General features: G+C 41.5%; 2 non-coding genes and 3 pseudogenes across 2 annotated transcripts; all 5 read right to left on the minus strand.

The window, feature by feature from the left end:
• Nucleotides 1-3207: 3207 nt before the first annotated feature.
• LOC128579128 (sphingosine-1-phosphate phosphatase 1-like) lies at nucleotides 3208-76563 on the minus strand (annotated as a pseudogene).
• LOC128579227 (small nucleolar RNA SNORA16B/SNORA16A family) lies at nucleotides 11191-11325 on the minus strand. The gene has a single exon (XR_008378096.1). It is a non-coding gene; the product is annotated as a small nucleolar RNA SNORA16B/SNORA16A family (small nucleolar RNA).
• Nucleotides 14344-15320, minus strand: LOC128578956 (E3 ubiquitin-protein ligase TRIM52-like; annotated as a pseudogene).
• A 9092-nt stretch (nucleotides 76564-85655) lies between the features above and the next one.
• LOC128579079 (bifunctional methylenetetrahydrofolate dehydrogenase/cyclohydrolase, mitochondrial-like) lies at nucleotides 85656-116036 on the minus strand (annotated as a pseudogene).
• On the minus strand, nucleotides 99863-99969 carry LOC128579213 (U6 spliceosomal RNA). Its single transcript, XR_008378084.1, has one exon. It is a non-coding gene; the product is annotated as a U6 spliceosomal RNA (small nuclear RNA).
• Nucleotides 116037-132301: the final 16265 nt, after the last annotated feature.

The following is a 132301-nucleotide window of genomic DNA, read 5'->3' on the forward strand; positions in this document are numbered from 1 at the left end:
GGGTGCTTAGCTGATGAATGGATTAAAGTATGTCTTCAAGCAGTGACCACCCATAGGCTGAACTGAAGGGATTTCTGGGTGAGGATGTGTTGAGGATAAAGGGGGGCAAAGAAAGGAAGGATGGACATGCCTTCCATGCAGGAAACAGGGCCTTTTGGACCTCCTGGTTCTCTGTACAAACACCTGTACGTGTTTCAAATAGCACAAGAAAAATATAGAAATATTCCCAAGGGTGAAAAATAGGCTCTTCAGGTACCAAATAAAGAAGGAATTGAAGGAGCTATGATGGTCCTCTGGTGTGGCAGGCTAGGGGTGTGTTATCCTGGGAGAGCCCCCAATGGCTAAGATCATTCAGAGATGAAAGAGGAAACCTGGGGCCTATGAGGATTTAGTAAATAACTCTTCTTCTGTTATCTACAGTGAATCTTAAAAAAAAAGCAACGTTGCCTAACTCCCACTAAGGCCTTTGAGCATCCCTAAGTAATCTGGGCAGCTGCTTATTTCTGTTTTCACCAGTAAACTTCAACCCAGGACTTACTTGATTAACAGTAGAATGGGATGCAAAACCCTTCATGTCCCACTCTGCAATTTCAAATTCTCATGTAATAATCATTCAAGTGTCACTCATAGCAACATGCTTGAGAATGGTTAAAAACGGGAAACACCAACACGTCCGCTAATGGGAAACTGGTTAAATGCATCCTATTGTGCTGTTATTAAGGTATTGCCTATCAGCTCCAAATTCACGCTTCATTGCCTGCACTATGACAATGGACCTGGACCAAGGAAACTGTTTTCCTTTGCCAGAAGCAGTGATGTCCAGCCCTGTCAGCAGAGGGTACTATTCTCCTCCCATTCCAGGGGGGGTGGCTTGCTGACCAAGCTCCTGGAGAGCTCACTGCTTACTCCAATGCCTGGCCCCAAGCGGTTTTTCTTTCTGCTGCCTGATAGGCTTCTGCTGTTTCCACCTCTCAACCCTGACCACATTAGGGTAGCCAGGAGCCCCAGATTGCCTGGGTCTGTGTTGCAAGGAATCTCTGCCCTTCTTTGGTGGTCAGGCTAGCCTTTTCTAATCATGTGTCAGGATCTCAGGCTGAACAGAATCTGAATGTCCAGGCTGCCAGATAAAGATCAACTGCTTCAGCCGCTAAGGACAATCAGGATTCATCAGATGATACTGACAAATCCAATGGCTGACTTTCTATTTTTACTTTAGCTCCAATTTTACTGTGTTCAGACATCTCCTAGGAATCTCATAAAAGGTACATTCTGATTCAGTAGCTCTGAGGTGGGGCTGAAATTCTGCATTTCCATAAAGTTCTGAGGTGATGTGGAAGCTGATGGTCCACATACCATCCTTAGAGAAGTGAGGAGTTAGCTTAGCTTTGAGCTCATTTCTGTAATATAATCTTTCCTTTCCTTTCCTTTTTTTTTTTTTTAAACAGAACCTGCTGCTGAAAGCCACCACCTGAGTGCAGAATTCCATCAGGAACAGATGAATGCCAAGTTCGCTTTGTTAGTATGCATAAATATGAGGAAAGAAATCAGAACCCTCTGGATTAACAACCATCCCCAGCTGATGATGACCTTTGCCACTAAGTATACTAAAACAAGAGAAAATTATTCTCTACAGCATATACCTAAGCCCTCTCTCCCCTCAACCCACACATGGTCTTCTGAACCACAGATCAGCAGTCGTTGAAGTGTATCTGTGAATATGCTCCCATCAGTTTGGTTTTTATCACGGTATGATCCAGTTTGATTCTCTGTAAAAGGCAGAGTGGTCAGGGATATTGTCCCATTGGGGTCAGGGAATATTATCCCATTGGTGTCATATTGACATGAGGTGCAAATGAACGGAATCACTGTTCCTCTGACATGGAATTTGCATTATTATCTCCCAAAGCCTAGACTCACAATTGATAATACAAATAATTAAAATGTTCACATTCATATGCAACGCCTTTATCTTTCAATTTATATTTGATCCTTAGGAAAAAACCAGTAAGTAGTTAATTATCTTCCTCAGTTCTTTTTTTTTTAATATGTTTTTTATATATTTTTTAATTAATATGAGGTTACAATATTTAGGTTACATTGTTCCCACTTCAGGGTAAAGTTCCTGAAGAACTTTGTAGAAGAGCCCCGCAAAGGGTGTGTCATACACCCCGACAATGTGCACATTAGGTGAGATCCTGCCTCACGCTCTCCCTCCTTCTGCCAAATGCCAACACCTTGCTTCCCTCTACTTCTGAACTGGACTATATTAGTGTGTTATTAAACTCTACATTGTTTACATTTACCTGGATGAAGTTGAAATACATTCTTCTTAGTAAAGTATTGCAAGAATGGAAAAATAAATATCCAATGTACACCATACATTGCATCCTAGTGTGCCAGTTATTAAGGTCATATGAAATCAATATATAAACAATTACATGCTCATAAGAGCCCTTTCTGATATATAATCTAATCTAAGACTAGTCAGTCCTATGTCAACATTAATCCAACCTTAGCACAAACACAGTAAAGCATTCACCACACAATATGACATTGGGAGGTTCTAAGTACACCACTTTGCCCCACTACGGCCTCGGTAAGTGAACACGCCCTCACACCATATCTTTTAGTGATATGGACCAACACACAGCTCCCCTTTAGGGCTGTTCTGACTACAAGCACTTTTCATGTGTATGCACACGATGTCTGCCTCCTGCTTGCACAAGTCTTTAAAATGGGAGACTCTGTCCTACTCACATGGCAGGCTTCAGCTCAGTGCCTGACAGTAATACATAGTGGTAAAGACTGTGGAATCCAGCAGCACCTGTGGCTCAAAAGAGTAGGGCACCGGTCCCTTATACCAGATGTGGTGGGTTTAAACACAGCCCCGGCCACAAACTGCAAAAAAAAAGGATGTGGACTCCATCCAGACTCCCCGTCTTCATAGGCCCAGCTCTAACTCTTACTGAGGCATTCATCTTACTGAAACATGGGACTGTAAAGGCATCTATTGATACTTCAGTGGATTGTTATAAAGATTAAATGACCAGATAGAAAATGCTGGCAACTAAGACACGCTATATAAGACTCATCTATGATTATCAGCAGATATGTAAAATAATTAGTCTTTCAGAAACAAGAAGAGGATCACATTCATCAGATTATATAATATTCGTTTCTCAGATTATCTTGTGCTTATGGATTTATTTTATTTTCATTATTTACACACACCAATTGATGCATCATGAGTGTAAAAAATTCATTCATCAGAACAAGACATCGTTCCAGGATTGGTCACTTTCCAAACGCTGAAGATGAATCTGGAAAGAAGAGAAAGAAGGTATCCACAAATGAATTTGGTATGACTTCTAGCCTGAAGGAGGAGAAATAAGGAGAAATAAGAAGAATTCTATTGCAGTGCAGAAGTGGCAAACCAAAACATGTGCATGCTAATCATCACCCGTGAGGGCTTCTGTTTGTCACCTGCCCAGCATCTACTCCTGTCAGCTGGTATTGGATGTCTTATTTCATCAGGGAACCTCCCCTCTGCTCAGTCCCAATGCTTCACAGGGGCTAACCTCAATGAGATTCATCTGGGCTGGTGACTGGACCTGGCTGATCTGACAATTCAATTCCCTCCACGACAGCATCTGGTTCAAGAGCGTACATGTGCCCAAGACAGGGAAAAGTTTCAATTCGGAGACTTCTATGCACGTGTTGAAAGTAAAATCCTCTTTCTTTCCATGATGACGTTACAACTCTAAGGCTTTAAATATGCAGTGGAGCCATCCCTGGAGGGAAACTGGCCAAAGAGAAGCCAATACAACAGAACATAAATCAAAGAGATTGGGGTGGAGGAGAGAATAGAGATTGGGTTCTTACATGGTTTACCTTGATCTAGCTATGCCTGATTGACTGGTGGACTTTGTTTCCCCTGAGCCACTGAAGTACTTTGTTTTACTTATTCCAAATGGGTTTTCTGCTGTTCTGAACTTGAAGAATGCAAATAAATAAAAAATGAAAAAGTTCTAAATCGCAAACTATTTTATTCAGCCTTGATTAACATTACTCGAAAGTGCTTAAAAACAAAACAAAGCAAAACCCCAAACCACAACACCATCTATCAGTATCGTATTTCAACACGACAGTACAAACAAAACCAGCAGAACAAGCTCTCAAGGGCAAAAGCTTTAACGACTTAAGCAACAAAAATGGAGTATAGAATTATAACTCACAACATAAGCTAAACATCTTTGAGTCCATAGATATTTACTACATAGATAAATTAATAAGTGGGGGAGAAGAGAGAAATCTTTCATTTTCAATAAATGGTATAGATATTGTACCCTAATACTCGGGACCACAACGCCCCATTCCATAAGTGTGGGCTTGACATACTGACTTCCTTCCAATGAGCACATGATGGAAGAGGGAACAAAAATAGCTTGACATTGGAGAAATCACACAAACACTATGGCAGCCAGATGAGCAAGGTCCATGTCCAGAGTCATAGATCATGTTGACAGTATGTATCCTGATACAATGTGACGAAAGTAGCACTTTCTATCCGTGATCTTCCTCCCACAAATGGATACTTGATGATGTTATCAATATTGGTTTGTTAATTAAAACAAATGTACCATAAAAGTTGTTAATGTAAGGATTACATGACATCTGTTCAGGGGGTATTTGAAAACTCTACATTATCTGCTGAACTGCTCTGTAAATATCAAACTGTTCTAAAAGGAAAAGTCTCTTAATACTGTAATTCCATGTACAATACCATCAAAAATACTAAATACTTAGGATGAAGTTTGAAAAAAGTTGTGTAAGACCTGGACACTGATAAGATATTACTTATTAACACTTGCAAAAAGTGAAAAATTTAATGTAATTTTTACAAACAATAAATAGACACACTGAGACAAAAACAAAACCAATGATTTCTGCTTCATTTAGGCAGTTTGCAAGTAAGTCATGTCCAAAGACATCAGAATTGCATTTCAAGCATCCAAATGAAATGGTGGGACATAGAGAGAATATTGATCTATGTATGGTTAACTTGTGTTCATTCACAGTTCGTTGAATAAATTTTTTTTTTTTTTTGCAGTTTTTGGCCGGGGCTGTGTTTGAACCCACCACCTTGGGCATATGGGGCCGGTGCCCTACCCCTTTGAGGTACAGGCACCACCCTCTTTTTATTAATTTTAATTAAAATCATAACTATACATTTATGTCATGATTTGATATACAATGTGGAATGCTTAAATTAAACTGATTAAGATCACCATTACCTCATTTACTTGGTTTTTTGTTTGTTTGTTTATTTATTTGTTGGGGGGGAGTTAAGACATTTAAAATACACTCTTAGTTAATTTGAAATATACCCTTGCATTGTGCACATTAGGTGAGATCCCACCAAATGCCCTCCCTCCTCTGGCCAATTGCCCTCCCTCCTTCCCCTCCCTTCTCCCTCCTCTCTCCTCCCCTTCACTAGACTATATTTGTCTTTTATTACACATCTGAGTGTGTATGTGTTTATACATTGGTTTAGTACTGAGTACACTGGACACATTTTTTTCCATTCTGGAGATACTTTACTAAGACGAATGTGTTACACTTCCATCCAGGTAAACAAAAAATGTAAACTCTCCATCTTTTTATGGCGGAATAGTATTCCATAGTATACATATACCACAATTTGTTCATCCACATGTTGGTTGATGAGCATTTGGGTTGCTTTCATCACTTGGCAATTAAGAATTGGGCTGGAATAAACATTGTGTTGCAAATATCTTTGTGGTAAAATGATTTCTGTTTCAGGGATCGTCAAACTTTTTAAAGAGGGGACCAGTTCACTGTCCCTTTCAACCACAATCTACACTTTAGAGACTATCCACTTACAAATACTAGTCACCACAAGATATCTGCATTTACAAAAACAAAACACATGCCTATATAAAAACAACCACTAGACCAGTGATTGTCAACCGGTTGACCATGGCACACAGGTGTGCTGTGAGAGGATCTTAGGTGTGCCATGATAGTTTTTAAATTTCATTATTTTCAAAAGAAGTTCAAAGCACAATTTTTTTTACTCTTTTTTTGATCAACATAATTTACGTGTGCCACAAAAGTTTAAATATAGATTCATGTGCACCACGAGATAAAGAAGGTTGAAAACCACTGCTCTAAACAAATATCCACTTCTGCCCTCACAGAACTGATTCCAGAGCCCACTATTCACACTGCCCCCTTTTCATCAAGAAATGTTTAAAACAGTCAATGACTGGGATTCGTGGACCACAACAGAGAGAAAAGGACAGCAAACTCCAGTTAGAACAATACATCCCTCTATCTTCTTAATTAACTGAGACTGTAACAATGACTCAAAAGATAGACATTCTACCCTCCCATCAAGAGAAAAATGTATAAAGTTATTTAATTCACCTAATAATAAATATATCAAATTTTATTTAACACTTGAGGTCCCTACACTATTACACATCTTGCACCTTTCATAAACCATATACAAAAACGTACAACACTCACCAGACACACCTAATAAATATACTCAAAAACTACATCTCCCCAACACCTGCCATAGTCATAGACACCCCTTCATTTCTACCAAATATGTCTTCTTAACCATTTTATAATGCCTGCTATGACTATTAGTCTTAATATTCAGATTAGCCACTTGGCCTGTACAAAAGCCTCAAATACTACTTCTCAAGCTAGAAACACTATTAACACAAAATGAAGACCAGTTTAAAAAACTTAAAAGATCAAAGTACACCAAACAACACCTTACTAAGTTATAACCATAAATGACAAAATTTCAAAGATATATATTATTTTGTCTAATGATGCCCAGTCAATTAAAAAATACAAACTATTAATAATATAATCCAAAACATCACTCAAAAGAAAAAATTCTTTAACACTAAAATACAAACATGATGGTCCTAACACAATAACCACGTTGGGAAGGGGGGGTCCTCCTGTTACTCCTATTACTATCTATATTACTATATACAAAACATGCCTGCCCTCCTGTCTCTTTGCTCATTGTATTAATTTCCAACTAAAATACCTTATGATCCCAAAATTAATACTTGAAATCATAGCCATTGTTCCCATGTCAAAAAATCCCCAAAATCCATACATACAAACCCAGAAACAAAACTGAAAAGCGATAATGGATGCTGTTATCCTAAACAACCACTACCTACTAGACACTACTAGACAAGCCCTGATGAAATCAGATAAGCCTACATGCCGTTATCTAAAAATGATGTGTTCACTTCCAAACTCTACTATCATAGAGTTGGTAGACTCCATAATACCAAAGACAAAGGATACTCTATACATGCAATAAAATATTAACTATAAATTTAGTCTAAATAAAAATACTTTAAAAATATAACCACTTTAAAAACACAACAAAAAATTTTTTTTGCATTTTTTTTTTCTTTTCTTTTTTTTTTTTTTTTGGCCAGGGCCTGGTTTGAACCCACCACCTCTGGTATATGGGGCCGGTACCCTGCTCCTTTGAGCGACAGGCACCACCCAAAACAACAAAAACAATTTTTTTTTTTTTTTTAGAAATAATTATTGCAATTTATTGTATTTCCAGGGGTCGAACTTATTCTGGCAAAAGATAAGTTTAAAGTTACCCTGGGAATAACATGTAGTATAGTTAACAGTAGATAACAAGGTGACAATAACTAACCACAGGGGCATGGACATCTGAGAATAACCTGCTTCTGATGCTCTTAACTTTTGTCTCCACAGTTCTGCAGTTTACCGGTTGGGCGTGAATTTCTTGGGGGATAATCCCAGATGTGGGTATGATGTAATCTGGATAACTTGACCGCTGTAGGGGTCATAAGCAGGATGTCCTAGAGGTCAGTCCAATTTTTCTTGAGTTGTTTGTCAGGTTTTCCCTTCCAAGTCCTGAGGATCACCTGGTCACCAACCGGGATGTATTGCAAGGTTTCACAAAGCCAGGGAGGGGGGCTCTTTTTCAGTAGTTTAGAGGATGGCATAACGTAACTCAGGACGTGGCAGGGCATGCTGTGACAGAGATGGAAGGTCATCTCCTGGGGGCCTTGAAAAAGTGTGAAAGCCATAGTGGGTCGAAGGTCCAAGGCCCACTGAGTAAGTTCTTTGTCTGGGTAGGTTACTGGAATGCAGGATCTGGAAAATGTCTGAAAAACTATTCCAGGGTAAAGAAGTAAACAGAGGCTTAATCTGGCTTCTTTAAGCCAACTCAGATGAAGTCAGGGTTGTGAAACTATTTAGCAGTCACCTGGGCTAGTGAATTGAGTGATTTTTGTTGAGTCTCAAGGCTTTTGGAGGTTTTCCCCATTGGTCTTAGAGTCAGAGATGAATCCAATCTTCAATCACACTTTTTTTGGCATGTAGTCTATAGATTGGGACCAGCACTTTTGCTTGCTTTTATAATGTTACTTCTGGGGCAGCTATCTCAAAATATGATAGAGACATGTACTTTGGGGTAAATATATATATATATATATATATTATTATTTTTTTTGTCTTTAGACATTTTTTTTTTTTATTGTTGGAGATTCATTGAGGGTACAATAAGCCAGGCTACACTGATTGCAATTGTTAGGCAAAGTCCCTCTTGCAATCATGTCTTGCCCCCATAAAGTGTGACACACACCAAGGCCCCACCCCCCTCCCTCCTTCCCTCTTTCTGTTCCCACCCATAATCATAATTGTCATTAATTGTCCTCATATCAAAATTGAGTACATAGGATTCATGCTTTTCCATTCTTGTGATGCTTTACTAAGAATAATGTCTTCCACGTCCATCCAGGTTACTACAAAGGATGCAAAGTCTCCATTTTTTTTAATGGCTGAATAGTATTCCATGGTATACATATACCACAGCTTGTTAATCCATTCCTGGGTTGGTGGGCATTTAGGCTGTTTCCGCATTTTGGCGATTGTAAATTGAGCTGCAATAAACAGTCTAGTACAAGTGTCCTTATAATAAAAGGATTTCTTTCCTTCTGGGTAGATGCCCAGTAATGGGATTGCAGGATCAAATGGGAGGTCTAGCTTGAGTGCTTTGAAGGTTTCTCCATACTTCCTTCCAGAAAGGTTGTACTAGTTTGCAGTCCCACCAGCAGTGTGAAAGTGTTCCCTTCTCTCCACATCCATGCCAGCATCTGCAGTTTTGAGATTTTGTGATGTGAGCCATTCTCACTGGGGTTAGATGATATCTCAGGGTTGTTTTGATTTGCATTTCTCTAATATATAGAGATGATGAACATTTTTTCATGTGTTTGTTAGCCATTCATCTGTAGTCTTTAGAAAAAGTTCTATTCATGTCTCTTGCCCATTGATATAAGGGATTGTTGGCTTTTTTCATGTGGATTAATTTGAGTTCTCTATAGATCCTAGTTATCAAGCTTTTGTCTGATTGAAAATATGCAAATATCCTTTCCCATTGTGTAGGTTGTCTCTTTGCTTTGGTTATTGTCTCCTTAGCTGTACAGAAGCTTTTCAGTTTCATGAAGTCCCATTTGTTTATTTTTGTTGTTGTTGCAATTGCCATGGCAGTCTTCTTCATGAAGTCTTTCCCCAGGCCAATATCTTCCAGTGTTTTTCCTATGCTTTCTTGGAGAATTTTTATTGTTTCATGCCTTAAGTTTAAGTCCTTTATCCATCTTGAATCAATTTTTGTGAGTGGGGAAAGGTGTGGGTCCAGTTTCAGTCTTTTACATGTAGACATCCAGTTCTCCCAACACCATTTATTGAATAGGGAGTCTTTCCCCCAAGGTATGTTCTTGTTCGGTTTATCGAAGATTAGGTGGTTGTAAGATGTTAGTTTCATTTCTTGGTTTTCAATTCGATTCCAAGTGTCTATGTCTCTGTTTTTGTGCCAGTACCATGCTGTCTTGAGCACTGTGGCTTTGTAGTACAGACTAAAATCTGGTATGCTGATGCCCCCAGCTTTATTTTTGTTACAAAGAACTGCCTTAGCTATACAGGGTTTTTTCCGGTTCCATACAAAACGCAGAATCCTTTTTTCCAAATCTTGAAAGTACGATGTTGGTATTTTGATAGGAATGGCATTGAATAGGTAGATTGCTTTGGGAAGTATAGACATTTTAACAATGTTGATTCTTCTCATCCATGAGCATGGTAAGTTCTTCCATTTGTTAATATCCTCTGCTATTTCCTTTCTGAGGATTTCATAGTTTTCTTTATAGAGGTCCTTCACCTTATTCAACATATATTTCATGCTGACCCCTGTGCTACATGGCACAGCACAGTAGTCAAGGCTAATACAGAGAGAAGTTTGTTAAAAGTGGGATTTTTACTTACAAACATTAAGTGCATCCAAAAGAGGAAAACGTGGAATAAGTGGACAGAAAGGCTAGGCTTTTTATATCTTAAATTTGTGTAATGATGCTCCTGTTTCTGATTATAATTCACCTTGGTGTGCATGGTTAGACAGAGCTCTTGTGATATTGTCATCAGATTCCCCAGAGGTTACTCTGAGGCATCTTGCTTCTTCCCACCTCTAAAGCTTTGTTTTTCTTTTTCCTTGAGTGCTTGCTCTATCTCATCCTCAAAACCACTCTCGCTTTAGTAGCACCCGTCAGGGCAAGGCCCCTTCACAGACATTGTCGTGTCATGAGAAGAGTGTCAGCAGAACTAAACGCTGTGCTGAGGCTGTGGCTGACTTACATTCTGGCTCAAGCTTGATTCTTAGACCAGCACTGAGGCTGTGGTTTCTCGGATTCGCCGGGGAGCGCCCCCACCATCCACATTGAATTCCTCGCCCAGGCATCAGTGTGCTTTTTTTTCTGTGTTATCCTTATTATTCATGAACTTTGTTTGCTAATTCATATGCCTTTATATGTAGATGTTTAGATATCTACATAAAGTTAAATAGTAAACTAATAGGTTTCGGCGTGTTTTGGAGTTCCTGATGCAATTCCAATACAGAGCCAGGGCAAAAGCCAAGGGTCTGTGAGTTGCTGCAGTCTCTTCCTTGCCAGAAAGTCCTCAATGTGCCAGCTTACAAAGAGCTTTCTTTTGCCCAATGCCCTCAGTGTCGCTGACTGCCAGTCTGCCGTCTAGTCTGCGGGGCCTTGTTCTGTTTAAACAGTCCGTGCTTGGTTTCTTTTTTTTTTTTTTTACAAAAACTATATTTTCCAAAAATGTTGCTGATCAGTTACAGCAAACAGAACTGCGACCCTCGAGGAAAAGTGTCACTCTAGGCTCCTCTTTGACCACAGCAGCTATATGGAAGCAGCTGCAGCTTCGATAAGGGCCATCGTGCTTGGTTTCTTCTATGATGCTGCGTGGATAAGTGTTCTTGAGGTTGAGGGTCATCTTTTTTTTTTTTTTCTTTTGCAGTTTTGGCCGGGGGCTGGGTTTGAACCCACCACCTCCAGCATATGGGGCCGGCGCCCTACTCCTTCGAGCCACAGGCGCCGCCCGATCTTTTCACTTTTTTACATTCCCCTCAACACTTTGCACTATGCTGCTCAGTAGACATGTCTTCAGAATTTTTACTTAGACAACAATGAAATATTTCCTTATTATATTGACTATATTCTTCAAGTGGAATACATATGTGTGTGTAAAGAATTTCTTTTCAAGTACTGAGCTAAATGATTAATTGTTACTGGGATGTGTTCTTTCATTAAGGAAATATAAAAAGATGTATAAACGTAAACATAGCTTTTTAGCTATTTAATTTGGGGATTACCCAGTTCAGTGTGCCTCCTATTTAGCAGATTCTTATTGATATTATTTTTGATCTCTAACCTGATACAAATTATTCAGATGCTTGGTTGATTAAAGGAGAAACTTTTTTTTTTTTTCTAATGGAGTCACAGAGAGCTGAGCTGACTCAGACCTTGGAAAAACACCATTCTCACCAGATGACCACAAGTACATATATAAACCAAAATCAAAATGATGTTCACAGTTGGCTCGGTGCCTTTGGCTCAGCAGTTAGGGTGCCTGCCACTTAATGGGAGCTGGCGGGTTTGAACCCAGTCCAGGCCTGCCAAACAACACTGACAACTACAACAACAACAAAAATACCCGGGTGTTGTGGTGGGCTCCTGTAGTCCCAGCTACTTGGGAGGCTGAGGCAAGAGAATCACTTAAGCCCAAGAGTTTGAGGTTGCTGTGAGCTGTGATGTCACGGCACTCTACCCAGGGTGACAGCTTGAGACTCTGTCTCAAAAAAAAAAAAAAAATGACCTTCACACACAAATAGTATGGAATTTTTTTTTCACTGAAAAATGGCAAAATTTAGCAGCACTGAGTGAAGTTAGCTTCTAATGCTCTCTGGAGTGAAACCATTATGTTTTCCTGGGTGACTGAGCCTAGTACTAACGTCCATCAGAGCAGCTGCCGGGAACTGCCATGCTTTGATTAAACAGGGTATTAACCACAGGCTGGCTGCTTGAACCACACTGATAAAGACAAAATTCACCCTGTCTACCAAAAACACTCTTCCCATGCAAAACTTAGTAATGAAAATAAACAAAAGCTTTAACTGTCAAGTATATGTATCATGAAGAATGGCAGAGTTTTGTTTTTTATTCATGCCATTTTGCTTTTCTTTAATTGCTTAATTAGCTTTGAAAACTATTGTGTGCATTCCTTTATAATATTGTTTAGTTTGAAGGTAATCGTGAAAGAAAGTGGAAAATTAATATCACTTCTTGACAGCCCCCATTTTATTTAACCTGAAGAAAGTTACTTAAAAGATTTTGTAATTTGTCAAAGGCTGCCATCCTTTCATTTGAGAGTGAGTTAGCAAATTAACAGTAAGAGTAGATAGTGTTAATGGAAATGGTGAGACTGTATTAAGAGTGACTTATTCCCTGCGGAAAATAATTACTGCTGATGCCAAGTTTGAACAATATGGAATTTAGAAGTTACTTCATGGTACCATCGTAGTGATTTATCTCCAGGCTTGCATTAAGTGAGGATTGTGTTTTGGTTTTTTTTTTGTACTTTATAATTTATAAAATACAATATGATCATTAACATACAAGATCTCTTCTAATCCTAACAATCCTAGGCAAAAAGTGAAGTTCAAATGTTAGGCCTAGTGGGCCTAGGATAAGGCAGAAAGGTGTCAGGCCTAGTCTATAATAGAAAAATATCAGGTAACTCCTGGCAAATTTCCAGACTGAAAGCTTTCAAAAAAAAAAAAAAAAAGAAAGAAAGAAAAGAAGAAAGAAGTCTAGTCCCCTCCCAAGATAGATGGGAAAGTACTAATTGATTTCTTGCTTCTAGTTTACTCCCAATTTCTTACTTGGCTAATTCCCTGGGAAACAGACCGGGAGGTACCAACTGTTCCTGGACTGACCTTTAAACAATACCAGGTGGGGAAATACTGAAACTAAGATATATGGGGGGAAAGTACTGAAACTAAGATGGATGGGGGAAAATATTAAAACAAAGATGTATGGCTAACTAACCGCAAAATTCTGCTTCTGTACAATGCTTGCTTGTTACCTTACCCGGATGCACCTGGACAGCCTGGGAGCCAACCAGGATGCAGACCAAGCCTTAGAAACCCGACTCCTTAAGCACTCGGGGCTGCTCTCAGAAACCCCTTATTGGGACACTGAGGCAGTCGCCAGCCGGCTCTTGAATAAAGAGACTCCCTTACAAATTCGGCTTGTCTGTGTGGTCTCTGGGGAACTCCTGGAATTAACACAAAGAGATTGAGACCTGTCCCAAATTAGACAGTAAGTGACAGAGGCCAGTCATCTGATCTAAATCCTTCACCCCTTCTACTGTGGTAAAATATCAGGAAAGGAAAGTGATCAGGACTGCGATGTATTCTGTTTCATCAAAAATATTTATCCTCTGCATTTCCCTAGAGGGAAAATGGACCCTACTGAAGGTGGGAAAGCAACCTCCGATTTGGAGGGAGGGGCAGGGCATGGCCCCTTGATACTATTAGTCCAGAATTCATACCTGGCAATTCTGTCTAACAATACCAGCCATCTGTTTGATACTGCTTGTGCTCTGAGATTCCAGACACCTGTTATCTACAAGGAGTGTGGCTTTCCATTCCCATCCGTAACCGTCCCAGAGATTTGGCCAACTCAAGACTCACATTAGAGGAAAATTAAGTACCTATCCCCCTTGTATTTCAGTAGATTGACAACATTAATAATGGTCTGCTTCCAGTGACTCTCATAGGTCTGCTCAGCTTCCCCTGAGGAAGTCAATCTGCCTTCCCTCTCTTCACCTCTCTCCCCCTGCAAATAAAGTTCAACTAGCAAGTACCTGAGAGGGTGGGAAAGATATTCCTTGTCACCTCTCCACTTCCTTCAACTCGCCCATATTTCTTATTCCTCTCACCTTGTACTCCTGCACCACTTCCTCCCAAGGCACCATGCTGTGATGTTTGTGGCTCCTGAATTCTCGGCACACCACACAGATGCCCTCTTTGTCCACCTCGCAAAAGTGGTTCAGGGCTTCCTGGTGTTTGGGACAGATGCCCTGATCAGTCCTCTCCACACCCCCCATAAGGAGTGGGGCACATCTGGCGAATCCGTGTTGGCCAGCTGCAGGTTGGGACCAACGCTGCCCTAATGTTAAGCTCTTTCGGCACTGGGGGCAAATGAACTGCCCTGGAGGGGGTGAGTGTGTGTCAGGGTACACCTCTTCATCCTCTTCCTCATTGTAAGCTACCAATTCCTTCTCATCTTCTGGGTAGACATCGGTTCTCAGGTCAAGTCTCAAGCCTCCTATGTAATAGTCCCGATCTTCCTGGTCCTCTTCTTCCTGGTCCCACACATAATCCACATTGTTCCAATTACTTACACCACTGTCACCAACCCAGAGCTCATCATCCTCTGGATCCTGGAACAGCTCCTCGTCTGCATTCCCCCATACAATACCTCTGGAATGGAGTTGTCCCATCCACCGATGGCCCCCACAGCTCCCTCATCCTCCTCCCATTCATCATCTTCGTCCAGGTCTTCCTCATTTTCCTTACCCCACAGTTGAGTCACACACCCTCGGCAGAAGTTGTGGACACGGATCCTTGAAGTAATCCAGGTAGATGGCGCACACCGCTTCCTCCTGAAGTGTCTGATTGCGTAGTGGCACAGCTAACCGTCTTAACTTGCTGCTGGCCAGTGTAGATAGTCAGCTCAAAGGTGAGGAAAGGGAATGCGCCTGCAGGCTTGCCTCCAAATTACGCTGGTGACCCAAGGCTGTCCATGACCTTGCGCTTCCTCCTCAGGCCCCCAAAGAAGCCTTCCTCCGCTCTCTCTGGACGCCATTGCCCCAGATCCAGTCTCACAGCTGTCTTCTGAGGTCGGCAGGAACAGAACTGGGCTGCGGCGCTAATTCCCGTGGAGGTTCAGCAAGCAGGCCCCGACCCTGTACGGCTTCTCGCTACCCTCAGGGCTTGCCCCAGCCGGCAGTGTCCCCCTCAGGGGCTGCCGCTCGGTCCCCGCGGGAGACGACCGAGAGTGACATAGAGGACTGTGGTTTACTTTAACCTGAATCTAGCTAATGTAGGTTAATAGCCTATTATATATACTGTAACTGTAAACTGTTAGAAAGTGAAAGGTAGCTTTCAATAACAAAAGATAACAAAAGTAAAATAACAAGAGTAAAGGTAACAAATTCAACATTTGCTAAGGCAAAGTGAGTTAATATCAAAAAGTATTTGTAGCTCATGTGGCATAATATTAAATTTTAAAATGTTCCCAGAACTTGGATATGTTCAAGATGGAGTCTCAATAAAATGTGTCTTAAATATTGAACAAGTAGGCTTGGCGCCTATAGCTCAGCGGCTGGGGTGCCGGCCACACACACTGGGGCTGGCAAGTTCGAACCGGGCCGGGCCTGCCAAACAACAATGGCAACTACCACCACCACCACAAAAAATAACCGGGTGTCGTGACGGGTGCCTGTAGTCCCAGTTACTTGGGAGGCTGAGGCAAGAGAATCGCTTAAGCCCAAGAGTCTGAGGTTGCTGTGAGCTTGATACCTCCGCACCCTACCGAGGGCGACATAGTGAAACTCTGTCTCAAAAAAAATAAATTTTTTTTTGAACAAGTACTATTGTTACTTTTTTCACAATTACTACAGCAATTTGGAATACAACTATAGGATTCTGAGTACTGCTTTGCTTATTCTTATCTGAACCATTGCAATTTGTGCTTTTTTTCCCAGTAAATACAATCTGGAAAGCAAACACTTCTGCCATGGCAAGTACCGTTGATGAAAAATTATCTTTATTTAATGAGATGTATGAAGTGAGGAAAAAATAATTTTTTTGAAGAAACAATTGCTCTGAGGACAACTTGAGGGCATAGTTGACAGCATTACAGGTAATGTGGGCAGTTTCAGATCAAATTCAGATATAAAAATGCATTTACGTATGTTGTACGAGTACTTGCCATTCTAAGCACATTTTCAGACTTACAGGTCTAACTAATTTAACATAAAGATGAATCAATGCAAATCTATAATTTTTTCCTTGCTTCAATTATTATTTTCTAAAAGTTATACTGATTTGATTGGCAGATATAAGTCTAACAATTTAGTAGATGTTATAACTCAACAATAATAGCTTAAAGAATAACTGTTAGGTTTAAGCCAAAATTAATTTTTAAAATTCATGTGTGTATCCTATTTTGCTTATTGAATCAACAGATCTTTAAAGAAAATCTTCATATGAATTATGGTGATATGATTCATAGCATATGCTGTTACGCTCTCTCCGAATGTGAGAAAAAAATTTTTAAAGATGGGGAAACATTACAGTGTTTAAGTAGTGAATGTTTTTTTTTTTTCAAAACAGCAGCAAGATCAAGACCAAATCATTTCTTCAGTTTACTTTCATGCTTGATACTGACAAAAGACCAGTGTGACATCATAATCTACCTTTTATAAATACCTTTTAAATTATAAAACGAGTTCATACTCATTTCAGAAAATGGAAGCAAAAAGATTAAAAATGTTATCTAAAATCCCAACCTTCAGAATGACTCATAAAATATTTTTCCCAATTGGGTACATGTTTTAAAAGTAGCAAATTAGTTTGCCACTTGACTTGGTTCCCATGAAGAACTGTGAGTGCCTTTCACAGTGTAGTTTTCATATCTGAAACTGTCCAGCTCTTAGAGTGCACTGCATGCAAGGAAATTAGCTAAAAACACACAACCTTGGAGGAGATGATCGTCCAGAAGCAGAGGCAGTAGTCCAGGAGTTAATGCCCAGAGGAAACTTCCTTAACAAGATGTAAAATTCCTTGAGGAAGGAATGAAATCCTGCCATTTGCAGCAACATAGATGAACTGGAGCACATGGTGCTAAGTGAAACCAGCCAGGCAGGGAAAGACAAATACCACACACTCTCACTCATGTGGAATCTGAAAAAGCTGATCTCATGGATGGTGAGAGCAGAACAGTGGTTACCTGAGGCTAGAGAGGGAAAAAGGGAGAGAAGAGTGGAGAGAGGTTTGCCAAGGGATACAAAGTTACAGTCAATCAGGAAGAATAAATTCTGGTGGCTATAATAGCTAGTAACAGTGTAGTGTGTATTCCAAGATAGCTAGAAAAGGGGATCCTGCTAGAAAAGAGGACCCTGAAAATTAGTATGACCAAGAAATGGTAAACTTTTGTGGTGATGGACACGATAACCATCGTGATTTGATTATTATACAATATACACATGTATGAAAACACCACACTGTAACCTGTAAACATGTACAACTGTTATATGTCAAGTATAAACAAAACTTTTAAAAACACACACAAAAAGAATAAAACTCCTAAGGACAAGCTTTATTTATTCTATTTGTGTTGCTGCCTAGTCTCAGTCTTTTTTTTTGGCTACAAGTGACAGAAAACCAGACCCTACCTGGCTAGAGCATGAATGAAAGTTGTTGGCTTGTGTTAACAAAGCTCTTTCAGAATAGTGCCAGCTGCAGGCTGAGCTGGATCCAGGTGTCTCGTTCACACCACCTGGCCCGAGTGCTGCTCTCCAGTTCTCGGTTAGCTTCCTTCCCCTTCACTCCTTCTCAGGTAGCTGTTCCCACACACAGACAGGAGCACTTGTGCTACCTCTGGGCTACACACTTTCAGTTCAAGTCTGGCTGCCTGCCATCCGGGGAGCTTCTTCACCATCACCCTGGGATTCCTTTTGAACCAATCTTGGGTGGGATTCTTTGTTTCCTTACCCCATATTTTTTGTTTGCTCCCTTGTTTGGCTGGAGCACCTACTCTCTCAGCTTTCTGGAATGAAATGGCTTGAGATTTCTTGTGACCAAAATGTTTCTTTAGTTTACCCTTCTACTTACTAGTTTCCTGTTGTGAGAAAGACTCCCATTTATTATTGTTATTATTAATTATTTCAGATTAATACAAGGGTACATACGATTTCATTACATTGTGTTTGTTAGGTAAAATCCAAGTTGTAGTTGAGCACATTACCTGGGAGGTGTGCAGTCTACCCCTATATTGTACCTGTTAGGTGACAGCTTATCAAACCCCCCTTTTCCTCTCCTCTCTTTTTTTTTTTTGCAGTTTTTGGCCAGGGCTGGGTTTGAACCTGCCACCTCCGGCATATGGGGCTGGTGCTCTACTTCTTTGAGCACCAGGTACCACCCTCCTCTCCTTTCTTTTTGAATTTAATTGTGATTTTCTCTGACATGGGCCTATAGTTGCTGATCTACTAGTTTCCTATTAGTAGTAAATTTAATTTTAGTATTGGATGCTTGCTTTTCCATAGGAGGATATTCTCCAAATCCTTCCAGGTAAATACAAAACATGGAAAGTGTCTACCTTTCTTGGTGGCTGAACAGTATTCCACAGTACACGTATACCACCGTTTGTTAATCCATCCATGGTTGATGGGCACTTGGGTTATTTCCACATCTTGGCGATTGTGAATTGAGCTGCTCTAGACATTCAAGTACAAGAAGCTCCTGTTGTTACTAGTATCTGGTCTTCTTGTCTTCCTGGGGACACCCCAGAAGGGGACCCCCTTGCAGGACCTTTGCAGTTAGATGGTCTTGTGATGAGTTAAGCTAATGAAATAGAAGCTTAACTTCCTTTCTTCCTTTCCACCCTCCCTCCCTCCCTTCCTTCCTTCCTTTCTTTCTATTTAATTGAAACATATCTCCATGGAACAGATACACAATTAATGTGAAGAAAAATTCAAAACACTCCTGAGGGGAAACAAAGACAATGCAAACAAATGGAAATCTGTATCCTTGGAAAGCAAGATTTGTGATCAAAACACTATCAGTAGTGGACAGTCTGTTAATTATGAATAAATGTCCCAAAAGGATTTTCTTTTTTGAGGGAAAACTAAACAATTAGATTCTAAAGTTATTAAGGAAAGAAAAACTCTGACGAAAAAGAAGTTATATTCTCAAATATATAAAGCAGATGGAATCAGGTTGGTGGCAGTTCCAGAATAAATCTACTAGTATTGCTCCAAAGTCAAAGAAGAAATTGTGCTAATGGTGGTGTCCGGAGCAGATATTGGGGCTAGAGATACCTGTGCTTTGTTTTAAAAGCTGCTTTGGGAGACACAGCCAGGAGCAGGGGCTCACGCCTGTAATCCCAGCAATGTGGGAGGCTGAGGAGGGAGAATTGCTTAAGCTCAGGAGTTTGATACTCACCTAACCAAGAGTGAGACCCCAACTCACGAAAAAAATTGAAAAACCCAGCTGGGGGCCGTGACAAGCACCTCTAATCCCAGTGGCTTCCGGAGGCTGAGGCAGCAGGATGCCCACAGCCCGAGTCTGAGGTTGCAGTGAGCTATGACGCCACTGCACTCTGCTCAGGGGCATTGGGTGGGACTCTGTCTCAACAACAACAACAACAACAAGCAAAGAAATAAAAAATAGCAAGGAATTAAAATTAAAAAAAAAAAACAAGGAGGATACACACTAAGAAGCCAAGCAACTTGCAGAATCTAAGTGTTGGCCTGTCCAGTCACACAGCCTGCTTCAAATCAGCACGTGGCTATGTCTGAAAAGCAATCTGGAAGAATAAGACAAGTTCTAAAATAAAAAAAATCCTGTGGTTGTGTCTCATGGATACGGGCCTCACTGAAGACCTAATCAGAGGCTGAAAGACAAAACAGGAGAGTTTCCCAGAATGTGGTGCAATATAAGATATCGGGGACAAGATGGAACCATCAGCCATTGTAATAAGTACGAGTGGTGTGCAGGGCAGCACTTGGGTTCCTATCACTCCCAATTCTGTGTTAGCTTTCTGACCTTGGATGGATTAGATAACAAGTTGAATCCTCGATTTCTTTATCTATGAACTGGGGACAATGCCTAGAGGTGAGGAGCTATCTCACAGGGCAGGTTTGAGCATTATATGAAATACCAGAGATGGAAGTGCTGAGGCCCTTGAGCAGAAGTCAATACTGCTTAGCTATTTTCCCATCATTATCAATATTACTAATAGGCCCCCAGACATGTTAAGAATAAATATATGACCACATTCCATTCACAAAAGTATGCTTAAAATGAATAATGACCAAGTCACGTGGTTTACAAAAAGGAGATGAAAAATTGTGAAGTTAGAAAAACAGAATTCAAACTTGAAAGTATTAAAAAGGACATTTTATATTTATAAATAAAAATATGAAGACAAGAACAATGAACCATTATGACCAAACTCCACGCTGTCAAAATATATAAAGAAAAACGAGGCCGGAGCAGTGCCTCAGGCTTGTAATTCCAGCATTTTGGAAGGTTGAGATGGGAGAATCACTTGAAGCTAGGAATTTGAGATTGTCCTGGGCAACATAGCAAGACCCTGTCTCTAAACAGAAAAAATTAGCCCTGTGAGGTAGCAGGCACCTGTTGTCACAGTCAGTGGGAAGGCTGAGGCGGGAGGATACCGAATTGAGGGTGCAGTGGGATATGATTATGCCACTGTACTGCAGCCTGGGTGACAGAGGGAGACATCAACTTAAAAAAGAAGAAGATGAAAAAGAAAAGTGAATTGACAAGCTAATAGTCAAACTGAAAGAACTTAACAATTTCTCAGAATACTTAAAATAGATAGAATATAGACAAAAATAAATGACATGGAGGTTTTAAATATGGAGATAACAAGGTTGATTCAAAAGCAATTTGAAGGGTGGTGCCTGTGGCTCAAGGAGTAGGGCACTGGCCCCAAATACTGAAGGTGGTGGGTTCAAACCCGGCCCTGGCCAAAAACAAAAAACAAATAAACAGAAAAACCCTGCAAAACCAATTTGAATTGTAATCAGTTTTTAACCCAGTAAAGAATACATAGTCTTTGAAAATACACAAAGAATATCTACAAAAATTGACATAGTATTAAATCAGAAAGTCTCAATAAATTTCAAAAAGTGGAAAACATCCACGCTAATTTTCTAGCTACAGTGCAGTAAAACTAAAAATCAGAAATAACAGAAAAATTTAAAAAATAAAAAAATTATATGTATTTGACAATAACAAAACAGAGGGCCATTCTGTTACTCTTGGGTACAACAGGAGGTTGCAGCTGGCACTGCCAACAGTTCATGCTGGAATAACCCAGGAGTTAATAATCCGTGGAGTAAGATCAGCAGGGTACAGACAAAACACAAGAAGACGAAGTAAAACAAATGAACTCCAAAAGTCAGAAAACAGTTCAAAACATGGAAAACAGAATTTTTTTTTTTTTTTTTTTTTTTTTTTTGTAGAGACAGAGTCTCACTGTACCGCCCTCAGATAGAGTGCCGTGGCGTCACACGGCTCACAGCAACCTCTAATTCTTGGGCTTAGGCGATTCTCTTGCCTCAGCCTCCCGAGCAGCTGGGACTACAACGCCCGCCGCAACGCCCAGCTATTTTTTTGTTGCAGTTTGGCAGGGGCTGGGTTTGAACCCGCCACCCTTGGCATATGGGGCCGGCGCCCTACTCATTGAGCCACAGGCGCCACCGGAAAACAGAAATTTTAAAAGATAAAAGCAGAAGCTAAAGAGACAAATAATAAAATCTAATAAGCCCCAAATCAAGTTCTTTGAAAATACAAGTACATAATAAAGCTAAGAAATTATTGGCAATCCTGATGCAGAAAAAAAACCCAAGAATTAGAAAAGATATATTAACTACAAATGGAGAAGACTTCCAATACTGTAATCAATTCTATAGAACTATATTTGAAAATCTGGAAGAAATAAATGTTTTTTTTTTTTTTTTTTTTTGTCCGGGGCTGGGTTTGAACCCGCCACCTCCAGCATATGGGACCGGCGCCCTACCCGCTGAGCCACAGGAGCCGCCCAGAAATAAATGTTTTTAGGAAAATATAAACAACTAAAACTAACTAAAGAGCCAGAAGGCTTACATTTTTTTTATTTCTACTTTATTTCTTTGGGGACACCACATTTCTACTCAATGAAGAGAAACATTTTTACAGTAGCCTTTTATTTTTTTACACCTCTTATGCCATGAATGCACAGGGAGCAGGTTCCAGCAGCCCAGGCTGCCTTCCCCAGAGCGAGCGTCTGGAGCAGGTTGGTGCTTCAGTCAAACCCAGGTACCTTCCTCTTTGCCTTCCTTCTTTTTCTGATCATCTTTCTTCACATGTTTCAGGAGGCTATCTTGGCTTTTAGAGTGCTTAATATGCTCAATAGGAACATTAATCCTCTTGGCAAGAATCATGCCCTGAACTTGTTTATGTACAATGCCAACAGTGTGCTGGGTAACGTAGACTCCTCCAGTTTTGCCCTGGTGACATCTGTGTGGCACCATTACCTTGATGTCTACACTATCATCTTTCTTACAGATATGCATATATGTGGCCAGAGGAACATTTCCATGTTTTCTAAAAGGCCTAGAGAATGTGGATCAGGTGTCTCTCCTTTCTCCCTTTGTGTTTGTCATTTTGGCGAATTACTAAAAGCTCTGGCTGAAAGGAGATTTAAATTCTTAATTTTTTTTTTTTTTGCAGTTTTTGGCCAGGCCTGGGTTTGAACCTGCCACCTCCAGTATATGGGGCTGGCGCCCAATCCTTTGACCTACAGGTGCTGCCTGAGATTTAAATTTTTGATGGTTCTCTTAAAGAAATTGGAAAGTTAATTTGAGAGCTATCCCTGAAACAGGCCTCAGATTCAGACAGTATTATGGGGGATTCCAGCGAACCTTTGAGGAACATATGATTCCTGTTATTCCCACTGTCAGAGTGCAAGAACAGATGGAAAGTTTTCCCTCTCATTCCAAGTCTAACAAAACCTTGATATCAAAACATGTTTGCATGATAAGTATATGAAATAATGCATATGATAAATTAGCTTGATTCAGCCATTCAAATATCAAAACATCATGTTATGCACCATAATATGTACAATTTTTATTTGCTGAAACCAAATGAACCTCATTTGCACACAGGAGGTTTATATGGGAATGCATTGAAAAGGTCTGGAAGGAATCCAGCTGTTAGCCAGCTACCTCCTGGAAAGGGCTAAAACAGGGGCTGCGGATATGAGACTTGCGCTGCCTTTCCCAAACACTTCTCATGGTTTTATCTTTTTTCAATAAGTTTATACTAATGGATTAACTATGCAGTGATGGTTTAAAGCATTCATTATTTTACATATATTTATCACTTTAAAGAAGCAGCAGGAGGTAGTATCCATATCAGGAGCTGGCAAATTTTTTCCTGTACAGACCCAGATAGTAAACATTAAATAATTTAGGTTTGGGGGCCATACAATCTCTGTCACAACTACTCAACCTTGGTGGCTAGTATGGAAGCAAGTGTGGACCATATGTAAACAAATGGACAAAGCCGTGTTACAATAAAATTTTATTTTAGGGAGGCGCCTGTGGCTCAGTGAGTAGGGCACCAGCCCCATATACCAAGGTTGGCGGGTTCAAACCCGGCTTGGGCCAAACTGCAACAAAAAAATAGCTGGGCGTTGTGGCAGGCGCCTGTGGTCCCAGCCACTTGGAAGGCTGAGGCAAGAGAGTTGCCTAAGCCCAGGAGTAGGAGGTTGCTGTGAGCCGTGATGCTACAGCACTCTACCCAGGGTGATAAAGTGAGATTCTGTCTCTACAAAAAAAAAAAATATATATATTAAAAAAAAATAACAGGTTTCAGGTTGGATTTGGTCCACTGATCTCTGTCAGTGGGGAAATTGGTATATCTATGCATTTTATGAAATCACAGTCTAATATTTCATTCATCTGCTCAGCAAATATTTATTGAGTACCTCTAGATTCTAAGCATTGTTCTAGGAACCAGGGGTGTACCAGTGAGTGAAAAAAAGTCAGTGTTCTCACAGAGGTTGCATTTTATTTGGAGAAAACAGACAACAAGCACATAAAAAACACATGTCTCCGAGTGATAAATGCTATAAAGAAAACAAAGCAGGATGAGAGATAAAGGGGCTGGAGTTGGGGTTGGCACAGTTTTAGAAAAGGCAGTAAGAAAAGCCTCTCTCCAAGGTATGTCACCAGCAGACAGACAGAGGTGTGCTGTGCAGGGTCCTGAGTAAGCTGTTTCAGAGAGTGTGAAGTCCTGAGCCAGTGGTGTGAGCCAGGGGAAGGTTGGTGTGCCTGCAGAGTGGCGGGTGGGGGTGGAGCCTGCAGAGTGGTGGGAGGGGGTGGAGCCTGCAGACTGGTGAGTGAGGGTGGAGCCTGCAGACTGGTGAGTGGGGGTGGAGCCTGCAGAGTGGCGGGTGGAGGTGGAGCCTGCAGAGTGGTGGGAGGAGGTGGAGCCTGCAGAGTGCAGGTGGGGGTGGAGCCTGCAGAGTGGTGGGTGGGGGTGGAGCCTGCAGAATGGTGGGTGGGGGTGGAGCCTGCAGAATAATGGGTGGGAGTGGAGCCTGCAGAGTGGTGGGTGGGTGTGGAGCCTGCAGAGTGGGGGTGGGGGTGGGGGTGGAGCCTGAAGAGGGAGGGTGGGGGTGGAGCCAGCAGTGTGAGCCAGGAGAAGGCTGGTGTGGTGGGTAGAGCGGTGGGTGGGGGTGGAGGCAGGGAGGGGGAGGTGGGAGTCCAGGTCCAGGGATGACTGGAGGCGGCAGCGTGCTCAGGAATGGGCATATTTGCATACAGTTTGGTGGATCTGGCTGGACTTGCCTGTAGGTTGGATGTGGGGTGAAGAAAAAAGAATGAATGGAAAAATGACGCGTTTTAGACAGAATGGCCTGAGCAAATAGTGGGTATGGCAGGGGGCTGGTCGTGAGATGATTTTACGTGCATTGTCTGGGTGGCCTATTAGACGCAAGTGGTTTCTGCAAATGGGCAGTGAGTTGGAAGGTCTGTGGTTCAGGGAGGGGATTGGCTGGAGATGCAAATTTGGTATTCACAGGGTAGAGGTCGGTGTAATCATGAGGGAAGTACAGAGAGGAAGTGCAGCATCTGAAACCCTAGAAAAGCACAGGGATCCAGGGTTCAGCCAAGAAGGGAAGGTTCAGTAGAGTGCCCTGGCGTCACAGCTCACAGCCAAGAAGGTAAGGTGTGCAGTGGGTGAGGAGGGACGCTGGGAAGTGTGGGTCCAGGGACCTAAGGGAAATGCAAATGAAAGGCCAGAAGAGGAAAACCGAGAAAGTTCCTGCTGACAGCCTTCACAAGGAAGAAGTCAGAAGGGAATACCTGGTGAGGAAGTCAAGGTCACACAGGCCGCAGTTTGGGGTTGTGAACTGGGTTCTTGGGGCAGGGTTGGAGACTGGCGTGCCTTTCAGGTCTGCTCACTGCAGGGTAACCAAAGAGCTCCATCCAGAGCTGTGCTGGGTCTACAGAATTACAAGGTGGACTTAACTTTCCTTCCCCTCATGTGTCCATGTGTGGGAAGAGTATGAGGAATGAAACAAAACCACCAATATTTTCTGATAAGCATGAAAACAGGGGCCTAAGGAAGGGTGTATGGAAACAGAGAGGAAGGTCCCATCCCGTTTGCCAGGTCTGTTTGATGGAGGATGAGGGCAGTGTTCAAACAAGATCCCCATGGATTTAATCAGTCAAAAAATCTAGACCCCACGTAGGATATTGCCACGATGACCAGGCCTGGTGACCCACATCAGGTTGGTGGCAGTTTGGCTGTTTTCTGCCCGAGGCCAAGGCTCTGGTGGACAGGGGTGTGCAGGCGGCCAGTGCTCCATCCTAAAGCTCATGCACCAGGCCCACCACATCTCCAGTTCGCGTCTGGGCACACACATCTTGTGGATGAGATATCTACACCAGATGAGTGGAGGGCACGGGATCTGGAAAGGGTACAGAACACAGGCCCTAGAGCGAGTCCTTTCATCTCTGAGCCTCAGTTTCTGAACTGCAACTTCGAGACAAGTGTGCTTCGCTGCGCCAGCGAGATAAGGATGATTCGTGGAAATGGCTTGCGAACTCTGGGGGCTGTGGATGTAATTAGAAAGTTCTCAGTATGTCACAGCAGCATCCAGACCCACCATGAATTTTTATATAAACAGATGCCAGAGGAACTCATTCAGGAGCTAAAAAATCTAGATATATGACCTGCATTACTTTCCATTCGTCCCACATGGTTCCCTTTTCCATGCATTAAATATTTGTAAGCAGAAGCACAGGATGGCTTGACTTTTCCCTTATGCACAGTCTTGTCTAGATGCAGCCTTTCGCCTGTGCTCCTGGCGGCCACCTGGCATCTTCAGGGCCACAGCCGCCACCTTCTCATTGGTGGATCCTGCCTGAGTCCTGGACACTGTTGCCTTGGTGAATTCATAACAACAGGAGTGGGAGGAGCTGAAGCCTCTCAGATTTATTCACTGGCCTTCACAATTGAGTTCATTCCCCTCGATGAAGCTTTAAATCAGTTATGCTTTTCCTGCTCCTTCATTTTTTTTTCTTCATTGTGTGCTTCTGTGAGCAAGAGGTTTGTCTTCTGCTTTGACAGCTAAGAGCAAAGAAAGGAGAAAAAGCAAATGTCTGCTGTGTCCCAGTTAACTTCAATCTCTCTAGGCCTTCATGGAATGAAGAGAAAAAAACCACAAAGCCACCGCCACAGGTTTTCTGAAACTGAGTCCCGCCTGCGAGTGGGACTGCCTCCCTTGGAGGGACTTGGCTTTCTTCCGGCCGACATTTGCAACACGTCATGAGGGAGAGGTCATGTTCCCTGTTGCCTGGTCTTTCAATGGTGAGCTCAAGGATGTGCAGAGGGCACGTGGTCCCACACAGAAGTCCCGGAAGGGGCTTTCACAACGACAGCAGGTGTCTGTGCAATTTGGACATTTCTTCTGATAGCCAGTGGAATCAAAGTTGATTTTAATGTCAGTGTGACAAAGCCCATTAAGGAAAGAAACCTTCCCAACCTCCTTTTGAAGCCACATCAGGGATGCGGGCACCATTGACTCACAGCCCAAATATAAAACCTTTTGGCATTTTGTGTATTATCACGCTTCTCTTGAGGCATATTTAAGAACTGATCATCTAGCTATTTAATAATGCCACACTAATCATATCATTGTATACACTTATGATTTAATAAAAAAATTAAAAAAAAATAATGCCACACTGTCATTTCTAGTGTGATACAATAACTCAATGAGGTTCATTTTTCACAGGACTGTATTTCCACATGAGTATGCGATGACTACATTGATTACAATTTCAGACCAAAGTTTCACTGATGCAGAAAAAAATCTATATGTTGTTGCAGGTTGTTTTTTAGGAACAAATGGGTTTACATTATGTACCCTGTGGGTGAATCTACAAACTTAAATACTATAGCAAAATTTTAACTATGTTCTTCAAGTAAAGGCAAGGAAGTATGCACATTGTTAGCAGTAAACCGTGAACTCAAAGGAAGTGGTGATGTAAAAACCAATGCAGACAGAATGTTCAGGTATGGTCCTGGCAGGCCATGTGTTCTCTGCATGCCCTCCAGCAGAGTTCTAAACACGGGACACCCTGGTTAGAATCTGGGGCTAGAAAAAGACAGTGAAGTCAGAGAGAAAATATGCATGAGAATAAAGGGAAGAAGAGACTGGGAGATTCATGGTCGCTTAATGCTGGTAAGAACACAAGTAGCTATGGAGACCCAAGAGCCAACCTAGGAATTTAGGCAGGGTCGGCAGTAATAGTTAATTGGAAAATGGATGTGTAGCAACAGTATTAGCTTCGTTTTAAACTTTCAAGGGAAATAGCTCTGGGACTTAAGACTGAAGATGGGGGCATGGGAGGGAGGACACAGGTCTCTGCTCCTAGACTGTCCAGTACATGTTTTGCCCCAGGGGCACCCACATCAATGCAGACCCTAAGAGAATAGTTGGTGGCAGATGTAAGTCTTGGGGGTGGGGGGAAATTACCCTCTCCAGGAATCAGAAGACCGAAAGCCTTAGAAACGTGAACAAAGAAAGCTACAACAGGGAGGCTGCTTCGGACCCCAGCCCTGGGTCCTGTTTTCTTAGGGTCCAGCATAGAGCAATGATTTGAGGACTGTTCTTTCCATCTGCACTAGTCTGGATTCTCCTGGGAAAGAGAACACACACACACACACACATACACACACACATATACACATACACATATACACACATACATACACACACACATATACATATACACATACACGCATAAGCGTAATAATCTCATCCAAAAAAACTTGACAGAAACATGAAGAATGGTATATATATATATATATTTTATGAAATCATAGCTGTGTACATTGATATAATCATGAAGCATCAGTCACTAGCTTCACAGACCGTTTACCAAGTTTCACATATACCCTTGTAAGATGCACCGCTGGTGTAATCCCACCTATCCCCTTCCCTCTACCCACCTCCCCCCAAGAATATTTGACCAAAGATCTGGGCCCAGCTTAGTTGAAACATAAAATTAACCACCACACCATCCTTGGGGTAGGGGTACTGAAAAAAAAGGGAGAAGAAAGAAGGATCTAGGGTAGGACTCAGAAATAGGTAAGATGTATTAAGGAATAATAAGGCTGGGCACTGTAGATCACTTTTTTTTTTCTTTTAGCCAGTCTCACTCCTTCATTCTGGGTAGAGTACCATGGTATCATAGCTCGCAGAATCCTCAAACTCCTGGGCTTAGTCTCCTGAGTAGTTGGGACTACAGGTGTGCACCACTAAGCCCAGCTAGTTTTTCCTACTGTTAGTAGAGATGGGATCTCACTCTTGCTCAGGCTGGTCTCAAATTTCTGAGCTCAAGCAATCCACCTGCCTCGGTTTCCCAGAGTGCCAGGATCACAGGCGTGAGCCACCGTGACCGGCCAGCAGCTCACTCTTTTAATCCCACTGCTTTGACAGACTGAGGTGGGAGGATCACTTGAACCCAAGAATTTGAGGCTGTAGTGAGCTACAATCATACCATTGTGCTCCAGCCTGGTCAACAGAGTGAGACCCCATCTCTGAAGAAGTAAATAAATAAAAATAGTTTTTTAAAAATATAGTATTTTTTTGGCAGTGCCTGTGGCTCAGTGAGTAGGGCACCGGCCCCATATACCGAGGGTGGCGGGTTCGAACCCAGCCCTGGCCAAACTGCAACAAAAAATAGCCGGGTGTTGTGGTGGGCGCCTGTAGTCCTAGCTACCCGGGAGGCTGAGGCAAGAGAATCGCCTAAACCCGAGAGCTGGAGGTTGCTGTGAGCTGTGATGCCACAGCACTCTCCCGAGGGTGACAGAGTGAGACACTGTCTCTTAAATAAATAAATAATAAAATATTAATTAAAAAATTCCAAAAAAATTAATAAAAAGAATAATAATTAAGATATCACGTTTTCATATAAGAAAGAAAGTAAGAATGTGAGACGATCCACTGTGTTTGTTAATTCGGAACACAGATCTCAGGTACTCCTGGGGAGTGATGCAGAATCAGGCCCAGGCAAACTGGGTGCAGAGATAGTGCTGGGATGAGCTTAATCAGCATGCCTAGTATTCAGGGACTAGCTGCATAGAGAAAATTCTGAAATCTTTGGATTGGACAATTGTCTTAATTATCAGAGTAAAGAGGAGCTACATAGGAAAATAAAGCTTGTGGAGTGTTGATTCAATTACTCTAAGCGCTCAAAGTGCTTGGAGTGCCAGCCATAGAGTAATTTGGAGCATTAGCCTCAATTTCCAGATGAGAATCTGAGGCACAGAAAGCTTAAGCAGCTTGTCCAAGGCAATACATCCAAGACAATACAACACTTGTGATCCTTCATTTTATGTGTCAACTTGGCTCAGCTGTGGTGCCCAGCTGTTTGGTCAAACACCAATCTATAGGTAGCTGTGAAAGTATTTTTTAGATCTGATTAATATGTAAATCAGTGGACTTTGAGTAAAGTAGGTTGCCCTCCAGAATATGTGCAGGCCTTATACAACCAGGAGAAGGTCCTTACAAGCAAAGACTGTTTCCTGAGCAAGGAATTCTCTCTCTCTCTTTTTTTTTTTTTTTTTTTTGTAGAGACAGAGTCTCACTTTATGGCCCTGGGTAGAGTGCCGTGGCCTCACACAGCTCACAGCAACTTCCAACTCCTGGGCTTAAGTGATTCTCCTGCCTCAGCCTCCTGAGTAGCTGGGACTAGAGGCGCCCGCCACAATGCCCGGCTATTTTTTGATTGCAGTTTGGCCGGGGCCGGGTTTGAACCCACCACCCTCGGTATATGGGGCCGGCGCCTTACTGACTGAGCCACAGGTGCCGCCCGCAAGGGATTCTCTTTAAGACTGCCATGTCGAAACCCTGCCTGGGTTTCCAGCCTGCTGCCCCATAAGGTTCAGATTCAAGACTGACTGCAACATTAATGCTTACCTGAATTTCTAACTTGCTGGCTTTTCCAAACTTGCCAGTTCCCATAATCACATGAGGTAATTCCTTAAAATAAATCTCCCTCTCTGTGTATTATGTTTATATATAAACGAGATGCTTCCCTTTCTCTGCACTGAGAGCAAGAAGTAGGTGGGGAAAAGAAATAGAATTACGTGGTTGTCAAATCCCAGCGGCATCTGCAGCCCATCCTATAGTAGGAACTGTTCCTGGACAGGCTGGCAGGGTGTCATGTTCTCCATAGAGGGGCTCACGCCTGAACCAGTGAAAGACTCCTGGCCCTGCAGGAGGACCTGCCATCGCAGGAAACCCACGTCCACTCAGGTCAGGCTCAGGGATCTCTGACACCTTTGTCCCGAGACTACATGGTTCTCCACCCAACAAGAGAAAGGCTGGAAAGCAGGCTGTGCACTATCTCGGTGAATAGACTGTGATAATGGGGACCCAAGTGCCTATCTATAATAACAAGCCTGCTTAAAGGTAAAATTAAATATACACGGGGTGCCAAAAAAGTGTATATACACTTTTAAAAAGGAAAAAACTGTCTTAAATTTGTAATACTCAAGTCATGTTTGACTTCTGTAATTATAAGAGGTATTCAATGTGATTTGCATCATCTTTTGATACATTGGTATTGGTATATCCTGAGTATTAGATTGGTTATTGGTATATCCTGAGTATTAGATTTATATGCAGTAGATATTGACTTGTGTGCTTTTCTACAATACTTACTGATTACCATCTCTTAGATACTTACGAGCCCATAAGCAAATTTAAAGAAAACTGAAGGCTCGTAATAGCCAAGTCATGGAAGAAGCCCAAATGCCCATTGGCCCATGAATGGATTAATAAATTGTGGTATATGTATACCATGGAATACTATGCAGCCTTAAAAAAGATGGAGCCTTTACCATCTTTAAGGCTTTATGTTTACATGGAGGGACCTGGAACATATTCTTCTGCATAAAGTATCTCAAGAATGGAGGAAAAAATATCCAATGTACTCAGTACTTCTAGGAAACCTACTAATATTTACTCACACTTTCTTATGAAAGATAGAACACAACTATAGCCCAGGATGAAGGAGAGAAATGGAGTGGGAAGGGAGGTGAGGGGGGAGGTTTGATAGAAGGAGGGTAAATGATGGGACCGCACCTATGGAGCATATGTCAAGGGTACAAGTCAAATCTGTCAAGTGTAGAACATAAATGTCTTAACACAATAATCAAGTAAATGAGGTGAAAGCTATGTTGATTGGTTTGATCTAACCATGTCAGATTGTATATTAAAAAAAAAACCCAACACGTTGTACCCCACATATGCATAAATGTATTCATGATCTATGGGTATTTGACTTAATAAAAAAAAAAAAAAGAAAAGAAAAGAAAACTGAAGGCTTACATACCAGCAATTGACAACCCATTTCATGCCTTAGAGGTGGGAGGGACATTGAATGGTGTAGGGAGCATTTTGATGGTTGCTTTGAGTTCTCATTTTATGCGAATTCTTCCCCCTAGGGAACTTACATGAGCCAATGGCCTTAAAGGTTTGCCACAGTTCAAGTTTTGATCTGGCCCCCAACATGTAATTCATGAACCAAAAGAGCAGATGGTGGCCATTTACATCGGAGTAACCCCAGAATGTCTCATTAGGAATTCACAGTATTTTTTTCCTTGGGAGAAATATTAACACACATTTTACAGGACCACTGGTCAATTTACAACCCCTATTTAGGTTTTTAGAATTCTACGACTGAACCTGGGATGTTCTGAATTCAGAGTATCATCCTGTTTTGAGCTCCAACAAAGAGCGAAGTCTAAGGACCATCATCAGCTTTACACTTCAACAGTATCAACTGCCTACAGTTGAATGGTGGTTTCCAAAGCACCATTCGTCTTGTGCTACAGTAGAAACAGAAATCACACACTGGCCTGACCAGGTGCTAGAAAGCATGGGCATTAGCAAAACTATTTGTAAGTGGCTGAAAGACAGACACTGTGGAACCAGAACTAGGGGATGAAGAAACGAAAAATAAAAGCATAGTACTTTAAGATTGCGAACACTCTGAGAATGTTAACATACTTGTCACATAATTGAAGACTTAGTTCTTGATCTTCAGCGTCCAGGGCCCTGCTCAGTCCAGGCTGAGTTCCAAGCCTTGCTTTTTCTTCTGCAGTAGGTGCATCTTGTAAGAGCCTTAGGGTTTGTTCTGCATTATAACATAAACATCACATTTACAGCAGGAACGTAAGCTTATCTACTTATCATTGCCTTTCTTTTCTAAAGTTATAACGATATGTTGCTGGAGATTTGGCTATGCTAAATTATATATAAAAGGATAAACCTATTTGGGTTACATTTTTCTGAGCAAACATCCATTAGTTCATTGAAAAATGAATCATTATCTGTTTCTCAAAGTAAACCCAGTAGAGCCTCTGTAAACTGACCACCCAAACACACCCAGTAGTCAACGTCAGGCACTAGGCCTACTGTGTGATACGTCATGTGACACATGTCCAGTCTATGAAAATTAGGTCAACTTAAAGAGGTGGTCAAGTATGGAGGTTTTACTGTAATTTCTTGTCTTGGTTAAGAATTGAGTGGCCCTTTTTCAAAAGCACATGCTGGTATTTTTCTGATTATGGGGACTTGGAAAGAAATCCCCAGTTTTTTGCAATATTTCAAAATGGGTTTCATGGAAACAGGAAGAAAGAAGGCACCAGAATCTCTTTCAGATGTGGCTTCTTCGTGAGCCAAGGATGTGCATCTTGAGGCTGGGTTTGGGTTTGGTTTCTCTTGGGCTCAGGAAATTAGAATCACAGGGAGGTTCTGCTGACTTTTAAAAACTCACTATGGGCTCGGTGCCTGTAGCTCAGTGGCTAGGTGCCAGCTACATACAGTGCAGCTGGCGGGTTCAAATTCAGCCCGGGCCTGCCAAACTCCAGCCAAAAAAGAGCCAGGTGTTGTGGCGGGCGCCTGTAGTCCCAGCTGCTTGGGAGGCTGAGGCAGGAGAATCGCTTAAACCCAAGCACTTGAGGTTGCTGTGAGCTGTGACACCACAGCACTCTACCCAGGGCAACATAGTGAGACACTGTCTCAAATAAATAAATAAATAAATAAATAAAATAAATAAAATAAAATAAAAAAATAAAACTCACCATGAAGTATCACCACTAAGTGTCTTCCTTACTTAGATAGCACCTCACCAGACACCTGGTTCAACACTTCTGACACCTTTTCCCCCCATAAGCCTCTTACCCCTCCTCCCAGCAGTCATAAGAGGAGATTGTCATTAGCAGGGAACTGATGGTTCCCAATCAAAACCTTCTGTGGGTCTCCTTCCATATTCAAAGCCCATTCCACTCAGCTCCTAATTCTCCCTGCCCGCGCCCTCCCCACCTATGTTTACTTGCCTCTGTCATGTCTTCTCCTCCCTCAGACCCTGGAAGGCAGCCCCCATCTACCAAAAAAAATATTTTTTAAAAAAGGCTCAGTGCCTGTAGCTCAATGGCTAGGGCACCAGCCACATACACCGGAGCCAGCGGGTTCAAACCCAGCCTGGGCCTGCCAAACAACAATGACAACTACAACAATAACAAAAATAGCCAGGTGATGTGGCAGGCACCTGTAGTCCCAGCTACTTGAAGCAAGAAGATCGCTTAAGCCCAAGAGTTTAAGGTTGCTATGAGCTGTGAGAGCCACGGCACTCTACTGAGGGCAACAAAGTGAGACTCTGTCTCAAATAATAAAATAAAATAAAGACATAAAACTTGAAGAGACGGTGTGGCACTTCTGGGCTCCGTGAATATCACTAGCTAGTGAAGAGCTTTGGACCATGGAGATAATTTTGCCCTCTGTGGTACACTCTGCAGCAGAACTGTTAACTTGGAACCTTCTTGCTTTAGGACACCAGTATTTAATAGTATGTTTTTCTAATGATGGCAGCTGGCTCTGGGCCCTTTTTGTATTGCCAGAACTCCAAGAACTCCTTGGCATTTATATGAGCTGAGTCTAGTCCTAGAGTGAGAGGAAATGAATTTCTTTGTGATGTTATTACAGCTCTTCATAAATCAGCCTCTTTCAGGGGCCCACAGAAGACAAGTCTCATTGAACACAGGTGTAGACTTCAGCCTTTATAAAGAACTTGCTTAATAGCCTGGAACTACGACCTAGGGAATCACTTAGAAAAATTAGCCTATGGGCCGTACCTGTGGCTCAAAGGAGTAGGGCACTGGCCCCATATGCCGGAGGTGGTGGGTTCAAACCCAGCCCTGGCCAAAAACTGCAAAAAAAAAAAAAAAAGAAAAAGAAAAGAAAAGAAAAATTAGCCTAAAACACCAATTCTATGCCATTGCTATGACATTCAGGTGGCAAAAGAACTTGAGCATTTTAGAATTTTTTTTTAATTTAAAACCAATCTCTCTAGTTAAATTTTGATAATGTCATTGCTATTTTTTTTACAGAACTTTTTATTTTTGAGCAGTTTTAGACTCATATAGATGTTGCAAAAATAGTATGATTTCATTCAGCTTCCTCACATGGTAATAACGTTTTACATAACCTTCTTACAATTATCAAAACTGGGAAACTGATACAGGCAGGATACTAAAGTACAGGCATTATTTGGAGAGAACTAGTTTTACAGGCACTCATTTTTTATGGTGGTTGTATAGTTCTTTAAAATTTTATCATATATTATATATGTCAATACCACAATCATATTATTTCTTTTACAAATCAAAGATTTTTATTTTTACTTGAATACATTTTCAAATATGCAAAAGAGTATAGAAATTAATATAATAGATATCTGTTTTCAACTTAACATTTTGACACTTACATTTCAGAATGTTTCCAAGAATTAAAATAGCAAGATATTGCTAAAATGCCATCTGGTCCTTTTCCCTCTCTCTCTTTCTCCTCCTCAGTAAAGATTATTTCTTTGCAAGCAAACTTAAGCAAACAAACAAACTTACTCTGTAAATGCCCCTTACCTAGAAAGTTAAATGGTTATTATGTTCAGGCTATTTTTCGCTCATCAGAATTTTAAATTGTATTGTAAAAGATATTTATCTAAGTTTTTTTAATGTGTGATAGATTAAATAACAATAAAGGATGTGATAATAAAAATAAAGGATTGAATAAAAAATAAAAAAATAAAGGAGTTGTTTACCATAGTGCCTCAGGCACAGTAGAGACGTTATAAAGTTGTATTGAATTATAAATGAATAGATAATCAAATATTTCTCTGATAAATTTATTTTACATTACAACCTCAAGTCATGTAAGAAACCACTTATAAATATTCACTTTCACCAATTGACTTTTTCAGTGGATTGACCATTTTACTAAATGGGACCATTTACAATTAACCTATAATTCATGACCACAATCCTAAAAGGGCTCTCTTTGGAAGACTGGGAGAAGAGAAACAGCCAGGAAGACTTCCATCCTACTTTGTTTTATTAAATAATAGCTTTATTTATAATGCACATACCATAAAACTCACCCTTTTAAAGTATACTGCTCTGTAGCTTTTAGTATAGTCACAAGTGTGTGCAATTATCACAACTATCTAATTTCAGCATTTTGATTATCTCACAAAAAATCCCCTTTCCCATTAGCAGTAATGCCCCGTCTCCTCCTACTTCCAGCCCGTGGCAACCAAGAATCTACTTTTTGTCTCTATGGATTTACCTATTCTGGACATTTTATATAAGTGGAATCATACAGTATGTGGCATTTTGTGACTGTCAGTGATTTACGACAGACTAATATCCCATTATCTAGATATGATATGTTTCATAATCACTCAGCTGATGGGCATTTGGGCTGTTTCTACTTTTTGGCTTTTATAAATAACGCTCCTACAAACATTCTTACACAGGTTTTTGTGTGGATATGTTTGGGCTTTTATAAATAATGCTTCTACAAACATTCTCACACATGTTTTTGTGTGGATATGCTTTTTGGTTTTTTTTTTGGAGACACAATCTCACTCTGTCACCCTGGATACAGTGCTGTGGCATTATCACAGCTCACAGGAACCTCAAACTCTTATACTTAAGTGATCCTCCTGCCTCAGCTTCCTGAGAAGCCAGGACTATAGGCGTCTGCCACCATGCCCAGCTAATTTTTATAATATTTTTAAATATTGTATAATATACATAGGTTTCAACAATATTTTGGGGATATACCTAGGTCTGGAATTACTGGATCTTACAGTCACTCTAACATTTTAAGGAACTATGACCATCTCTGTGCCTTCATCTGCAGAATGAAAGCTCAGTCTATCTTCCTTAACCTATTGATATTTTACGCTTACCACTTAAAAGTCCTCATTAAAACAAGAAAGGTATAAATCTTTCTAGTAGGTGATTAGAAATCATCCCTCAGTTTGTGTCTGGGGCTGTGTGAGGTTTTATTTGGCAACACAGACGTTTACTTCTGTACCATGAAAGTTGAGAGAGAAGGATTGGATATTTGTATTAAAATAAAAATCAATGCTGTGTTGAAACTCACGATTATACAGTGTGGCTGGGGCACCTGACATGTTGGTTACAACATCACAAAGTTTACTACTTGTCAGAGCAAACCATGTTCTTACCTTGGTAATAAAGAAAAAAGCAGGTAAGCAAGTAAGGGCAGAATTCCTCCAGATGAGAGCAGAAAGTGCAGAACGCACCTGCACCTTTGGAAAAAAGCTTCAGGAGAAAACAGTCCACTCTCTTGGAATAGCAGGCCTGAGAGAGGATATCCCTGTACTCGTGCAAGGAGAAGACACCATCACATACCAGGCGCTGCAGCACCCGGCCCAGGCAGAATTCCCTCAGGATCTTCTCTTTGTAACTCACTGAGGTCTCTGACAGCCCCCAGTTCCTCTTTTCCTTTTCTGTCTGTGTCTTCGCTTCACAGTAGTAAAACCAAGACTTGGCTCCTCTTTCAAACATCCCGGCATGTGGGGAGCTGGGGAAGTCTCTCCCTCCAGGGCCTTGCTGCTTGGGGTCTTCCCTGGACAACATCCGCACCACAGGGACACCTGGAAACAAAGCTATCCCTGCCATCTGGAATTACGATAGATCTGCAGGAAGCAGGAAAGCTCCGGATTAAACCCAGGGGGCCACAGTGCTGCCCTTCTTGTCCAGAGAGGATTGAGCTGTACTCATTAATCCTTCACAGCAGTAAACTTCGAAAGACAATCCAAGAAATGTTATCTGGCTAACCCCTGTTCAATTCTTACTTTCAATCCCAAATAACCATTTCCCCAAAGTCCTCCCTGCTGCCACCAAACAATTATTTTCTTGTTATTTTATTTTTGGGGATTCATTGAGGATACAGAGAACCAGGTTACACCACTTGCATATGTGGGTAAAGTCCGTCTTATAATTGGGTCCCTCCCCCAAGAGGTGTGTCACACATCATGACCCCTCCCCCTTTCCCTCTCTCTCCTCCCCCATTTCCCCACTCCCTGCCGTGTACTAGCATCAATTGTCCTCATATCAGAATTGAGTACATTGAATTCTTGCTTCTTCATTCTTGTGATGCTTTACTATTCTTGTGATGGGTTTCTACTCCATCCAGGTTAATACAAAGGCTGTAAAGTCTCCATCTTTTTTTGTGGCTGGATAGTATTCCATGGTATACATATACCACAGCTTGTCAATCCATTCCTGGATCTGTGGGCAGTTAGGTTGTTCCCACAATTTGGTGATTGTAAACTGAGCTGTAACAAACAGTCTAGTGCAAATGTCCTTATGATAAAATGATTTTTTTCTTTCTGGGTAGATGCCCAGTAATGGGATTGCAGGGTCAAATAGAAGGTCTAGTTTGAGTTCTTTGAGGGTTGTCCATACTTCCTTCCAAAAAGCATACTTTCTTCCAAAAATGTTGTATTGGTTTGCAGTCCCACCAGCAGTGTAAAAGTGTTCCCTTCTCTCCACATCCACACCAGCATCTGCAGCTTTGAGACTGTGATGTGAGCCATTCTCACTAGGGTTAGGTGATATCTCCAGGGTGGTTTTGATGTGCATTTCTCTGATAATTAGGGACAATAATCATCTTTTCATATGTTTGTTAGCCATTCATCTGTCTTCTTTAGATAAGGTTCTATTCCTCTCTCTTGCTCATTGATCTAAGGGATGGTTGGCTCTTTTTAAGTCAATTAATTTGAGTTCTCTGTAGATCCTAGTTATCAAGCTTTTATTTCGGATTCATAATATGCAAATATCTTTTCTCATTCTGATGGTTGTCTATTTGCTTTGGTTGTTGTCTCCTTGGTAGTACAGAAGCTATTTGGTTTAATTTAGTCCCACTTGTTTGTTTTGTTGTTGTTCCAATTGCCACTGGAGTCTTCTTCATAAAGTTTTTCCCCAGACCCATACCTTCAAGTATTTTCCTTATACTTTCTTCAAGAATTTTTACTGTTTTATGCCTTAGATTTAGGTGTTTTATCCATCTTTAATCAACCAAATGTTCGTTTTCAGCATTACGAATATACTGTGCTCAGAGGCTCCATCGTAAGCTAGAAAGATGCAGCAGGGACTGTGCCGTCATCTCTCTCTGGACTTTCAATACCGTAGTTGGGGTTAGCCACTGTGCTGTGCAGGAGAGCTATTGATAGTGAAGAAAAATAGGTAATGTCAGTTGTTCAATAGGTGTTGTAGTTTTATTAAACTGTCTAGCCTGGGTGTCCTATACCCCCCCCTTTTATTTCTCTGCAGCAAATTGGAAGAATAAAAGTTGCCTCAGGCCACACATTAAATATCTGGACACTAAAGATAACGATGAGCAAAACAAAAGGTCTGCGCATACTTTTTGCAACATCTGCCACCACAAATAAGCAAAAACAGGGCCCCGATAAGTTAGCACATGGCTCGCAGGCCCTGGGTCAGACACCCCTGGGTGCTGCATTCTCCTTCTTAGTAACATAGTTCCTTTCTGTTTTAGAAACTCAAAAACTTGCAAGTGATCACTTGGTTAAATAATTCAATCCATAAATGACCTCTCTCTTCTGATCCAAGCCTCGTGCCCACTTAATGAAACCAGATTAGGAAAAGGGATTATGGTCAGCTCAGGGAGGTTGCCGCCAAAAGCGATGCCTCCCTACGGATTGTGCAGATACTAATACAATGGCTCCGAGCCAGCCTTCGTGTTTACACCTGCCTGGCACCTGGCAGGCCCTGGAGCACCCTCAGCACACTCCTGGGCCCCATCTGTCCGGTGCCTCAGTCCTGTTTTTCCCCAGGGGTGGATCCGAGTGAGTTATGGCATGGGGGCCCTTCTCCCACTCACAGTGCCTGTGTCTTTCCTCTTTAAGACCATGTACAGATAAAAAGTGATTTAAAGAAGCTCACATATTTCTTATTTTTTTCCAGTTAGGAAACTGGGGAAAATATTATCATAACCAATGTGGTCATGGTAAAGTTCTTGGCAAATAAACCTTTTCTGTAGCATCTGTGTGGAAGATTTACTTTTCAGAAGATCAAAGCTCCTTTGCATGGCCAGGTCGTAGTAACTGTAAGTAATAACTTTTGCTGGCTTTGCTTCTGACCTTGTGTGTGACCTAGAGAGAATAACTTTGTCCCTACACTTCATCATGTTCACCATAGGGTCTGGGCCTTGCCGACCCTGCAGACACTACCCTTCCCAGGTTGACCAATTCCCAGAGTTAGCAAAGGACTCGCCTGGAGCCTGCCTTTCCTATGCAAACCAAACAACTCGGAGCCTGCTCCCCAAGCACCTGCCTCCTTTATCATATAACAATATCTGACTTCTTTTCACCCAAGTAGTTTTAGCTTACATGCCACCTCCCCACTCTATGAAAGGTAGCCCTGCCCCCATTCTGTTGGTATCTTTTCCCTACATTATTATTGTTATTTGTCAACTTGACTTTTTTCTAATCCTACCTGTACCACTTTCCAGGAGGAGAAAGGCTGTCTGCACTCTGGGCTACCTAATCACTCCAAGGGCCTGGTACCCAACACTAGTGACAGCTAGTATTGCCCAGAGCCCTGAAATTATTCAAACTAGCCAGTCCTAAACTTGCTTACTCTGCCTCACTCCTTCCTTCCCACGGAAACCACAATAAGGCTCGTGCCCATGTTTCCTCCTGGTCCCTCTATCTCCTGACCTACCTGGTGCCACCTCCTCTCGGGAGCTGAGTAACAAGCTAGCTTGTAGCACTCATCTCCTCATCTGTTGGCCTCCCCGTGCCTGAATAAGAAAAACTACATTTAAAAACACTGTGGCTCAAGAGGCTAAGGTGCCAGCCACATACACCTGAGCTGGCAGGTTCAAATCCAGCCCAGGCCCGCCAAACAACAATGATGGCTACAGCCAAAAAATAGCCAGGAGTTTTGGCAGGCACCTGTAGTCCCAGCTACTTGGGAGGCAGACGCAGGAGAATTGCTTGAGCCCAGGATTTGGAGGTTGCTGTGAGCTGTGATGCCACGGCACTCTACCCAAGGTGACAGTTTGAGGCTCTGTCTCAAAAACAAAAACAAAAACCCCACACCCATTGCAAGTACAGACCTGGGGCTGGGCCAGGACAGTGCTGTGAAGCACTTTGAGCTTTGTGAAGAACTGGGGCAGAGACAGTCACAGAATCCCTGCTATGTTCTTCAGCATCAGCAATTTCTGTGAACACAGCCCTCATTGAAACTTCTGAGAGAAACAGTGCCATCCTGTGGCTTTTTTGTAGTCTCTCAGGTCATTAAAACACACACACACACACAAGAAAAACATACTATTTTTAGAGAAGTGGGGTTCCCATATACCTCCTGCCATCAGCATCACTTCCAGACACATTTGTTACAATCATTGCACCTCCACTGATACAACATTTTTGCCCAAAGTCCTTAGTTTCTGTGAGGGTTGCATCTGGGTGGTGTACATTCAATGGGTTTGGACAAATGCGTAATAACAGGTGTTCACCATTAGTGCATCACACGGACGGTTTCACCACCTTAAACATCCTCTGCACTCTGCCTATTCATCCGTCCCTCCCCTCAGCCTCTGCCAACCACTGATCTTTTGACTGACTGCGTAGTCCTGCTGCAGGCCGTTTTTACTCCCATAGTTTCTTTATTTGGCTGCCCACTTTGTGCAGGGTGCATGAGGTAGAATAATGGTGAATCAGACAGATAACGTCCCTACTCCCGGAAAGAGGTGCAAGTAGGATTAGAAAAAAGTCAAGTTGGCAAACAAATAACAATACTAATATAGGGAAAAGACACTAAAAGATACTGACGGAGAATGGGGGCAGGGCTACCTTACATAGAGTGGGGAGGCAGCATGTAAGCCAAAATGACTAGGGTGTAAAGAAGTCAGAGATTAAGAGGGGGCAGAAGATTTTAATATAGACTTGGAATGTGTGAAATCACAGACACAGAAGAGGGTGGGATGTACCCAAGCACTTACGAGTTGTATGAACTAGCAAGTGGGGTTGCAGGGTGTGGAGGTCATGTAGTAATGACAGGAAGGCCACCCGGAGCTCAACCACACTGGCCTGGTGGGTTTGGATAAGGAATTTGGATTTTACTCAGTGGACATTAAAAAGCTCTGGAACCATTTACCCAGGGGAGTAACATAATATGTTAGATGTCTTAAGAAGCTTATATTTGAGGCTAATATTTTACTCTGTTTTAACATTTGTTCCCTCTCCTTAAATTATTTGGGGGAACCATTTGGACCTAAGTTACATATGTCATGATTAAATGTATCCCTTTGCTCTAAGGATGGAGACATATGTCTTTAGAATAATTACCAAATTCATAAATTTACATTAACACAATGCTTTTATCTAATATGCAATCTATATTCCAATTTTGTCAGGTGTTAATAATGTCCTTTATAGCATTTTTATTCTGCCCCGGATCCAATCTGGAGTCAGGCATTGCATTTAATTGTTGTGAGTCTTTAGTTTCCTTTAATCTAGACATTTCTATGTACTTCATCTTTTATGATAATGTTTTTGTTGTTGTTGTTGCAGTTTTTGGCTGGGGCTGGAATGTTTTTGAAGAATACAGTTCCTCTTCCCCACCATTGCAAAAATATATATTCTTCATTTTGTGTTTGTGTGATGTTTTCTTTCAATACTTGTATCATCCTTGTCACTTGTGTTCTTCTACATTCAGGTATGAAATTTGTAAAGGATGTTACACCTTCTTGAGAATATTACACATAACATACCCGTTTCTTTATTTTATTTAGTCATAGCTGTGTATATTAATGCAATCATGGGGTATAATGTGCTGGTTTTATATACAATTTGAAATATTTTCATCAAACTGGTTAACATAGCCTTCATAGCATTTTTCCAGTTACTGTGTTTAGACATTTATATTCTACATCTAGTAAACTTCACATGTACCCTTGTAAGATGCACTTCAGGTGTGGTCCCACCAATCACCCTCCCTTCACCCATCCTCCTTCCTCCCCTCCCCTAGATCTCCCCTTTCTCCTTCTTCTTGGGCTATAATTGGGTTATAGCTTTCAAGCTATAAACTGGTTTCATAGTAGGGCTGAGTACATTGGACACTTTTTCTTCCATTCTTGAGATACTTTGCTAAGAAAAATATTTTCCAGCTCCATCCATGTAAACATGAAAGAGGTAAAGTCTCCATCTTTCTTTAAGGCTGCATAATATTCCATGGTGCACATATACCACAATTTATTGATCCATTCATGGGTCAGTGGGCACTTGGGCTTCTTCCATGACTTAGCAATTACGAATTGGACTGCAACTAAACATTCTGGTACAAAAATCTTTGTTATAATGTGATTTTTGGTCTTCTGGGTATATACCTAGTAGAGGAATTGTAGGATCGAATGGCAGGTCTATTTTTAGATCTCTAAGTGTTCTCCAAACATCTTTCCAAAAGGAACATATTAGTTTGCATTCCCACCAGCAGTGTAGAAGTGTTCCCTTTTCTCCACATCCATGCCAACATCTCTGGTTTTGGGATTTTGTAATGTGGGGTAATCTTAGTGGAGTTAGATGATATCTCAAAGTAGTTTTGATTTGCATTTCTCTGATGATCAAGGATGATGAGCATTTTTTCATGTGTCTGCAGGCCGTGCACCTGTCTTCTTCAGAGAAGTTTCTCTTCAAGTCCCTTGCCCAACCTGAGATGGGATCACTTGTTCTTGCTTGTAGAGGAATGGACACCATGCTTGCAAAGGATAATTACTGATTCTTATCACATTAAAAGGAAATGCTGAGAATGGGACAGTCTCCTGGCAAGCCTAGAGACGTTTTGTGACCTGGGGGCAGTCCCCCAAGTAACTCAGTGTTCCAGGATGAGATAAGATCAGTCACTCACTAGTAAACATGTGTTAAACATTGATGCTTTGTAGTTCTTCATGAGGGTTGTGGGGAAAGAACACGTGGAGAAAGAGTATTTGAGGAAAGAGCAAGTGGGAATCCTTATGCATGCAACTCTCTACACCTGTTGTGCATGTCATGCCCTTAACTCTCCACACATGTTGTGCATAACCTTAATAAATAGCCATTGCAGAGGGGGCTCTGGGCTACCCTGCACTTAAGGTTAGCACGCCTCCTGCAAGCTTGTACTTCTAATCCATGTCACACCTGGTTCCTTCCTGCAGCGACCGAGACCAGTGCCTTAGGGGTCGTGACACTTGCTAATACATTTGAGTTTTCTGTGGATTCTGGGTATTAAACCTTTGTCGGAGACATAACCTGCAAATATCTTCTCCCATTCTGAGAACTGTCTGTTTGCTTTACTTACTGTGTTTTGGGCTGTGCAGAAGCTTTTTAGTTTGATCAGGTCCCAGTAGTGTATTTTTGATGCTGTTTCAATTGCCCCGGGGGTCCTCCTCATAAAATATTCGCCCAGGCCGATTTCTTCAAGAGATTTCCCTGCACTTTCTTCTAGCATTTTTATAGTTTCATGTCATAAGTTTAAATCTTTAATCTAGTGAGAGTCTATCTTAGTTAATTGTGAAAGGTGTGGGTCCAGTTTCAGTCTTCTACAGGTTGCCAGCCAGTTCACCCAGCACCATTTGTTAAGTAGGGGATCTTTTCCCCGCTGAATGTTTTTTAATTGCCTTGTCAAAGATCAAATAATGGTAAGTAACTGGGTTAATCTCTTGGTTCTCTATTCTGTTCCATACATCTACCTCTCTGTTTTTGTGCCAGTACCATGCTGTTTTTTGTCACTATTAATTTATAGTGCAGCCTGAGGTCTGGTAGTGTAATTCCGCCTGCTTTGTTTTTATTTCTGAGTAATGTATCAGCTATTCAAATTTTTTTCTGATTCTATATAAAACGAAGTTTTTTTTTTTTTTGAGATCTTTAAAGCATAACAGTGGAGCTTTAATAGGGATTGCATTAAAATTGTATATTGCTTTGGGTAGTATACTTTTTTTTTTTTTTTTTTTGTGGTTTTTGGCCGGGGCTGGGTTTGAACCTGCCACCTCCAGCATATGGGACCGGTGCCCTACTCCTTGAGCCACAGGCACCGCCCATGGGTAGTATACATTTTAATAATGTTGATTCTTCCCACTTATGAGCACAGTATGTTTTTCCATTTGTTAACATCTTCAGCTATTTCTTTTCTTAGAGTTTCATAGTTCTCTTTATAGAGATCTTTCACGTCCTTTGTTAGATAAACTCCCAAATATTTCATCTTCTTTGGCACTACTGTGAATGGAATAGAGCCCTTGACTGTTTTTCAGCTTGACTATTGTTGGTATATATAAAGGCTACAGATTTGTGAATATCAATTTTGTAACCTGAGACACTGCTGTATTCCTTGATCACTTCTAAGAGTTTTGTAGTAGAATCCCTGGTGTTTTCCAGATACACAATCATATCATCTGTGAAGAGTAAAAGTTTGATCTCTTCTGACCCTATATGGATACCCTTGATCACCTTTTCTTCCCTAATTGTGATGTCTAAGACTTCCATTACAATGTTAAAAAGCAGTGAAGACAATGGACAACCTTGCCTGGTTCCTGATCCGAGTGGAAATGATTTCAATTTAACTCTGTTCAATATGATATTGGCTGTGAGTTTGCTGTAGATGGCCTCTATCAGTTTAAGAAATGTACTTTCTATACAAATTTTCTTAAGTGTTCTGATCATGAATGGATGCTGGATATTAACAAAAGCTTTTTCTGCATCAATTGAGAGAATCATATGATCTTTGTTTTTTATTTTGTTTATGTGATAAATTATATTTATAGATTTATGTATATTGAACCAGCCTTGAGACCCTGGGATAAAACCCACTTGGTCATGGTGTATAATTTGTTTGATGTGTTGCTGGATTCTTGTCCATTAGGATCTTGTTGAATATATTTGTATTAATATTCATTAGTGATATGGGTGTATAATTTTCTTTTCTTGTTGGGTCTTTTCCTGGTTTAGTGATCAAGGTGATGTTTGCTTCATAGAATGTGTTTGGTAGTATTCCTTCCATTTCTATATTTTGGAAAAGGTTAATATAGGTACTAGTTCCTCTTTAAAGGTTTGCTAGAATTCTGACGTGAAGCCACTGGTCCTGCGCTTTTCTTTTTTGGAAGATTTTGTATAGCTGATGCTATTTCAGAACTTGATATAGGCCTGTTCAACAATTCCACTTCATTCTGTCTAAGTCGTAGAAGGTGGTGTGCTTCCAAGTAATGGTCAATTTCCTTCAGATTTTCATATTTCTGAGAATAAAGTTTCTTTAATATTCATTAAGGATTTTGTGAATTTCTTTTTTTTTTTATTGTTGGGGATTCATTGAGGGTACAATAAACCAGGTTACACTGATTGCAATTGTTAGGTAAAGTCCCTCTTGCAATCATGTCTTGCCCCATAAAGTGTGACACACACCAAGGCCCCACCCACCTCCATCCCTCTTTCTGCTTTTCCTCCCCTCCCATAACCTTGATTGTCATTAATTGTCCTCATATCAAAATTGAGTACATAGGATTCATGCTTCTCCATTCTTGTGATGCTTTACTAAGAATAATGTCTTCCACGTCCATCCAGGTTAATACGAAGGATGTAAAGTCTCCATTTTTTTTAATGGCTGAATAGTATTCCATGGTATACATATACCACAGCTTGTTAATCCATTCCTGGGTTGGTGGGCATTTAGGCTGTTTCCACATTTTGGTGATTGTAAATTGAGCTGCAAGAAACAGTCTAGTACAAGTGTCCTTATGATAAAAGGATTTTTTTCCTTCTGGGTAGATGCCCAGTAATGGGATTGCAGGATCAAATGGGAGGTCTAGCTTGAGTGCTTTGAGGTTTCTCCAAACTTCCTTCCAGAAAGGTTGTACTAGTTTGCAGTCCCACCAGCAGTGTAAAAGTGTTCCCTTCTCTCCACATCCACGCCAGCACCTGCAGTTTTGAGATTTTGTGATGTGGGCCATTCTCACTGGGGTTAGATGCTATCTCAGGGTTGTTTTGCTTTGCAATGATCTAATATATAGAGATGATACATTTTTTCATGTGTTTGTTAGCCATTCGTCTGTCATCTTTAGAGAAGGTTCTATTCATGTCTCTTTCCCATTGATATATGGGATTGTTGGCTTTTTTCATGTGGATTAATTTGAGTTCTCTATAGATCCTAGTCATCAAGCTTTTGTCTGATTGAAAATATGCAAATATCCTTTCCCATTGTGTAGGTTGTCTCTTTGCTTTGGTTGTTGTCTCCTTAGCTGTACAGAAGCTTTTCAGTTTAATGAAGTCCCATTTGTTTATTTTTGTTGTTGTTGCAATTGCCATGGCAGTCTTCTTCATGAAGTCTTTTCCGAGACCAACATCTTCCAGTGTTTTTCCTATGCTTTCTTTGAGGATTTTTATTGTTCAGTAAGTTTCAGAAATGTGCCACCTATGCCTATACTCTTCAGTGTTCTAATTAGAAAAGGATGCTGGATTTTATCAAATGCTTTTTCTGCATCTATTGAGAGGATCATGTGGTCTTTATTTTTGCCTCTGTTAATATGGTGGATAACGTTTATGGACTTGCATATATTAAACCAGCCTTGCATCTCTGGGATGAACCTATTTGATCATGATGAATGACTTTTTTGATGATAAGCTGTAATCTATTGGCTAGGATTTTGTTGAGAATTTTTGCATCTATATTCATGAGTGAGATTGGTCTGAAATTCTCCTTTTCCTGGTTTTGGTATCAGGTTGATGTTTACTTCATAGAATGTGTATATAGTAGGTATATAGTCTTCTATACCCAGAAGACCAAAAAATCACATTATAACAAATATTTGTACCAGAATGTTTATTGCAGCTCAATTCATAATTGCTAAGTCATGGAAGAAGTCCAAGTGCCCATCGAACCACGAATGGATTAATAAATTGTAGTATTTGTACACCATGGAATATTATGCAGCCTTAAAGAAAGATGGAGACTTTACCTCTTTCATGTTTACATGGATGGAGCTAGAACATATTCTTCTTAGTGAAGTATCTCAAGAATGGAAGAAAAAGATTCCAATGTACTCAGCCCTACTATGAAACTAATTTATGGCTTTCATATGAAAGCTATAACCAGTTATAACCTAAGAATACGGGGAAAGAGGACAGAGAGGGGAGGAAGAGTGGAAGATGGGCGGAGGGAAGATAATTGGTGGGATTACACCTATGGTGCATCTTACAAGGGTACATGTAAAACTTACTAAATGTAGAATATAAATGTCTTAACACAATAACTAAGAAAATGCCAGGAAGGCTATGTCAACCAGTGTGATGAAAATATGTCAGATGGTATATAAAACCAGTGTATGGTGCCCTATGATTGCATTAATGTACACAGCTATGATTTAATAAAAAAATAATAATAATAGGGGAATTCATTTGTTGTGCAGGTTGAGAAATCCAAGGTCATGGGCTGTAGCTGGTGAGGGTCTTCTTGTTGGTGGGGGCTCTCTGTGCTGCTCCAGAGGGTTGTGGGCATGATAGGGTGAGGAGGCTGACTGTGCTAATGTGCTGACTCAGGTCTCTCTTCCTCTTCTCATAGGGCCACCTGTTCCCCTCCCATGGTACTCATTGAGACATTCACCTGTTAATCCATGAATGAATTTATCCATTACTGAGGGCAGAAACTTATGATTCGGTAACCTCTTAAACCCCCCTTCCGTCATACTGCCACGTTGGCTATTAAGTTTGTATATGAGTGTTGGAGGGGACATGCCAACCACAGCATTCCACCCCTGGGCCTGTAAAACTTATCCCCTTCTGACATACAAGTACATTATTTTCATTTTCATATCTACAAACCATTAAGTCCCTCCAGCACCAGTTTAAAAGTACAAAGTCCTATCTGTGAGCCTGTAAAATCCAAACCAGCTATATTCTTTTAAGATATAGTGGTGGTCCAATCATAGGGTACATGATCCCATTTAAAAGGGAGCAATAGGGAAGAGCAAAGGGGTGACAAGGCCAAGCAAGTCTGAAACCTAAGACAGCAGACATTGGATCTAAAGCAGTGATTCTCAACCTATGGGTCACGGCCCCGTTTGGAACAAGGCAGTAATTAGGAAGGTTGAGAACCACTGGTCTAAAGGCTCCAGAATAATCTCCTTTGACTCTATGTCCACTCTGGTGTGCAGGATGGGTCCCCAAGGACTTGGGCAGTCCTGTGCCTACGGTTTGGCTGGAATGAGTCGACCTAGCTCTCCGAGGTTGGTCTTGCACACTGGTAGCTCTTTGGTTGTGGGGTCTTGGTGGCAGTCCTGCTACCATGGTTCCACTGGGCATCACCCTAGTGGAGACTCTTGGCAGTGGTGTTGCTCTCACAGCTTCAGTAGGCATTGCCCTCATTGTGAAAATTTCCCTCTATGCCTAGTCTTTGGTCTCTGAGTTGGAAGAATGAAACCACAGACCACACAGATAACCAGCATGATAGAGTTCATTGACAGGGAAAGATTAATAGAAAGAGTGATAAGCCAGTGGGAAAAGAACCTCCAGCAGTGGAGGCGGGAATCCAATATGGAAGCCCCCTGAATTTTCAATGTAGGGGGTTTAAATGCTGCTTTTCCTATCCTGTGGGCGGGGGGGGTTAGGAAAGTATGGCACAATTAGCCGGAGGACTATGTGCAAAAAATGATCCGGAGGCATCCAACCTTTCAGGTTTTGAATGAGGGAGCCTATTTGTGTTTTGCGAAGGAGGTCTGTAATGATACTGCTTTCTGTGTTCACCTAGGGTGAGAAAATAGGGTTCCCGGTCCTGCCCTGAGCAGCAGAGCACTGCATCACTCTAATAGGGACTCTCTGTGGCAGTTCCAATACCTACTTCCAATTGGCACAGCTTTTATGAGGATTCTTCTACTGAGACAGATCTCTGTGTGGGCATATTGGCTTTCAATGACTCTCTTAAGTTTTGAGCTCCTTTTCTTTTTTATTGCAAGTTTTGGGCAGGGCTGGATGTGAACCCACCACCTCTGGTGTATGGGGCTGGAACGCTACTCTTTGGAGTCACAGGTGCTACCCTGTCCTCCTTTTTGAAATGGTTTGTGATGTATATTTCTCTTTAATTTTCACTTTGGTACAAGTAGGGTAATACTTTAAATGAGATAACATTTATAAAATGTTTAACATTTCTGAAATACTGAAGATAGTATAATGTTTGTGATGATGATGATGATGATGATTGGATCAAAGTTTGAAAGATTCTTAAGTTAATAGGATATGAGTCAGGCAAAACAAAGGATGAAGTTGGAGTAAGGAAACTCCTGTTTGGAAGCTGATACCTTTTCCCTGCTGGATTGGCCACTTTTTCATCTGAAAACTAGGAATCAACCCAGGAAACTGGGATGAACTTTACCAGAACACATGAGAGAGTTCTGAAACACCTGGCTTGTGCAGAGCAGTTGGTGGTAGAGCTCAAAGACATCATCAGGCTGAAGGATGTTCAGCTACAGCAGAAAGATCAAGCCTACCAGCTACAGTTTTTTCAGTTCTTGCAGAACATATAATAAAGCCCAGATACCTGTTCATTTAGATTTTTCTCTTCACGTAGATTATTAGAGAATCTGGTCTCTGTTTCCCAAATACAGTAAAATGATGTCTACTGAACATAACTGTGGTTATTTGATAGGTAAGTGATGAATAAACATTTGTCTATTGACATCCCTTGCAAAATGAAAAAAAAGCTTCCAGTAAAAAAAATAAATAAATAAATAACAAACCCCAGACTGCATGCAAAGGCTGAAGTCACTCTGCTGAACAAACAGATAGAAGAACTGAAGGCACAACATCAGCCGGGGGAGCCACTCTCCCAGGTATGGTGACTGGGTGGAATGTACATTTTCTCATTCAGAAATGCCTCCCAACATAGCAGAATAGTAAAGCAGATCTCCACTAATCGCAGACATTTGAGATGGTAAATCATACATGTTGTCCTTTCCTAGTGTCCTTGGGGTCCAGCTGGACTACAGACTGCACACGGGGAGAAGAAAAATGCCACAGAAACATGGACGTGAAATGTCTGTCACCCAGACTTGAAAACAAATAAAAAAAAAAATTACGAGAGGAAAGCAGTACTGACAGGAAGCATTTAGAGAGGAGAGGTACATCTTTTTTGGAGGTGTTTCATCATTGGTTAGAAGATTAGCTGACCTCTAAGGTGTATTCCAGCTCTGAAATCCTTCATTTCAATTACACTACAGAGAATGTTCTGTGTCCTCCATGGCTTCATGGGTTCTTGTGTGCATGAGTTAGATTACCGTGGACTCCCCAGAGGGAGGCTCTCTAGTTTTCAACTGCTACCACTAACACAGTTTAAGACTGGGGACACAGAGGGGAATAAGGGCAGCACTGCCTTTTGAGGATCAGAGCATTGACCCATAAGCATTTTCATCATCTTTCCTCTGTGGTTACAGATAATTGTGTTCAGCCAGCTATTTTGAGAAGCGGGGACTTCAGTCTTGTGGAGAGTTTGGCATATGGAGGCAGGAATATCACATGTGCACATTATTGTTATTGAGTCTAGATTTCGCCTGCATAAGAAATCTTTTTACTTTCACAATTTTCCTCTACTTTCCCCTTTGACCCAGTAGCATTCTTATTCTCAATTTGCTTTGCTCTTATGAAATAGGTTTTAATAATTTATCTAGGCCCAACACTTGGGGTCATTGGTTAGCTTTCTAGTACCCAGGTTAGTTATATTTTGCTTTGTTTTCTTTTGGTTTTTCTGAGGGTTTATGTTTAGAGGACATTTCTTTTTCTGAATTGATAACCTTATTTAACTTTGCAAAGCATATTTTAAAAGCCCTTCTCAAATAATTTGTTCATCTTGATTCTTCTTTCCTTGCTGTTTGTTTTTTTCTCTGACAGTTCTTACCCTCACCAGCTGTGGTAACACCCACCTCTTTCCCCATGTTGGTTTGTTCCTTTATCTTCCCCAGAGTTATGTCATTAGCTTTTTTAATTGTCCATTTTCTATGGTGCTTTTTAATTTAACTTTTAGCTCTGAGACCTTAACCTAAGCAATGTGATATAGCTCATTTCCTTCTGTTAAATAAATGATTTCTAAACTGCAAGCAGTTACAGCAACACTTTAACTACGATGCACCCAACAAAGCGCCAAGTATTTTATGGGAAATGTAAGGGTTATAATTAGCCTTTTAAGCAACTGAGCCTATTTCTCCACTGAATAAACAAGCACAATCCTTTTTATATGGTGAATAGGTTTGTAATATACCTGTGCAGTATTTATTCACATCCACATGAATTTAAACAGGAGGTTTCCAGGGCAGAGATCAAACTTATTCTAAATAACATTGTAAAAATGATCTTTTTATAGTGAAATGATAGAGAAATTATTAACTCACACTGCTTCAGTGAGGACTAAATCTCTCTTCCTGCTTTCTTTCTTTCTCTTTGTCTTAACTGAATGCCTCTCCTCTCAACCTCCAGCCCCAACCCTAACCCTAATTCTAACCCTACCTCTATCCCTATCCTTACCCCTACTGCTAAAAAATAAAATATCAGTCTCCCCAATCTGTGGATTTCTGTTTTTACAAACCACCGGAGGAGCCTGGTATGGAGACCAGCCTGAGCAAGAGAAAGACCCCATCTCTACTAAAAATAGAAAAACTAGCTGGGTGTTATGGCACATGCCTATAGTCTCAGCTACTCAAGAGGCTGAGGCAAGAGGACCTCCTGTGCCCAAGAGTTTGAGGATGCTGTGAGCTGTGACAACACAGCACTCTACCCCATGGTGACTGAGTGAGACTTTGTCTTAAAATAAAAAATAAATAAATAAATAAATAAAACATTAAAGAGGAATAGGTGAAATTAATTTTTCAAATATATCTTATTTGGCCAGGCATGATGGCTCCTGCCTGTAAGCCTAGCACTCAGGGAGGCCAGGAGGGAGGATTGCTTGATGTCAGTTTGAGAACAGCCTGAGCATAGTGAGTCTCTGTCTCTACTAAAAAATAGAAAAAATTACGCTCAGCTCCTTAGCTTAGCTCAGCTCCTATAGCTTAGACTGGACATATGCACCGAGGCTGGCAGGTTCAAACCTGGTCCAGGGACTGCCAAACAACATGACAATGACAACTACAGCAAAAAAAAAAAAAAAAAAAAAAAAGCCAGGCATTGAGACAGGTGCCTGTAGTCCCAGCTACTTGGGAGGCTGAGGCAAGAGAATTGTTTATGCCCAAGAATTTGAGGTTGCTATGAGCTGTGATGCCACAACAGTCTACTGAGGGCAACATAGTGAGACTGTCTCAAAAAAAAAAAAAATTAGCCTGGTGTGGTGGTGTATGCCTATAGTCTTAGTTACTTGGGAGGCTGAGGCAGGAGGTATGATTTAGCTGAAGAGTTTGAGGTTGCTATGAGCTATATTGAGGCCATGGCACTCTAAAAACCAAAACAAAACCAACCAAAAAGTCTGGGGCAACAGAGTAAGACTCTTTCTCAAACAAACAAACAAACACCTTGGGAGGTCAAAGGTGGGAGGATCACTTGAGGCCAGGAGTTTGAAAACAGCCTGGACAACATAGCAAGAACTTATCTCTAAAAAAATTTCTAAAAATGTAACAGGGCATGGCAGAATGCACCTGTGGTCCCAGATGCTTGGGTGCTGAGGCAGGAAGATCACTTGAGTCTAAACATTGGAGGTTACAGTAAACTATGATGATGCCACTGCACTCTATCCTGGGCAACAGAACAAGCTCTGTTTGAAAAAAATAAAATAATAAAATAAAAAGACTAACCATACATCGGGGAAGATGTACAGCATCTGGAACTCTCACACATTTTTGGTGGGAATGTATAATGATACAACCACTGTTGGATGTTTCTTAAAGAGTTAAACATGCACTATATGATCCAGGCATTGGACTCCTAGGTATTTATCCAGGCTGCACTGCTGGTGGGAATACGTTCCTTTTGTAAAGAAGTTTGGAGAACTCTCAGGGATCTAAAAGTAGACCTGCTGTTTGATCCTGCCATTCCTCTACTAGGTATATATCCAAAAGACCAAAAATCACTTTGCAACAAAGATATTTGCATCAAATTGTTCATTGCAGCTCAATTCATAATTGCCAAGTCATGGGAGAAGCCCAAGTGCCCATCGCCTCATGAATGGATTAATAAATATACCCATGGAATACCATAGTATACCATGGAATACTATGCAGCATTAAAAAAGATGGAGACTTTACCTCTTTTATGTTTGCATGGATGGAGCTGGAAAATATTCTTCTTAGTGAAGTATCTCAAGAGTGGAAGAAAAAGTATCCAATGTACTTAATACTTTTATGAAACCAATTTATAATTACTCACCCTTTCTTATAAAAGATCACAACTATAGCCCAGGATGAAGGAGAGAAGTAAGGGTGATGGAAGGGGAGGGGAGATGTTCAACAGAGGGAGAGTAAATGGTGAGACCACACCCAGGGAGCATATTGTAAGGGTACAAGTCAAATCTATCAAGTATAGAACATAAATGTCTTAACACAATAATTAAGTAAATGAGGTGAAAGCTGAATTAGTTTGATGTAACCATTCCAAATTGTATAAAAAAACACATTGTATCCCACAAAAGCATAAATGTATTCATGATCTATGTATATACGACTTAATAAAAGGAAAAAGTATTTATCCAGGAAAAATGAAAACATTTCTATAGAAAGACTTCTCTGTGAGTGTTCCTGTTTTGATCTGAAGTGTCATATTTTATTGACAAAGTTATTCATAATATTTTCTTATCTTTTAAATGCCTATAGTGTGAAAATAAAATTTAAAAGCTGTTGGAACTCCAAGAACACTTTTAAATCTTGAAAGATGTTACTTCTAAGATTATACATTAACTCTCTTTCTTATTGTTCTTACTCTGTAAATGACTGGGAGAAACCAAAGACCAAATCTCCTGCTCTTAGAATCACTGAACTTTGTTGTGATTTAACTGCCTCTTCTTTGTCCTGAACCTAATTTAGACTAGATGGTGCAAAAGACCTTATGACTGTTACATCTTCAACGTGAAAAGTTAAATATACGTTTACCAACTCATTGACCAATCAGACCTTTTTTATTTTATTTTAATTTTTTGAGACAGAGTCTCACCATGTCACCCTGGGTAGAGTGCTGTGGCATTACAGCTCACAGCAACCTCAAACTCTTGGCTTAAGTGATTCTCTTGCCTCAGCCTTCCAAGTGGCTGGGACTACAGGTGCCTGCCACAATGCCCAGCCATTTTTTGGTTGTAGTTACCATTGTTTGGCAGGCCTGGGCTGGATTCCAATCCACCACCTCCGGTGTATGTGGCTGGTGCTGTAACTACTGATCTACAGATGCCAAGCCCAATCAGACCATTTTGTAACTATGCATTGAGCCTTGCTTAGCAAGATGTTGAAGTTCTGTTAAGCTTCCCCAAACCTTGTCTATATAAGTGACTCCAAACTTCTACACTTTGTAACACTGAAATCTATTATTTGGAATCTGTGCTTCCTGGCTGGCTGTCCTTAAGCTTTGTGCTTGCATAAACTCTAAACTTAATTGTTTTTTTCTGAGTATCTGTATTTAACATTGACAACAGCAATGTCTACTTTTTATTTCAATTAGATAATTTTTGCTTTTGAGAAAGAGAAGTGACTCAGAGCAAGCTGAGAAATGTGAAGTATGCAAAATGTATCAGGCCCAGAAAGATATGAGCATGAGACTTCAGTTATATCCCCTGTACCCATGCTTGTTGGTAATTGTTTTAAGTAATTTATTTTTTCTTTCCTACCCAGTAGTTTCCAGACTAGCTGATAAATGTCTTAAATGATACTACAAGTTGCACAAGTGTGACCCTGACCCGCTATCTTCATGCTCCTGGAATTTTTGACACAGAGAACTTCAGTAGCTTATGTTATTTTAACAAACCAATATAAATTCTTGGTAAACAACTTAGAAAATACTCTCGTCTTTTTTTTTTTTTCTTTAAAAACTTATCTGTAATTACTGCTAACCAGAGCATCTATTTAGAGTAACTTCCTATGACTTCCTGGCTACAGTCCCCAACATTGGCCCAATAAACTCTCTCTACTTATGTTAATGTTTGCCTCTGTTTCTTCCTTTAGCTCAATATTTCCTGCCTTTTGTTGTGCTAGGGGTTTATTAATTTTGTTATTCTTTCAAAATAACCAACTTTTCATTAATTTTTTCAATTGTATATCCATTTTCCATCACTCTTTATTTTTTCTTTTCCCCTTTTGAGTATAATTTGCTACTTTTTAAATAGGCTATTGGATAAGTGACTTTTAAGCTAAGTATTCATTTGAGGATTTCACGCTGTCCCCCAAGCTGGAGAGCAGTGGCATCATCATAGCTCTCAGCACCCTCAAGTTCCTGGTCCACAATCGACCCTCCCACCTCAGCCTCCCTAATAGCTGGGAGCCCAGGCTCACACCACCATGCCCAGCTGATTGGATCACTACATTGTTCAGGTCGCACTTTTTTTTTTGGTGACAGAGTCTTGCTTTGTCATCCTCAGTAGAGTGCCCCGGATTCATAGCTCACAGCAACCTCAAACTCTTGGGCTCACGTGATCCTCTTGCCTCAGCCTCCCAAAAAGTTGGGAGTACAGGGGCCCACCACACCATTCAGCTATTTTTAGATTTGGGGTCTTGCTCTTGCTCAGGCTGGTCTCAAACTTGTGAGCTAAGGCAATTCATCCTCTTTGGCCTCGCAGAATGATAGGATTACAGGTCTGGGAAAGTATTTTATGAGGAGGACCCCCCCTGGGCAATTGAAGCTGGTTCAAAAATACACCAGTGGGACCTGAACAAACTAAAAAGTTTCTGCACAGCCAAGAACAGAGTAAGTAAAGCAAGCAGACAGTCCTCAGAATGGGAGAAGATATTTGCAAGTTATGTCTCTGACAAAGGTTTAATAACCAGAATCCACAGAGAACTCAAACGTATAAGCAAGAAAAGAACAAGTGATCCCATCGCAGGCTGGGCAAGGGACTTGAAGGGAAACTTCTGTGAAGAAGATAGGCGCACGGCCTACAGACATGAAAAAATGAACATCAACCTTAATCATCAAAGAAAGGCAAATCAAAACTACTTTGAGATATCATCTAACTCCAGTAAGATTAGCTCATATCACAAAATCCCAAGACCAGAGATGTTAGCGTGGATGTGGAGAAAAGGAAACACTTCTACACTGCTGGTGGGAATGCAAATTAATACATTCCTTTTGGAAAGATGTTTGAAGAACACTTAGAGATCTAAAAATAGATCTGCCATTCAATCCTGTAATTCCTCTACTAGGTATATATGCAGAAGACCAAAAATTACATTATAACAAAGATATTTGTACCAGAATGTTTACTGCAGCCCAATTCATAATTGGTAAGTCATGGGAAAAGCCCAAGTGTCCATTGATCCACAAATGGATTACTAAATTGTGGTATATGTACACCATGGAATATTATGCAGCCTTAAAGAAAGATGGAGACTTTACCTCTTTCATGTTTACATGGATAGAGCTGGAACATATTCTTCTTAGTAAAGTTTCTCAAGAATGGAAGAAAAAGTATCCAATGTACTCAGCCCTACTATGAAACTAATTTTCATATGAAAGCCATAACCCAGTTATAACCTAAGAATTGGGGGAAGGGGGAGACGGAGCAGAGGGCGGGGGGAGGATGGGCAGTGGGAGGGTAATTGGTGGGATTACACCTGCGATGTATCTTACAAGGGTGCACGTGAAACTTAGTAAATGTAGAATATAAATGTCTTGGCACAATAACTAAGAAAATGCCAGGAAGGCTATGTCAACCAGTGGGATGAAAATATGTCAAATGATCTATGAAACCAGTGTATGGCGCCCCATGATTGCACTAATGTACACAGGTATGATTTAATAATTAAAAAAATAAAATAAAGAATGCTAGGATTACAGGCATGATCCACCACACCCAACCAGATTGAACTTTAAAATTATTATGTTGCACTTAAAACTATATTTTCCATGTATTTCACAAATTTTATCTAGTCAAAATAGTTTTAAATTTCTCCTATATTTTCTTCTTGTTCTTCTTCCATTTGTTTTGGGAACTATTCTGCTCAATTTCCAAACATTTGAGAATTTTAAAATCATCTTGTCAGAAGAGTTTTGATGCTCTACATAGTAAGTTAACCATATATCAGAACTGTGACTAACATCTTTTGCTTATTTTATGTTTATTTGTTGGTTGGTTGGTAAGTATTAATAGCCTATTGACTCTGCAGTAAAATACTGTATCTACTCTCTGTGAAGCAAGTGTTGTATCTGGCAGATACTGCAAAATTCCCACTGTGCTCACATCTGTCATATTTCCATGTAACTTCAGGCATAGGGAAACATTCAAAAGTTCACAAACAATTTTCTGGAGAGATTTCTTTTTCCTATTCTGTTAACAAATATGACGGGGGGGAATTGAACACAAAAAGTTCTTATTTATCTTTGTAATTCTTTGTATAGAGAAATGTCTTGAGTATTACAATTTTTAAATTGAAACATTATTATACTTTCTGTTTTGAAGAATTGGATCACAAAAAGGCCTGATATGTGAAAGAGAGAAAGGAAATTGGAGACTAACTGCCTTCTATCCTCAGAACAAAGCTGGTTCTGAAATAAAAACAGAACACAGGTCACAAAGAGTGAAAGGGCTCATCAAAAGAAGCTCAAATGGGCTCAGCACAGTAGCTTTGTGGTTAGGACTCCAGCCACATATACCTGGGCTGGCTGGTTTGAGCCCAGCCCTGGGCCTACTAAACAACAATGACAACTACAACAACAACAACAACAAAACAGCCGGGCATTGTGCTGGGCACCTGTAGTAACAGCTACTTGGGAGGCTGAGGCAAGAGAATCCCTTAAAGCTGAAGAGTTTGAGGTTGCTGTGAGCTGTGATGCTACAGCACTCTACTTAGGGCTACATAGTGAGACTCTGTCTCAAAAACAAAAACCAAAACAAAACAAAACTCAAATAAACAGGTTTACAGGAAAATTAAAAGTTTTTTTATGGGGCTGCTTTTTACAAATTTGCCATTCTTGAGGAGGCTCTGGATGCTTCTAGATCTTGCTGAATCCTCCTTTTTCTTTCTTTCTTGCTCTTTTTTTTTTTAGAAAACGAGTCTCTTTCTGTTGCCCAGCATAGAGTGCAGTGATATCATCCTACCTCACAGTAACCACCTCAAACTCCTGGGGTTCAAATGATCCCAGAGTAGCTGGGACTACGGCGGCTAATTTTTTTTAATATTATTATTTGTACAGACAGTGTGTAGGGGGTGTCTCATTCTTGTTCAGGCTGGTCTCCAACTTCTGAGCTCAAGGAATCCTCCCACCTTGGCCTCCAAGAGTTTTAGGGTTACAGGTGTAAGCCACTGCACTGCCCAAATCCTCAATTCTGCACAACAAATTCCATCTTGATTTCCCTTTGAAGGAAATTATCTTGGAATAAAATCAGTCTGGATAATCTGGTGGTGTCTTCTGTTAGAAGAATGAAAGAAACATGCCATCCTGGGGCTAAAGAACTTTAGTGAAAGACCACTTTTCAAGTACAACAGTGACATCTAGTGGAAGAAATACTTCAGTAATTTACCAAATAGAAGAATTAAATATTTTTCGTTTCTGTTGGTTAGAAAAAATATGCTTTAATTGCTAAAATTCTTATATTTCCTTCTTTCTATTTTTAAAGTGTTTATACTGACTTTTCTTCTTTATGATTTTTATCCATGTATTTGTTTTGAAATAAATACTGGAGAAATTTTAAAAAAGAAAAAAATACATTATTTTATTTTATGACAGAGTCTCACTTTGTTACCCTTGGTAGAGTGCCACAGCATCATAGCTCACAGCAACCTCAAACTCTAGTGCTCAAGTGATCCCCTTGCCTCAGCCTCCCAAGTAGCTGGGACTACAGGTGCCTGCCAGAGCTGGGCTATTTTTTTTAAATTTTTTTTATCAGATCACTTGAATTTTATTTTATTTTTTATTAAATCATAACTGTGTACAGTGGTCTTTTTTTCTAGAGATGGGATCTCATTCTGGCTCAGGCTGGTGTTGAACTCATAAATTCAGGCAATCTAACTGTCAGCCTCCCCAGAGTGGTAGGAATACACATGTGAGCCACCAAAAAAATATGTTTTAAAAAGAGGTTCTTTTTTTGGGGGGTGGGGGGAGGTGGCAGCGCCTGTGGCTCAAAGGAGTAGGGCACCAGCCCCATATGCCAGAGGTGGCGGGTTCGAACCCAGCCCTGGCCAAAAACTGCAAAAAAAAAAAAAAAAAAGATGTGCTTTTTAATAAATGCTTGTTTGTTTCCTAACTATAGGTCAGTGCACGGATAGAAAAAGTTTCTGGTCCAGGTGTGGTGACTCACACCTGTAATCCTAACACTCTGGGAGGCTGAGATGAGAGAATCCCTCAAGTTCAGGACTTTGAGACCAGTCTAAACAAAGTGAGAACCCATCTCTACTAAAAATATAAAAACTTGCTGGGTGTGGTGGTAGTTTAGTGGATAGGGTGCTGGCCACATACAACGAGGCTGGTGGGTTCAAACCCAGCCTGGGCTAGATAAAACAGCAACAATGACAACTGCAACAACAACAAAAAAAGTCAGGCATTGTGGCGGGTGCCTGTAGTCCCAGCTACTTGGGAGGCTGAGGTAAGGGAATCACTTAAGCCCAAGAGTTTGAGGTTGCTGAGAGTTGTGATGCCAAGCATTCTGTCTAGGAAAAAAGAGGGGAGGGAAGGGGAGAAGATGAAAAAGAAAAGAAAAAGTTTCTGACACTTATACTAACAAGGCTCTAGTGACCCATGCGACCAGGACCTTCGTCCCTATGTTCAGCAGGATATTGGGTAATATTTGGCATCCACAGAACTTATTTGGGCCAGGGAACAAGTCTGCTCCTAGCCACCTTCCTTCCCTTCAGTAAAACTCTGATCAATTTTCATCACACTGGTCAACACAGCCTTCCTGGTTTTCTCCGAGTTATTGTGCTAAGACATCAAATGTGTCAAACGGTATATGAAGCTAGTGTATAATGCCCCATGATCATATCAATGTACACAGTTATGTCTTAATAAAAAAATAAAAAACAAAACTCTGATCAAGTTTTTTGACAGTGGCCATGGAGACTATGGGTGGGGCTTTGACTATCCCCCTCAACAATGTTTAGAGATAATGATGACATTGTAGCTAGTGGCCTCTGAGTGGAGGTTTTTCCAAGCTTCTTGGTCCGCTTTTAAAGAATCTGGGTACTTAGAATTATGTTCTCTCTCCCATTTTCATACTTCGTATGGTTGTTTTAGAACTGTCAAGGGTGGCGAAATTGTAAAACCACAATGTAAATGATATAATTAGCCAAAGTTTATGCAGAGTGGCAGAGATAGTTGACAAGCCAGTTAATGCTGGTTCTCGTCTGTGGTTATCAGCTCCTGGGTGAGCTTCTGCCTCAGGGTGTACATAGGCTTGAGTTCAGAAGGGGAGAAAGGAATTCAAGTAAAATTTCTACATAGATACATACGAGAATAAGAGGAGTTTAATTTGCTATCTCCTCAAGCAAATAAAAGAAGATTAAATAAACAAAGCCTGTTAGTAAGTTCTATGTTGTTCTTTATTCTCTTTCAAGTTCAGTCTTGCTAAGAAGTCCTAGGGAATTGCCTTGCCCTTCTCTAGCAGACATGGCTGCTTCTAATGTTTAGAAGAATCCTGAGGAGGACAGAAAGCTCCCATTTGTTCAGCGTCCACTATGAGCTAAGATTTTACACGCAGTAACTCAGACCATGCTTCTTATGCACCATCCTGATGTGTAGACATTTTTTTTTTTGTAGAGACAGAGTCTCACTTTATGGCCCTCGGTAGAGTGCCGTGGCCTCACACAGCTCACAGCAAACTCCAACTCTTGGGCTTAAGCGATTCTCTTGCCTCAGCCTCCCGAGTAGCTGGGACTACAGGCGCCCGCCACAACGCCCGGCTATTTTTTGGTTGCAGTTTGGCCGGGGCCGGGCTTGAACCCGCCACCCTCGGTATATGGGGCAGGCACCTTACCGACTGAGCCACAGGCACCGCCCTCGTTTTTGTTTTTTAAAGACAGGGTCTTGCTTTGTTGCCCAAGCTGGAGTGCAGTTATGCAATCATAGCTTATTGCAGTCTGGAACTCCTGGGCTCAACAGTGCTCCCATCTGAGCCTCCTTAGTAGCTGGGACTACAGGTACACACTACTGTGTCCAGCTAATTAAAAGATACATTATTTTTGAAAGATGGAGACTTTTACATTTTTTGTATTTACCTGGATGGAGTTGAACATTCTCTTTCGTAATGTATCTCAAGAATGGAAACGCAAGCGCCCTATGTAGTCATTACTAATTTGAAACTAGCAGATGAACAATGATAGGCCCACATGAGAGAAAAACACAATTAAATTCAAGTGGGGTTGAGGGAATGAGGGAGGGGACTCAGTAAGTTCCTACCTAACCGCACAATGTAGGGGTATATGGCCAGCTACAACTTGGATGCTACCTAAGAAATGCAAACAATGAAATACAACTGTATGTATGCTTTTATTAATCTGAAATTTAAAAATATTTTTATTTTTTTTGAGGCAGAGTCTTACTCTGTTGCCCTGGGTACAGTGCTGTGGTGTCATCATAGCACACAGCAACTTCAATGTCTTGGGCTCGGGGGATCCTCTTACCTCAGCCTCCTGAGTAGCTGGGACTACAGGAACTACAGGTGCTTGCCATGACACATGAGAGATTAAGGAGCAAAAATAAGAAAATATTCTGAGAGGTGAACCGAAGGAAATTGGAGTCCAGATTCTGTGTGGGCAACGTGGCCTTTATTCCACTCAGATGCGAGTGAGCTGAGTTCGAAAAAGAGGTCAGCATGTGGGTTAAGGTAGATGGGAATGTAAAAGTGTGGGGCTGTAGGGACTGCCACATTCATTTCTTCCTGGGCAGGATGTTCTGTTTGGGTGTTCTATTTGGGCGAGTCCTTACGTTTTGCACTCTCAACACCCAACTAGTTTTTCTACTTTTAGTGGAGCTTGGGTTCTCACTCTTGCTCAGGCTAGTCTCCAACTCCTGGACTCCAGTAATCTACCTGCCTTGGCCTCCCAGAGTGCTGGGATTGTAGGCCTGTGCCACCATGCCTGGCTGGGAGCAACAGTTTCAAGGAGGCAAGATTGGCCCAATCAGAACTCTCTGGGTGATCCTCTGAGTTTTTCTTGATTTTTCCAATGAAGTTTCTGTGAATCCCAAAGTGGAGTCCGGGCTGTGCCCCTGAAGTCGTTATGTTCCAACTTTGGCTTTAAAGCTCCAAGGTGTGAACTCCAGCTGCTGGGATTCACATGTGCAAAGCTGTGCAAGTCCATGCTGGGTACTCTGGGGTCATCTACAGAGGAGCATTACAATTAGACCCTTACTATTCCTGTCTCAGTCCTTCTTGCCTTCATCTCCTTTATTGATTGAGTTCCTTCATCTTATGGGTGAATAAAAAAGGAAAAACTAGGGTGAGGATGCTTCTTTTCATAGTTTGAGTAAATAAAGGAAGGGTAAGAATTTAAAACTAAGAGTTCAAAGGAAGTTTGTGGCCACGCTAACCCTCACTCTAGTGCAGTGGTTCTCAATCTTCCTAATGCCGCGGCCCTTTAATACAGTTCCTGTGATTATAAAAATCTCCTCTTTTCTTTTTTTGGAGACAGAGCCCCAAGCTGTCACCCTGAGTAGAGTGCCGTGGAATCACAGCTCACAGCAACCTCCAACTCCTGGGCTTAAGCAATTCTCTTGCCTCTGCCTCCCAAGTAGTTGGACTACAGGCGCCCGCCACAATGCCTGGCTATTTTCTGTTTCTAGCTGGATTCGAACCTGCCAGCTCTGGTGTATGTGGCTGGTGCCTTAGCCGCTTGAGCTACAGGCACCAAGCATCAAAAAAAAATCTCCTCTTTTCAATGTTCATTAACTTTCTTATCACCACGCCTGCTCAGAGGCTAGGACACCAGCCACATACAAAGGAGCTGGTGGGTTCGAATCCTGCCCAGGCCTGCCAAATGAAAGGAAAAGTAAGTGAAGCACCTTATTACTTAAAATATTAATAAATAAATAATTTTGGAGAGTGACTGTTCTGGTGATAAGAAAGTTGTTTGTTTGTTTTTTGAGACAGAGTCTCAAGCTGTCACCCTGGATAGAGTGCCTGGATAGAGTGCTTGGGCTTAAGCGATTCTCTAGCCTCAGCTTCCCAAGTAGCTGGAACTACAGGTGCCCGCCACAATGCCCAGCTATTTTTTTGGTTGTATGTGTCATTGTTGTTTGGCAGGCCCAGGCCAGGTTCGAAGCCACCAGCCTGGGTGTGTGTGGCCAGTGCCTACCCACTGAGCGATGGGCAACGCAAGAGGAGTAATTTTAAATAAAATTTACACAAACAGGCTCAGTGCCTGTAACTCAGTGAATAAGGGCTCCAGCTACATACCCCAAGGCTGGTGGGTTTGAGCCCAGCCAGGGCCTGCTAAACAACAATGACAACTGCAACCAAAATATAGCTGGGCATTGTGGCAGGCACCTGTGGTCCCAGCTACTTGGGAGGCTGAGGCAAGAGAATCACTTAAGCCCAAGAGTTTGAGGTTGCTGTGAACTGTGATGCCACAGCACTCTACTAGGGTGATGTAGTAAGACTCTGTCTCAAAAAAAAGGATATATTGGATATTTACCTCTACCTCCAAGATACATCAGTTTAATTGGCACTTTTGGATAACATTACTAACAACTGTTTGCGTAATTATTTTATTTTATTTTTTTTGGAGACAGAGTCTCACTATGTCACCCTCAGTAGAGGGATATGGCATCACAGCTCACAGCAACCTCAAACTCTTGGGCTTAAGTGATTCTCTTGCCTCAGCCTCCCAAGTAGCTGGGACTACGGGCGCCCACCACAATGCCTAGCTATTTTTTGTTGCAGTTGTCATTGTTGTATAGCAGGCCCGGGCTGGGCTCAAACCTACCAGCCTCAGTGTACATGGCTGGTGCCGTAACCACTGTGCTACAGGAGTCCAGCCAATATATCCTCTTTTTTGAGGAATGATCTGTAACTTGTTGTGATCAATTAATTGTAAACTCCCCAGGCCTCAGCCTGGCCAAGAGAATTGAGATGTAACAGATGTAAATATTGTGCCAGTTAGGAACGAGTTTGGTTGTCCATGGTGAAAGCTAAGTGTATGAAAGGTTGACCAGATACGTGATATTTAGAGTGTGACAGTCCTCCAACTGATCAGACACTACTTGGGGGGTAGTGTTCCCACTGTAGGAGGGTGGGCATCTAAGACCTGCTCTTAGGAGGTTGTTAGGATGGTGAGAGGACTCAAAATCATGCCTATGAAAAATACTTGAAGAAACAGATTTCTCCCCATGGCACTACAGAAGGCAAAAATAGAGCCAACTGCCTCTTTTTCCGGCTGGAACCATGGCGGCTGTTGAAGAGAAGAAAAAGAATGTTCCTGCTGTGCCAGAAACCCTTAAAAAAAAAAGCGAAAGAATTTCGCAGAGCTGAAAATCAAGCGTCTGAGAAAGAAGTGTGCCCAAAAGATGCTTCGAAAGGCAAGGAGGAAGCTTATCTATGAAGAAGCTAAGCATTATCATAAAGAATATAGGCAGATGTACAGAACTGAGATTCGGATGGCTAGGATGGCAAGAAAAGCTGGCAACTTCTATGTACCTGCAGAACCAAAATTGGCATTTGTCATCAGGATCAGAGGTATCGATGGTGTGAGTCCAAAGGTCCGAAAAGTGTTGCAGCTTCTTCGCCTTCGCCAGATCTTCAATGGAACTTTTGTTAAGCTCGACAAGGCTTCCATTAACATGCTGAGGACTGTAGAACCATATATTGCTTGGGGGTACCCAAATCTGAAGTCAGTAAATGAGCTAATCTACAAGTGTGGTTATGGCAAAATCAATAAGAAACGAATTGCGTTGACTGATAACAGTTTGATTGCGCAGTCTCTTGGTAAATATGGCATCATCTGCATGCAGGATCTGATTCATGAGATCTATACTGTTGGAAAACGCTTCAAAGAAGCAAATAACTTCTTGCGGCCCTTTAAGTTATCATCTCCACGGGGAGGGATGAAGAAAAAAACAACCCACTTTGTACAAGGTGGAGATGCTGGTAACAGGGAAGATAAAATCAATAGGCTTATTAGAAGAATGAACTAAGGTATCTGCCCTGATTGTTTTTGTAATCTGGTCAGTTAATAAACTGTAACTGCTTTCAAATTGAAAAAAAAAAAAATAGAGCCAACTGATAGATACCACAGAAAGGCAGATTTTAGCTCGAATTGAGGAGTTATTCATGCTAGAACACTCCCAAAATAAAATGAGTTGTTGGAGGAAGTAGTTAAATTTCTAGTAGTAGTTAAAGTAATAGCCTTCCAACAGCTCAAGAAAAGCATAGCCCATGGAAATAGGACATAGCCAGATGTGAAATGTTTCAGGCAGCCCTATTCACTTAGGCTTGTCCTGTTCTGACTCAATTTGCAATAGCCTCCATCCTGGAATGCTTGTTCACTGTAAAATTTGGTTCCCACTTTTTCTTAAAAAATTAAAGTGTTGGGCGGCACCTGTGGCTCAGCGAGTAGGGCGCTGGCCCCACATGCCGAGGGTGGCGGGTTCAAACCCAGCCCCGGTCAAACTGCAACAACAAAAAAAAATAGCCGGGCGTTGTGGCAGGCGCCTATAGTCCCAGCTACTAGGGAGGCTGAGGCAAGAGAATCGCGGAAGCCCAGGAGTTAGAGGTTGCTGTGAGCCGTGTGACGCCACGGCACTCTATCCGAGGGTGGTACAGTGAGACTCTGTCTCTACAAAAAAAAAAAAAAAAAAATTAAAGTGTTAGAAGAGTTAAAAGAAAAAAAAAGAAAGGCCATAATTTATTGAAGATTTACAATGTACCAATTACTATTCTAAATAGTTTACATGAATTAACTGATTGTATCCTTCAAAATCATCCTAGAAAAGAAGGGCGGTGCCCATAGCTCAGTGGCTAGGGCACTGGCCACATACACCGAGGCTGGTGGGTTCAAACCCAGCCTGGGTCAGCTAAAAAACCAACAGTGAAAATTGCTACAACAACAACAACAAAAAATAGCCAAGCATTGCGGCAGATACTTGTAGTCCCAGCTACTTGGGAGGCTGAGGCAAGAGAATCACTTATGCCCAAGAGTTTGATGTGATTGTGAGTTGTGACACCATAGTACTCTACTCAGGGCAACAGCTTGAGACTCTGTCTCAAAAAAAAAAAAAAAAGAAAAAAAAGAAAATCCTAGAAGGAAGTATTATTATCCTCAGTTTAACTATAAGGAAACTGGGCATGTTTCTCACCTTTTGGCTACGATCAAGTGAAGATAAGGAAACTGGGTCTGGGTGCAGTGGCTCAGGCCTGTAATCCCAGTACTTTGGGAGGTCAAGGCAGGAAGACCACTTGAGGCCAGGAGTTCTAGACCAGCCTGAGCAACAAAGCAAGACTCCAGCTCTATACAAAAAGAAAAAAGAGAAAAAAGGGGAAACTGAATTTATTTGCCCAAGGCCAGGCAGCTAGAAAATGGCAAATTTGAATCCACAGAGTCTGACTCCAAAGCTTGAGTTCTATCTATCATTTATTTATTTCTGTGACACAAGGTCTAGCTTTATTGCCCAGCTTGCAGTGAGCTGTGGTCTGGCTTGACAGATAGGTCTCATGCCAGACCACAGCTCACTGTAACCTCCAACTTCCACACTCAAGCAATCTTCCTGCCTCACCTTCCCAAGTAGCTGGGAGGTACAAGACACCACTCCCAGGTAATTTTTTATTTTTATTTTTTAGAGACCGGTGTCTTCTTTTTTTGTCTTAGGCTGATGTTGAGCTCCTGGCTTCAAATGATCTTCCTGCCCTGGCCTCCCAAAGTGCTAGGTTTACAGATATCAGCTGCCATGCTCAGTGTATTTTTAATTTTTATTTTTGTTTCTATTTGTTTGTTTGTGGAGATGGGATCTCCATCTGTTGTCTAAGCTAAAGTACAGTGGCATCATCATAGCTCACAGCAACCTCAAACTCCTGGGCTCAAGTGATCCCCCTATCTCAGCCTCCTGAGTAGCTGGAACTACAGGTGCACCTTACCACATCTGCCAAGTAGTTCTACTTTTTGTAGGTATGTGGTCCTCCTTGTGTTGCTTAGGCTGGTCTTAAACTCCCAGCCTCAAGTTATCCTCCTGCATCAGCCTCCCAGGTAGCTGGAATTACAGGTGCTTGGGCCACCATTCCTAGTCCAAATCCTATTCAAGTAAAGGCTTGTAGACTAATGATAGGGGTGGGGTGGGGTGAAAGGTGTGCTGGGAGATCAGTTCTGGCTAGGATGAAATTTACATGAGACTAATAGCTACATTTGTTGGACATTTATTGTGTGTCAGGCATTGGACTAAGGATCTCACATACATTAAGAGATAATACAGTAAAGCACCTGTCTGAGGGTTGAGTACATTATAATACTCAATTTACTACTCACTGGTAAGTTACTACTGTGATCACTTCTAATCCTCTCTACAACTATATTAGATGGGTTTTAGTGTATCCACTTTGTTAATGGAGAAGTGAAGTCTTGAGAGATTAAGTAAATCACCCAAGGTGAAACAGCCAGTTATTCCTGCAGCCAGCAAATGAACTCAAATCCATCTGCCTGAACCTATAACCCTATCCTATGCACTTTACCCTGCTTCCCCTCGAGCACCCACTCTTCCAACGTGGAAGTTTTGTGGTTCTCTGAAACCAGACAGAAAATGATAACTTTAACTTGAAAAAAGAAGTCTACACAAACTTAGATAAATATTACAAATTAGTACAACATTTAGCTATTTGAAGTTAAATCATAAATAGTAGGACAAATGTATATCACAAGTACAAGGAAATTGCATCGGTTTTGTCTTTTAATTTTCAAACCCTCTTATTTATCAGCTACAAATAGTCTTCCTGGTTCTTCTCTTTCCAGGTGCCAATAAATGAAGAGAAACTCAGTGTCAGAACAGTGATTATGAAAGTTAAATAGCCCCGAAGGATCAGAAGTGAATAAAAAAGGCTTAGGGGCTACGACTTAAAAGCCTTTGAAGAAAAAAGGACTTGACACCATAATTGCAGTCTCCTGCAGAGGGTTGAACTGTAATTGTGTTCTCTGCCTTAAGTGAGCAGCTGGAAAAGGCTGCTTGGCCTGTTAGAGGTACAGAGAAAAGTCCAGCACTGGTCTACGTAGATATACATGGAAACCGGCCAACAGGCTGGGCACAAATGGTGAAGAAGTCACCAAGACAAATCAAAACCCAAAGCCTCTGCTACAAGTGCATGAGTACAATTGTGGCCTTCAAGGTGAAGAAACCCCAAGTCAAAAATCTGGCCCATATTGTCCCAATATCTTCATATTATGCATATTTACAGGCTTGTCAGAAGTCCCCATTTATAGCATGTTCTTTCTATATACAAAGCTCCTTTAGGCTGTGGCTCATGCCTATAATCCTAACACTCTGGGAAGCATAGGATGCCTTGAGCTCAGGAGTTCAAGACCAGCCTGAGCAATGGGCTAGCCGGGTGTTTTGGCAGGCGCTTGGCGTCCCAGCTACTCAGGAGACTGAGGCAGGAGGATCACTTCAGCCCAGGAGTTTGAGGTTGCTGTGAGCTAGTCTGATGCCATGGCACTCTAGCTTGGGCAACAGAGTCAGACTATCTCAAAAATAAATAAATAAAACAAAAATTCAGATAGAACCAGAGAAACAAACCCATGGGGCCTTAGCAGAGCCTTTAGAAATGATTCCATAAGGACCTTTCATAAATAGAACACATAGAATTCCCACAACAAATAACTCGGAGGATGAACTCCGTCAAAAACAGGAAAGGAAGCAGAAAAGTCAAAAGTCAACAAAAGTCAAAAGAGCCAACCATAAATGTAACAAAAGACCAGACACTGAAGGAGACCAATAATATGAAAGTGTATTTAGGAAACAGTAGGGACTCTGAGGAGGGGGCTGGAAAGAACATTATAGAAAAGAACAGAGAGAGAATGAGAGATGTGATTTAAAAAAAAAAAAACCAGAAGGTAGTGCAAAAAGGAAAAAGAATACTATGTGAAAGAAAATTTAAGGAATATAAAAACCAGAATGCCTCTAGTAAAAACTTCTAGAGGAGATGAAGAGAGAATGGAAGATAAATATTCAGAGACAAATAATAATGGAGAATTTTCCCAGACATGAATCCTATGATTAAAAATTCTAGTTACTCTTAATTAGGATACATACAAGCAAAATAACACTTACACGCACTGAAGTTAAACAGTAGAAATCAAAGACAACTAGCAAATATCCAAAAGTACTGAAGAGATGGAAGGGTAGGAACTGGGGAACAGATTAGGGTCAGGTTCGGACTGTCCCGGATTTCTCTTCAGTAGGCTTGTCATTAGCACTTTACCAGATCTGAAATCTGGACATCGAAGCTCAGTGAAGTTAGGGGTATTTCTTCTCAATAGCTACAGTGCTCAGACACAGGCAGCAGGGATAGCTGTTCCATTATTTCTGCTACCAGGTTTCCAGACAGGAGGAGAGTTTGAAGAAGACCCAGTGAAAATGAAGCTTCCATTAGGGAGAAAACAAGTAGCATAAAAGTTATTATATCCTCATGTTGCTCTTTGAAAAATTGTGGACATTCTTTCTGCACAGAGCCAGAGCCAGCCTCTCGTGACAAACTCTGTTCAGTAGAACTACGTGATCCCTTTACTGACCTTCCGTTTGTCAGCCTGTCTCTTACTTCTATTCTCCCTCATCACCCATTGCTTAGAAACTATTTTTTCTTTTTTTGAGACAGAGTCTCACTCTGTGCACTGGATAGAGTGTCGAGGCATCCTAGCTCACAGCAACCTCAAACTCCTAGGCCCAAGCAATCCTCCTGTCTCAGTCTCCCAAATAGCTAAGAGTACAAGCAACTGCCACAATGCCCTTCTAGTTTTTTTGATTTTTAGTAGCGACGGGGTCTTGCTCTTGCTCAGACTGGTCTGGAACTCCTGAGAGCGAACAATCCACCTGTGTTGGCCTCCCAACGTGCTGGGACTACAGGTGCAGCCATCACCTCCAGCCAGCTTAGAAACTCTTTATTCTATACCTTAGAACACTCGTGTGCTATGAGAGGATCTTAGATCTGCTGTGAAATTTTTAAAAATCATTGATTAAGTTCTTTTACTTTTTAATTTTTTTATTTTCACATATACATGTGTTCACTAGGCTCCCACTTTTTGCCTTCACAAAATTAAAAAGGCTTAAAATGTAACAACAATAACAATGTTTAAGGTAGGGAACAGAAACAAAAACCTTGCAAAGAACGAACGAAATCAAACACATTCAGAAAAGAAATCAGACAATTGCTGCAACAAAGTATTAAGCAATAATAATAATAGTAATGCAAAGAAAGTAACATTCACATTGTCAAATAAGAGTATGTCTATTATAGACTGCTTTGACTCTGAGGTTCAGTATGGAGTCAGATTAACCTCTTCTTATTATTTTTTTCCCCAAAGTATCAAAGAAGAGAAAACTAATATTTATAAACAAAAATAAAAGATAATTTTTGAAAACAGATCATGCCAAATCTTATAGACAATAGAAAAAGAGAAATACTTCAAAATAATTCTACTTAATCTGGATACACCTGATGGTTAAGTTATTACCAAAAGAAGTTCAAGGCACAGTAAGTATATTCCTTTTTCTTTTTTTTTGATCCACATAATTTAAGTGTGCTATGGAAGTTTAACTACAGGTTTGAGTGTGCTGTGAGATTTAAAAAAAAAAAAAAAGGTTGAAAAACATTGCTTTACACTTTTTTTTTTTTTTTTTTAGTTTCCTTCAGATTTTGCCACAAGATGGAAACAGCTACTGAAGGAGGAGAGTTAACAGCAGCCAGAAATGTACCTGGAGAGGTTAAGTTTGAACAATGCTACAAATGCAGATATACAAAAATAGAGTATCCCTTATTTTCCACAACTGACTGAAACCTCTCTTGAGCACTGGATCTACAGATGGAAGGTGGGAACATAAGCCTGCCATTTTAAGGTATCTCCATTTCTCCTGTTTCTTTCTTTCTTTTCTTCGCTTTCTGAAATTGAGATAGGGTCTCTCACTCTGTTGCTCCTGCTGGAGTGACATGGTGTTATCATAGCTCACTGCGACCTTGACCTCCTGGGCTCAAGGCAGCCTCCTGCCTCAGTCTCCCAAGTAGCTAGGACTACAGGCGTGCTCCACTGTGCCTGACTAATTTTCTTGTTTTTTGTAGAGACAAAACTTCTCTGTCTTCCTCAGGGTCGTCTCAGACTTCTGGCCTCTGCCCCCCAAAATGCTAGGATTGCAGACAAAAGACACCACTTTCTGCATGCTTCAACACTGCATTCCAGGTAAGTGTATTTGGGAAGTCTTCCAGAATCCACTCCTAGCTCGGTGCCTGTAGTTCAGTGGTTAGGGCGCCAGCCACATACACCTGGGCTGGTGGGTTCAAACCCGGCCCAGGCGTGGTAAACAACAATGACAAGTACCAAAAAAAAAAAAAAATAGCCGGGCGTTGTGACAGGCGCCTGTAGTCCCAACTACTTGGGAGGCTGAGGCCAGAGAATTGCTTAAGCCCAAGAATTAGAGGTTGCTGTGAGCTGTGACTCCACAGCACTCTACCGAGGATGGCACAATAAGACTCTGTCTCAAAAAAAAAAAAAAAAACCCAAACCAGAATTCACTCCTGAATTTTCAGTCATTAGCTTTACCACACATTTTTTATCTCCACATTCATTTCTTTTTTTCCTTTATTTTAAAATTTTAAGGGGATACAAATTTTTTTTCATGGATACCTTGTATAATGCTTAAGTCAGAGCTTTTAGTGTGCCCATCACCAGAACGATGTTCATTGTACTGATAGGTAAGATTTTATTCCTCATCCCCACCCCACTCTCGGTTTCCAGGGTCCTTTACAGCTCTTTGTGCTTGTGTGTGCCCATCTGTTAGCTCCCAATTATAAGTAACAACATATCTGCACTCATTTCTTCTATTCCCAATCTTACTGTCCTTGGGAGGGTTCCTTATTCTAGGTCCTATTTCTCACAACTCAAGTACAAGATGGGGAATAGGAAGACTTCGGACATGCAAAGACTCAAAAGACAAACAAAATGGGTGGCACCTGTGGCTCAAAGGGGTAGGGCGCCGGCCCCATATACCGAGGGTGGCGGGTTCAAACCCAGCCCCGGCCAAACTGCAACAACAAAAAAATAGCCGGGCGTTGTGGCGGGCGCCTGTAGTCCCAGCTACTCGGGAGGCTGAGGCAAGAGAATCGCTTAAGCCCAGGAGTTGGAGGTTGCTGCGAGCTGTGTGACGCCACGGCACTCTACCGCGGGCGGTACAGTGAGACTCTGTCTCTACAAAAAAAAAAAAACAAACTATAATGTAAGCTTATTTTGGTAATTCAAATAACCATGAATACTAGATCATTTAAACTGGTAATTAAATACTAGATCATTTAAAAACTACAATGTAAGCACACAACATAGCTACATAGCTACTTGCTGAGGTGTTATAACAGGCCCTATTTTTATAGAATCCTAAAAGTCCCATGAAAATAAGAGAAACATCAGCTAGTGAGCAAATACCATGCCAAACACAGTTCACTGACAATCTTAGATTATGAACTATTTAGATTAAACGAAAAATTTCAGATACTGATTTATTGTGCAAACAGGCAGCATTGCTTCACAAATAGGAAAAGACTTCCAGATGACGCTTCCCTCCTAATCCTGTCATCCTCACTATGCACATTACATATTTTCCATGTTATTTTAAGAGAGATGCACTACACAGAGTATCTAGGGGGATAAAGTTTTATCTACACTGAAATCAAAAGTGGGATAGGTAAGGTTATCAGAAAGGAGTTTTGGCATTAATGTGTATTTGTCGATCTAAGAAGATTTTGTTCAGTAAAGGGGGAAAATAGAGGATGTCTGCTTCCTTAGAATCGCCATAATCATGCACTTTATTTTTTTTTCCTTACTGTCACTGAAGACGGAACACACTTTATTCTTAAATTAAGGGACTGATTTACAGCATAAGTAAATCTTTTAACAATGTAAAAGACAAATAAAGCAATCCCAGAAATCTAAGAATAAACAGTTCTTCTATACAAAAGACATTTAGTTTTGTTTTTTTTTTTTTTTTTTTTTTTGCCTTTTCTTGCAAATAGACACAAGACCAGTGCAGAAAGATAATTAGTTTTAAACCTAAGTAACATTTATGGACCATGGAGAACTCAAAATTGGAGGGCCAAAAGAAGTAGGCAAAATAAAAATAACTACCATTAAAAACTCTTTCCTGGCTAGGCACCTGTAGCTCAAGCAGCTAGGGCACCAGCCACATACAATGGAGCTGGTGGGTTCAAATCCAGCCGGGGCCTGCCAAACAATGACAATTTCAACTTAAAAAAATAGCTGGGTGTTGTGGTGGATGTCTGCAGTCCCAGCTACTTGGGAGGATGAGGCAAGAGAATTGCTTAAGCTCAAGAGTTTGAGGTTGCTCTGAGCTGTGATATCACAGCACTCTACTGAGGGTGACAGCTTGAAGCTCTGTCTCCAAAAAACAAACAAAAAAAACTCTTTTTTGATGGTCAGGCTGACCCTGCTGTCCTATTTGCCACTTTTATAAACCCACCAGTCTGATTAAGGACCCTATCTTTAAGAAAAACTTTTAAACCATGCATTTTTTAGAGTTATTGCAACAATAACACTGTTGTAGCCTAACAATTGATACTTGCAGATCAATGGTCCAGAAGATTATTAAACCTTCTATCAGCAAAACAGCAACAACATCTCTTGAGACCATGCTCCATTAACTTCCATTAAGGGTAGATTTCAGCTGAAAATTCTTTACTTCACTATTTGGAACTAGCACGTTTGTTTTGAAATTATACTAAGGTTTTATAAACAGTCTCAGTGAATCTCATGACTTTATCTAATACCTATGTCTGAAATAGAATAAGTTTTAGGGAAAACAACATATGTTAACTATAAAACTGGGTCATAGTTTCCTAACAATCAGTTACAAGGAAAATACACTTTCACTGCGCAACACAAGAATTAAAGCAGTTAATTTATTTTTTAGAGACAGAGTCTCACTATTTCACCCTCGGTAGAGTGCCAAGGCGTCACAGCTCACAGCAACCTCTAACTCTTGAGCGCAAGCGAGCCTCTTGCCTCAGCCTGCCCAGTAGCTGGGACTACAGGGGCCCGCGACAACTCCCAGTTATTTTTTTGTTGCAGTTTGGCCGGGGCGGGTTTGAACTTACCCACTGAGCCCAGTAATTAAGGCAGTTTAAAAACTCAAAGTCCAACCATAATGTATTACTCCATTAAAGGTTTTCCCTTTGGGTTCTAAGAAGGGCTCTGGTATCACAACAGAAATTATTCGAATCTCTAGGCTTCACTTATTACTTAATTTTTTTAAACCCAGAAAGGCCTGTTTGAGGAAACTGACAGACGGTAGAAAGACAGATTTTGGAGGGGACTGGCCAAATTTAAAATAACTATACAGAGCAAAGAGAACTCCAAGCTTTTAATTGCCCCAAGCTGAGCGGGGAAAGGGGAGGGATTCTTACCTGCCAGCGGCCATAGGTGAGGAGGACCATGGAAATGGGGATGGCGGTGCCGGACATGGCATGCGTGGAGGGCATGCTGTACTCGGAGTTGTAGAAGACCTCCAACTTCACCACAGGCGGCGAGACGGCGGGGCCAGCGGATGATGTGCTTGGTGCACTGGCCCAGGTACATGACCAGCACCCAGATGACCACGAGCCTCTGGCCCACCAGGGGGTCCAGGTTCCAGATCCAGAAGGGGAAGAACATGATGTAAAAGAGTTCGTTGCCCAACTCCGTGCCGAAGCAGAACAGGTAGTAGAGCGGCCCGTTGCTCACGCAGGCCAGCTCGCCCTCCTCGCCGGTCAGCGAGTTGCCCGCGCGCCGTGGCGAGGCCCGGCCCAGCTGGGCGGCCAGCCCGTTCCGCACGCCGTTGGGGGCCCCGCCGCCGCCCGGCTTGGCGGGACACTGATTGCGGTCCTCCCGGGCGGCCGCGCGTCCCCGGGGGCCCTCGCCTGCCGCTCTCGCCGCCAGGGGTCTCCGGCTCGGGGCGCCTCCGCCTCCTCATCCTCCCTCAGGTCGGCGGAGCGCTTGGCAGCGCTTCCATCCCGCACAGCCGCTGGAAACGGGCCACTTTCTGCGGCTCCTGCAGCCAGCCGGCCAGTCGGGCCAGGCGCTGCCTCAGCGACATGATAACGGACCCGCCGGGAAGGCAGGCTGGCCCCCTGCGAAGCCCCGAACCGTCCCCGCGCGCCCGGTCAGCAGCAGCGGCAGCTGCGCCTCCCTCTAACCGCGGGACTCTGACCGGTGACGGCGCCACAGGCCGCAGAGACCGCTGCGCCCCCGCCCTGCGCGCCCCTCCCTTGCCGCGCGCGCTCCGCCTCCTCCCACGGCCTCCACGCGCCCGCGCGGGCCGTGTCCCGCCCCCCGCAGCTCTTATAAGGGCCGCGCAGTGCTTTGCTACCCCTGGCGCATCCGGCTGCTTCTCGGGAAGGCCAGCGGGCTGTCGTACAAGGTTCTCCGGAATACCCGCCACCTGGCGGTGCTCGGCTGGCAGGCCGTAATGTGTTCCTCCTCCTCCATCTTCGGCATGGGTCTCCGCAGACTAGTGTTGCCGGATTCCCGCTATGAAACATAGACTTGGAGAGGCCGCGATCTTGGTGCATGCTTTGGAGAGGCCAGTGACCCAGCAGCCGGACTTCCTGCTGGCACAGAATCAAATGGCTAATGATGAATGCAGGCGAAGTAACCACCACGCGCAGGAATCGCTTGACACAAGTAATTAACAGCTAATTACAGAGCTGTAGCGGACGACTGATGTCTCGAAAGCTATGTGTAAAGACTAGATGTAGACCCCAAGACAGGACCAGGAACTATAATCAGTAAAATTAACAACTGTGGTCTACAAAAGAAAATCCAATCACCTACAGCTTCAAAATATTGTCATTGGTCAGATATTTTGACAAAGGTTAAGAGAGCACAGGTGTTCTTGCCTTACGTGTAAAAATTCCTTGTAGGGAAGTCTGTCGCTAGACAGTTTGCACAGAGGAAATGTGGTTCGTGGCTGAATGCCTTGTGTAAATTTTTGAGTTGTATGTATATATAGAGTGACTTAAAATGTCCTTGACTCACAACTTACAAACTCTTTCTTGAGGAAACAGTTTATAAAAGATCTCTGAACCCTAATTCCAGGAAGTTGTTTCAGGTAAGGAGGATGCCCATAATTAAAGAATTTGAATTACTTACAAGAAACAGGCTGGAAAGTTCCCATGCACTTAAGTCATTAGAAACATTTTTATTTCCCAGGCAGGGTTATTGTCCTCCTCCCTCTCCACTTGCTAAACTGTGGCCATAGAGAGGGGAATAAATCATCCACACCCTCACAGTATAAAGAAGAGACAGAGGACCATCTCTAGAGTATAAAGCAGGTGGCAAGTGTAAAATCAATAAATAAACAACATGCCCTGGAAAGGAGAAGGAACAAGTTTGGGAACAGCAAGAAAGGTGTTAAAAGATCCTGTTTAGCTGGATTTTTTTTTGGCCGGGGATGGGTTTGAACCTGCCACCTCTGGCATATGGGACCGGCGCCCTACTCCTTGAGCCACAGGCACCGCCCTAGCTGGATTTTAATTAAAGAACAAGTTACGAATAGCTGAAGAAGTCCTCATAAGGGAAAGATAGAGGACAGGGGATAAGAACATGCAAAGATATTTTTGGCAAACAATAGCTCCTAGAACAGTGGTTCTCAACCTTCCTAATGTCATGGGCCCTTTAATACAGTTCACGACCCACAGGTTGAGAACCTAGGAACAGCAATTGGAAAAGGGAGGGTAGGAGGAGGTTGTACAGCCTTGAATGCCAAGCTAGGGATTTTATTTTATACTCAATGGGAGCCATGGAAATCTTTCATACATACACTAGGGAGCGATAACATCAGAACTGTGTTTTTTGAAAGATAATAGGGAAGGAAATCAAAGATGAATTGCCAGAGGTCAGAGACCAAAGGCTAGGTAAATAATTAGAAAATGATTGCAGTAATCAGGTGAGAGAGAATGAAGGCTTGAACTAGAACCAGGTTCTGGGAGTTGGAAGGAAGGAGATAGATTTGAATGAAATTTTGGAATTAGGAAAATAAAGTGTTTTCATTTGGATTCATAGGTCTGCAGGCAAATAGTAAGCCATCCATCCCTGACTGGAACACGTTGTATGTCTTATACTGAGGCACTAACAATCTAATGAGGGAGACAAAAACATGAGAAAAGGTGCGAGTATACTCAAAGAAGTATTCTTGCATTCTGGCAAGGCACAGTGGCTCCCACCTGCAATCCTAGCTCTTTAGGAGGCCAAAGTAGGAGGATCTCTTGAGCCCAGAATAGGAAACCAAACCAGGAAATACAGGAAGACATTGTCTCTACCAGAAAAGGGGGAGGGATTATTCAGATTCATCCAAGAAATTTTCATTCTGGGGACTATTTAGTCCAAAGATGGAAGAGAGAAAGAAAAGTACATAAAATAAAGTAGAAAGTGATCTACTTTGCATCTTTATAGTCCAAAACTAAATCATGACTCTATTAACATTGGTGTATTTTGTGTGAATGCAATATTATTTTCTTTAACATTAGTGTGAGCAAAGATGATGGGAAGATAGGAATTTGGCCTATGACTGCACTAAAGAAGGAAAATAATGCAAGTTGACAAAGCTCGAAAGGGCTGACACTGTCCTGCTGGTGTAATAAGTTTTTGTTAATGGTAAGGACAAGGTCATAGCTGTATACCAACGAGTCATGGTGAAAACAATATTCTGCTGGTTTCTATTTACATTCGCTCTGACCTTTGTATAACAGAATGTCATAAAACTTAATAGAAATTTATACCAAAAGATTCAAATATAGAGTGTCCCCCAAAGTTGCCATATATAGGGAAAAATGGGTAATTGTAGCTAAATGTAACTCAATTTACAAAATATTCTTTATGAAATTTTACAAAGAGGTAGCCAACACATAGTAATTTTTGTAAATATTTTGTATTTTCCCCTACATATGGTGATTTGGGGGACATTCTATGGCAAGCATTTTTATCATACAGCATAAACATTTAAAAAAATATATTGCTGGCTGGATGCAGTGGCTCACACCTGTAATCCGAGCACTCTGGGAGGCTGAGGCTGGTGGATTGCTTGAGCTCACGAGTTCAAGACCAGCCTAAGCAAAAGTGAGACCTCAGCTCTACTAAAAATAGAAAAACCAAAAAAAAAAAAATAGAAAAACTGAGGCCAGGAGATTGCTTGAGTCCAAGAGTTGGAGGTTGCTGTGACTCTGCCTCACAAAAAAAAAAAAAAAAAAAAAAAAAAAAAAAATATATATATATATATATATATATATATATAACTGTCAAGTAAGAATATACTGCTATACTGCGTGGGATTCATATCTTATTTGCAAAACCAAGTAAGAATATCTATCATAGGCTCAGTGCCTATAGCTCAGCGGCAAGGGCACCAGCCACAAACACCAGAGCTGGCGGGTTCAAATCCAGCCTGGGCCTGCCAAACAATAATGACAACTACAACCAAAAAATAGCCAGGCGTTGTGGTGGGTGCCTGTAGTCCCAGCTACTTGGGTGGCAGAGGCAAGAGAATTGCTTAGGCCTAAGAGTTTGGGTTGCTGTGAGCTATGATGCTACAGCACTCTACCCAGGTGACAGCTTGAGACTCTTATTTCCAAAAAAAAAAAAAAGAATATCTACCGGGTGGTGTCTGTGGCTCAGTCAATAAGGCACCGGCCCCATATACTGAGGGTGGCAGGTTCAAACCCGGCACCAACTGAACTGCAACAACAAAAAAATAGCCGGGCATTGTGGCGGGCATCTGTAATTCCAGCTACTCGGGAGGCTGAGACAGGAGAATTGCTTAAGCCCAAGAGTTTGAGGTTGCTGTGAGCTGTGACGCCACAGCACTCTACTGAGGGGGACATAATAAAATCCTGTCTCAAAAAAAAAAGTCTATGTGAAAAAGATTTTAATATTACATACATTTAAACTGAAATACATAGAAGGACATAAGAAAACTATGAAGCATGGATTAAGATACAATTCTCATATCTATGGTAGATATTATTATTATTATTTTTTTTTTTTGTAGAGACAGAGTCTCACTTTATGGCCTCAGTAGAGTGCCGGGGCATCACACAGCTCACAGCAACCTCCAACTCCTGGGCTTAAGAAATTCTCCTGTCTCAGCCTCCCGAGTAGCTGGAATTACAGGCGCCCGCCACAACGCCCGGCTATTTTTTTGTTGTTGCAGTTCGGTTGGTGCCGGGTTTGAATCTACCACCCTCAGTATGTGGGGCAGGTGCCTTACTGACTGAGCCACAGACACCACCCGGTAGATATTCTTTTTTTTTTCAGTAGCTGAAACTATAGGCGCCTGCCATAACGTCCGGCTATTTTTTTTTGTTGTAATTGTCATTGTTGTTTGGCAGGCCTGGGCTGGGTTTGAACCCACCAGCTCTGTGTATGTGGCTGGCACTGACATAGATATTCTATAAAGGTAATGTATTACTGAATTTCTAATGAACTTTCATAAAAGTAGTAAGGAAAACAAAATATGCAGTCTTAGCCTAGGATGTTGTACCTTTGACAAGTAATTTAAATTAAGCTTATATTTTAGCATATTGGGTTGAAGTGAACTACTGATTCAACCACTTTTACAATGAGGTCAAAGAACTTTATACACCTCCTATCAGGCCTGTAATCCTGGCTCTCTGGGAGGCCATGGTAGATGGATTGCCTAACTAAGCTCAGGAGTTGGAGACCAGCCTGAGCAAAACTGAGACCCTGTCTCTGAAAATAATCTGGCGTTGTAGCAGGCGCCTGTACTCCCAGCTACTTGCGAAGCTGAGGTAAGAGAATTGCTTGGGCCCAATAGTTTGAGGTTGCTGTGCGCTATGACACCATAGGACTCTACTGAGGGGGACATAGTGAGACTCTGTCTCAAAAACAAAAACAAACAAAAAAACCTTGTATTTATGTTGTATCTTTTACTTTCTGTTTTTAAAAATAATTTTCTCCTTATTAAGGAACACATTTCCTAATTAGATGAATGCTTTTTCCCTGCCAGAAACATTACAGTCTATCCTTTCCACAATCATGTTCACTTACTCTAACCCTCCCCACTTTCATGATAGTTCTCCTTCCTTTCTCACCTATGTAAATACAAATAAGAAATAAGTCCTCCTGTATTTGTGAAATGTAATATTTACATTAATTTGTATTAATATAAAATATTTAAAAGATAAAGTTAATGTTTAAAGAAAATTATAATAATCATTTTAAACTGAATATTGTCTTTTTTTTTTTTTTTTTTTTTGCAGTTTCTGGCCGGAGCTGGGTTTGAACCCACCACCTTTGGCATATGGGGCCGGCATTCTACTCCTCTGAGCCACAGGTGCTGCCCTGAATATTGTCATTTATTTTCTTTTGCCTACCAAGATCCAAACTTAATTTCTTGTTTGTTAAACTATGAAATGTATGTATTGCAATCTATTTACCATAAATTTTTACTAGAATATTTTTGACATGGCAATATCAGTACATAGAACGGTATAGGAATCAATAGTTGTTATGAATATGTTATTTTGAAAGATTAAGTATGTTTATTAAATTCTTTATATACACCTAAGGATTTTATCCTGCATCTTCTATTAATTTTATTATATTTCTCAAAAATATAATTTCCTCTTAATTCTCAAAAAGATATCTGTCATAGAACAAATGCAAACAAAATGAATGTTTTTTCTCACTTTTGTTTTCAAGGGTATAACAGATGCCACAAGAATGTGTGATTTGTATAAGTAAAATTTTATCATTTATGAGTAATGAGTTCTCTATCCTTTCAACTTTCTATGCCCCAGCCTTTGAATCACCTTCTTCCAAGTAACATTCTAAGAGAAAAACCCTTCAGAGAGGCTTGTTGCCGGTAGCACAGTGGTTACAGCACCAGCCACATACACCAAGGATGGTGAGTTCAAACCCAGCCCTGACCAGCTAAACAACAATGACAACTACAATGAAAAATAGCCAGGCATTGTGGTGGGCACCTGTAGTTCCAGCTCCTTGGGAGGCTGAGGCAAGAGAATCACTTAAGCCCAAGAGTTTAAGGTTGCTGTGAGCTGTGACGCCACAACACTCTATATCTCAAGAAGAAGAAGAAGAAGAAAAAAAAAGGTCTCTTATCTACTTTTTTCTACCTTATACAGGCTGAGATGACCATGGGCTTCTTTCTTTTTCTTTTTTATTTTTTAGTGTAGGTCCACCTACATTGTCCAGGCTGGTCTTGAACTCCTGGACTCAAGTGATCCTCACACCTTGGCTTCCCAAAGTGCTAGGGTTATCAGATGTGAGCTACTGTGCTTGCCCTTAAAAGACTCATTTTTTGTTATTTTATTTATTTAAATATTTTTTTATATTTTGAAACAGAGTCTCCCTTTGTTCCCCTCAGTAGAGTGCTATGGCGTCACAGCTCACAGCAACCTCAAACCCTTGGGCTTAAGTGATTCTCTTGCCTCAGCCTCCTGAGTAACTGGGACTACAGGCTCCCACTACAATGCTTGGCTAGTTTTAGAGATAAAGTCTCACACCTGTGAGCTCAGGCAATCCACACACCTTGGCCTCCCAAAGCACTAGGATTACAGGCGTGAGCCATGGCCCTGCCTTTTATTTTTTTCAAATAACTAGATCAGGCATAACAAATTTGAAGACTTTTAAGATCAGCATTAGGAATCAACTCACAGAACTGTGAAAACTGGAAGGGGCTTCCTGATCTCAAGGCTGCGGTAAGCTGTAAGTGTTCCAGGGCACTCCAGCCTGGGTGATACAGCAAGGCCCTGCTTAAAAAAAAAAAAAAAAAAGGAAAGAAAAACAATGGCTCAGGGTGGTGCCTGTGGCTCAGTGGGTAGGGTGCTGGCCCCATATACCAAGCGTGGTGGGTTTGAACCTGGCCCCCGCCAAATTGCAACAACAACAAAAAATAACTGGGAATTGTGACAGGCTGTAGTGCCAGTTACTCAGAAGGCTAAGGCAAGAGAATCGCTTAAGCCTAGGAGTTGGAGGTTGCTGTGAGCTGTGACGCCACAGCACTCTACAAAGGGCGATAAAGTGAAACTCTGTCTCTAAAAAAAAAAAAAAAAATGGCTCAGCACCAGAGCACAGTGGTTATGGCACCAGCCACATACACCCAGGGTGGTGGGTTTGAACCCAGTCCGGGCCAGCTAAACAACTACAACAAAAAAATAGCCAGGCATTGTGGCAGGTGCCTGTAGTCCCAGCTACTTGGGAGGCTGAGGCAAGAGAATGGCTTAAGCCCAAGAGTTTGAGGTTGTTGTGAGCTGTGACACCACAGCACTCTACCGAGGTCGACATAGTGAGACTCTGCCTCAAAAAAAGAAAAATACAAGGAATGGTATTCTAGGGAGTGGTTAAGGATGTATTTGGGGTCTCAGAAGTCATAGTTGAATCTATAGGAGACCTATAGTGGCTGCTTCAATTAGAAAAAATTATATGTTTAGCTTTTCAGTCCTTCATAATCACTTTCTAGCTTAGCAGTTCAGCTTTATTTCCTACGGGAACAAGGACACAGCCTTGTCATCCAATCAGGCTTCCCTTTTCATTCATAACCACGTTCTACTCCTCTCTGAAACACTGGCTTTCTGTCCTTCTATTTAACTATATCACATCCCATATTTAAGGTTTATATTTTTCATAAAGTACCTGAGAAAATGGACGCCTAGGATTATCTTGCTAGAACTCTGTGGAAATGATTCCTATGGTAACCCCTGGGTTGGGCACCCACCTTCTGCTGGGCCAGAAAGTAGTTTCTCTAGGATGTTTGCACTTTGGGACAGGGAGAGAGATTGGGGATATCTCTCTCCAGGGGTTAAAGCTTTAAGTCTAAGCTCAATAACATCATAGACATCTTTCCTGCTGTTAGACAAAGCTGGTCAGCAGTGAGAGAAAGTGAAACTACCATCCGAAAGCAACAGAAACAAGACTTGTGAAGACCCATAACAAGGGTTGGGTCCCTTGTTCCGGCTGCTCCCAACACCCACCTCTGCAGCCCTGCCTTTCTCGATCCCTCCTTGGATTTCATGAGCCAATAATTACTCTCTGTATGTAGGTTTGAGTTGAGTTTCTGTTTCTTTTTTTTTAAGAAAAAAAAAAAGGGGCGGCACCTGTGGCTAAAAGGAGTAGGGCAGCAGACCCATATACTGGCGGGTTCAAACCTGGCCCCGGCCAAAAACTGCAAAAAAAACCCCAAAAAAACCTTTAGTCATAAGGTCAGATTAAATTCAATATTAACTCAAGTTCTTAAAAATCGTTTGGAAAAGCCAACAGAGCACATTACAGAAAAGCCAGCATCTGCTGACATTCTTTGGTGAAAAAGTAAGTTGCATACTTAAATGAGCTGCCGAAATGATTATCAATTCCTAGGTTTTGTTTTTCAAAAATAGGTTTCAAGATAGCTCAAAGAAACGGTGCATACCCCTAACAATATAAAAATTTAATAATGAAATCTAAGTATATAGCAAAAGTCAAATATGATAATTCACATGAATAAGTTATAAAATAATATTTTTGGTCCTAGAAAACTAAAATGAGACCTCCCTGATGGTTAATATGCATGTGGGCTAAAGGCAAATAGAACAACTTAAAGATTTTCCCAGTTACTAAGCCACCAAAAGAAAAAAAAAGAAGAAAAGAAAAGAAAAAGAAAAAAAAAGCTTAGGATTTTCTAGCTAATTCAGTTCTACTTGTATAAATCTGATTATCCATCAATACTTATATCTTAATAAATTAATTTTTTTTCTATGCAATTACCAACATTTTTTCCCTTTCACCTTTTCCCTAATTTTCTCTAGCATTGTTTTTCCTTTGGTTTGATTAGTTGACCTCAAAGTTTTGGAACCTAAAATGAGTATCAATTCCTATTGGAATAGCCTTTGGGAAATGCAATGCTAGAAAAGTCAAATTCTTAAGACAGGTGGCTTGACAAAGCGAGGCATCCATTTTCAGTGGAAAGGTGTTGCCATGTTAGTCCCTAGGCTAATGGCTGCTCTTAACTAGATCAGAGGACCCAGCATGATACTGGGGACCCATGTGCACAAACACCCACCCATTTAAGCTTTCAATAAATACAAAGCATCATTTAAACTGTTTCAGTAGAATAAATAAAAAATATTGCATTTCTATTGGCCTGCTTTCCTCTTCAAGACAACAAAGACACAACTGTTAATTACTGGCTACACCAAGGTCTTTAGATGTCAGCACTTCCTGCTCTTCAGCCCTCAGCAGTTTTTTTGTTTGTTTTGTAGTGTCTAGACAGTCTCACTCTGTCACCCTTGGTAGAGTGCTGAGATGTCATAGTTCACCTCAAGCTCCTGGGCTTGAGTAATCTTCTTGCCTCAGCCTCCTCAGTAGCTGGGACTACCGGTGCCAACCACAACAACTGGCTAGTTTTTCTATATTGAGTAGAGATGGGGTCTTGCTTTCGCTCAGGCTGGTCTCAAACTTCTGAGCTCAAAGGATCCTCCAACTTGTGCTTCCCAGAATGCTAGGATTACAGGTGTGAGCCACTGCGCCCCACCAGGCCTCAAAAGTTTTTTTCAGCAACAATGGTATCCTGGGCGTCGCCTGTGGCTCAAGGAGTAGGGCGCCGGTCCCATATGCCGGAGGTGGTGGGTTCAAACCTAGCCCGGCCAAAAGCCACAAAAAAAAAAACAATGGTATCTTCATTCGCATTGCCACTGTCATGGGACCAACACCCCCAGGAACTGGAGTGATGTAACCAGTTTTGTTCCCGACTCCTTCAAAATCCACACCTCCAACCAACTTAGGTTTAGCAGTTATGAGCTCTTGAACTCTTATTTATCCCCACGTCTATGACTGTTGCTCCTGCTGTGATCAGATTTGGAAGCCTGCAGCAGATGCTACCACATCTACAGAATTGTGTGTTTCCTCAGCTGATCTTTAGGAACGTATGGGTAACATATCGTAACTGTGGCATCACCTCCTAGGACGTTCACATGCCCCATCTGTGTGTAGTAACATTGCAATAGGCATTCCAATTTTTTGACCTTCTAGCCACAGCTGCCTTCCCTAGGGTTGGAATATTGGAATGCCACAATCACTTAATTATTTTCTACACACGTCGTGGGGTAGCTGGTAACGAATACTGGAACAAACTTATTCTCTCTACGTCAGTTACATGAAGGCATCAACATCCTTGTCTGGAGAAACAGCACTGCAGATTGCAGATCTGTCCCTCATCAGGGTGCTCTGAAGGCAGCTGAACCTTATCATCACTATTTAGTTTGTTGATTAAATTCCACAATTCTGCCTCTGAAATGGAAGCTGATTTCACATTTCTCTCACTGTGGATTCCCACATCTGCAGCTGGTCTGGTTTTGTTGAGGACACAGGAGTGACTTGCAGGGTTCTCTCGGACCAGAATCACCTTCAGGTAGAGTTGTTTATTGTCAGAGGCCACCCACTCTTCCACCTCCTGCTGCACTTCCTGCTTGATCTCCTTGGCCAGTTTCCTTCCAGAAATGACAACAGCTTCCTTTGGAACAGCTGAGAGGATAGCTCTGTGCGGGGTCTCACTCTTGCTCAGGCTGTTCTCAAACTCCTGAGCTCAAGGAATCCACCTGCCTTGGCCTCCCACAGTGCTGGGATTACAGGCGTGAACCAGCAAACCTGGCCCTTGCTTCTCTCTCTTACCACTACCTTATATCCAGCTATTCTTACCCTATGTTCAGTTATTGTAAAGTGAAGTTCCCTGAATATTATTTCCTGCCCTTTTGTGCCCCGGTGCTTTGGCTCAGATTGTTTCTTGCTATCTTGAACTCACTTCCTCCCATATTTACCTCAGCTGGCTAAACCCTTCAAGATTGCCTTTTACATTAGACTGTGAATTAGTTGAAGACAGGAAGAGTATTCCTCATTTCTCTGTTCTTAAAACAGACATGTTTATTGAATAGCTGCATAAATAAATATAAATGAATGAATTTTAGAAACCCATTCCTACAGAATTTTCCTAGAAAAAAAAATTTTTTGAGACAGAGTCTCACTGTGTCACCCTGGGTAGAGTGCTGTGGCATCACAGCTCACAGCAAACTCAAACTCATGGGCTTAAGCAATTCTCTTGCCTCAGCCTCCCAAGTAGCTGGGACTACAGGTGCTCGGCACAACATCTGGCTATATTTTTGTTGCAATTTGGCCAGGGCTGGGTTTGGAACCCGCCACTCTTGGTGTATGGGGTGAGCGCCCTACTCACTGAACCACAGGAGCCACCGGTTCAGCTATTATTTTGTTGTTGCAGTTGTCATTGTTGTTTTAGCTGGCCCAGGCCGGGTTCAAACCCTCTAGCCTTGGTGTATGTGGCCAGGGCCCTACCCACTGAGTAACGGGCACCACCCCTAGAAAAATATTGAAGCCAGACTCTGGACTTCAAGTGAGATTCTGTCTCTACAAAAAATAGAAAAATTCGCTGGGCATGCTAAACTGCACTTGTAGTCCCAGCTACTCGGGAGGCTGAAGCAGGAGGATTGCTTGAACCTAGCAGTTTGAAGTTGCTGTGAGCTGTGATGGTGCCCTGTATCAAAAAAAAAAAAATCTATATATATACTGAAGCCAAAGGATTATTAAAATGTATATGAACCTGATTAGTTCCCTTTTCTGGTCCTTATAAAAATCTTTGAGAAAATCTGATGATCTTAGAGAAGCCACAGGTTCTGGTCCAAACCAGTGCTTTCTATAACTATTTGGTAATGAATTCTTTACATTTTTTACACTTAAATAGTCATTAGGAGGCAACAAGAACATGTCTTTCCCTTTTTAGATAGCCAGTTTTAATAATAAAGGTAACTCTTTTGGATTTATGCAACATGTGTTATCTGATGTGCCTTACAGATAGTAACTTAATTTAATCCTCGCAACAACCATAAGATGAGTGTTATTTCTATCCTCATCCCACATTATGAAAAATTGAGGGGCAGAAACATTAAAGAAAATATTCAAGTTTCGCAAATACCCCTGAAACTTGGTAAATGTAGAATGTAAATGTTTTGGCACAGTAACTGAGATAACGCCGGAAAGGCTATGTTAACCACTGTGATAAAAATGTGTCAAATGGTTTATGAAGTGAGTGTATAATGCCCCATAATCATATCATTGTATACAGTTATGATTTAATAAAAAAATTAAAAAAAAAAAAAAAGAAAATATTCAAGGCTGTGGAACTAGTTAAGTAATAGAGCCAGAACCAAAGGCACCTTGAAACTCAAGTCCACACTCACATGCGAAGCTCACTATGTTATGTTGCATCCACAAACTCCTAAAACTACCTGTTCTCCTATGACCACCAATATTCAGAAAATTCCATCTTCTGCCTTTTGGCAGATGACCTTCAACTGACTTCTGTGTCCTGAATTTTCACATTATATTTAGTTGATCTTTAAGATAAAATAAACATACATTACACAAAATGTTTCATGGAGGAAAAAGGAAGTAGAATCACTTTCCACTCATTTCCATGAAAAAAAAAATTGTGCGTTTACCAAATACAAAGCATTAGGCTAAGGGCTGGAGAAGATATGCACAGGACCACAAGAAGCTCATGATTGGATGGCGCCTGTGGCTCAGTCGGTAAGGCGCCGGCCCCATATACCAAGGTGGCAGGTTCAAACCTGGCCCCGGCTGAACTGCAACCAAAAAATAGCTGGGCGTTGTGGCGGGCACCTGTAGTCCCAGCTACTCAAGAGGCTGAGGCAAGAGAATCGCTGAAGCCCAGGAGTTGGAGGTTGCTGTGAGCTGTGTGATGCCACAGCACTCTATCGAGGGCCATAAAGTGAGACTCTGTCTCTACAGAAAAAAAAAGGATGCTCATGATTTAGAAGGGGAGATTTTAGAATGTATACAAATTACTATAACAAAAACGCCCCCTGTATTATGGAATATTATATAACCATTAAAAATGAAATCCTGCCATTTGCAATAACACGTATGGACCTGGAGAACATTATGCTAAGTGAGCTAAGCTGAGCACATAAGGACAACCTCACGCATGCTCACTCTTATGTGGGAGCTAAATGTTAAACACCAATGATCTCCTGGAGACAGAGTGGAGATGAGAATGACGGTTACCAGAGTCAGGAAAGGGTATCAGGGCACTGACAGGGATAAGGTGGGGATGGCTAATAGATGCAAAAATATGGTTGGTTAGATAGAATGAACAATATTTGATAGCACGACAAAGCAACTATAATCAACCATTAGGGCATACTTTAAAATAACTGAACGGCGGAATTGGAATGTTCCTAACACAAAGAAATGATAAATGCTTGAGGTGATGGATACCCCAGTTACCCTGATTTTGTTAGCTCATATTTTAGGCCTGTATCAAAACAACAGATACACCCTATAACTATATGCTATTATGTACCCATAAAAAACTTTTAGACACTGTGTAAACAGTGTTAGAGGAATGATAGGAGAAGAGATTATTTCCCACAGAAGCAAGGGATAGCATTTGTGTCCGACAGAAGTTCAGAGGGGGAAATTTTGAACAGAAAACATCTGAGGCATAGAAAAAGAGAATGAGTGAGCCGAGTGGGAAAGCTGTCAGAATCTGAATGGAGTCATTTGTGCTAAATACTAACAGTGTTGAGGAAGGCCATGAAGAGAAGGGTTCTTGTGGATAAATGCCTGATAACAGAACCTGTCATGAAGGACTCTACAATAACTTCCCTCAACCTTGCATTACAGCCATAGCAATCACACAGAAAAAGTACTTCCATAAGGATATCTGCCCAGCAATTGCCTGTTCAACCTCAGACTGGCATCGCCTTTTTTATTGATCCTTGGAAGAGGGATAATTATCTAAAAACAATTTTGTGATCTTCCACAGTTTTCCTTTAAAAACCTTTTTCTAGGCTGGGTCTGGTGGCTCCTGCCTATAATCCTAGCACTCTGGGAAGCCGAGGCAGGTGGATCACTTGAGCTTAGGAGTTGGAGATCAGCCTAAGCAAGAGTGAGACCCTGTCTCTTAAAAAAAAAAAAAAAAAAAAAAAAGCTGGGTGTTGTGGTGGGCACTTGTAGTCCCAGCTCCTTGGGGAACTGAGGCAAGAGGATCACTTGAGCCCATAAGTTTGAAGTTGTGAATTATGATGCCACAGCACTCTACCAAGGGTGACAAAGTGAGACTCTGTCTAAATAAATAAATAAAACCTTTGTCTTTCTTTACCTCCCTGAATATGCACATAGTTTACTACAGCTTATTGCATTTCAATGCCCTATTCCCAAATAAATATTATTTTCTTTTAGAGGGCCTCTCTCCATTTGACAATGATTAGACTGGAAAAAGTTATGTAGGTTTTAAAAACAACTGAAAGAGTTCATGGAAGGAAGAAGAGATGAGGTTAAACCTCCTTGTGGAAAGACCAAAAAGTCATGCTGAATGCTAATGAAGCTATACTTTATTCATAGGTAACAGAAAACCTAAAAAGGGGGGAAGAGGGGAAGAATGCTACGATTGGAGTAGTAATCTTTTTTTGTTTTTTGAAGACAGAGTCTCACTTTGTTGCCCAGGCTAGAGTGGCATGGCATCAGCCTAGCTCTCAGCAACCTCAAACTCTTGGGCTCAAATGATCTTTCCTGTCTCAGCCTCCCGAGTTGGCTGGACATGGTGGCTCACATCTGTAATCCTAGTACTCTGGCTGGTGGAGGCAGGAGGGTCACTTGAGCTCAGGAGTTTGAGACCAATCTGAGTAAGAGCAAGATCCCATCTCTACTAAAAATAGAAATTAGCCAGGCCTTTTGGCAAGTGCCTATAGTCTCAGCTAGTTGGGAGGCTGGGACAGGGGGATTGCTTGAACCCGGGAGTCTGAGGTTGCAGTGAGCTATGATAAGTGAGCTATGCAGTGAGCCACTGCACTCTAGCCTGGCACCATGAGCAAGACTCTGTCCAACAAAAGAAATTGTTGCCATATGCCGAAAGTGTTGCTGAAAAGTAGACTGCAAATGGAAGACCCTGGGCAAAGCAAATAAAAGATATGCTTAAACCAGTAGTTTGAAAGCTAGTTTTAATGATACTGGTTCAGGATAGCAAATGAAGCAGCCTTATATTTTCTCAATTTAAGGCTAGAAAAAAGCCATTTTAAGCATCGAGTAGAGTGACAGACATTTTGGGTACTAAGTCCATAGATATACCCAGAAGTAGGCTACTACTTCAATGATGGGTCTGGATTGCTTTTTTCTCCTTCTTTTTCATATTGTTTTGGTTGGTAAACGCATTTATTTCAGGTGTAAACTATGAGTGCTCTAAATCTATACAATTTCTCCTTCCTATCCACAGTGACCGGAACAATCTCTTACCTTTATAATTCCTACTTTTTTCTTTCTTTTCACTTTAACTCTACCATAATTTCAGCCACTTTAGATTTTTAAAAATAGGTGTTTTGTAGTATATTTTCATCAAAAAGTGTACTTAACCAAGAAGGAAATTAAATGAAATACACTGAGTTATTGAGAATACCACAGTATCAAATCACAGTATCAAAAGAATGATATTTTATAGTTGACATAGTACATTAACATAAAATTCAATATATTATTTCATTTTGGTCCTTAAAATGTTTCTGAAATAAATTATCACAATTTTACAGTTGAGGCAAATTAGAAAGTGGAAGAGATGGAATGAGAATTATTGGTGTTGTTTTCCTGTTACTACATTATCCTATGTATTACATAATCAGAAAAATATACTATGTAGGGCTCGATGCCTGTAGCTCAGTGGCTAGGGTGCCAGCCACATGCACTAGAGCTCGTGGGTTCAAACCTAGCCTGGGTCTGCTAAACGTCGACGACAACAACAGCAACAAAAAAAAGTAGCCAGGTGTTGTGGTGGGCGCCTGTAGTCCCAGCCGCTTGGAGGCTGAGGCAAGAGAATTGCTTTAGCCCAAGAGTTTGGGGTTGCTGTGAGCTCTGACTCCACGGCCCTCTACTGAGGGAGACATAGTAAGACTCTGTCTCAAAAAAACAAAAACAAAAAAAAAGAAAGAAAGAAAAGAAAAGAAAAAGAAAAATATGCTATGTGGAAGTGTCAGAAGATCACAATATTCATAGAGAATAATAATGCAGGTAAAAGCCTTTGCCTTGACTATATCTGCCTTACGTGCATTCTTTAACTGGTCATTTCCGATATAATTCAGAAATCTCCATTAGCAAAGGAATAATGTTTTATGTTTATATATATAAACAGATAAATTTCTCTTCCACGAAGAAATGACACTCCTGAACAGTTTGTAAGTGTATTAGTGAAAATAGATTGAATGTGTGTTAGGGATATATACTATTATTTGATTTACTATTTTAATATTTGGGGAACTCCAGAGTTGATGTAGCTGAGTTTCTAAATATACCATTCCATAGAGTAACATTTAATTAATCAGTCACTTTTGTGTTTACATTTTTGTGTAAACACTTTTGTGTTTATATATAAACAGATGAATTTCTCTTCCATGAAGAAATGACACTCCTGAACAGTTTTTAAGTGTATTAGTGGAAACAGATCGTATGTGTGTTAGGGATTCTTAACTAATAGAACTTAACTTCAGAACTATCACGAGCAAAGGGGATAAGTTTGTTTCTAAAAGGATCAAAATTTAGGAGATCTACACTGTGATTGGCCATTTAAAATTTATTTTCTGTCCATAAAAATTTATGGAGTGGCAAATTATCAATATCCATCTGACCATAGATGTGTGAATGTAGGATTATAATTTTTAGGTGATTTGTGGACTCAATACAGTGGGAATCAAAAATTGAAAGGGACCAGCTGCGGAGGCTTTCACCTGTAATCCCAGCACTCTGGGAGACTGAGGAGGGAGGACTGCTTGAGTTCAGGGTTTGGAGACCAGCCTGAGCAAGAGAAAGACCCCACCTCTACAAAAAATAGAAAAATGAGCTGGGCATCATGGCAGGCACCTATAGTCCCAGCTACTCAGGAGGCTAAGGCAAGAGGATTGCTTAAGCCCAGGAGTTTGAGGTTGCTGTGAGCTAAGCTGACACCATGGCATTCTAGCCTGGACAACAGAGTGAAACTTCATCTCAAAAAAGCAAAAACCACCACCACCACCATCAGAACAAAGAAACAAATTAAAACGATTTAATTAATTAATCCATAAAGACTGATAGCTAAATTTTACTAAAACAATGGGAACAGTTTTAAAATGTACAAGATATCACATTTCTTAAAGATGTGGAATGAAGGCAGATACATGGATGGCAGCCAGAGAATTTTGTTTAGAGTGGAAATTTAAAACTGGAATTTAAAGTTGACCAGCTAACTCAGTAGGTAGAGCACAAAACTCTTAAATTCGCAGTTGTGAAGTACATAATACATAAAGAGATCATCTATAAGATACATAAATGAACATAATTGTGGGGGAATTTTACAATCCGATAATCTATAGAGACCTTAGATTGTTGTATCTCTCGGGACATTTTTTATGAAGAAGAAAAAAGATGATTAAAGAGGTATTATGAAAATAAAGAAAACATAAAAATTAAAAATATTTAATTGCCACACTGAAGAATGAATAATATTTTTAATTGGTGTTGAACACAAGTGTGGTACATATGTGATAAACACTCCATATTGAGTTGGTTAGATAAGTACTTTTAAGTTGAGAAATAGCACTCCAAGTCTGTAGTGTATTACTTTTATGCTTCTTTTGCCAGCAAATCTCAAAAGATATGCAGTCAAAGTGCCAACTGTTACTATGATATTTCTTTTTTTTTGGCAGTTTTTGGCCGGGGCTGGGTTTGAACCCACCACCACCAGCATATGGGGCTGGCGCCCCACTCCTTTGAGCCACAGGCACTGCCCATATTCTTATCATGAATCTATTATTGAAACAGTCTTAGAAAACAGTTCTTATGGAATTAACAAAAGAACCGTGGCCACTTGAAGACTTCCTATTATCCCTTTTGTTATAGATGCAGTCACCTTCTAGCAAAAGTAAACCGTGATTTTTTTTTTTTTTTTTGAGACAAAGCTTCAAAGCTGTTGCCCTGAGTACAGTACTGTGGCATCACAGCTCACAGCAACCTGTACTCCTGGGCTCAAGCTATTCTCCTGTCTCTGCCTCCCAAGTAGCTGGGTTACAGGCGCTTGCCACAACACTCGGCTATTTTTTTTGGTTGCAGCCGTCATTGTTTGGCGGGCCAGGGCTGGATTCCAACCCAATAGCTCAGGTGTATGTGGCTGGCGCCTTAGCTGCAAACCATAATTTTAATGATTTTCTAATACTGTTCCACATTTTTTTGAATATTAAACATCAAATGATCTTGCTGGCATATTTAAACATTAGAAATGCTGGAAATTATATACAAGATAAAACATTTTAGTCATGTGTCTGAATAGTGAGTTTTATTCCTAATGGATCAAAAGGAACACTTTTTTAGTCATGCTTATTCAGAGAACTTAACTTTTATTTTTTTTGAGACAGACTCTCACTATGTAACCCTGGGTAGAGTGCCATGGTGTCACACCTCATAGCAACTTCAATCTCTTGGGCTTAAGCGATTCTCTTACTCAGCCTCCCAAGGACTACAGGTGCCTGCCACAACACCTGGCTATTTTTTTTGTTGTTGTTGCAGTTGTCATTGTTGTTTAGCTGGCCTGGCCCTGGTTTGAACCCTCCAGCTTGGGTGCATGTGGCCAGCGCCCTACCCACTGAGCTATGGGCGCCGCCTCAAAGAGCTTAACTTTTATTGGAGTAAGACTATGTCACTATGCATATTAAAAATAAATTCAGCTATTAACTGAACCGCAAACATTTTCAAAGACTTGTCCATGAAACACTGCTAAACGTACCAGCCTTATCTTAGTTTAACCTCAAACTAAAAAGGATTAGTTCACTTTAGCTGTCTCCGGTCAAGTATTTGGTTTCAGTAATTTAGGGCAAATGACAAAGAGAGGAATACATGGATTAAAGAAGGATTAAGAGTAGTGGAAAGAGCTGTTCCACATTTCAAAGGGGGATTTCAGCCTCCTTTATTCTTTCATGGTATAAGCTGCTTATTTTGTTTAACATGTTTTTTCAGTGACTTCTATTGATGGCACCTCTTTGACTATCTACTTTTATTTTCCTAGACTTTGTTGGTTTAGTTTCTTTTATAATTCCTTTTTCTTTCTTTTTTGAGACAGAATCTTACTCTGCTGCCAAGGCTAGAGTGCCATGGCATCAGGCCAGCTCATGGCAACCTGAAATTCCTGCATCAAAGTGATACTCCTGTACCAGCCTCCCAAGTAGCTGGGACTAAAGGCACATGCCACAATGCCTGGCTAGTTTTTCTATTTTTAGTAGCGATGGGGTCTTGCTCTTGCTCAGTCAGGCTGGTCTTGAAGGGAAGCTCCCACCTCCACTGCTCAGAGATTACAGGTCTGCACAGCCCCAGCCTTTTCTTACTTTGCACCCCCACCTGGCTTTTGATGTATCCTTCGTTCAGTCATTTACACAGGAATATTCAATTTAAAAAAAAATAGAAATTTTAGCCAACAGCTTGAGGGCACTGGAGGAAAAAAATATAAGTGCCGTTCGTAATGTATTTTGCCACATAATATGAAAAACACTATTAATAATGGTTGGATACGTTCCAGACATTTCTTGTATAGTAGCAGTGACTCCATAGTTACATTCATAGTGCCTCAGACCTATTATGAAAAGATTCCTTTGGCAAATGCTTCTGGTCCAATAAACCCTAAAACATCTCTCTTTGGCATGTGTGTATATGTATGTTTGTATTATGTATGTATGGGTGTATATATATATATCCTAGTCTATGTATCACAGAAGCAGGAATATAGATGTGAAATAAGATAGCCCTTCACACAACAAAAGCACAGCCACTGAACGTCAGCCTACTGCTATAGAATATCATGTCTATCTAAATAGAATGCTTTTTTTTGAGACAGAGTTTCACTTTGTTGTCCTCAGTAGAGTGCTATAGTATCATAGCTCACAGCAACCTCAAACTCTTGGGCTCAAGCAATTGCTGGGACTATAGGCCCCTGCCACAACACCTGGCTATTGTTTTTTGTTTAGCAGGCCTGGGCTGTGTTCAAACCCAGAGCATGTGGCCGGCACTCTAACCAGTGAGCTATGGGCACCCCAATCTAAATAGAATGCTATGAAAAGCCTCATCTCCTAAAACCACCTGGAGGAATTTATTAGCAATGTCATTGGCACCACAATTCTTCCTGTACATCAGTTATTTTAGTCCAGTGTCTATAAGGGCAGACCAGACATGCACATGTACATGTCAGCAGAGCAGGCCCAGTTCCTTATGTTGACCATATGGGCACATCGAACAGCTTGTTACAGTCCCTTCAGTGATCAACTTACAGAGGTTCTACTGTATTTTGGAATTTTTTCTATACTTTGTTTACACTAACAAATACACACATATGCACATGTTGGGTCCAAAGTGATAGTGGCTTATTTAGGAGATGACATCCATCAGCCAGCAGAAGACACAAGCTTAATGCTCAGCAAGGGGCATGGATCTGGGAATGCTGACTTGGAAGGCCATGTTTAGAGCAAATGAAGTGGAGACTCAACTCTTGGAGGAAGAGACTCCAGGAGGAAAATACAAGTGAGGACTTGTAATCCTAGCACTTGGGAGGCAGAGGTGGGTGGACTGCCTGAGCTCAGGAGTTCAATACCAGCCTAAGCCAGAATGAGACCTAATCTCTAAAAATAGCCAGGCATTGTGGTGGGCGCCTGTAGTCCCAGCTACATGGGAGACTGAGGCAAGAGAATCACTTGAGCCCAAGAGTTTGAGGTTGCTGTGAGCTGTGACACCACAGCACTCTACCAAGGGCGACACAGTGAAACTCTGTATCAAAAAAACAAAAAGAGTGAGAACTAAAAATTGGGATAAGGATAACATCAAAGAACTTTTTTTTTTTTTTTTGAGACAGAGTCTCACTATGTCGCCCTCAGTAGAGTGCTGTGGTGTCACAGCTCACAGCAACCTCCATCTAACTCTTGGGCTGAAGCGATTCTCTTGCTTCAGCCTCCTGAGTAGCTAGGACTACAGGCACCCACTGTAGCACCTGGCTTTGTTATTTTTATTTTATTTTTTTATTTTTAATTTCTGCTTGCTTGTTCATTCTTCTTCATTTGAAGTACTCTTTTTTTTTGTTCATTTTCTTCTTCCTCTGGCAATGCTCTGTCCTACTGTTTTTTTTTTTTTTTTTTGGCTGGGGCTGGGTTTGAACCCACCACCTCCAGCATATGGGACCGGCGCCCTACTCCTTGAGCCACAGGCGCCGCCCTGTCCTACTGTTTTTGATATTAGTAGAGACGGGTTCTAACTCTGGCTCACTGCTGCTCATACTGGTCTCAAACCTCTGAGCTCAGGCAAACCACCTGCCTTGGCCTCCCACAGTGCTGGGACTACAGGAGTGAGCCACCATGCCTGGCCTATTTTTTGTTATTTTTGTTTTTTGTAGAGACAGAGTCTCACTTTGTTGCCCTCAGTAGAGTGCTGTGGCATCAAGGCTCACAGCAACCTCCAGTTCCTGGGCTTAGGCGATTCTCTTGCCTCAGCCTCCCAAGTAGCTGGGACTACAGGCGCCCGCCACAACGCCCAGCTTTTTTTTAGTTGCAGTTCGGCTGGGGCCGGGTTTGAACCTGTCACCCTCAGTATATGGGGCTGGTACCCCACCCACTGAGGCACAGGCACCGCCCTATTTTTTGTTATTGTTGTCTTTGTTGCTTAGCAGGCCCTGGCTGGTTCAAACCCACCAGTCCTGGTGCATGTGGCTGGCACCCTAACCAATGAGCTACAGGCACTGAGCTGAGAAAAAGGACTCTTTTTTTTTTTTTTTTTTTTTTTTTGCAGTTTTTGGCCAGGGCTGGGTTTGAACCTACCACCTCCGGCATATGGGCCAGTACCTCACCGCCTTAAGCCACAGGTGCCACTCCAGAAAAAGGACTCTTGAAGAAAGAGAAAGCACGATCAAAAAGATTGGGGGAGAATGGGGATCATTAAAGAATGTCAGAAGGGGGCAGCGCCTGTGGCTCAAGGAGTAGGGCGCCGGTCCCATATGCCAGAGGTGGTGCGTTCAAACCCAGCCCCGGCCAAAAATCACAAAAAAAAAAAAAAAGAAAGAAAAAGAAAAGAAATTTCTACATGAATAGAACTTTCTCTAAAGATGACAGACGAATGGCTAACAAACACATGAAAAAATGTTCATCATCTCTATATATTAGAGAAATGCAAATCAAAACAACCCTGAGATATCTTCTAACCCCAGTGAGAATGGCCCACATCACAAAATCTCAAAAACTGCAGATGCTGGCATGGATGTGGAGAGAAGGGAACACTTTTACACTGCTGGTGGGACTACAAACTAGTACAACCTTTCTGGAAGGAAGTATGGAGAAACCTCAAAGCACTCAAGCTAGACCTCCCATTTGATCCTGCAATCCCATTACTGGGCATCTACCCAGAAGGAAAAAAATCCTTTTATCATAAGGACACTTGTACTAGACTGTTTATTGCAGCTCAATTTACAATCGCCAAAATGCGGAAACAGCCTAAATGCCCACCAACCCAGGAATGGATTAACAAGCTGTGGTATATGTATACCATGGAATACTATTCAGCCATTAAAAAAAATGGAGACTTTACATCCTTCGTATTAACCTGGATGGAAGTGGAAGACATTACTCTTAGTAAAGCATCACAAGAATGGAGAAGCATGAATCCTATGTACTCAATTCTGATATGAGGACAATTAATGACAATTAAGGTTATGGGGGCGAAGCAGAAAGAGGGACGGAGGGAGGGTGGTGGGGCCTTGGTGTGTGTCACACTTTATGGGGGCAAGACATGATTGCAAGAGGGACTTTACCTAACAATTGCAATCAGTGTAACCTGGCTTATTGTACCCTCAATGAATCCCCAACAATAAAAAAAAAAAGAATGTCAGAAGGAAGAAATGAGCCACTGCCAAACCCTGTGGAGAAGTGAAGGAACATGAATGCTAAGAAAAGCTAATGTACTTAGCAACTGAGAAGGCTGTGTCACACATGAAAGATTACGGCGGGGATACAAGGAAAGCCGAATGAGGAAACAGAGACACGTACACGTAGATCATACCGACAACAGAAATACTGCCAGAAAGAAAGGGCACAAATCAAGTAGGAATGTTTTCAGGATAGCAGAGATCTGTTGCTCTCTCCATCTTCTCTGGGAGAGACGTCTAGTCCGCTGGAGGACTGAGGGTGCCAGGACCACAGAAGAAAATAAGGACACCAAGGCCTGAGGGCAAAAGGAGAGGAGGGACTTGAGAAAAAGGGAATGTGACAGGGAAAAAAGAACTAGTGTCACCTAGAGATTTCTTTTTTTTTTTTCATATAAAAAATATGGAACGCTTCACGAATTTGCGTGTCATCCTTGCGCAGGGGCCATGCTAATCTTCTCTGTATTGTTCCAATTTTAGTATATGTGCTGCCAAAGCGAGCACGAGATTTCAAGCTGATGAGGACAGGAAGGACCTCAGGCCAGGTAAATTTAGTAATCTTAATACCAAAGTGTATCATGGGACAAAATTCAGCTTAAATCAGAAACATCTACAGTAAGCTGTATTTGAGGGCTGACTAGAAAGAGAAAAACATCTCTCCTGATGTCTTCAGTTCAACTCACCCACAGAGTGAGAACAAAACTGGTATTTGAATGAAACTTTATTAACACCGAATTACAAGCAATGTTTAAAACTAGCTAACCACTGACACAAACTGAGAAAACTCTTGTGCCCATAAAAGAGTTATGGGCAAAATATTAATTAATTTTAATTTTTTTGGATAATTATAATATAAATATCCACAAGAGGTAGTCAATAATTATTGATGAGTGCTACATGCAGGGAGTATTTCTGTGCTGTGTGGTCAACTGCATAATTACCAGTTGAAAGACACAGCTTTAGAAGCAAAACAATGCAGGGTAAAGTACCCAAGCCATGTTTCCCTGAACATCTGAAGCAAGGAAGGATGATTCACAGGATGCACATTAAGTTATACAAGGTTGCTCCTCCGTAGCAGAGAAGTAGAGTTGAGCTGTCACCGTGACCTTCTCAACCTCGTCCATATTCAAAGCCCCACTTCCCTTCTTGCCCGTGGAGAATCAGCCCCACCTCCAATGACACCAACTTAGAACACTAATGTAGACAACTCCCAACAAACTGGAGAAGCAAGGGTGCCTACTGACCTCCTTCCTGAACTACTCCTTAAAAAAGAATCTAAAACATATGAGTAATAAAATTATAAAAAAGAATGCTTACCTTCTAAGTTATGTGCATAACTAAAGCCCACAACAGAAATATCTGGAACTTCTAAACTCGTTTCCAACTTCAAATACAAACATACTATATTAAAAGAAAAAGCCAATTAGCTTCATTATGAGCAGTGTGTGAAGAGCTAATGTGATGTAAGGAAGTAAAGCTTGCAAAGATTTTCATTTGATTGTACGATTTTCAAAATATTTAACAATTTGAGTTTTCTGAAATAACTGTGATCTCCCTGTAGGTTAAAATAAATCAGTGAGGGCGGCGCCTGTGGCTCAGTCGGTAAGGCGCCGGCCCCATATACCGAGGGTGGCGGGTTCAAACCCGGCCCCGGCTGAACTGCAACCAAAAAATAGCTGGGCGTTGTGGCGGGCGCCTGTAGTCCCAGCTACTCGGGAGGCTGAGGCAAGAGAATCGCTTAAGCCCAGGAGTTGGAGGTTGCTGTGAGCTGTGTGATGCCATGGCACTCTACCGAGGGCCATAAAGTGAGACTCTGTCTCTACAAAAAAAAAAAAATAAATAAATAAAAATAAAAAAAAATAAATCAGTGAGTTAACTGTAGGTCTTTGAGGCAAAATCAAAGTAATGTCATCAGATGGAAACTGAGAATTATTATTCCCTTAGAAATATCTAGAAAGTGACTATCAGAAATGAAGTCACAGGCTCCGTACCCATAGCACAGTGGGTACGGCATCAGTCACAACACCAAGGCTGGCAGGTACAAACCTAGCCCAGGCCAGCTAAACAATAATGATAACTGCAACAAAAAAATAGCTGGGCGTTGTGGTGGGCGCCTGTAGTCACAGCTACTTGGGAGGCTGAGGCAAGAGAATGGCTTAAGCCCAGGAGTTGGAGGTTGCTGTGAGCTGTGATAACACAGCACTATGCTGAGGGTGACATAGTGAGACTGTCTTTAAAAAAAAAAAAAAAAGAAAAAAGAAAAGTAATGAAGTCACAAAGGAATTACTACACTCATATTACTCCACATTTTACAGATGTTACTCCTACTTGCTTATAGGAACCCTTCTCTCTTTGTATATACCTACCAGCAATATTTGTACATCTCTTAGGTCATTTTAACATTTAGCATTTAACTCTCTAATTAGTTTGCTTCCACAAACCATCTCTTTTTCTTCTTCCAAAAGTTTCTTATTCTCAAATTGCTTCTTGAATTTCAATCAAGTTTACATTTTTTAAAAAAATTTAATCTTATTCATTTCCTTTAAATTTTTTTTTTGTTTATTTTTATAGAGACAGAGTCTCACTATGTCGCCCTTGGTAGAGTACGTGACATCACAGCTCACAGCAACCTCCAACTCCGGAGGATGGAGGTTTTACTATGTTACCTGAAGGGCTGACCTCAAACTCCAGACCTCAAGGGATCATCCTGTGTCAGCCTCCCAAGTAGCTGAGGCTGCCACACCCTGCTAAATGTAAATTCTTTACATTTACTATTATCTGAACTTTTTACTTACCTCCTCTTTTCCTTTGATCAGTTAGGACTCTCTAAGCCCCAAACTCCTTCAGTAATTATCATTAGGCTTTTTTTTTCTTTTTTTTTGAGACAAAGTCTCACTCACACAGTTGCCCTGGGTAGAGTGATGTGGTGTCATAGCTCACAGAAACCTCAAACTCCTGGCCTCCCAAGCAGCTTGGACTACAAATGCCTGCCACAATGCCCAGCTAGTTGTTTTAGAGACAAGGTCTCGCTCTTGCTCAGGCTGGGGTCTAACTCCTGAGCTCAAGCGATCCACCTGCCTTGGCCTCCCAGCATACTAGGATTACAGGCCCATTCGGCATTTTTAAAAAAATTCTTGCATCTTCCCTGAGGTGCTCGTAGCTTTAGAAGAATCTCTGGAGAAGAATTAAACTGATCATGACTAGGACAGGAGAGTCAGGAATTGCTGAGGACTCTAATGTCACCCATGGTCATTCCCAATGACTTCAAAATTCCTGGCTTTCCTAGTCCTAGAATGACCTTGACTCCCAAAGCCACACCTGGTCTCTGTCCCCACTGTTCCCCTACCAACATCTTAAGCACTCAGGCCAAAGCTCTGTGTTCTGCACAGAAGTCCCCTGTCTCCCCATCCCTGCTGACTGCACCTCACTGCATCCTTGATCTGGTCCCATAGAGCCATCACTTCAATCACTCTCACACCTCTGAGCTCACTCTCTCCTCCTCTTGTCTTCCATCCTACCTGCACCAGTTCTCCATTGCTACCATAGGGCTTAGGTGCTCGGCTGGAGAGTCACACGGGACTGGCCCTGGTGCAGTCCTCAGTCACACCAGGCAGCTCCTCTTCACGTTCCCAGGCACCTCCCTCCCCTCCTGTCAGCAGCAGTCCCACACCACCAGCCTTGTCAGAGTTCCCATCATTCCTCTCTTCCTCAAGCGGCAATCTCAGTGTCCATTTAGAAAGGGAAAGCACCTTCCAAGCACAAACTCACCTCTACGTGTGGCGCTGTCCCCTTCTTCCTCCTAGGGGTGGCTGCCCTACTCTGTGCTTTGGAAGGCATTCATCCGCCCTGCCCCTGCAGCACTGGGCCCTCCATGTCTCCCTCCCTTTGGAATCATCAAATACTCTCCCTAGGCACCTAAAGATGCCCAATACTCTCCCTATTTTTAAAAAGATGGCACGTATTAAAATCTAAATATTTCTACCAAGAATGTGTAACACTGCACTAAGTACTGACTGCAGTGGCCTGCCCAGTCTCCATCCCCTGATCTCCCCTAACTCCCCTCTAGATCAGGGCCAGCTGCCAGCTTCCTTCCTCACACCACCAACTCTGACTGCTCACTTCTTGACTCAGTTTCAGATTTGTTCTCCAGGTATCTGCCAGGACTACAGCTGGACCCTGAGCCCTAACTTACTGACCTCATGTCCAGCCAATGCCCTAAAAAGAGACCAGCTCTTTTTCCTTGGCGGTCTTATCTTCATCTCAATCCCACACCTTATTAGGGGTCCTCCTGCCCCTCAAATCACATCACTACCATTTACCAGAAGAATAAAAACATTACCATAGCCTACAGACCGTTCTACTGGGTTGATAAGATCCACCTTGGACTGTTTGGTTACTTTTTTTTCTATCTTGGGTTTATTAACTTCCCTTAGAAACTATATTCTGAACACTGGTGACCCAGCCAGGTTACACAGCTGGTCACTTTGACCCTCGGATCCCTTGCTTCCTTTAATTTTCTTCTGATCACCAACCAATTTCCAACGATATTTATGCACAAATACCCACTTTATAACAAATGGCTCATTTCATTTGCTACTTATTGTAAGTTATAGTAAGTGCTATAACAGAGTTCTGGAGTTTACACAACTCTTTATTAGTGCTAGCAAACAATACTATCATAATATTTCATAATTATGTTATATATACCATTAGTACTATAGGATTTATGCTCAGAGAAGATTGCTGTTTTAAGAATTTGCCCCAAGAATCATATTTGTAAAACTGTTCAATAAGGCAAAAACAGAGAAAAAATAATATCAGGTAAAAATATACTGAAAAAATAATATCAGGTAAAAATATACTGAAAAACCAAACCTTCAACAAAAATTAGGGGACCCCCACAAGTTTATAAATGTATTGTTTTCTATTTGTCATTTTTATAACACCCAAAGGAATTGAAAATTATGTTGTTAATTAAAAACCATGATCTAAAACAAATCTGAGAAAACACTGAGAGGAAAAAATATCAATAAACTTAGATACTGCATCTTCTGATACGAAAACTGAGGAGAAAACAAAGCATGCTAAAATAATAAATGATTCTGAAGTAATTACTTTTTATTTTATTCATTTATTTATTTATTTTTTTTTTTTTTGTAGAGACAGTCTCACTTTATGGCCCTCGGTAGAGTGCCATGGCCTCACACAGCTCACAGCAACCTCCAACTCATGGGCTTAAGCGATTCTCTTGCCTTAGCCTCCCAAGTAGCTGGGACTACAGGCACCTGCCACATCACCCGGCTATTTTTTGGTTGCAGTTTGGCCGGGGCCGGGTTTGAACCCGCCACCCTCGGTATATGGGGCCGGCGCCTTACCGACTGAGCCACAGGCGCCGCCCTTGTTTTATTTTTTTTAGAGACCAGAGTCTCACTTTGTCGCTCTTGGTAGAGTACTGTGGCATCACAGCTCACAGCAACCTCCAGCTCTTGGGCGTAGGCAATTCTCTTGCCTCAGCCTCCCACGTAACTGGGACAATAGGTGCCTGCTACAATGCCCGGCTATTTTTTTGTTGTAGTTTGGCGGGGGCTGGGTTTGAACCCACCACCCTTGGTATATGGGGCCAGCCTACTCACTGAGCCACAGGCGCTGCCCTGTGTAAAAAATTTTATTTTTAAAATTTCAGATTAACGTGAGGGTACAAACAACTAGGTTATGATGTTTGCATTTGTCAGGTAGAGTCTCTCTTGTAGTTGTGTCCTGCACCCAAGAAGTGTGCCCCGAACCCCGACACTGTGCCCATTAAGTGGGAGCTCACCAACCCCCACCACAAAGTAATCTCATGAACACAGCACAGCAGGACTCGACAGCGTGGGACGCAGTTATTACATGTCCATCTGAACACGAGATGCAAAGGACATAACAAGCATACACCCTAAAACTGACAGCCACGACCCAGTCAAAGATTATCGCATGACATGCAGGGACACACATAACACAGCCACGTGGAGAATAAGTTAAGAAGGGCGGCCACACCACTCTCCAACCCCTACGTGAACACCTGGTAACTCCAGTTAGGCTGTTATTTTGCCCTGGTTCAAAATATACCTAGGTACAAAGGAAAACATTTCCCACTTACTGAAAAGAAGTCTAATTCTCACATGCTAAATCTCTATTACACTAAAAGAAATTTAGATGAATTAAAATGTGTCTGTGTCTCAAAGCAGTAACAAGTCTTTCCAGTTTCAATGGCTCTTACAGACATGTTCAAGAGGAATGACCCTGAGGAACGTGAGATTAAACAGTCTAGCTTTAACATTCTGCTGGGAGCATGGGCCATACAGTGTGCTTGTTTTATATAAAAAGAATCACCTTTGTATGGAAGCCTAAGGCTTTTAACATGTAAACAGCAGTAACAAGAATGTACTGAATTATATATAACTCCCAAAATACTGAAAATAAATTTTCATGCCAAAATGATATGGAAAGGTCAGTGATTATGAGTCATTTGGATAAAATGCAGTAACTCAAAGGTATATAGTTAGAATGAGCAAACTGAGAAAGTATTTTGAAAGCTAGTTTATGGTTTTCATTCTCTACAATAAATTGTTCAAATCAGTACACAATAGAGAATGGAGAAACAAAGCCAAGAAAGGCTTGTGGTATATAAAAACACAAAAATGAGGGTGACGCCTATGGCTCAAAGGAGTAGGGCACTGGCCCCATATGCTGGAGGTGGCGGGTTCAAACCCAGCCTGGACCAAAAACTGCAAAAAAAAAACAAAACATAAAAGTGAGTATCAAAGCATGATTTTTAAAAGGTCAAAACCCCAAAATCATATTTGGAGTACAGTATACATAGTAGAACTAATTTTAAATTTTGCCCAAATTTATTTGAAAAAAAAAATTAACAGCAAAAAGCCTGACTATTCTGACAGCACAGAAGTCTTTGAACAAGGGGGAAGCACTTTCATTTTCACCCAAACAATAAAAAAAGTCGCTGGGTCCCTCTACTATTACCCTGCGATGATCACAGTTCTTGGCGTATCAATCTCCTCCTAACAAGGTGGCTCAAATTTCCACTCTGCCCTAAAGTAGCACCACTCTAAATATCAATCACTTCCAGCAATTTGAACAACCAAAATGACTTCAAATTGAAAAGATTTTGCCATTTCATTTCCGCATTAAAGCCCATTCATCAATAATTTAAGTACAGTTATAATGGGCAAGAAGAAGAATGAAGTAAAGGTTTTTTTTGTTTTTTTTTTTTTTACTGGACGGCCTTGCCCAAGCTGTTAGACTGCCCCCATGTGGCCAGCGGCACTGCCCAGACTGCGGGCCAACCCGCCCTGGGGCAGAGGGAGAACATCCACGTCCATGTTACCCTGTTAAATGCCCACCTCTCACTGATTCACGATAAAGTCTACCAAGCAGAAAGAATACCTTTCCCAGCCTCAGGGTCTTGGACAATGTGGATACTCAACCAACACCTGCTGGATGTGAAAGAGTTTGCATCTGGACGTTGTGTTGTATGAGGTTCCCTCCCATGACTGCACCAAACAGGGAACATGCAGGTCCTGAGATGATGCTGAGGCCCTATTTAAATGCCATCCTTCCTGTTCACAACTGCATTTTGCTAGTAACCCTTGACTACATATGACCTTCTAGTTGCCATTCTATTAAAGGTCACGTGCTTTCGCCACTACTAAGGCAAAGGCGGCATCGTGGCACTTCGGCCTTTTGGCATTCCCTCTCTGCTGGCATCCACCCTGCAGTCTGGGACCTCTCTCTCAGCCCCAGCTGCCCAGACTCTCTCTGCGCACGCCTGAACTCTCTTTGAGGTGTATCCCATGCACGTCCCAAACACAGCCTACAACCACTGGGCTCTACCCACCAACAGCCGTTTCCCAGCCTGTACTCTGCCCTCCCAATCTGCAACCCTGAGGGTAAGTGAAAGCTGGCTGCAGTGCTGGTGAGTGATAAGAGAAGGCAAAGGGAAAACACCATTCCAGCTAGACACCAGGTACTGTGCTCTGAATGTCTGCATGCCCCCTATTCATTTGGTAATGAATAGGGGGTACTTGGTAACCCCTAAGTAATGGTATTAGGATGTGGGGCCTTTGGAGGTGCTTACGTCATGAGGGTTGAGGGCTCCTGTGGGTAGAGGGCTCATGAGTAAGATCAGTGCCCTTACGAAAGAGGCCCAAGGGAACTTGTTTGCCCCCTGCTGCCTCACCTCCCATAAGGACACAGCAAAACAGTGTCTGTCCATGAGGACGCAGGTCTTTACCAGATATTGTCTACTGTGCCTTGATCCTGGCCATTCCCAACTCTGGAACTGTGAGAAAAAAATTTCGGTTGTTTACAAGCCACTCAGTTATACCATATCATATGTGACAGAAGCCGGAAAGGGTTAAGACACCATGCATTTGAACAACGTCTACAAATGTGGCTGTGGCCCAAGCCCATTAGTGACCCTCAGAGTAGAACTTACAGAACAAATAGGGCATAAGTTATTCTGGAGCTATCTGGGCAGGGCTTGTGACAGCACCAAAATCAGGCTCTGAGGAGTGAGCCTTCCTGTAACCTACAGAGTCGAAACCGAAGAGAACTTAACTGTAACATTCATTCCTCGCTTGTCCTCACAGGAAAGTTAGGAGTAAAGCACTGAAGTGACAGAGTAGCCCCTCTCCTGTTGGTTTCTTAGGCGCCCCCCCGCAAGCCAGGGTATAGAGCAGGTGCTTACACCATGATGCCCCTCACCCTCTTCACCAGGAGTGCAGTCAGCCTCACAAAATACTAGCCGCTATAAAATGTGGGAAGAAACAAGACATTCTAAATTTCCATTTTTCATTCTTAGGCTCAAAAGTCACAAAATTACCAGGTGAATTAAATTGCTTTCATTGAGACTAATGGGAACAAAATATTCATTTCAAAGACAAATATAACCAGTTTTCTATATAAACCTGAAGGGAGCAGAGGAGGGGTGGGAGACAGAGCTGAGCTCACCATTACGTGCGTGCGCATTACTGCTTACATTCCTCAGAGATAATTGACTCGTTAACAAAGGTGGAAATCGAATGATTCAGTTCATAGAGTGAAAAGTAATGAAATAATTTAAGGTCATTTCTGAAAAGAGCCGATCTGTATTAGATTAAAAAAAAAATTATTTTCGTAAGTGAACTCATTTTACGTGAAAACATTCTATCTTTATATTTCTATATTTTTAAAGCTCCCCTGCGCCTGCCAGCTACCCCACTGCCCTTGATCAATGTCACCAACCACTTCCCGATGTTCCCCACCCTTGCTGCTCCCACAGCTGGTCCCCACAAAGCCCAGTACCGGAGGGTAAGATCCATGGCAGCAGCCCCCTTCATAGACTGGGGGCTGGGGGCAGCTGTCACTGTCAGGGATCTAAGAAACCTGTCAAAATACATGACATCAGTTCTGTAGGTTCTGAAAAGTACTGATGACTCTCTCTATTCCATGACTATATGAGCAAAATCATGTCATCCCTCCTCTCTCAAGGTAAACCAGTGATTCTACCTCCTCAAAGGACCTTCTCTGACTTCTGGCAGGTGCAGGTTGCCTTTGCACCTCCCCTCCAATTGGCTTGAGGCCACTTGTGTCTCTGTGTATCAGGCACTTCCTTCTGGAAAATCCCCTCCTCAGCCTCTTCAACCTCTACGCATAAATTTCTCTTACTGGTGTGACTGCCTGTCACAAAACTATCACAGAAGCAGAATCTCCCCCGTTTTTTTCCAAATAAGATGGCCTGTGCCACTCACCCACAAGGAGAACAGATAAAGCAGAGCTGCCCCCAGGAGAGGCTGGGGGTTGAAGCCCCCACCACATCGCCTGACCCACCCTGCCTGGGGTATCTCGGCAGAACTACCGGGTTTGGAACCAGATGGTGCACTCAGCTCCATCTCCCACCCCTTCTCTGCTCCTTCAAGCTGATGCCCACTTCCCCTCTTTTTGCTCCAGCTAAGTCCGAAGTATCTTTCCAGATACCTTCTTTGTAATCCATTCGGCACCAGGCAGCTTTGGTCACCCCCTTATCCTGTGAGGTACCTTGCACTGCCTGTACTGTACTGTTCCATGCCTTTGTTCACGTTTCTGCCTGATCTACTGCACTGTGACTGTTGTTAAGGCAGAGCAGATGATGATGGGGTATGTGTATGTGTGTGTGTGTGCGTGTGTGTACTTGTGTGCGATGGGGAGGGAGGCCCAGGGGACCCTAAAATGAGGCTCTGCAGTGCCCTGGCTGTGAAGCTGGCCCCTTGATCTGCACGTAGAGGTGGTGAGGAGGGCACGTACTAACTTTTCTCACTGTCAAGTAATTCCCCTCTAAGGTCCCATGTATGTGATCAAGGAGTCAAGGGCAAGGTAAAAATGCCCCAGGACCAAAAGGTCCAGGTCCTAACACTGGAGCTCAACGTCCAGTGAGACAACGTGTGTATGTTCCTAAAAGGTAAGAACTTTAATTCTAAGAATCATCAGCTGTTCATCAGCTGTTCTTTTTACTCACTTCCTAAGACAAAGGCATGACCAAGCCAGTTAGTGAAATTTCAACACACACTAAGCCTGAAGGCAAAGCAAGACAGAACTGCTCTACAACTTTGACTTCAAAGCATTGTACTTGAGAGAGATGAGTTTCCCCTACTTCTTCTCTACATATAAACTTCACTAAGCCACATGGGCAGCATGAAACCCACTGCCCTGGTCGCTGGGCACCAGAGGGAGAGGAGGAGCAGTGTGGTTGGTAGACTGGTCACACAGAGCAAAAAGAGCAAACTGTGCAATGAATATGTGGACAGCGTGGACATCTATACCTGGACGGCTGGAACACAGAGGGGAGGAAAGCCAGAAAGAACACTGAAGTGAGCAAGTAGAAGCGTAATATTGGTGAGAACTTAAGTTACTAAAGACACACACACAGAACAGTTACAGAGGACTGTGTGTGTTCACTCACACCCATCTCCTGCTGAGAGGTGCACCATGATCCACCCCCAGTCTTGGTTTCTAAACACCATCCCACATTGAAGGAACTGGAGTCCCTGAACAATAGCTTGTTCCAGGACTGGGGCAACAAACATACAAACTAAGTCTGGAACATATTATTCAGAAAACAAGGAAGTGTCCAAAAATTGATAGGCACATGTCAAAACAACAGAGGAGCCGGTCTAGGGAGCTCCCATTGTCCAAGTCTTGGATAATTTGAACATCACAATAAAGATAGCAGCAGTTTACAATCCAGTGAATGAAACGGAATCTGTGAGTCCACACTGATACCAAAAGATGAATGAAAATACAAATAAATGGATAAGGAAAAGCTTTTCTCTACAACAGAATGTCAACTTATAACTATTAATCAAGTGAATGAAAAGGACAGAAAAATCACTACTTGGCAACCAACTATCACAGAGGTGGCTGGTTTGGGCTGGAGTCATCTGGGGAGGCTAAGGATAGTGGATGAAAGTTTAATAAGAAATATCGCTGTGGGCGGCACCTGTGGCTCAGTCAGTAGGGCGCCGGCCCCATATACGGAGGGTGGTGGCTTCAAACCCGGCCCCGGCCAAACTGCAACCAAAAAATAGCTGGGCGTTGTGGCAGGCGCCTGTAGTCCCAGCTGCTCAGGAGGCTGAGGCAAGAGAATCGCTTAAGCCCAGGAGTTGGAGGTTGTTGTGAGCTGTGTGAGGCCACGGCACTCTACCGAGGGCCATAAAGTGAGACTCTGTCTCTACCAAAAAAAAAAAAAAAAAAGAAACATCGCTGTAACAATGGACTATCTCACCCACCAAATCATGATCAGTTACTGAGAGGAAGAGTGATGAATTAAGCTTGAAGAAACGTGGCAGACACACTGTGACTAGGGTAGCAAGGTTAACACCACCATGGTGGGGCAGTCCAACTTCGTCTGCTCCCTGACCAGATGCGCTGAGAGAAAAAAGAAGCATCTCAGTGGTACTTCTGCCAAGAAAACACACCCTGAACCTCATCATGAAAAAAATACTGTACCCGAGGGCAGTACAGTGAGACTCTGTCTCTACAAAAGAAAAAAATACTGAACAGACCCAGGTTGAGGATTCTTTAAACTTGCTAAGGCCATGAAGGACAGGGAAAGGCTGATTTATTTCCATCTTCAGTGGTCCCCTCACAGTCTAGCCACCATCAAGGCCATTTACAAGGTCTGACAATTAATTAAGTTATTGAACTTGCCACTGTGAGCTTATGCTGGCACCATATGCAAACAGCTCACTAAGGTTTCACAACCTTGGTGTATCAGTGTCTCAGAGCCATCTTTATTTCGACATGTGGGAGAGTCTTGCTGAGTGGTGTTCATTATTGTTAGGTGTTTCTGTGTGTCACCGTGAGAATGTCAGAGCTTGAATTAGAGCAATGAACAAACATTAAATTTCTTGTTAAACTTGGCAGAGTACAAGTGAAATCAGGGACATGTCAGTCCAAGTTTATGGGGATAACGCCATGAAAAAAACGGTGGTGTACACATGGATTAAATGATTTTCAAAGGGGCGAGAAAGCGTCATGGATTAAGAGAGGTCAGGGTGGGCAGTTAGAGCAGAACTGATGAAAACACGGCAAAAATGTGCCAAACTGTGTGTTAAAAATTTCAGCTGATTCGGGCAGCGCCTGTGGCCCAGTCGGTAAGGCACCGGCCCCATATACCGAGGGTGGCGGGTTCAAACCCGGCCCTGGCCAAACTGCAACCAAAAAATAGCCGGGCGTTGTGGTGGGCACCTGTAGTCCCAGCTACTCGGGAGGCTGAGGCAAGAGAATCGCTTAAGCCCAGGAGTTGGAGGTTGCTGTGAGCTGTGTGAGGCCACGGCACTCTACTGAGGGCCATAAAGTGAGACTCTGTCTGTACAAAAAAAAAAAAAAAAATTTTTCAGCTGATTCTTAAGAAGCATAGCAGACCAAGTAAATATTTACAGAGAAACACTTAGGAAAATCTTAACTGAAAATCTTGGTACAAGAAAGGTGTGGCTCTTGCATCACTACAATGCACCAGCTCCCATAGCACTATCTGTGAGGGGCACAGCTTCCCCAGGGGAGTACTGAGAAGGGGACAGTAGTGATTTTTTTTTTTTTTTTTTGAGACAGAGCCTTAAGCTGTCACCCTGGATAGAGTGCCCTGGCATCACAGGTCACAGCAACCTCCAACTCCTGGGCTCAAGAGATTCTCCTGCCTCCACCTCCCAAGTAGCTGAGACTACAGGTGCCCGCCACAACGCCTGGCTATTTTTTGGTTGTAGTCATCATTGTTGTTTGGTGGGCCCAGCTGGATTTGAACTCACCAGCTCAGGTGTATGTGGTTGGTGCCTTAGCAGCTTGAGCCAAAGGTTCTAAGCCGACAGTAGTGATTTTTAGCAGTGAGGTATGGAGCACTTTTTTAGGACAAGTTTCCAAACTTAATTGTCAGACCTTGTATTTACTTAGTCACATCTCTTTATTCATTTAGCAAATATTTATACTGAGTTCTATCAAGCACTTAACATTATGTCAGGTATTATAAAACAATCTAGTTCTTTACACATAACCTGTCTTTGAAATTGGGGAGGCAACATGGACACATAAATTATAACATAAGAGACCTTATAAGGTTTTACATTAACACACTTCTAGAATTAGGGAAAACTTGCGGAACACTTATCCCTGAATAGACAAGATTTCATAGAACTAGCTAAAATATTCTAATTCAGGTACTCAACCTTTTTGTATTTGAACCATTTGGCTGCATTTCTTTTCTTTTCTTTTTTTTTTGAAAAAAGTCTCAAGCTATCACCCTGGGTAGATTGCTGTGGCATCACAGCTCACAGCAACCTCTTGGGCTTAAGTGATCCTCTTGCCTCAGCCTCCCAAGTAGCTGGGACTATAGGTGCCTGCCACAATACCCGGCTGTTTTTTGTTGCAGTTGTCATTGTTGTTTTAGGTGACCTGGGCTGGGTTCGACCCCAGTAGCTTCAGTGTATGTGGCCCGTGCTCTACCCCCTGAGCTACAGGTGCTGCCCTGCATTTTTTTTCTAAAATGTATTATGTATGTTGGATACAGCAGTCCATGTCTATAATTCTCATGCTTTGGCAAGCCAAGGATTACTTGAGGCCAGGAGTTCAAAATCAACATGAGCAATACTAGTAAGACCCCCATACCCCCCAAAACCGCAGGAAAATCAGCCACTTCCCTCTTTAGTCTCAGCTACTCAGGAGGCTGAGGTGGATTATTTTAACCCAGGAGCTCGAGGTGGCAGTGAGCTGTGACGATACTACTGCACTCTACACTCTACTCTGGGCAACAGATGGAGACCCTGTCTTGAGGAGAGGAGAGGGAAGGGGAGGGGAGGGAAGAAAGATATTACATACTTTTCTGCCTTCTTAAACTGAATATGATTTGGTCAGGTTTTATGACAAGTTTGGTTGTACAAACCTAAATAATGCAACATAAAAATGATTGTTTAAAAGAGTTAAAGTCTCATTTCATGAACATATCTGAAATTATGTAAAAGCTCCAAATTAATAACAAGCATTGAGAATTACACAATGTCAAACTGGCAGGCAGACAGGACTATAACCTGTGTCTATGCTACTGGCCCACGGCAAATCACTGTATCTGGAAAACAGAAATAAGTCACCATAGTTTGTGAGTCCTATGGGAAAATTAGTCTCACAATTATATGACTGTTGAATTATGCAGAGGTCTCAGATCTGTATCTACAGATGCACAGATATATCATATATATATCAGATCTCCATCTCTCACAACATACCAGGGTATCAATCAGAAGTTAAGCTACTGATGACTTGGCTTTGACTGCAGATTAATTTTCTGGTCTCTACAGTGGTGAGATCAAGACCTGCCGGGGTATGTAGGTGGAGAAGACCCTGCTGGCCACCTACAAAGTATGTTTCCTCCTTCTTCCTTCCTTGCAGAATCCCATTTTAATCCCCAGCAGCCAGTGCTACCAAACTCCCAAGTTTTCATTCTTCTTTCAAACTGTGCGTCAAAATTTTCAGCTGACTCTTAAGTAGCATACCAGACCAAGTAAATATTAACAGGGAAACACTTAGGAAAATCTTAACTGAAAATTAAATTAAAATCTTTACTGGCCACCTACAAAGTATCTGTTTCCTCCCCCTCCTTCCTGGCAGAATCCCATTCTTCCCTAGCATTGGAAATGGCAACCTGACGTAGTTCTTGCCCAGGAGATGCAAGAAGAAAGACATCTCTGGGGGGGCATCTCCTCTGACACAGAGAGGCAAAGTTTCCCTTGGAGAAAGCTTTCTGCTCCTTTACTCTGCCCCCTTCTTTTTGGCTGGAAGTGAAAGAAGTGAGGGCAGACACACAGCAGCCATGGAGAGACCAATGCGGGCTGAGGCCCACAGAAAGAGGGGAGCCTGGGAAGGCGGAAAAAGTGGGTTCCTGGGAACGTTCTAGAACAGGGTCACCAACCCTGGACGGCCTACCTCAGATGCCTTGCCACGTAAGAAAAAAGCTCCTGTTTACCTTAAATGAGTATTATTTGATCAGCAAAAGGCACCAATTTTTGAGGACTCTAAACAGTCTTGTTTTACCATGCCTTTTATGTAAGAATTACCTTACATTCTTATAGCTATTACTTAGAGATTTTCAGACTTTTCTTCTGGTCAAAGAATGATATTAAGCAAATCAATGCATGGCATTTACTGGGATGGAAAGTGGGAGAAAGAGCTTGAATGGAGGTTTTCCATGCTTAAAAAAGAGACCCATGGACAGGAGACACTGGCCCTCCCTGCCTTGCTCATGTGGATGTGAGGCCTGAACTGCTGCCCCCATCGTGGTGCAAGCCCACTCACGAAGTCTACGCAGAGGAAAGTAGAAGTGTCCCAAGAAATGGAACTGGGACCACAGGATTCAATTAGTCCTGAAGATCATCCGACCACTGAACTTCTAGTATATGAGCTAATACATGATTTCACTATTTATGCCAGTTTGAGTCAGTGTTCTGCTACCTGCAAACAGGAACATTCCAACTGCCTAAAAAGTGAAAGGCGTAGTCCACTGAGAGAACAGAAGCTGGTGCAGTCCACTCCACCACCACACCCACTAACAATAGCCCTCCACCTCCACCCGCCACCACCAGCACTTCCAACTCCAGGAGTGCCCTCACTTCTTACACTTCCAGCCAAAAAGAAGGGGGCAGAATAAAGGAGCACAAAGCTTTCTCTTCTGTGTCAGAGGAGATGCCCTCCCCGGAGATGTCTTTCTTCTTGCATCTCCTTGGCAAGAACTACGTCAGGTTGCCATTTCCTGTGCTAGGGAAGAATGAAAAACTGGGAGTGTGGTAGCACAGGACCCTAGGGATAAAAATTTCACCTCCAATTACCCCCACCTCCATGACCAACATCTTCACCTTCACCACAAGCACCATCACCATCACCCGCTCCACTTTCATTTTCAACTCCATTGTCGCCTCTGCCGCCATTTTCTCTACCACCATCCATACCATCATCATCACCTCCACCAACCCCAACATCACCACTACTTCCTCCACTGCCACAACCCCCAGCACCTCCATCTACCTTAGCCACCATCTCCTCCCTCATCACACCACCTGCAACATCACCTTTACCTCCACCACCAACCTCTCTACTCCACCACCCCATTTACTTTGCCTGTCCAACAAATATCCTCCTCATTTCCTAGTGCTTAGGTCTGCTGCCCATAAGAGAAGTCCACAAAGTTAATTGGGTATTTTATCTGCCATATGTCAAATGTGTTTTTATTAACTTGTATGTCTTCTTGCTTTTTTGATACCTACTTTTTTTTTATTTTTTGAGACAGAATTTCACAGTTGCCCTCAGTAGATTGCTATGATGTCATAGCTCACAGCAACCTCAAACTCCTGGGCTCAAAGGATCCTCTTGCCTCAGTCTCCCAAGTAGCTGGGACTACAGGTGCCCACCACAACACCCAGCTATTTTTAGAGATGTGGTGTCACTCTAGCTCAGGCTGGTCTCAAACTCCTGAGCTCAGTCAATCCACCTGCCTCAGCCTCACAGAGTGCTGCAATTACAGGCATGAGCCACCACACTCAGCCCATGACGCCCATTATTTTAATATTTGTCTCTACGCTTTCCTTTACTCAATGGCCATAGTTCATGAAGCAATCAGTCAAAAAAAAAATCAAACATAGATTTAAGGAGGATAATATCTGTCATGTTTGATATTTGGGGGAATACAAAGGACATGGGTATAGTGAGGAGATGTGATAGTGGCCTTGGGACCAGCACCTCCACTGACACTGGAGAGATATAAGAGTGAACACAAAGATACCCAAAGATACACTAGAATCCGGGGTGAGGGGAGCACCACGTCCCCAGGGCATGTGGCTCACCACTGCTGCCTCCTCCTGGCTCTCACACTGGTGCCGTGAGCAGTGGTGATTGGAGTGGAAGTGAGAAAGGCACCCTGGGGAGCCGATAAGATGGTGTCTTCTGTCCCTTCACAGGCTGGGTCCCTGCCACTGTGTTCTCACCACTCACTGCCCAGCCCCTCTTTACCAGCCAGGTGCCCAACTCATGCCAAAGGGGAAATAAATCTAGTATGTGTTCAAAGCCGAAGGGGAATTTAGTTTCAAAACAGGCTTCTGGGGCCTCCAGGTGCCCACAGAGTTCATAGTAGACAATTTTGAGAAAGAGATGAAGAGGGAGAAAGTTCATCATTGATATCTTCATAGAGTTACATACATTTCCTATAAGTTTCTACAGAGATTCTTATAAAGAAGAATCTTCCTTTCACCCCAAATTAAGGCAACACTAGCATAAATTATTAATCAGATCACTGTTTCTATCTGTTGTGTGCAAAACTTTTTGTGGTATTTTTCTACTGGCAGATAGATAAGTAGCAATCTAGGCTTATATCCACAAAGCAGAAAATAAATTCCTTAAGTTTACGTTCTAGAAAAGCTTCCCTTTAAACTGAAAGAACTGGGTCCATCTCCCTATTTTAGGAGGGAGGGTTGATCAAGACAAGCTATAAAATTTCAAGCAATCTTGTGGCATTTTACATTATTGCTCCCACCTCTTGGCCTACACACTTAGAGCCTGAAAGGGAGGAAGGGAAAGAAGTGAAAATGTAATCTTATAGGGTCAGAAGAGATCAAACTTTCACTCTTCAACGATGATATGATTGTATATCTGGAAAACACCAGGGATTCTACTACAAAACTCTTAGAAGTGATCAAGGAATACAGCAGTATCTCAGGTTACAAAATCAACATTCATAAATCGGTAGCCTTTATATATACCAACAATAGTCAAGCTGAAAAAACAGTTAAGGACTCTATTCCATTCACAATAGTGCCAAAGAAGATGAAATATTTGGGAGTTTACCTAACAAAGGACGTGAAAGATCTCTATAAAGAGAACCATGAAACTCTAAGAAAAGAAATAGCTGAAAATGTTAACAAATGGAAAAACATACCATGCTCATGGCTGGGAAAAACCAACATTGTTAAAATGTCCATACTACCCAAAGCAATATACAATTTCAATGCAATCCCTATTAAAGCGCCACTGTCATACTTTAAAGATCTTGAAAAAAATACTTCGTTTTATATGGAATCAGAAAAAACCTCAAATAGCCAAGACATTACTCAGAAATAAAAACGAAGCAGGAGAAATCACGCTACCGGACCTCAAACTATACTATAAATTGATAGTTATCAAAACAGCATGGTACTGTCACAAAAAACAGAGAGGTAGATGTCTGGAATAGCATAGAGAACCAAGAGATTAATCCAGCTACTTAACGTTATTTGATCTTTGACAAGCCAATTAAAAACATTCAGTGGGGAAAAGATTCCCTATTTAACAAATGATGCTGGGTGAACTGGCTGGCAATCTGTAGAAGACTGAAACTGGACCCACACCTTTCACCATTAACTAAGATAGACTCTCACTGGATTAAAGATTTAAACCTAAGACATGAAACTATAAAAATACTAGAAGACAGTGCAGGAAAAACTCTTGAAGAAATCAGTCTAGGCGAGTATTTTACGAGGACGACCCCCCGGGCAATTGAAGCAGCTTCAAAGATACACTATTGGGACCTGATCAAACTAAAAAGCTTCTGCACAGCCAAAAATACAGTAAGTAAAGCAAGCAGACAGCCCTCAGAATGGGAGAAGATATTTGCAGGTTATGTCTCCGACAAAGGTTTTATAACCAGAATCCACAGAGAACTCAAACTTATAAGCAAGAAAAGAACAAGGCTACTCGGGAGGCTGAGGCAAGAGAATCGCTTAAGCCCAGGAGTTGGAGGTTGCTGTGAGCTGTGTGAGGCCACCGCACTCTACCGAGGGCCATAAAGTGAGACTCTGTCTCTACAAAAAAAAAAAAAAAAAGAAGAAGAAAAGAACAAGGGATCCCATCGCAGGCTGGGCAAGGGACTTGAAGAGAAACTTCTCTGAAGAAGACAGGCGCACAGCCTACAGACATATGAAAAAATGCTCATCATCCTTAATCATCAGAGAAATGCAAATCAAAACTACTTTGAGATATCATCTAACTCCACTAAGATTAGCCCATATCACAAAATCCCAAGACCAAAGATGTTGGCATGGATGTGGAGAAAAGGGAACACTTCTGCACTGCTGGTAGGAATGCAAATTAATACATTGCTTTTGGAAAGATGTTTGAAGAACACTTAGAGATCTAAAAATAGATCTGCCATTCAATCTTATAATTCCTCTACTAGGTATATACCCACAAGACCAAAAATCACATTATAACAAAGATATTTGTACCAGAATGTTTATTGCAGCCCTATTCATAATTGCTAAGTCATGGAAAAAGCCCAAGTGCCCATCGATCCACGAATGGATTAATTGTGGTATATGTACACCATGGAATATTATGCAGCCTTAAAGAAAGATGGAGACTTTACCTCTTTCATGTTTACATGGATGGAGCTGGAACATATTCTTCTTAGTAAAGTATCTCAAGAATGGAAGAAAAATTATCCAATGTACTCAGCGCTACTATGACCATAATTTATGGCTTTCATATGAAAGCTATAACCAAGTTATAACCTAAGAATATGGGGAAGGGGGAGAAGAAGGGGAGGGAGCGGGAGGATGGGTGGAGGGAGGGTGATTGGTGGGATTACACCTGTGGTGCATCTTACAAGGGTACATGTGACAGTAAATGTAGAATATAAAGGTCTTAACACAATAAGAAAAAGTCAGGAAGGCTATGTTAACCAGTGTGATGAAAATGTGTCAAACAGTCTATAAAACCAGTGTATGGTGCCCTATGATCACGTTAATTACACAGCTATGATTTAATAAAAAAAAAGAAAATGTAATCTGTTCACTCCAAACAAGCAATGACGGACACCAGGGTGAAGTGAATACCTAAGGATCTAAACATCATTCACTAAACCTAAAGACAGTCACTTTTCTTCTTTATATTTATTGATCATCACTATGTCCTTTCATCCCCCCAAGAGGAAAAAAACCACTTGTCACCTTGTTTCTATAGCATTTCACCCATTCAAACATGGAAGGAAAGCTCAGGTTTCCAGGGCAAAATACATCTGCAGGCTAACCATGTCCAGTACAGGCTGTGCTAGGGCAGTTTCACCAAGCATCCCTGGGACACTGAGACTGGCTGGATTCCAGTCCTCCTCAGCGACTAGGATGGCAATCAATTATGCTGCAGGGTTTACAAAATGAGATAGAAGGCTCATCCCACTTAATCCTGATACAGAAAGCTGAAACAATCGCTTCTCCCCAGGAGTGAAATGACTTGGAGGGTGCCCGGGACCAAGGCCAATGTCTCAGCTGGAACCTGAGGCTTCTCAGAAACTGCCCTAAGTGGTCCTCTTGTTCTGCTTACTATCTTTTCCAGAAAGCAATGAAAACTGTATTTTTTCTTAAATTAATTTGGAAAAGTTAAAAGTAGGGTGGCACCTGTGGCTCAAAGGAGTAGGGCACTGGCCCCATATGTCGAGGTAGCATATTCAAACCAAGCCCTGGCCAAAAAGTGCAAAAAAAAAAAAGAAAGTTAAAAGTAGTATGTAAAAGTAAAATAACACTATAAATGTTCTGTTGTTCATATAAATTTGATATGTGACTATGGCAGGAGATTATTAACTAAGTCTAAATCTTTGTATTTTAAGGTTCCTCATTTACTTCAGCATCACAGGAAGCCCTATGTTTAATCAGAAATTTCATAAATTTTAAAAAGTGTGCAATATGACAAAATTGACAATCTTTTTTGAACTGGAACATCTATGAAGAGTTATCTACGGATGGCTAAGCTGTAGTATTTCCTAAAGGGAATAGCATCATCTATTCCTATGTAATTGAAAGTCATTACAGGTCCCTTACTAAGTATCTTCTTTTCAGATATTTGGGGATAAAGCTTTCACAACTTGGGTCTCCGTGATTATATTCCAAAGTCAACTTCCTAGAGAACTAATTCTGAACACCCTCCACCTCCTATGAAACCCTTTTCTATTCCACATTTTTTCCAGTAGTACTTCCTCTTTTTAAAAAAGAGGATAGAATTTTTAAAGTATAGGGAAAAAATATTTTTATCACCATGCCAAAGATGCTCTGTACCTTGATGTATTTTGGATATTATAGTATTAATTGCCATATCATAAAGTAGAAAATGGGACTAGCCATGCTGTTAAGCTGTTCTTTTTATATTTTATTATTTGGAAAATCAGCTTATTGTTTTTCTAAAAATGGAACATGTTCATTGTAAAAATTTTAACACTCTAAAAATATTGAAAGAGTAAAATAAATATAAATTGCTGCCCACCAACCATAACCATGAAAACCACAAAAATGAACGCAAATTGCAAAAAACTCAAATTGAAGTAATTAGAATTTATCAACACATTCTCGTTACTGAGAGGGAGATGAAAGTCCATAACCTCTCAATGCATTCTTTAGAAGTAGAAAACCAAAATCAAAAACAACTTAGTGTTTGAATCCCAGTAAGCCAGAGCGCACAGCCCCTCCCTGGAATTGGCCTTCTGTGAACTTAAATTTTTCCTCTCTTTAATCTCAAAGTCAAAATGCCCTCCTTTCAAGAATGCTAAGACATTTCACTTTTGAGATAAAGTCAAATAGAAAAGACCAGAAAAAAGAAAACAAATTAATTCTGCACCTGGGTAGTGTTATTTTTTTCCTTGCTTGGACTATGTACCAACTTCAGTCAGATCAACTCTTTCATGGAATGAGGCAGGGAATAAACAAATTTTTACACTTGATCTTAGCCAAAAGGTCAAGAAGTAATGAAAATATCAAATTTTTAAATATATTTTTTATCATGATAAAAAGATAACTGTATATGCCAACTTTTCTCCATAGTGGAAATAATCCATTTCTATTTGTGAGAAACTGAACTCAACCTTACATGAAGTAAAGCTTTTTTTACTATCATATTCTAGAGAAATTTTATCTTCCCCAATCTGAATGATGCTGTTTAAGCAAGTAAACATATTTTATGACAAGTCAAATTAATCAAATATTTGATTATGCCTCAGTAATGACAATATTTAACATGACAGAAGAAAACCTGGTTTGTTACCAGGTAACATTTCCAAACATTTGTTGGAATATAAATATATATATATATATATATATATTTTTTTTTTTTTTTTTTTTGTAGAGACAGAGTCTCACATACCACCCTCAGGTAGAGTGCCGTGGCATCACACAGCTCACAGCAACCTCTAACTCTTGGGCTTACGCGATTCTCTTGCCTCAGCCTCCAGAGCAGCTGGGACTACAGGCGCCTACCACAACGCCCGGCTATTTTTTTGTTGCAATTTGGCCGGGGCTGGGTTTGAACCCGCCAACCTCGGCATATGGGGCCGGCGCCCTACTCACTGAGCCACAGGCGCCGCCCAAATATATTTTTATATTCCAACAAATAATTAAAATTTGTTTCTCATGAACTCAATGTTTGACTTCTGAAAAGCAATTCACTTAATTTTAAAACATTTATATTTTCTTTGGGCACGTTAACTGTTAGGTCTACACAGCAAGAAATGACAGTCTTTTTACTCCTTTTCTCAGTTTTTGATAAAATGTCTTCTGATAACTCATTTTACCTTCTTGTGTCTTGGGTCACAAAAAATGTTCAGGATCACTTTTACTGAACAAAATTACTTCAGTAAACATGAAAATATTAAAGTAAAATGTAAAAAATATAGAGCATTTCCATTTGCTGAGCTTTTATTTTCATTAATTATAGGTAAGAGATGTAAATGACAGGATTTTGTTTCATACTTCAATACCATTTTTTAAAACAACAATGGTCAGTGGTAAGTTTATAATTGAGAATTTTTCAGAACTCAAAGGGAAGAAAGACACACATCTAGTCTACCAGGCATCCTAAACATTCGTTAATCTGCCATTGAACCCTATGATACATAAATTTGAATAAAACTTTTTCTTTTTTTGAGACAGAGTTTCACTTTGTTGCCCTTGGTGGAGTGTCGTGGAGCCATAGCTCACAGCAACCTCAAACTCTTGGGCTCAAGCGATTCTCTTACCTCAGCCTCCCAAGAGCTGGGACTATAGCCAAAACACCTGGCTATTTTTAGAGACAGTGGTCTCACTGTGGCTCAGGCTGGTGTCGAACCTGGGAGCTCAGGCAATCCACCTGCTTTGGCCTCCCAGAGTGCTAGGATTACAGGCGTAAGCCACTGCACCCGGCCCAAATAAAACTTTTTCACAGAAAAGGAAATTCTAGTACTTCCTTTATGGCATTACAATAGCTTTTTTATTCAAGTGAGGCCTGAAAGTGTGTTATTCTAAAAACATGCACAAATTTACCATATACCCATATGAAAACCTGTAACTTGGCATGAAAAAAATACGACCATAAATGTTAATCACTTAGAATAGAAAGAAAGCACCATTGTTGACTGAACTGGGACCTGTCCTAATTAGAGTAATTATCATCTGGCACTACCAGGAAGTTGGATGTTTGGAGTTAATCAGATCCTTAAGTACCCACTTATATTAACATGTGGATTTGAGACTTTCTAAGAAATTTATATTATTAATACTTTGTAGAACTCAGTTCAGTTTTTCTTGTAGAGTTCAGAGCATTTCCCTATCTTCATCTTTGCATCAGAATCATCATTATGAACCATGTATTATAAATGTAACACACTCATACTAGTTAAGAAAACATTCTGGTCGGTAACCTGTTGAATAAACAATTTTTAAAACAAAAAATGCTTACCACAAAATAAGCTCGTTACGTTTTTATGAAAATAGAAAGGTAAAATAAAAATTTTCATACTATCTGAAAAATGAGGAAAGCATCAGCCAGTCCACTTACAGTGAGCTCACAGAAATCGAAGCTATCCAGACTTTTGCTTCTGTGTAGTCTTCCCTTAATTCGTCTTAAAGAGGGTTTTCCTTGTCTGACACTAGAAGTAGCACCATTAGGATTTTCAGAGGATGGCGTTACCCTGCAAGAAGGGGAAAAAATTCTTAAGAAGGGAGGATTATAGGCGAACATTTACTTGAGGATAGCTTTGAAAATGTCACGCTCCTTTTTTTCAACCAAAAGGTGAAGAACTACAATAGAGCTAATTCTACCAGACACCCTTACTAAGTATTTCTTAGCAGCTGTCTAGTTTAGAAAGCTTAACAGACTTCAAATACTCCAACAGTAAGATTCATTAAAAGTCAACTCTGCAACCATCAAAGCAGCAATTAAGAGGAGGCTGAAGTTTCCAAGTAACTTAGGGGCGTCTGCTTCCCCCGGGCGGTTACTTTCCCAGCACTCAGTCTGGAGCCTGGCACCCGGCACTAGTCAGCTTAATTATGGTGTACATCCCTGATACTGTTCAGCTTGCTTTTGTTAAGCACGAAAATAACTCTTACAAATTTGAAGGTAACAGTCAACACTAGGCTGGGTATGGTGGTTCATGCCTATAATTCCAGCACTCTGGGAGGCCGAGGTGGGTGGATTGCTTGAGCTCAGAAGTTCAAGATCAGCCTGAGCAAGAGTGAGACTGTCTTTACTGAAAATACAAAGACTAGCCAGAAGTTGTGGTGGGCATCCGTAGTCCCAGCTACTCAGGAGGCTGAGGCAGAGGGATGGCTTGAGCCCTGAAGTATGAGGTTGCTGAGAGCTGTGATACCATGACACTCAACCCCAGGGCAAATGAATGAGACCCTGTCTCCAAAAAAAGAAAATGAAACAAAACAAAACAATTCAGAATAATTATGAAATCAAGAAAACACAGGTAAGAAGAAACAACAAATAAGCTATTAGTCATTTGTAGAGCACACACTGGGATACATGCACATGAGCGCAGACACACACTCAAGACCAGCCTGTGCTCATTTCTAAGTCAGTCTGGCGGCAGCCTTAGAGTAAACTAGCTAGCAAGAGGATGCCCTGAGTACCTGCAGGATAACAGCTACTGTCTTAGAAATAATAAAGTTGGGGCGGTGCCTGTGGCTCAAAGGAGTAGGGCGCTGGTCCCATATGCCGGAGGTGGCGGGTTCAAACCCGACCCTGGCCAAAAAAAACAGCAAAAAAAAAAAAAATGATAAAGTTTCTAAAGTAATAACAGTAATTTCTGTGGTTTATGAAAGTCAGTTTCCTTATTTTATGTTTCCTCTTTGTCAATCTATGTTCAAATATTGATCAACTTTGGTGACTTACCTAATTTTTTATATTTAAAATGTTGTCTGTTCAAAGAAAAATGAAATACCTAGGAATATACCTAATAAAGGAGGTGAAGGACCTCTATAAAGAAAATTATGAAACCCTAAGAAAGGAAATAGCAGAGGATATTAACGAATGGAAGAACATACCATGCTCATGGCTGGGAAGAATCAACATGGTTAAAATGTCTATACTTCCCAAAGCAATCTACCGATTCAACACCATCCCTATTAAAGTACCAACATCATACTTTCAAGACTTGGAAAACAGGATTCTGTGTTTTGTATGGAACCAGAAAAATTCCCATATAGCTAAGGCAGTTCTTAGTAATAAAAACAAAGCCAGGGGCATCACCATACCAAATTTTAGGCGGTACTACAAAGCCATAGTGGTCAAGACAGCATGGTACTGGCACAAAAATAGAGACATAGACATTTGGAATCAAATAGAAAATCAGGAAATGAAACTAACATCTTATAACTACCTAATCTTAGATAACCCAAATAAGAACATACCTTGGGGGAAAGACTCCCTATTCAATAAATGATGCTGGGAGAACTGGATATCCACATGTAAAAAACTGAAACTGGATCCGTACCTTTCTCTATTCACAAAAATTGATTCAAGATGGATAAAAGACTTAAATTTAAGGCATGAAATGATAAAAATCCTCAAAGAAAGCATAAGAAAAACACTGGAAGATACGGGCCTGGGGAAAGACTTCATGAAGAAGACTTCTGTGGCAACTGCAACAACAAAAATGAACAATGGGACTTCATTAAACTGAAAAGCTTCTGTACACCTAAGGAGACAACAAGCAAAGCAAATAGACAAACTACACAATAGGAAAGGATATTTGCATATTTTGAATCAGACAAAAGCTTGATAACTAGGATCTATAGAGAACTCAAATTAATCCACATGAAAAAAGCCAACAATACCATGTATCAATGGGCAAGAGACAAACATAGAACCTTCTCTAAAGAAGACAGACGAATGGCTAACATATGAAAAACTGTTCATCATCCCTATATATTAGAGAAATGCAAATAAAAACCACCCTGAGATATCATCTAACCCCAGCAAGAATGGTCCACATCACAAAATCTCAAAACTGCTGATGCTGGCGTGGATGTGGAGAGAAGGGAACACTTTTACACTGCTGGTGGGACTGCAAACTAATACAACCTTTTTGGAAGGACGTATGGAGAAACCTCAAAGCACTCAACCTAGACCTCCCATTTGATCCTGCAATCCCATTACTGGGCATCTACCCAGAAGGAAAAAAATCCTTTTATCATAAAGACACTTGCACTAGACTGTTTATTGCAGCTCAATTTACAATCACCAAAATGTAGAAACAGCCTAAATTCCCCCAACCCAGGAATGGATTAACAAGCTCTGGTATATATACACCATGGAATACTATGCAGCCATTTAAAAAGATGGAGACTTTACATCCTTTATAGTAACCTGGATGGAAGTGGAACACATTATTCTTAGCAAAGCATCACAAGAATAGAGAAGTATGAATCCTATGTACTCAATTTTGATATGAGGACAATTAATGACAATTAATGACATGGTGGGTGTGGGGGAAGGGCAGAGGAGAGAGAGAAGGGGGGAGTGGTGGGGAAAGGAAGAGCAGAAAGAGGGAAGGAGGGAGGGGGTGGGGTCTTGGTGTGTGCCACACCTCTTGGGGGCAAGACAGGATTGTAAGAGGGACTTTACCTAACAAATGCAATCAGTGCAACCTGGTTTCTTGTATCCTCAATGAATCCCCAACAATAAAAAAAATAAAAAAGAAATAAAATGTTGTCTGAAAGGTATAACAGAGGTCTCTAATGGCTTAAAAAGACACACAAAATGGACTGGTAACAAAATAAATGATTTCTACATTAATAAGACAGAATAAATACCATAAAACAGACTAGTTTAGGTGTGGCTACAGTTTAGAATAAAAGTAAAACTTCCACAAGTTAAAACATTTGAAGAGTATAGAAAGATACAGAAATGGAAAGTTAAAGTTGCCACCTTCTCCCTCATCTCAAACCTCCCTCCCTTTTGCAAAATCAACCACTACTGACAGGTCGTCCTGCACAACCTCCCAGACAGATGCCTATTCTTACCTATGCCTGTATTTATTTCCTTTTAAATTTCTGTAGTAAGGTGACCACACTGTTCATGTTTTCTACACCTTATTTTTTTCACTTAATAATAGACTTTGAAGCTCTTTGCATAATAACCCCTACAGAACTATCTCACTCTGTTTAATGGCTAAATAGTACTCCATAATATACTGTAGATGTAACACAAGTTACTTAACCTTTCCCCCACTGAGGGACATTTAGTTCATTTTCAAATGTTTGCTATAAGACCACAAAGCAACAAACATCCTTGACATCTTTGGGCACAAATGTAATATTTACTTAGGAAAGATTCCTAGAAGTAGAAATGCAGGGTCAGAGGGAGGCGCTTTCTAAATATTACTGCCTTTCAAAAAGGCTGTACAAATCTGTACCTTCATCAACAGTGTATACGAATGCCTACCTGGGTGCCCCTGCAGGGCAAAAGCTTCCCTGAAAACAATGAACTTTATTCAAAAGAGGGTACAGGAGAAGGAAAAATACAGTCATAACAATATATGAGTCAACTTTTCTCCTTATTTCTTCTCTCTCACTTTATTTCGAAGTGCTGGTAGGTGTAACCAAATTTTAGGAAGTTACTGCAAACATAATTTTTTTGATAAATAAATCTATCTTGTATTTTTCATAAGTTTTTCTCTCACCTGACTTAAAAATGCACTGCTATTTTCTCTTTTTTCCAAATTTAAAAGCTCCCAGGCTGGTCTTGAACTCTTGGGCTCACATGATCCTCCTGCCTCAAGTGAGAAAGACAGTAGGAATTTGTATCCACCAAATTTTATAAATGTCTGACAGCAAAGAATTTGTTAGAGTTAATTCAACGTAATACCAAATCCAAAGACAAAATAAAACAGAAAAAAAGATCACAAATATAACTAGAAGAATGAACCCACCCCTCCTTACCAGGATCATCATAAAAACTTTTGGTCACCAGGAGAGTTGTACTGGTACACACCAGGGGGGTATCAGCTCTGGACTCACCCTGCACACAGACTCTGCAAGAGTACCTTGTCTTAAGAATTTAACCAGGCTATGATCTATGTTTTTTCTAATGCTACCCACTGAGCTCCCACAAAGTCATTTAGGCAATTTTAAAGTTTTGACCAGGTCTCTGAAATGAAGCTAAGAGGTCAAATGATAAGAAGCATGTGGCAGGCCAGGTGCAGTAGCTCATGCCTATAATCCCAGCACTCTAGGAGGCTGAGGTGGGTGGACTGCTTGGGAGCTCAAGAGTTTGAGATGAGCCTGAGCAAGTGAGAGACCCCATCTCTAAAAACCAGCCAGGTGCTGTGCCAGATACCTGCAGTCCCAGCTATTCTGGAGGCTGAGTCAAGAACAACACTTGAGCCGAAGAGTTTGAGGTTGCTGTGAACTTACGATGCCACAGCACTCTACTGGGGGCAAGAAAGTGAGACTCTGTCTCAAAAAAAAGAAAGAAAAAAGAAAAGAAATGCACCTCTTTGCTCTACAACCCTAGTTTTACACTAGCCCACGTTCAATTAAATTCAATAAAACCTTCATGAGCTACACACTGACTACTGATTTTAAAATTAAAATCATCACCTACTATCCTGTATTACTGACACCTTTTTTTCTGAAGTCAGCTTTCCTTTACTTATTTTTTTGAAAGAGTCTTAAGCCTAAATCAAGCCAGTGGAATGCCTGGGTGGCCACTGGGATTCCAGATGGCATATATAAATGCTAATGGCATGCAATATATACGCCTATAGATAATCAGCAATGTACACTAATAACTTCCAGCGTTTTTCTTTAAGGATGTTCTCTTCCCATTACCTCATTAACAGCTTCCAGGTAGCAGGAACCAAAACGCGTGCAAATAAAACACAGTCTCTGACAATGCAATTGTAATCTTGCAACTTACTCCCTTTGCCCTTGGAACAGCCCAATCTTGACTTACGTACTCAACATCAGCAGCAGCAAATGACTTTCTAGAAATAATAGAAAGCGCATCCAGCGATGATAAACTGTTCGCTGTCTGCAAGGCCGCCTGGCTGGAAATTCTGAACCAGAGCTCGCTGGAATGAAGCTTAAAGGACAACTGTGCGGAGGCCGGTGTCCGGGTGCGGCCGCCCAGAGCCTCCGGCCGCTCTCGGTGTCACCTGCCTCGGGATCCACACGCGACGGCGCCCAGCCGAGGGGCTCGGAAATGGCTGCTGCGCCGCACGCCGTCGGGCCAGGCCACGGCCTCCCGCCTGCACGATCGGGCCAGGTCCAGGTCCGGCCCACGCCCCCCAGCGGCTCCCGCCCCGGCTACGACCCCGTCCTGGCCCCCACCCTGTAGCCCCAGCGACCCCGGCCGGCGTGCCCCTGTCCCGCCCCGCCCCGGAGCCCCCGCGACCCCGGCCGGCGCCCCCCCACCCCGCGGCCCCCGCGACCCGCCCGCGCGCCTCCCGCGGCGGTGCCCTCCCTCACCACAGCTTCCTCTTGAGCGGCAGGAGGCTGCCGCGGTTGGAGGGGGTGACGCCAATGGCCGTCTGCAGCACCGTCAGGTATTTCTGGTACTTCATCTTGTCCCCGCTCCGCTCTCCGGCAGGGCCCCGCGCCGCCGCCGCAGACACAACCCCTCCAAGCGCCGCATAGAATCAGCTCTGGTCCATCCACCGCCGCCATAGCCGCCGTGCGTGGCCGGCTCCGCTCCCGCTCCCGGCGCCGCCGGCGCCGTGCGTGCCGGGCTGCTCCCGCTGCCCCGCTGTGCGTGAACCGCGGCTCCCGCCGCCGCCCCCCCCGCCCTCCGCGAGCCGGGGCCTCCTCGCAGCCGGAGCATGACTAAAAGGCAGGAGTGTCTATGAACAACAGTAGCTTATCATTAGTGACTCTTAGTTTCTGTGTATCTTAAAATTCTATATTAAAAGTATTTGTTAAGCATTTTCAAACTCCAACACAATTAAACCCCAAACCATAAAAGACAGCACAAAATTCAATGATCTGTGTGTAAAACTAATTCATGCATGACAGATATTTTGTGTTCAGATAGCAACTAATCATCAGGGGAAAACAACAAACCAAACACAAGATTCAACAAGTCAATTTTTCGTAATAACCTTCAGAAAACTAGTTCTTGCACATGAACACATCACAAGAAGGTAATCTTACTTTGATTACTCAAGAAAGCTCTGATTTAGAGGAAATAGGAATAAACTGAATATATGTAGCATTCTTACCTGAAAGACATTCTTTCTGCTTGATTTTTCCTTGGCCCATTCTATATGTGCCCCATACAAATCCACTTTCTGCTTTGTGCCCAGTTTTCTGTAAACCAAAATGAAATAAGATTAAAAAGCATATAACATTGTAGATACATTTCAAAGAAAATAGGTTTTATTGAGTTAGTAGCTATACATAGTTATAATATAAAGCCTTGCTCCAATCTCCTGGAAACCTAATTTGAAGGAATTTTTCATTTGAGACTTTATAATTTTTTTTTTTTTTTTTTTTGCCGTTTTTGTGGCCAGGGCTGGGTTTGAACCCACCACCTCTGGTATATGGGGCCGGCGCCCTACTCCTTTGAGCCACAGGCGCTGCTTGAGACTTTATAATTTTTACCATATAAAATTAGAAGTCTATTTTTTAAATTATATCACTCATTATAGATAATAGAAAAAATTAATATTTAAAATGTTGACATTTTGAAATAGTGTTTTTAGTAATTATTAAAAAAAGTTTAAAATCTGCTACTCAATAATGTGGAATATTGCTATTCAATTGATAACATAAAACCATTGTAAGTCACAAATTATTAGACTTTAAAGGAAAAGAAAAATTAATAAATCATACTATAATGCGAAAAATTGTTAATTTTTAGTTTTGTGACTTTAGAAACGTTATTTAGAGCCTTGTTACATACATCATCTGAGAAGTGAGCAGGCAGATTAATTAATCTCAAAGACTCCTTTTAGGTTTGTGTTTCCTATATTAACAAACTCAGTAAATACTGTATTTATTGTACCAACTATGCCTTCTGGAAATTCACAATTTAGATATTAAGATTATACGTGTAAGTATATGTATAATTTTATTTAATAAATGTAATATATACTAAATAGATTATAATGTATAGTTTCTTTATCATTACCCAGTTACAGTGTAGATGTTAGTTAAAATTTGTTTTTATTTTGATAATTCATAATAATAAATTTATAGGAATATCATTTATATTTGCTGCTTCTTATTTTCATTTGATACAAGTGAGTCACACATATAATTTTAAATTTTCATAACTCCAATTATTAAACATTTTTAGTAACTAAAATTTATTAAAGAAAAACCATTACTTTATCAGTTTTAATATACATAGCCTATAATAGTTTTTTGGGCAATGTTTTCAACATGAACATGAGCATAATACATAAAATAATAATATAATGGTAAAAATATTGAAAGATATTATCTGTCACATATGTTGCCTCATAACTATTTTGTCTAATTCTATGAGCTTAATAGAAATACTATTTGTCTGAAGCCACATCTCTGGAATTTTAAAAAATAAGTTGTGAGGGCTTTTGGGGGGGACAACTGTATAATTTTTGTTCAAAACATTGTACAAGCCAAGCATAAGTTTCCTGCAGGATAAATTCAGTTGACAGGATAAAAGTTATAATATACCTGCCTTTCCCTTTTTATTTAATAGTGACTTCATAAGAAATTCCTCAAGATTTGCCATCACCTTTAAATACCTCATATTTTGATCCATGAAAGTGTTTAATGATTTACCCACACTTTGCCAGCCAGGCGATTACTATTGTGGAAAATCTCAAAGTATGATTATGGTGTTCATTGTTAGGTGATTTGTGATGCAGGAAAATTAAAAACGACATCCTTCCTATAGAGTTAATTAAATTAGGTGATACTCAGAACCAACAAAAATAATCACTAATAATAACAAAGGGATTATCTTTTCTATATAATACAGTCTTATATGTAGTATTATATATATAATATATTTTATATAACAAGCACTT

The sequence above is a fragment of the Nycticebus coucang genome, chromosome Y (assembly GCF_027406575.1).
Source record: "Nycticebus coucang isolate mNycCou1 chromosome Y, mNycCou1.pri, whole genome shotgun sequence".
Lineage (NCBI taxonomy): Eukaryota > Metazoa > Chordata > Mammalia > Primates > Lorisidae > Nycticebus > Nycticebus coucang.